Below are 144,179 nucleotides of genomic sequence, written 5' to 3' on the forward strand. Positions count from 1 at the left end.
ACTATTCATGGAGAGCAGTCTCATTTGATTTCTGACTATAAAATCAAAGGAAGAGCAGGACTGGGGTCAAAGTAGTAAATTAATTAGAAAAGAGTAAGATAAATAAATGCAATGAGCAAATCTAGATACTGCATATCCTCTGCCTGGGGCAATTCCATGTGGTAAAGAAAAGATAGAGACAGCTGAAAAAAATTTCAAGTAGCAATTGCCATGAATGAAAAATCAGACATGAAGAATATCTGAGGAAAAAGAAACGACAGAGCCTTGAGCTTTAATAAATAATACTTCTGCTTCCTTAGCACTTCCCATCTCAGCATCTCAAAACAATGTATGTACACCAATGAACGAAGACTCACAACCGAGGTCACTGTGGATCTCCTTTTTCCCAGACAGTCTCTTCTTCCACTAAGAAATATTGTTCAAAGGATATTGATGGCTTTCTGTATTTGTCTGGGATTTTGGATGCACAGCAGCCCTGCTGGAGCAGTAGCTCTGATCAAGCTTCTGTGTATCCAGAAACCAGACACGTCCACTGTGCATGTGCGGGGAGCCCTTCTGCCTTTTGTTGTGTGGCGACCATCTGTGCTGCACATGCACGGAATGTCTGAGGTTTCCCGGCAGATAAAACAGGGCAACCTCCTTTGTGAGGGGGTGAATAAACAAATTTTCTTAAGGGGAGCAGAGGATGGTTTATTGGTTTTTATCTTTGATTGTTTTTATTTAAGCTAGTATTATTATTATCTTTTGTAGTACCACTTCCAGGCCCTAGACCCTGTTTGTGCTGGATACTGTGTTAAGAAGTGTGTAACAAAACAAAGTCCTTGACCTGAGGAATCTCACTGCTCTGTCTTGTGGAAGGTTTCCTAATGGAAGGCAACTTGAAAGAGGCAACACAATTTCAGTCAGTGTATAGAAGTAAGTATGTATTTTTGTGACAAGTTTAGAACTGGTGGCAGAATGAAGGTAATGGTCTAAGAGTAGAGATTCAAAGTAGCCTACTTGGTTCTTGGGATCAGGTATCTAAATAAATTATGTGATTTTCAAAAGAGGAGGTACCCACCTTTTCCAGTTATTGTTTATTTCCGTGTCAAACATGGATCTGCCTGTTTTAGTAATCCCAGTATGGATTAACAAGTAGGAAGCAGAGTTTTCTGGCTCACCTCTGACTCACAAGGACCCTCATTCTGGGAGAATTGCTGTAACTAAGATCTTTAGTCCTTAGGAGAACAAGTTATGGACAAGCATGTGCAATAAACATCAGAGCATTGTTGACCTTTGTTGGCTTGGTTGTCTCTGATTTTAAAATTACAGGTACTTATTCCCCCTGAAAAATTACACCTTCCCTTGGCATGGTTAACCACAGGTTTGAGTCCCAACCTAAATTATTTACAGCAATACATCTCCAAATGTAGATGCTGAATGAGAAGTGGGGAAGGCTTCTTAAATGGGGTAAAGTGACACATAATACATTTGCTATGTTACTCTTCTAAGTGTGCACCTTTTAACCAAAGCAGCCTTTTACAGAGTTATCTGGGACTGTGGAGGGGTATGTGTTTGTATCTGCATCAGTTAGTGTTGGTCAAATATGAAAAAGAGTCACAGCAAAGGTCTGTCTAGCCCCATATCCTGCCTCTTGATAATGGCTAATAACTTGTGTATGGAAAACAGCATGAGCATAGAGTGATACTTCCTTTGGTAAACCCTCCTGGCTTCCAGTGGTTTCTGGTTTAGAGACCTTCCTGAGCTGGAGGCTGCAGCTGTATGATTGTTTTTGATATTCCTTGATGGACCTTTTTCCATAAAATTGCCTAATCGTTTTTCTGAAACCCACTTGTATTTTTGGCTGCCATAACATCCCGTGGCAATGAGTTCCACAACATCATTAGGTATTGTGTGAAAATTAACTTCCTTTTGTTTGCTTTTGAACCCACTTGCTGCCTGCCAGTTTGAGTTGGTGCCCTATTTTTTCTGTTAAGTCTACTTTAAAATAATCATTGCTGTTTACCTTTTCCATGCTGTAACAGCTTGTCTAGAACATAGTTATTATTCTCTTTGTTTTCCAGGTTGAGAGGCTCTGGCTTGCTTAAGTTTTCCCTAATCTAAGTCTTTCTAACATCTCTTGCATGGCTTTTGGTACACCGTTGCTCCTGCCATTTCTGTAGCTTTGTATTTCCACAATTACTGTGCTCAGTGTTGAAGAGCTGGGCATACTATGGATTTGTACAAAGGAATAATGTCATTTTCTGCTTTGTTCTCATTCACCTCCTAATCATTACTAACAGGACAGTTTTTCCCAACTGCTGACACTGTGCCAAGAGTGTCTTTCAGAGAAGAACTCTCTGCTTCTCCAGGATTTCTTTCATGACTGTTAATAGCTGATTTAAAACACAGTGAGAATGGCTTTTTCCTCATGCCTGAATTTTCATTTATGAAATTTGAATTAAATTTACTATTTTAACACCCCCTCAGTGAATAAATTTTAGGTTTCATTTTTTTGGAATGGCTTTGTATCATCAGCCACATACCTACAGCATTTCCAGATGGTTTATACAATATGAAACAGCAGTGATCACATCACAGACCCTATTCAGAGGCCACTGGGGAGCTCCCTACGTCACTGACGTTGAACATCTCTTTCTCTTGGTTATGTTCTTTTCACCAGTTATGTCACTTTTTCTCTCTTTCATTCTTCTTGCAGTAAGGCTTGTTTATGAGATAGATTTCATACCGTAGTTAGTAGTCTGGCAATTTCCCATGTAGGGATTATCAGTTAATCCTCATATCATTTTGTTATTTTCATCTGTGCCTTAAATTCATTCTCCTTGCAAAAAGACTGTAGGTTTCTGTATTAAACATGGATTCTAAGATTCACTAAGCTTTCTTGTTATCTGCTTATCACCTGGGAAAGTTTTTTAAATACTTCAGTGAACTCTTGGTACTGTGAACTGTTCAGAGGGAGGCACTGATTTACACATTGACACAGAGTTCTGTATTTTTCTGTGGTCAAGTTGCTTTGGGATTTTTGGCCCAGTAGCTGTACTTCTCTGTATCTCACTTTAAGGAAAATGTCACTAGTTCTCTCACTAGAGAACCAAAACTGAAATATTTTAGTGTGTCAAATGGAGTTAGGAAATCCAAATTATTGTGGAAGTAGGTGATTAGGTGGGACATCCTAAAATACAGAGGGACAGAAAAGGAAAAAATAAATGTTAAAAACTTTCCATAATTATGCTAAAAGACTACAGTTTTGGCTTTTTGATGGCTGAAGCTTTTCAGCTTAGCTGCTAATATTTCACATGAGTAAAATTACTCAAGTTCATTTATATAGTACTGGATGAAGGAGACACAAACATGTTTAAAAATGTAAATAACCTGATTTGCTAATTAATCTGTAATTATTCTTTTCTATATATAAATTCTCTTACTAGATTTGTTCTTTTCTCTAATGAATTGGTTAATCAAAATACAGAATTATTTTCTTGCTGTCAAAAAAGCACCCAGGTACTTTGCATACTTGACTAGATAAATGTTAATTTTATGGTTTTTGTTTGTATGTAATTAATTCTGTGATCAAGCAACCAACTGCCCTACAAATCATATTGCTTCATCACTATACGTCTGTGGAGTTAGAAATTAGTTGGTTATGAAAACCACTGTAAAGGTGTATTTTTATATATATGAATTCTGAAAGTGGCCAAAGGATAGGAAGGACATATTCCAGAGAGTACAATCTTGCTTGCATCTGATTGACACACACTGAGATGTGCACTAACCTCCTTCAGGGTAAGATGTATTTCTTTCCAGGACAGCTACTTGAGTCTCATAACACCAGTTTCATTAAAAGCTTTCATGAGAAGTCAGGAGTTAACAGAACCCCGTTTCTATAGCGTTAACCTTACACAAATGCAGTATATAGTAATCACAGTTCAGGTAGACTGGCATTCATGTGAGATTTCAAAATCTCTATTTTACAGCCTCCTTTACTGTGTCTGTATAACATTGCTGATGCCTTTCTCCAGATGGGAACATGTAGGAATGCAAAAGGCAGGTGATTCGCTCAAGGACATGAAACTGTCTTCAGTGCAGTTAACTGGTACCTCACTAGCCCTTGTGTTTTGGTCTGAGTAGTCACTGGGATTGTGCTGCATTCCCTTTGTGAGCTGCCAGCATTCTTTAATACCATGTCTTGCGGGAAATTACCCTAAGGGTATGTAGGGCCCAACAAGCACAGAGTGAGCAGGCTGGAAAGGCTTTTTTATCTGGAGATCCTATAAGTGAAAGTCACAGTCATTGTATGGTTCTTTTGTGTTGAGGAAGGATGAGCTTCATTTATGTTTTCTTTCTTAGTTAATTGTGAAAGGATTTATCAGTCCTAAGCATGGAAGGTGGGGAAGACATGAAGGCTTGGTCTACATCCTTCCTGACAGCAGGTTGCAACATCAAAAATCAAAGCCTTGTTTGGTGTTGAGAGCTGGTAGTTCTGGTCCTGGGTGGTATAGCTCTGTCCTGAAGCATCACCAGCCTTGGAGCTTTGCCTGTGGATGGGAATCAGAACTCAGGTTGACACTGAGACCCCATGTTAAATGTGGTGAGGACAGAAACACAGAACTGAGCATATCTGAAACGAGACCTCAGAAGTCTGGATTCTTAAACCTCTGCTTTAGTAGCATGGGATATTTATGGCCATAATAAAATAAGGGAATAAAGATGAAGAACACCTTCTCATGCAGTGGTCTATAGATGTTGGGAAATCCTGCAGCTGAGGTTTTCTAGAAGATTAGGAACTTCTCAGATAATTCCCTTAGCAAGAAATGGTCAAAAGGTGAAAATTATAATATTCTTCTCAGAAACTGGGAAACATCCATGTGTGAATTTCTTTGAAGATCTTACTGATGCTGGGGTTATGGTTTAGTGTAGTCTGAGTCTGGGTCTTTTATTAGAGAAAACAGAGTAAAATGCAAAAATGAGAAGAAAATAATAGTTCTGCAGCTTCCTTTGTAAACAAATCAGAAACTTTAAGGCCAGGATAAGGACACAGTGGCTACCAACTGGAATAACTCAGCTTAGGCTTGATAGAGGGAAATGATAGATCTCAAGTATGTGCTACCTCACAGGAAGATTGTAATGAAATTCAGCCAGCTTCAAGGGAAAAACGAAACCTATTGATTTTATTCCAAGGAGAGGAAGAGAAAAATAACAGATGTATGGGGTCTTCTGTCCACTTACTGCAATCTGCAGTGCTGACTTAGATAACGGCTTAGCTGCCTTCTCTTCTTGTGCTTCCTTCTGTGGAAATGCCCTGGCTTAGACACCAAAAAGATTCAATTTGGGGTTGTAGAGAGGAGGGGGAACAAGGACCTCACACAAGAACTGACATAAACTCTGAGGAGGTTTGTATAATCTAATTTACAATAAAATGGTATTTACAATGTTATCAGACAAAGCTTAGCAGTGTTAAGTTAAACAGCATATAATGTGATTAGAGGGGGAGTCATGCCCATGATGTCATACACATTCTCTGAACTCTTGGAATGAGCAGATAATGTCTCAGGCATTTATTCTCTCGTGCCACATAAAAAAAAGCTCAGTGCAGATTTGGGGGATGGGAAGGAAATGTGCATGTACTCGTGCTTGACAGCATGCCTGTGCGCACGCAGCTACAGCAGAGCTGAGAATGCTGTAGGCAGCCTCTCCCTTTGGCGCAGAGCTCGACCTGTGGTTGCACCCTGCTAGCATAGTGCTGTGTAGTGGTTAAAACAGGCCTTTGGGAATAGTTTAGAAGCTATAAGTTCTATTCTTGACTCTGCCACAGACTTGGGTTTTGACCGCTTAATCTTCTTTGCCTCTGGTAACCCCATTTTTAACTAGTAAAGGTAGTCAGCCATATCTGTAAAGTGCCCTGAGTGAAGAGCTGTATGTAGATGGAAACCACTGGCATTCTGTTCATTATGCAGAACAAATACAGCTAGACCACAAGGAGCTTTGCTCTAGATAACAGCAAGCAATTTCACAGTTAGTAATGGCCCATTCATAGAAAAGTAAACCTTTATCTTTCTGTCTCTCTGAGGCATGCAAAATGGTATTAAAATTCTTGGCTGGTCTAATTAATCTGGTAAGCAATACAAATCTCAGCTACAGGTTAACATCAAAGATAATCTAGACTGTATTTATTTTAAAGCATGTTTTGGTTTAAAAAGCTCTCGCTAAAAGTTTCTGAATCAGACAAAGCTCCCCTTAAACTTTAAAATTAGTCTAGTGGTTGTGAAAGGACAGATTCTGGAGTAAATCCATTAAAGTATCTTACTCCCTATGTCCATCAGGGACCATGAGCTTAGAATCTAGCCCATACTGCTTCATGCATGTTAATGCTGAATTACACAAAGATTGCACAGACCTTCTTTCTGTCATAGTGTGAAGGCAGCATGAATTGTTCAGCTCTGTTGTGGAGATTCACTAGATAGTATTCCTGTTCTCAGTGATGCATGGAATGAATCTGGGCTAGACTTGAGTTCAAATGGGAGTTGCAGATGGGGCCTGCAGACAGAGCTGAAGTAGCGGGCAGGAAGGAACAAGTGAGTTTGGAAAATACAGCTCATGCAATGTCAACTCTATTATATGTTAAAATCAACTGCAGCACTTGTGTGATACCCATCATTTATCACAAGCAGTCATTGTCTTGGCTGCAACACTAGTGTATGTTTATGGCATTAGTGAGGATTTGTGGAGAAATGTGTACATGAATTTTATTTGACTGCAGAGGGATGCCATCAAGAATAAGTCTTTGTTGTTCAGAAAGGGTAAGCCAAACTTTTGTCCCTGTGGCTGATAAATCAGGAGCAGGAGCCAAGTGTAATATGAACAGAGTGGAGCACTGGCCAGCCTGACCAGACATGTGGGATGTACTAATAACAATGAATGAAAGCGAAGCCTACAGGTAGACACCTTTTAAATAATCAAGGCTGACAGTTTTACTACAGTAGCACAGTTTAACACTTTGTAGGTTTGTGCCACATCATAGGTGCTGCTTATATTAAGTAGTCCGCAAGCGTTACACAGCTTATTTAGAGGAGAACTTTTATTTCAGGTATTTTTGCATTTGTTAATGTTTTTTTTTCCACTCTTACAGTCAATGCAAATGGAATATCTTGTTGTTGCAGATGGTATTGCCAATGATGACTCTGAATCACGTACCAGAAAGACATTTTAAATTATCTAAATTAAACTCACAGAGGACTGGTCATCCCATATATATACTTAAACAGGACATTTCCAGGAATGAGTATTTCTGACATTCCTGATTAAAACCACGTACAAATAGTTATCTTTGCAGTCGGAGAAGCTGTGTGGAGGCAGACTGCACACAGTGTCTTGAGTCCTGAGAACCAGGCTGAGTTATGGACACACTACATTATGTGGTGAGATGTCCTGTCCTGTGCCTTGGTTTACCCATCTGTAAAAGTGGGGCCTGATGCTTTGTGCAGCATCTGGCCTAGGAAAAGTGTTTTGAATGGCTAGTGACAAACGCCAATTAGGGAAATACATAGTCCTTAAAGTAAAAAGAAACTTCACAAACTGTAGAGCCTGAATATCTCAATGAACAAAATGCCTTCCTCCCAGCTCTCACAGGAAGCAAGTTAATTGGTAGGCCAATAACTATAATGAGGCAGAACTTGGGGTTTTGCATGTGTATAGTGAGATCCTCCCCTTGGGGCCAAACTCCTGTTCCATATTATGAAAGCAGTAAAAGGTCCCCTCAGCAGGTGCTGCATAAAGGCATTTCAGCTCTGCCTTTGCAGTGCTGGAATTGCCAAGCTATTGCTTTCCTGAGTCTCCACATGAATTCCCCAACTCAATGTGGAACAGCTGTGTGATAGATACAGCCTTGAGAAAAGGGGTGGCAAAAGAACACAACAAATGGGGATTTAATCAAATAGCACAGGGCTGCAAAACAACATCAGCATGTTTCTACTCAGCTTTCCTTTGGGTAATGGAGACCCTCTCAGTATCATAGTTCAGAGAAGAAATCTGTGATCATGTGCTCTTAAGGGCCATATTGTGTAGTGAGAGTAAGTGAATAGCACTGGCTGTTGATTAATGCAATGAATAACAGCATGGTTTACCTAGAATGATGCCCAAGAACTTTACATCCTGAAGAAAGATCTTTCTTACAACTGTCTGTCCACTGCTACTGCCCCTGCAGAGTTAATGAAGGAGTGGTTCACCAAAGCAGCTAGGCTTTAGCCATTTGAGCCAGGAAGTGAATTAGTACCATCAGATGGGACAAGTCTGAGAGGGTGGAAGTAATTCTTCTATCAGAATTTAATTAGGGCAGGGTAGCTTTTCTCTTCCTTCATATATGATTGTGGAAGTAGTTGCTTTCTTCCCTAGTGAAGACTTCTGAAACATAGTTTGCACAAAATAATGCTCACTCAAGTAAGAAAAGGTTATATTAAGGATCACAAAAGGTGAGAGTGTTTTCTATTTATCCTTAAAAAGGGTACTTTTAACAATGCTTTGATTTAATACTTTTTGAAAGGAAAGTTTTGTTTTGTGTCTAGTCCACCTATGTGAGTTTCCAGAGTGCTCCTTAAGAGCTTTTTGGAATTCTGTCTGCCTTGTCAAATACTGACTCTGCCTGTTGGATCTGAGTGCTTTCTTGGTTGTAAATGTTATGTCTGAAATATAAAACAGACTAGAAAAAAAGTAAAATGAAGGAAGAGTTTGTAACAGAACCTAGCTATCTAATTACTGTGGCAGGAGAATATCTTAGAAAAATCAACACCATTATGAAGCTGCCATTTTTACTTGTTTCCATGTCACAAAATTCTCTTGAAATCTTTTGGGTTTGAGTGTGTGTGCACTTTACAAAGTGATCAGAAGCTAAACAGCAGCTTGTCAGGGAAGATAAATCACCTACCAGCAAATCATCTCAGTTAAAAGGAAGACAAAAATCTATGGAGTAGGGGAATGAGTTTTAAATTAGCCATTTCACTTAACTTTGCCCTAATGAAGGGCTAATCTTTGGACCCCTGCAAAACAAATGAGAGCATCTAGTTAGATCCAACGGAAACCAGTTATTGAAAAGGCTTTTTCCTGATGAACCTAATTGGAAGCAAAATAATTCCTTTGATAGCTGTCTTCATTTAACAGTATCTTTCCCTTTCCCTGATTTATATACAGTAAACTAAGGCCTCTGGTAATTACAAACACATTTGCCTTTTTGCAGATTGAGGACTAAATATACTTGGGCGAACCTGGCTGGAGCACTCACAAAGAAGGTACAAAGATCTGCAGTGCAAGTTCTCTAGAGGCTGCCTGAGAAGAGCCCCATCCAGCAAGCAATAAGGTAGCACTTGGAAAGCCTTTTCTGTGTGTTGAGGCAGCAATGTGCAGAGTTAAGCAGGGTCTGGGCCACTGTGGAAATGAGCTAAATTTACACAAGTAAAAACCTGACCTGGGATTTCAAGGATGTTTTAATTAAATTAGCTCATTCTTCTATTTTTATATGTAATGGCTTTTTCCCCCCCCCCTCCCCCCCCTAAAATCTGAAGAAACTATGGAAAAACAGTGGACATATGATTGTTGCAGCAGCAGGTTTGTGCCTTTAAGGCAGAAGGAAGGAACGTGTCGGTCATGGCCCCTCTAAAACAGGGACTTGTCTTGATTACAGTGTTAGCTTGGTAGTAGAATATGATCTCATCACTGTGAAAGATTACATGAAATATCAACTTGGCTGGCCTTAAAACAGCTCTATTCTCAGTTGCATTTTCAATTGCTGCAGCTGACAGAGGGTTCTGTAATTTGAAGAGATGGCCAAAAAGATGTTTTGTTTTGCAGAATTTGGCCCATGTATTTGAGTAAAAAAAAATTCAGTAATGAATAAAAGCATGACTGCAGCTGAGGTTTTCTCTTTGACTTTAAAAAAAAAAATTAAAATTTTATTTATTTTTGGCAATTTCAACAGCAAACAAACTTGAACACCCTTAACTTCAGGGTACTTGGAAGGGTACATCAAACCTGGGAAAACAGATAACTTGTCTGATGGAAAGTCACTGAAGTCAATGTAGGCTAAAATGTGAATTATTGTCCACCTTCAAGGAATGATATGCTTGAAGAGTCTAAGTGCATAAGACAGTTTTGAGCAATAGGATACTGGATACTATAATCAGAGGGAGATGGGAATGCTGTTTGTGGAGCACATGATATGCTGTGTTTGTGCCTTCAGCTGTGTGTTTCCTCTGAAGCCTAGGAGCCACATGGCATCTTGCTTGAGTGAAAGAATATTAGGTGGAATTTATTCTGGGGTAATTTTGGGAAATCCATTTTGCTTTGAATTTGTAACCTTGTAAGTATGTTTCTACATTGAAGGTGGTATATTGGAAGAAACTAACTCAACTTCCTACCTTGAAATTAAGCTATAGAGTAATTATTTACTCAAGACAATAAAGGGTCCTCTGGGTGCTCAACTGTCAGTCTGGCAGATAAGAGCAAGCCTGGAAAGTAAATTTCAGCTGACAAATGCAATATTTCTGAGGCAAATTCAGAAGGTATATTAATTTGCTTTTTTGTTTATGTCAGCATCTAAAATGCTTCCTAAAATAAAGAAAAATAGAATAAATCTTTCTCTGCTAAGTCACATGGATGCCTGACATGTATTATATATTTACTTGTTTTTCTGAGCTCAAATTCAAAGACCACACCAGTGGCCTGGCCCAGAAGTAATGATGGGAAAAGATACAAAAACCCCAAAGTGGCCAGGTTTTTCTCATGCCCTGATTCCAGCCATGATCTCCTCAGGAGCTGTCTCGTTTGGAGAAAGACACTTGGATCCCTCTTTTCATATGGAGAGAGGGTACAAGAAGCCCTTAATATTAGTTGTACAATGTTTATCTATTCTCTGACACTGCTTCCCTCAAATTCCACTGTCTACCCATTTATCTCCCTCTTTTTTCCCTAAATTCAGTTTCTTCCCCCAATCCGCTTTCTTGCTCAGTGCCTTCATGTCCTCTCTTTCCTCCTGTGATGTTTGCAGGCACAATCCTGCTCTCAAAAATATTTTTTCCCCCTTCTGCATTTTCTGCTCTGGTTTAAAAAAACAACAACCAGAAGTTACAGGGGAAAACTCTCGCATGTGCTGTCTTCCCCTCTGCATTGTCTCCTTTCAGATTTCTGCCAAAGCTTGGACTTGCATCTTGGCTGGATATGGGGCAGATTCAATAGCTACTGCACATTCCTTTGAACTACCTACCTCATTCGAGAACTTTCAGGCTAGAAAGCCTTTCAGCTATTCACTCTGTGCAGATGCAGCGTAATCCGCTTGGCTCCCACGTGTTACACTTTATGCCCAAATTGAGAGCCAACCACTTTTTTTTGGTTTAAAGTTTTAAGTTTAACTTCTCCAGTGGGGCAGTAGGTGCCATGCACTAGATGAAGTAAATGTCAAGTGATGGAGGCCATTTGGGCGTGATTGGAGCCATGGTCTGAACCCTGGGTCTGTGCAAATAAAACATCAGCAGACGGGCCAAGCCTAAGAAAACTTTTTATTTCTAGTGATATATCCCAAGAACTGTATTTGGAATGAAGGCACTTTTCTGAATAAGTGTTGTAGGAGATTTTGCAGCATTTTGTGTATCTTTTCAAAAACCTGGAAGAATCACTTTAAGCAGAGAGGGGTTCTCAGCCTCAGTGTAGCAGAGGTCAGGCTCTACTGCATTTCTGTATTTCTCTCTGATTCTTGACCTGAAGACTCAGTGGCTGATCTGGATTAAGGTGGTATCTGAAGACTGAACTAGGAAGACAGGAGACTCACTCTGCTCTAAAGAGCAAAACTTCAGCTTGAAAGGTATGAGTCATGGGCTTTCTATTTTATAGGCAGTTAAAGGTGGTGGTATAACTTTTTCTAAACTGCTCTTTCTGATTAATATAACTGAAGTTATATAAAATGAAAAAAAAAAAAAAAAGAGTGAGTGATAAACAAGGTAGCACTTAGTCCTGTATCTCTGTATTTCTGGATAATCCTTGAAAAGAGTGCAAAAAGACGGACCCTGAAGAAAAGACAGTAGATGGGAGCTTTCCAATAGAGCGCAGTGGGTGTTGGCTCAGAACCACAGTTCATTTTACTTGTCTTTTAATGTTCTGAAATGTCTGTCTATGACATTATCAGTGAAGATGCTGAGAAACATTGGCATCCTAGCCTGAAACTGAGGGATGTTTGCTCTGCTGTGAAGCTGCAGTGGTGATCATGAGGTGCTGTGACAGGTGAGAGATTGTGATGAAGCACTTCCCTGGGGCTCTGAGAAGTCCGACTGATTTTTGGGATGAAATAGAGTTGTGCATTGAGGATCTCAAATTCTTTCCAAGGAATCTCACAGATAGTTGAGAATGAGGACATTGAGTCATTTCTTGGGAGAGGATTTTGTTTTTATATCCTCAATATAGGGTGTTGCCATAATAGTAATCACTATTATGGATAGAAACAAATGCATTCAGGCTGCAATTTTGACCCAGTCTGTTTTTCTTCTTTTTTGCATTAGTATTTGCTAGCATGAATTGTGTGATGTGTTTGTTCTCTTTCTCTCGGTAACAATATTAGTAATTATCCCAAGTGGGAACAGCAGGAAATAGCATGACCCAACTCTACAACCAAATCACCTTTCTAAGTTTTTGAATTATAAAGGAAAGTGTTTTGATGTTGGTTCCCCCCCCAAAAAAAAAGAACCAATATAAATGTAACTGCAAGATCATGTTTCCTCTCTACTTTACCTTCACTGAATTATGATCTTTGAGAGCTCACTCTAGATGGAACATCTATTTGTTTCCTTATGGTATTTCTTTTAGAATTGAAATTCTGTTAAGCTTTAGAAAAAACAGTCAGCCCTTGAGAGACTGGAGACAAAGCTATATTTTAAATAAGTGGTTAACATGCTTTAAGCTCTTGAGATATATTTTTTTTTTTCTTCCTGTGCTGTCTCTTGTCAGGTTTCTTCTACATTCTCCTCTCACCCAGCCTCTATATCATAGGCTGTTGTCCTCCCATTCCTATCTCAATGTTAGTTCCCTTTTTCATTGTATTTTCCTAAACCATCAATTCTTTTGTTCAGAAACCTTTAAAGTCATATCTTTGGCCACACTCAGAATCAATTAGCTGCAGTAAGTGAAAATAACATCAGCTTCTCCCCCTGGTTCATCTTCATCTCTCTTCTCTTAGTTTTCACCCTGCCAACATATTAGGGTAAGCATCATCTACTTGAGGTGTATTAAACAGCATCTCATTGCTTTGCATGTGGTAATTTCTATCTGAATATTGGGATATTCTTAGCAAAAAGTACTTTCTGTTTATAAAGCAAGATGTGTTGAGCCATAATCTTGGGAAGGAGAGGGGGTCTGGCCTTTTTTTGGCCCTATGTGCTTATGAGTTCAGCCATGCTTCCTTTGTGGATCCTTGGGGGATGGCTTTGCAGCATCTCCATCTGCTTGCAAAGAACTGCTGCTGTTATCTCAGCTATGGGACAAAGAGCTGATTTTCTCCAAGATCATGTACATGCTGGGCAGCTAAGAAGGGGAAGAGAAGAGGCAGGAGCCTCCAGGACTGGCAGAGTGATAAATCTAGGAGTGGGACCAAGGGCTGGAAACTATCTTGAATGATGCTTTGAGATGAATACAATTTTGTGAGGATTACAATATTAATCATGAAGACTTTAAAAACAGTAAGTTGTTTGAAAACTGTGTCTAGTGTATCCAGCCTGTGTGGTGATCTACAGTGGCATCAGAGAATGAAATGTATATAGGAAAAGTTTTGAGGATTGAGGTATAAACTCACTTTTCTTCAAATGTAAGTACAGAAGTTTCTGCTAAAGAGTTAGCAATAGAAGAATCTTGTGTAGGGGCAAAGCGTCAGCAATCTGCATAAAATCACTCACAGACTTGGAAGATCCATTCCTTTGTGGTCCGAAAAAGTTTTTGTAGGAATCAGGGTTTGTCCTCACTGCTTGTTTCAGGAATACATATACTAATTTTATGCTAAGGATGGCTTAGCTACCCCTACTCGAGAGAATCACAGAATCATTTTGGTTGGAAAAGACTTCATTCTGTGCTCCAAATACATTCAGGCTTCAGCTGCAGACAAATTTTTAGGGGTTTTTGTGTTGTTTTTACAGAAGCATCAAACTACAGGGCCTTTTGCCTGTTTTGTGTAGGTCAAGCCTCTGCTGTAGTTTTTTTTTTTTCTTTTTTTCAAGGTGAATTGAATTTTATTTAATAAATCCTGAAACTTTTAGTCTTTCATTCATGGATTAGAAATGTCCAGCATGTGTTACACTGGCTTAAGGGAATTTGCATTTCCTGAGCTGCTGAGACAGTATATTTTTCATTAGCTTTTTTCTTTTTTGCTAAGTTTCCTTTTCTTCGTCTCTGCTAATCAAATATGAACTTAGTTCTTGAATAAAATTCTAAACTCTGATGTTCAAAGTAGATTTGTGATTTGGCTGAAATAATTCATTCTGTCCATGCTGAACCCACTTAATCTACTTGCAAGTTGTGTTCTTGCTCTTTGTAGTGCAACATTTCTGTCACCCAAGCAAGAAAAATAGATCTTCACATGCTTGGCTGATTCATGTAAGCCACTGTTTAGTGAATGGGCCCTTTGGTGTGTCATTTTTTTTTTCTCCTTGTTTGATAAACTTGAGACATAGTTACTTTGAAGATTGGGCATTATCTACCTGCTCTGGGAACAGTTCCATGAAAACTGAGATTGGATCTCTGGGCTGCTGACAAGCTAATTCTGGACATTATTGCAAGCCTCAAGGTCAGTGTGCCTTTCAACAGCAGAATAGAATTTCTGGTGCATTCATCTCTCCTTTTAAACAGGGGTCTCTAAACCTGAGCTATACTTTCCTAGTAGCTTGACAATTCCAGCTTATATTCACTGTGGAGGATTTTAGAGATATTGAGATAAGAAAGGAAGAAGACCTTCACATTTGGGAGAGGTTATTAAGTAACAGTGGGAGTCTTCACCCTAATGAGCCTCCAGCCGACCTCTTGGCTGAAAAAAAACACCTTACTGTGTTATAGTAGCCATCATGAAAAGAACTGGTGAACACCTTTCCTGGTAGACAAATCAAAAGGGATTCTTGAATGGTTTCTGTTGTTGTTGTTGTTTACAGGCAGTACCACAATAAGACCATTTCTTAGCATTTTCAGTGGGAAGGTGAAAGTGTTAAAAGGACAGGGATGCTGAGCTTGGTTTCTCCAGGGCAACCAGAGGGTGCTGATCTGAGGCTGAAGGGATTCTGCTCTTCCCCAACTGCTCAAGGGAGCATTTGCCCTCAACCTTCTGGTCACACTTCTTTTGGTGCAGCCCAGGATATGTTTGGCCTTCTGGGCTGGGAGTGCACATTGCTGGCTCATGTCCAGCTTTTCATCTACCCTCACCTCCCAGCCTGTGTCGATACCAGGGGTTGCCCCAACCTATGTGCAGGACCTTGCACTTTTTGGTACTAAATTTCCGCAAAGGAGTTGAAACAGATGTTTGATTTGCTAGAGCTTTCAAATCTGTAAGGAGCCCTTCTCGTTATGGAGTGTCAGAAGGAGCTAGGCCAGCATCTCCTACCCTATGAGATCAGTGTTCCTCAACAGGTGTTGGGTGTGCCAGAACAGAGGATCCAGCTCTTCCTTGGGAAGTCAGCAACAAGGTCTGCTGCTTTCACACGACAATCTTCTGTGTATCTCTGACCAATGAATAAACTCCAGGATGTAAATACATCCACAGCTAGTTGGAACCAAACAGAATTGTGAATAAAAAGACCAGCAGTTAGAAATGTTTAAGTTTTCCAGCAATTGGGTAACAAACATAAACATAGTAACATGTAAAGCAGGAGCTGAAGTATAGAGTCTCCAGTGCATCCATTTCCAGACAATGGAGAAATTGCCTGTTAGGGAAGAGAGAGAGGATGTGTTCTGCAACCCAAGATATGTGCTCTGATACACTCACTATTCATGAATGTGTGCAAATTGTTATCTCTGTACTTTGGTTTCTTCAGGAAATCAGGAAAAATTGCAGTCAGATGAAATACGCCATGTCAATTATTTTTCTTTCTTATGAAAGATCCTTCCTCTTCATCCACACCCTGCAATGTGTGCCATGTTTTGCATGCTGTTTCTGAACCCTCTGACTTGCTGACCTTCTTTGGGCAAATAAAAGTCTGATGTAAATTCCCATGATTCCCATCTAATACAGCTTCCTTTTCATCCCATTAAAGCTGTTTTCTGATGGCTGCTGCAGAGCTCCCAAAGTTCATTTTCTTTTCTGTCCACTGCAGACAGTAGACCCCAACTGTCTGGAAAATCAAACCTGCCTCTGGAGAGAATCTCTTTGCCTGACAGAAAGCAGCAGAGAATGGCAGCTATATTTATCATTTAATAAAGGTCTTTTGAGCAGTATTAGGTGTTTATGGAATGTCTGTAATAATACATAGTATTAAAAGTCCATGTTAACATTATTGCTACTGTGTTCAAGCAAGGGGGAAGATACAGCAATTTTTAAATGAAGTGCTTATGGCTCTGTTGATTGCAGCAGTGTCCAGCTCCCTGTGCTATGGAACTACAGAGTTCCTGAAGAGGGGATGTTTAGCTTGGGTCTGCATGTTCAGGCTGATCTAGCTGAGTCTGAGATTATTTGCTGCTAAAATCTTGCCTTCAGTCTTGCAAGATTTGATTAGGAGATGGCAGAAATCTTGCGGGAGTAACTTTCTCCTTCATGGATGATCCTGTCATCTTGGGATGAGATTTGTTAAGACAAGACTCTGGTTTGGCCATGCTAGAATCAGATCTGTTTTACTTCTAAATAGAGGTCTGGATAAATTAAAAATGAAGAAGCACAATACTCAGTTTTGAGGATTTTAGTCCAGACTGTTCATTCCATAGTTTTCAAGAGGTTCAGATTTGAGGGTCAGATTTCAGGAAATTTTCATTTAGGGAGTGACTTTAAAGAGTTGCAAGAGCCCTAGAAACCAGAGTTCTTTGTTCATAAGCCATATGCAGTGCAGGCAGCAGCAATAGCAGCAATCTGTTTCCCCATGAACTGCAAACAAGCTTAACCCTGAATTGGAAAGACCATACTCTGGAGAGGTGAAAGGAAATTCAGTATCTGAGCTAAGTGAGTTCTGACTTCCCTTGAAGAAAGACTGCCAGCTGCACAAAGTTATGATGATGATGTGACAAGGACCCATTGTCCACAGAGGCCTCCATGAGCCAATGGCACTCATGGAGGACTGTAAAATCAGCAGTCCCACTGGCTGGGGGGCATGGAGGTAGGCAGTAGGCCTTTACTATTCTTATCCCTGCTATGCTTGGATGCCTCGGAGAGCTTCAAGGTAAAACTTTGATGTCTCTTTCACAATGATCTGTTTCTCTACATATTTTGAAATATCTGCTTCCAATGACACTAAAAATTTGCTGTGACTGAGAACTTTTCCAATGCAAAGTACTTGTTAAAATATAACACGTGTCCAGACCAGGCTTGAATAAAGATTGTTCTATTCTTCAAATTATATTGAAAGTTTGGCAATTTTCTTGAGCTTGCAATGTAACTTTCCATTGAAGTCTAATTATAGACTTAAAAGTAAAAAGTCTTTCCTGTTTTATAAAGAATAATAGTGACCTTTACCAAGTCCAATCTCTATTTTTGAAGGTGGGTACGTGTTGCTATTTGGCTTTTTTTTTCTTCTTTCTTTTCAACAAGCAATTCTGAAAACAGTGTCATCTTTTCCAACCTGTTTCCTGAGCAATGCCATTTCTGTTTGTCAGCCCAAGCTTCATCACAGTCAGAGAAATGTTCTTGCCATACTATTTATGTTACCTTTCTATTTGCTGCATTTTTGTGTCCTTTGGTGTGAGTCTTCTCTTTTTATTCTTACAGATGCTGTTTGGCTCTGGCCTGTGTTTGTTTTCCCCAGCCAGAGGTGAAAGTTGCATGGTGCTACTACTTTTTGATCTTGTTCTGTTTTGTTTGAGAGACTTTTACTACAATAACAAGCAGGTGGCATGTTCTGATAAAGGGAGGATACTCTCTCTTCTCTTGATACTAACATTGTCTTCTCAGCCACTTGGAGTCTGAGAATGGAAACAACTTCATACAATACTATGTGAATAACAGTGTCATAAGGCAGAAAACCTTGCATTTGCAATATAGTCTCAGTCTCAATATATTGAGTCTTTTGTGGAAAGACTAGCAGATTAAATGAAAGTATTATGGGGAAATGGTGTGTGCTTCTGCTTTTAGTAATTACTGTCTCACATATTATAATGATGACGGTATTTTTAACTCAGAAGCTGACTGATTTAATTTATTCAAGGAGATAATTCTCACTCTGTCATTTGTGGAATAAAAATGCATTCCTGGAAACTCTTACATGTCTTTCTTGAGCAGCTCTGCTAACTTCATCTTCCTGCAGGACTGGGCCTACAGTCTGTTACTGATATCCCAGGTAAATTGAGATACCTGGATATGTTTTACCCCTACTTGAAGGAGATACTCTGTGGAAAAGCTGCTTTTTTTTGTTTCTGAGAATTTTCACAAATTTCTTCTTGTTCAAGTGTAGTTAATTATTTTATGGTTTTCCACTACAACTGAGATTTATACTGTGCAACTGTGTCCAATCAGTGGAAGAACTCTCAGCTTTTAATACAAAATATTTTCTGTGAATGCTTAATGCAGCAGATAAGTTCAATCAAAAGCAGCTATTTAAATCTTTCTGTAGCAAACATCAGATTTTTCAAGGAAGACTTGTGTTTTAATTTTTTTTTATTCATGTTTTCTTTGTCTGTCTTTCTCTATTTAAATATGAGAGGCAAGAAATTGTACTTTTGTTGATGCCATGTACTTTTCCTAAGGTTCTTGGGAAATTAATCAGAAGCAAAATCCTTGATCATAGTTATATGAACTCAATAATTAAAATCTCATTCCTCCTGACATAATATGGCTAGACAGGTACTTTTTCATTTGGTAACTTTGGATTCAGATCTTGAATCCATTATCCTGGTCAATAAAATACTTTCTTGTAATGACATAAGATTTTGCCATTATTGAAAGAGGAAAAAATAGATGGAAAAGAGGATGATAGAAGAGGAAGGCTGTGATATTTTTTTCTTAGAGCATTTATAAACACTGGTGTGAGTCTTATCCAACATGAGATATGTAAAATATTAGAGATGTTCCCTCTCTATTAAAGTTAAATTTTTTCTCTTATTAGTAGTCTATATTTGGTTTTGAAATCCTCTATCCTGAAGGTAGCTAAGACTTGGAACAACTCAGTCTCAGGAATCTCTGTAGAGCTCATTTTTACAAAGAAATATGCAATCTGATTTTCAAAACAAAAGGTGTCAGATCAATAGTAAAACCATGGAACAATCTGAGGTTTAGTCATCATTCCTCTTGTCTCACATTTTTGTATGTGATATTTTGTAAAAATGAACTAACACCTTGGGCACTTCCCTTTAGTTACGGGCTGTTGTTATGATTTATTATGTTGTGGTGGTGCTGAGCTGGGCACTGGGCAGGCAGAGGATGAAGTTAACTTTCTTCAGTGAGGACCTAGAATTTGTTTGCTTCAGCCCTCCCTGAGGAGGAGGTTGCCTTGCTGCTGAAGTCCCCCAGAGGGGTGCCAGTGTGTATTGTCACTGTTCTTAAAGCAGTCTGGTCTCCTCATATTCTTCATGTGCCAGCAACCTAGCAAGTTAACCTAACTAAATGGGTTAGCCTACAACCATGTTGAGAGTGTCTACTGAGAGCACGTGTGTTTGTATGCATTAATCCTAAACGTCAGTATGTTCTCTCATGCTGAAAGTGTTACAGAGTGTGTTCTCTTGTGTCCTTCCAGTGGGTGTACTCATCTCTGATTTTGGTTCAAGCAGGTGAATGACTCTAAAGCCCATTAGCAAGCATTTGACCTACCATGTCTCCCATTTCCCTTTCCAGCTTTGACACTCTATATAATTTATGTAGCAATTACACTTCAGTTGTAACTCAATTCCTGGTTTTGTTCCTTTTTCTGAAATTAGTACTGAGAGGCATTGCAGTGATGGAGGGTTTGGAATAACCACCAAGCTATTTGTCTATTTAATATACATTTTCAAATATAGCATTTTAGTGACTGGGAGAACACAATAGGCCTTACTATACTACAGAAGTTCAGCATTGTTTTTCAGACTCTTCAAATTTCAGGCTGCACTGTCAAAACTGAGTGATACCACTAAAGAACTGTGAAATGGAGATCTACTCTATTCCCCCCTCCCTATTCCCCTTGCAAAATAAAAAGCAGGGGAGCAAAACAATGCTACTCTGACTTATTTATCTTTATCCAGTTCCTCTGTCAGTGAGGGGATGAAGCGAAAAATTCAGAACAAAGTAACTTAAAAAATCAAAGGATTAAAACCCCATGTATGTGATCCTGATGAATTAGATGATTCAGAAGATGTTAACCAGAGCAACAGCTGTAATGGAAGGAGAGCCTGTAACAAACAGGTTTTCTGATTTATCGGGGTAATCAAGCATAGAAGTGGGCAGGCACTGGGTGGTACAGAATACCAACATTTTTTTTGTGCTGCCTGGGAGATATATTTGAACCTCTAGGGAAGAACTACCCCCTCCCCCTTCTCCCCCTTAATTACCCTGAAAAAAAAAAATATATTTTTTTTTTTTTCCCTTTTCCTGAAAATGAAAGCAGGGAATGAACATTTCCCTGAATCTCATTTTAAATCTTTAAAAGGTTACTGCTTGTTTATTAATGTTGGTAATGTAACTACTTTCACAGGAGACTAATCCTGCTTGTTGAGGGCTCCATTGCCTTACTTAAGGGAGATGCTGGGCTGCTTAGAGAAATGCAACAGATGCCCTATGCTGTTTTCAGTGGGTTTTAGTGTGGTAGCAACTAATGATCTTTGGACTGAAGGCTCTCAAGAAAAGAACCCACCCTAAAATAACTGTTAAACCCATCCATCTCTAATGCTATTTTCCTTGCCTGCTAGTGCAGTGTCCCAGGTTCTCTTGCATGTGCAAAATCAATGGAACATGTTGCAGACAAAGTTTAACATGACTTGATTGTGCTCATGCTCTTAGAGAGAATAATCTATGTCCAGTATGGTGGGACTGAAGCTCTTATCAAGTTTTGTTCCTTATAATGCATGTTACATTTTAACATGCTTTGCAAGTTTTCACACGGGGAGCATCCCCTGCAGTGCAGATTTATAGTGATACTCCTTGAAATCCCCCACGCAGTGAATTTGCTGAAAAATACTAAGTCTTGGTATTTATCAGTCTGGGACCTTTCTCATGCAGAGCTGTTTTCTTCTTGGGATCAAATCCCTAAAAAGAAGTCCTATCTAGCATTGACTGGGAATTTGGAGCTTGTAGATGTCTAATTGCAGCATCTGTTTCTTCCTCTTTATTACTTCTAGGTATTTTCCAAAGCTTCCCCAGCAGTCTGAAGTGTTGCTGTTGAGATGGTCAGAATCCCACTCACACAGCACCTTGCAAAGCCACCTCTGTGCGACACCAGCCACAAGTAATTGGTATATGTAAATTGCAGCCATTTGTGACTGGGAGGAAGAAAGCATTCAGTTACATCTCCCCAAGCTTTTTTTTCATCAGTACGACAGTTGGGTTTTTTTGGTTTTGTTGTTGTTGTTTTGTTGTTTGTTTGTTTGTTTTTTTGTTCTTAGTCCTATGATATCTCTCAGTAGCATTTTTGTCTGTTGTATGTTTGCTAAGAAAAGAGTTCTTGTTTGCTTGTTGCAAGAAGAAAGAAATTCACTGCACACATGGGATAACATTTGTTTGATTTCCTGATACGGTTACTGAAGCCAGAGTGTGAAAATGTTGACATAGCCTCTTTAGATTATTATCAAAGGGAAGTAGTCTTTTCTACTGTGTGTGCATAAAATTGCCCAGATTTACTTGATTTTTAGAATTACAATTATTATTTTAGTATAAGCCCCTTAGAATAGGCTTTTAGTGGTGGTAATAAGATGTATGGTGTTATGGTCAAGAATTTCTCTGCAAATGTTTCAACAAAGCTGTTACCAAGTTCTGAGTTGGTTGGGTGAATTGAATACCATTTCTCTTCCTGAACTGCAGGCAAGTTCAAACCATTGTCTATTCTTAGCTTTTGCCATTTGCTATTTCTGCTGCTGGGTTTGCTGCAGTTACTAGTGTGAGATTAATTTTTATGTTCATGAAACAGTGCTTGAGAGTCCAGTCACAGGCTGAGAAGCCATTCCATTAGGCTGAATTCAATATCCACTTAAATAAGAAACCTCTCAAAAATAATATTGGAATAATATCACAGAGCATCCAAACAAGCAAAAGAAATAAAAAACAAATGAAGAAAACAGACTGCCTTCTGTGCCTTCAGGTGGAGCAAATCTGGGCTTCAGTAAATATTTTCCCTGAGTTTGTGATTTCATAGCTGAGCAACTCCCAACAGAACCACCTGTTTGCCAGCTTTTTAGCAGCCCCAAGCTACTTCTTTCTCCCCTGAGTCTCTCTACAATTTTCCTGCTTTGAGCATCCTCAGGTAAAACCCCCCAAAACTCCTGTGGTTCCTTGCCTGCCTACAGCTGCTGTTTTCCCTCTTCTCTCCCCTGCTGATGTTAGCACCAGCTCTTTCCATCTCGTTTACCATTCTGGTCAACTGAGTCCACCTATTTGTTCACCTTTCACCACAAAAAGCAGTTCCCCATCTTCTGCAGCATTGCTCTGGTAGCAATTTAGCAATTAGCTCTGGTAGCAATTTAAGAAAACCTGGACTCCAGCTGGGACTTCCAAGGAAGAAAAATAAGATGTGTCTGAGAGAAAACAGGTGCACCACAGCTCAAGGTTTGGTGAGCTCTAACAATACATCTGATGAAGCAGCAAAAATATTTCTGGTAACCTTAAGAAAAGCTCTCTCCTGCACTATATTATCATTAGTAATGGCACATTCCTGGTTTCAGTAAGTATATCAAGGATGTTTATTTTAGGGAGAAAGGGCACAGTTTATTTTGCACAGAACATGTTTGGGAATGTTTGTCATGATGTGTCAGTGACAATCTGAAAGACCTGGTGTTGCCCTCTTTGCCTATCACTTACTCCCTTGGCTGCCATCAGTTTGCATTCTTGGTATAGAATATATCTCCATCAGTGATAATTTTTTTGTTAAAAATAGCCTTCATATAATTGATATCTGCAAGAAACTGAGCTCCAAAAGCATGTCTTAACCTGTGTATTTTGTAAACACAACATGAAAAATTCACAGAGAATTTCTGTTACATCCTGAGGCAACTCAGAGTCTTATCCAAAGTAAAGACTAGGGAGCTCTGTGGTGTATAAGGAAGAGAAAGTGAACAAAGAGAAGCCAGATGAGACTGTGCAAGTAGAACTTGCAATTAGTAGGTCTTGTGCACCCAGCAAAAACTATTCTGCTGTGGCTACAAGACAGACTGCCTCGTGAAGGCACAGTATATACTGACAGAAGGTTTTGTGGTGGGTTAGGGACTTCACCTTCCTAAACAGCAGAAGGTACACTGACATGGACTCTGTTGCTAGCACAGATATATCAGTCCCTGGAGACCCACCAATGTAACAGTGTCAGCTACAGGATGTGCGTTTTCCATGCCCTGGTCTGACCTTGGGTGTGCAAAACTTGGGCAAAGATTTATAGTGTAGACATGGCCTAAGGCAGGTGTAATTTGCCAAATGTAGTGTTTAATGAGAAAGCCAAATGAGTGTAATACACAGCAAGTTCAGTAGAGCCCCTAAGGGCTGGGGTCCTAGGAATGTGCTGTGATGTAACAAAATAAGCTAGTGATCCTTTTCATCCACCTCCCTGGTTAGAATGAGCCTGGCTTCTCAGGGGATGCAGCAGGGAGAGGCACACAGAGCAGGAAACCAGCAGACCTGCTTTTCTCCCTACATGTTCAATGATATCTCTGATCAGACAGTGTCCTTCTGGTGCACACAGAACAGCAGTGTCCTCAGTCCACAATGGCCAAGAGGAAGGGCCATGAACACTGCTCTACCTGATGTAGACAGAAGAGCAGTGTAGAGCCAGGGGAGAGCCAGGCAAAGGGAATGTGGTGTCATGGAAGAGCTGCCTGGGCCCAGGAGGGCTATGTTGGCAGGGAGATGGGACACCAGTGCAGAGGGACCATGTCCAGGCCAGTGCTGCAGATGGCTCTGATGTGAATTTACTCTCTTGTTATGAATACCTCGTGTAGGATATTTTATGTGGGTTCCCAAAATTTGGACACTGTATTTCGGGGGCACTGTGGAACAATCTGGAATGTAACAGAAACACACAACTCAAACATGCCTATTGCCCTGTAATTATCAACATTTCTGCAGTTGGAAATAGGAATACAAGACTAACCAGTGGATTTCTAAAGGGTTCTGAAGGACACGAGAGATTTTTCTGGGAGAATCTTTTTTGTAGTTTTGTGTCTTGGGTTTATTTATATATATATATTTAATTTATTGAAGGCAAATCCTTTTATTTTTCTGCTAGAAAAGCTGCTCACCAGTCTTGTGGTTTGTGGATGAGGCCAGAACCCATTGATCTGCACACTGGAGGGAAGGCACTAATCACTGACTGGGTAAGGCTTTTCTGTGCTTAGCACCTGCTGGCAGATACAGCACCTTATAAACATCTCAGAAAGTGACACTTGATTGAATTTTCTTTCATTTCTAATCACAGATTAGAACCTTTAGAAACATATGGTTTGAGAGACCTCTTGGATGTGCATCAGACCACATCCAGCAGGTCTGTCTGCCTTTTGCTGGCAAAAGTTTAAGCTGCAAGGAGAACCTCATGGGAATGCTAAGAGTTGCAGTTCTAAGAAAAATGAGCTCTCTGAGCAAAATCTCTTTGAACGTAACAGAAATTAGTTCTATTTCATTAAGGACATAAGAAAACAAACTTAATGATTCCTTGACTCTGAAATACTTTTTATTCAACAAACTAATCTCTGCTTAGAGAGACATTTAGAGCTCACTTGCTTGACAGTAGCTTGGTCTCTGACACTCATCCTTAGTTTGTAAAAAATGACAGACTAATGGTGTTTGTTTTGTAGAATTTGGAAATGTGCTGAGAGGTGACACTGTGAAATAAACTGAAGTTTGAGCCAGAAGAAAGTCCTGGAGGATGGCAGCATAGCCCTGCAGCAGGCTAAGGTATACACTAAGGTGGGCTGGGGGAGAAGGACTGAAGTCTGAAGTGCTGCTTGTTGGCTTCCCCCTCTCCCATTTCTGCTTTGTGAGCACAACCTAAAACAGATCCCCTGCTGCTATAGAGGTCAACAGTTTATTTCTGTCGCACTCTCATGGTCTTGCCAATAGCAGGGGACCATGAATCAGAAGCTTATTTTAAAACAAAAAATATATGGTGTCACTTTATGTTATGATAGCATCCAAAGACCAGTTAGGATCAAGGCTTCATCCATTACATACCGAATCTCTTACAGGTTGAACATGTGTCATTGATCCTCTGAGAAATTTCAACCCAAGATGTAACAGGCTGTAGGTGGAGAAGGGAGAGTTAAAGGAGCTGAAGTGTTGGGTCGTCTGCATTAATGATAGAAAGGAGACAAAAGGCTACATCCTACAACTGTCACTTACAACTGTTTAGGCAGGTAACTGAAAGATAAGTCTTGGAACAGAGGAAAAGACCTTCTTTGTTTAATTAAACACTAGAAATATCTGAAAGATCTTGAGTTGATGTGGGGCTGGAAGGGGAGGGGGCAGGACAGGCAGGTGAGCAGATCAATGGCATTGTTGCAGCTATCCTATATAGTGTTTGGACTCTTTATTTCCTCAGCTATATTTATTGGGTGAGATATTGTCGATACAGCCTTGGTCTAGAAAAAGAAAATCAACTTATTTGGTTGGTTTAATGAGAGTTGTTCTATTGTGTGCCCCCACTGTTTTTCAGGTCTGGTGACCTATATGTGAAAGTGTGACTGACAGCAGTTGTGATTGCAAAACAAATTGGAGAAGAAATGAAGAAACGCCTCATGCTGAGGTTGTGAGATGGGGAGGAGTGAGGATGAAACTAGTTTGTTGCATAGTGCAAAAATGTCTCTCTCTCTCTTAGCAACATCTTCCACTTATGAAAGGCAATATTGTTCTCTCCAAGCACTCAAGTGAAAACTTAGAAATGAAAAGTCAGAGAGACAACTGAGTGATCTGTGTATGGATGCTACTGCTGCCTCCAGAAGAAAAAATGAATACCTAGTCAGAGTAATAAGCTTACAAGACTCTGGCTACTGTTACTTTCCTTCAACCTGAGCACTTCTACTGGAACAGAAGAAGGATATTCAAAATCTTCCTGTCTCCTGGAAAGTCCATGGAGTTGGAGGCAGTATCTTGGAAACCTTGCTTAGGTATGTAGTTTTCAGCAACTTCACAGATGAGCTTCCAGGAAACCTTTACAGCTTTTGTAATAAAAATAGCATTCATATATGACTTTGTTTATGGCAGGGCCCCACAGTGAATTGTTTGGGTTTTGTCTGTAGAATTTCTAGCCAGTTGGTCTTGCAATGAACAAGTGTAAGTTGGAGCCTTGCAGCATTTGAACTCTATGAGAGGGAAATAATATTTTAAGAGAAATCATATTTTGGACCCAGCAAGTTTGACATTGACTAGTGCTGCCAGAGTTTTAATATTATTGAATTAAACAATCTTTTCCATCAAATTCCAGAATCATCTGGAACATTCTGTCTTACGTGAAATGAATACTTGTGAGCTGCCAGGTGATTAACAATGTTTGCTGAGATGTGAGGGTGTCTCAGGAGACTCTGCTTTGTTTTGCTACTGTAATTTCCAGTAAAGATTTGGTCAAGACTTGAAACTGTCTCAAATGATGTATTTTGCAGCTTTAAGTTAAAATTCAGACCTGCCAAAAGGTTCTTGATTGTTAGTTTTTCTGGCTGAAACCACCTAATTTTTCCACTGTGCTTTGTACATCTGGTTATAGATGACCATTTTATCTCTCTGGCTTCAGAAAAGACAAACCCTGTATCACTTCCTAAGTGTGAGGGGGAAAAAAAACCCTTACTAAAATATTAGTATGAATTTTCAAAGGATTGCAGATTAATCAGATATTGTACAAATAAACACTCAAAGTGAAAGCCCTAGTGAAAAGATGGTTATGTTTAACGGAAAGGGTAGAGGTGGATAAATTAATGGTTTTGAGGAAGAATCTAAGTTGAGAGGGCTTTTGGCAGACAAAATTAAAGACTAATCAAGCATAAAAAGCAGCAAGAAGTCAATCACAAAATAAAGCAAGGAAGAAGCAAACTTAAGGATGGAGAAATGGGAAGACCATAGGCAATAAAAGTGGAAATGAAACCAAGGATACATGGACCCTGTAAGTGTCATCAGCAAGATGGCTAATAGTGTGAATTTTGCAGTTGCAGGGTATCATTGCAAAGTGACCGAGTGCTCATTTCCAGTTGTGAGGCACATGCAGCACCAGTGCAGCACCTGCTCATTCCATTAATGTGAGGGTATGCTTAAATGGTGTTGGGTCTTCAGTGTTTTAAACTAGGCAGCTCTGCCCATCCTGGTCCATATGGCTCTGCAGAAATTGTAGTGCTCCCATGGGCACAATCACCAGCTGTGCCTGCAGTGTTTTAGCTGTCAGTGTGCTGGGTCCGCTGAGTACCTGAGATAGTTTGCTGTGGAACTATTTTGATTTCAATGTTGTTTATACCATACTTGCAAAGTCACTTGGAAAAGCTTCTGAGTAAAGGCATGTTCTGCTAGTGTAGGAAAAAAAAATAAAATGTGCATGGGAAGCAGTGGAAAACTGCAGGCATTGTAAACATGATGGGAGGGTGAAGTGGAGCAATGTTTGCTTCACTCACCCAGAACCACAATCACCAACCAACACTGATAAATACATGTGTGTGTGCATGCATGTATGTATGTATTTATACTGAAACTTTAATGGCAACAGCAAAAATGTCATAATTAATGACTATACAGTCATTACTATATATACTATATATAGTATGTATGCTATGTATAGTATATATACATACTATACAGTCTTCTTTCAGGTAACAAACTATAATTTCTATGTCTCCATTGTGTATGTATTCTTATGTATAATACATTACATAGAATGGATTTTTTTCATGGTGGTAAGCCACACTTTTACAGTCCTTAAATAATCTACACTCTAAAGTGCAATTAATAATAAGTGGAAGTTTTACTTTCATGACAGGAAACTTTTTTTTTTTTTTTTTTTTTTTTTTGGTGTGTGTTCCAAGATGTGTTTAATTTGTTTTGTATGTTACAAAAACCACACAAATGGTCAGGTAAAGTATGAGCAGAGATAGCTCTGTTGATTTCTGTAAAAAAAATCAAATAAACAAACAAAAATCTCTGCACTGGTAGCTGAATAGAAAACTTATGAAAAGAATAGTTTTTGCTATGATTTTTGAAAATGTGAGAAATGAGGCCAATATTTGGATTTTCAAAATTAAGTTACTGAAAGTAGTAAAAGAATGTAGTAATTTTTACCTTTTCACAGCTGAAAGACAGTTAAACCAATGCATCACTATTTATAGAAAATAATGCACTTGGAGTGAAAAAACATCAGATGCATTTTAGCACTGCTGCTTTCTAAGCTATGTAAATGCAGTTTTATGGATAAATTATGACTGATACTAGTAATTTTAAGAACTGTTTCATCTGTGTGTTATCCTTCAGCTGGAGAGAATCTTATTTTTAATTATTTTTCTAGTTATAGCACAACTTTGTTTTAACTGTGCAGAATATAAATTAGCTTGCCTTGTGAAATGCATGGACGTGGTGCTGCACTGGCACAGTAAACACCTATGTGCATTAAAATGTGCCCCAAATGAGAGTAATTCTTCAGAGTAGTATTAAGATATGACCTCATTCTGACACTGCACAGATTGTGTCATAGCATTAGCAGCTTGTGAAGAAAGGTGAAAAGGCAGCAAGGAGGCTGACAAATCTCGTTCTTTCTACACTAGTTAAGAGTTTGGAGATTCCCTATATGAAGCAGTTGACATATGCAGGAAACTCCGTGGGATGAAAGGCCTTACACAGAAGGAAGCTTTATTTTTCCTGTGTGAGAGAGCTATTCAAGAGATTAGTTACTATGATGAGACCTTAGGAAAGTGACATTGAAAAGACAACTAAAATAGTTGAAAAATAGTGACAACGTGAATTAGGAAAGAACAAATTCCTAAAATTTTGTTGTAGTGTTACAGTGCCAGATAACCTCCCAGAACAGTCATGGACAGCAAAGTGACATGAAAGTCAGACAAACTGAGGAAGCACCTCAAATAGATTCTCCATGAGAAGATCCAGTTTCGTTTTCCAAGTGAGCAAGCTACGTAAGGCTCTCAGCAGCCTCAGTACGTAACCTATGCAAGTGATACTGTAGTCTCTTGGGCATGAGCCAGTGTGGAGATGTGCAATGTTGTTATCTTGCACTGGCAGGAGTAGGAAGAGATGCACCAACTGACCTAGTAGGTATTTCCCCTGATCATCAGAAAGGAATGGGCATGGACAAGCCACAGGGAGCACTATGCCACTAAATAGCCTAGTTACAGTGTCTCATCTATTTTTAACTGTCTCATGGAAGTGCTAAGGAAAAGCAATATAAAAGAGAAAGAATGTAAATATTATTGTTCAGGGATATCAGTCCAAGTGCAAAATCTGCTTTTCAGTGACAGCTTTGAGGGGCTTCTAGTTCAAAGGATTTCAGAGCTGTGGAGAGGCAGCTATGTACATTACTTTCTTTTCTAACAGTCACCCCTTATTGACAGCAAATAAGTTAAAGAAGAAAGAGCATCCCTCCTAAGCAGTTCTGGGAAGACAGAAACACGGGCATGGGAAGGAGCAGCTACAAGGTGGTAAATCCTTTTTCAAATGACTGGATCACTTTTCTGCTGAGGCTGAAAGTGTCAAAGTTGAAACAGCTTTTGCTCATATTGCAGACCTTCTGATGGAATTGGCTGTTTCAGTGCCTGATAAAATACTCAGGAAAAAAACCAAACCAAAACAACCGCCCAGCTTTAAGGCTTTATTTTAGAAGGGCTTTTTGCTCTTCATAAATGTGATAATCTTATTGTGGTTTTATATTTCAGGATTAAAGGACTACTGGCAGATATCTTAGGACTAAAATGCAGGTTAGAGTTTGCTTTTTATTTTGCTTTTTACAGAGTCTGATGTGAGTGAGAATATCTGTGAGTTGGAAAATATACCCACAAGACCACTGGAAACTGAATATTTTAATTTAAGTTCAGTTCTGATGTGCTTGGTGTCAGAGCTTAAATTTGAGCCTGGTATGAACAGAAAGGGAAGCAGGAAACTACAATTTGGCTTCCCCAAATCAACAAATGGCAAAATCAAGTGAGATTCTGAATGTACAAAGTGAATGCTTAAAGAGTTTTGGGCATAATCACACTTTTTATTTTTAAGGACTTAATTTTAAAACTACACTGTTTGCTGCAATAGCATCTTATGTATCTACAGCCTATGTACATTCTAGTAAATTAATTCTTTACTAAAGCAGCGTAAGTGTAAGTTCAAAGATTTTGTTACTTTTCTATTTATTTCTCTCATCTAGCTTTGTATAAGCTCTCTGTGTTGACAATATTAAAATGTTTTCTAATTTGTGATTAATGCACAGTAACAATGGGAAGGAAAAGTTGGCATGAATGGCTCTTAACAAGTGAATATGTATTTCTTTATTATCTCTCCGCCAGAGCTTTGTCAGAGTGGAGAAGCTGAGACTGGTTAATACTCAGATGAGGTGTGGAAGTTCCAGTCTGGTTTTGTAATTTAGAAGCCCTACTGGATGACATGAATGGTAAGAATAATTGTAAATTCTATGTGAAAAAAATTAAAATGGAAGGGAATCCTTGAGACTGTAAGAAAAGGCCTAATGTAGTCCCTTAAAAGCTAAAACAGCTTCAAAAATTATTATAGTCCCAGTTAAGTGTTTTGCTTATATTTCAGGTGAATATTTTTCTCACTGATGTGCTGTTTAAACTCACCTTATGATATTGATTTGCCATCTAGTTCAAATCAAGGAAATTTAAAACACTGAAAGGTAATCAGTGAGCTACCCTTGAAAACATACAGTACTGACAGACTGGACAAAACCAGCAAGTGAAGATTAATTCTTTATTTGCAGTTTCAGAATCTTTCTTACTGTTGAGAGATTTTGAGAATGAAGTTTGTAAGAAAATAAGTTGAGTTTGTACTGCTTTCTGAATGCCCTGGGTACTGTCATTCTTTCCTCTAGTGATTCCTTCTTCCAGCATCTGTTACTTTCTCATTCTTCTCTCCCCAAAAACAGTAAACCAAAAGTAGTATTAAAAAATATATAAATTGGACAGTCCTACGAGGTCCTGTCGTGTGATCATGTTATGTCATCTGCTGGGTGTCTTCATTAGCCTGTGCTCTTATTCTTCACCATGCTTCTGAGTCTCCCCCATGCACAGTTTGCACGAGAAGCTTTAGGTTGAAGATTGTCCAGCTTGGGGGAAAAAATTTGAGGATGAGGGTAGATAATGGCAATACAGGTTTAGGGAAAATATTTGTCCTATTGTGTTTCTCTTTTTGTTGTTGTTGTTTTGTTCCATCCTATTTTTTGCCCTGTGCAGTTTCAATAGAGAAGAACGTTGGAGACTTCATAGGAAATCTGTAGCCAGAGTGCCCTACTACTTTACCACAGATTCTTAGGACCCTGTTCTCTTTCCTTACCCCTAAAAGTAAGGGTGATCGTAGTTTGTATTGCTTCTCAGCGACTCTGTCACAGAAGGCCACCTCAGTATTTGAGAAGTACTGTATTTATTTGCAAAACATTGTCTTACAGTGGATTACATTGGAAGTGGGGCTAAATGGGCTGGAGATGGGAGGACAATGAGCAGCCTTCATTGATGGAGGGAGAAGATAGGTAGGGAAGGAAAAAAAACCCTCCCCTGCCTACTAAAATGCCATATACCTAAGACTGGTCCTGTGTAAGCTCTCAGAACTCCCCAGTACTAGCTTTTATACTGTACTTCAAGTGAGACCAAAGGATGGAAAACTGGTTGTCTGAGTTATTTTGAGGTTTTTATTATGTTCAGGGATTAATTTGGATGACAACAATGGTGTTTTTAGTGCAACAAGTAGAATTAAATAAGCAGTCTGGCAGAAGATCTGAGAAGCAGAAGGTGAAAATAAATAAAATGGAGCAGCAAAGAATGCAGAAAGAAACAAAGTGTTCAAAGGCATGTAAATGCAGTGAAGGCTGAAGCCAAATTCATATGCAAACATCTAGGGTACAAATCCTCTTCTCTCCTTTTTTCCCTCCCCGGTGATGTGCACATACAGCCCCTGCCCCTTCTTGTGTTTCCTCTTATGGCAGAATTTAAGTGATGAAACAGAGGAAAAAGGAGGCAGATGTGACTATGTGGGAAGTTGCTTTGCCACTTAGTTGTGGATGGGAACCACATCTTCTTATGTAGCTTGTGGGAGAAGGATTTATTCTTTCAGCATTTTGAGAAAGACTTATGATTCCACCTGGATTTATGCACAATAGTTTTCCTGTCTGTACTCTTTGTCTTTCTTTGAGAGCCCTCTGACTAAGTTATTTTCCTCTTGGGATGTATAAAGTCTACTCTCACCTACACTAGGATAAGAGACTCTTGAATACAAAGGCCTCTGCTGAAGGTCTTTTGCAAGTATTGTCCATTCCCATCAAATTTCACCTGGAGTTCATCTGTAGGGCCTTGCTCAGGTTGGGTCATGTGATAGGGCATTATAAACTCCAAATGGTGTAGCTGTGTGCTAAGAGACTCGTTAGAGGAAGTTCACACCAAGGCTCTAGACTAGCAAGTCATTTAAGCTTTTTAATTGTAATGGTTTTTAAGCCATCTCACTGAAGTCAATGGTACAATGAGCCTAAAGCTGAAATCATGCTGAAGTGCTTTGCTGGCTTAAAGCCCAAACTGGTTTCCAGTGTATTATAGGCAGCCTTTCCTGGGATGATGGTGAATCAGAATTGTGCTAAAGTATTTCTAGCAAGATGAAAAATCACCTAACTTCTGAAGGTTTTATTGCTTTTTCTGCTTTCTATGAACTCAAAATGAGGCCATTTCTATGAAAAATGGCACCTGAGCATATGAAATTTCCAGAAGAAGTGGAGATCCTTTTTCTAACAGAAGCTGAATGCACAATGAATAATACTTTTTGAAAAAAATCAAGGCTATCTCTGTAACTCGTGGTCCTATGTGAAGCTTTGGACCTGCAAAATTAACTAAATGCTGGGAATGACACCTTGTTCTAAATTAAATTTACCTTAGTGCCACAATTTGTACTGAGGTTTGCCCAGAGCCAGTGTGACAGGGCTTCAGATATGCCTCTGGGTCTGTGAGTCTGTGTCCATTTGTTGCTGGGGGCCTATGTACAATGAGGTGATACCTGTGTATTGTTCTCAGTGCCTGCTAACAATTGTCTTCACAACAACGGTTGTCTTCTCAGTACAGAACTGCTGCTGGAAAAGACTGGTTGGTGTTTACAGATCAGAAAGTAAGTCATGGCCAACAGTATCTGAGAGTTTCTGCTCTTCATTGCCTATTTCTCCTATGTCCTGCTATAGGCGTGGTACTCCTGAACAGCCATGTTCTTCTGCACATTCTAGTTGCAGAGTGAGTAATTTGAAACCACGTAATTTATTTAATGCCATTTAACTACTTAGCTTGCAGAATCTCTGTGAGAAATACTCCAGGTCCCTTGACCTCATTTTTTTCAGATTTGTTTTGAACAGCATGCCTGGAACATGTGTTTCATGTGTTACATTTCCTCTGTGGATTCATCTTTGACATTCAATGTGTGAACTTTTCTTATAATTAGTTCTGATCAGTAGAGCTAGTTCAAGTACCAGTGTAGCTGGCTTAACTCAGTTTTCTTGTTGGCATGGGTGCAGTCCTGTAGCTGAACAGGAAGGAGTGGAATTCTGTCCCTAACTGATTTTGCATTGAAGTCAGAGGATACTCGTGCACACTTTCATCTGCTCACAGCAGGTTCACAAAGCCTGTTGTCATGTATTAGCAAATGCATTCAACACACCAATTTCCACAGATCCTTGGATTTGTGCATTAGTTAGATTATATCCCTATCAGCTGGATGAGGTTTTATTCCTTACTTTCACAAGCAGTTGTTTTACAAACATCTGTAAAGTGGTCTTACTTTCAATACCTTTGCCAGTTGGATTTGATTGTTTCAAGTGGCACCTAAAGAGGAAAAGAAAAGGAGAATTACAGTGGTTAAAGCAGACTCATTGAAAATCAGAATATTCCTGTTTTTCCCTTTTATTGCTTTAAGGTTTTGGGTAGATTTTAGGGGGGAATGTGTTAATTAGTCATGGAAAAACAGGCAAAGCAGCAAGACAAAAAAACCCAGACTGCTCCGGAAATAGTATGAAGTTTTTTCTTTACCTTTGATTGTATATCTTGCCTGGACTTTGTTGCCAACAATTGCACATGTCTTGCCTGTTTCAGGAAGGGGGATGAGGGCACTGGAGAAATGTCGACTATTTTATTTATTATTATCTTAGTAGCATTAAATAACACCCTGTACTGTCGCTGCTAGTATCTGATGACTTTTGTAGCTTTGGGTTCACAGGCAGAAACAGCAGCAAGAGCAGAGGACATCATGGGCTGCATGTTGGAAATGCCTTTTGTCAGGCAACCCATTCCCGTGGGCTGGGAGGCTCTTCCCTGGCCCCCAGTTCCAGGCGCTGCCCTCGCTCCGGGCACAGCCTCTGTGTACATTCTGCACATTCCATAAGGGACTTTGCTTACATAACCCTGGCTGTGCTACCTTCCTCTCCCCACACAGGTGAACTGCCGGCTGCCCTCACTTAAACGTCCTCACCCACAATCTGGGTTTACTATACACAAGTGAGTCTTCATTTCTGATTCCACTTCTCTTGTTTCTAATAGCTAAACACTAAGAGTCCAAGTCTTGGGGTTTTTTTTTGTTTTGTTTTGTTTTTTTCAGGGCAGAGCTGAGGTAGTTGTCTAGGTGCTGCAGAAGCTAAAGTGACTTTGTATATGACTGTATTTTCCTGAACTGAAATCCTAAAAGCTGTTCACCCAGAACTGCATGGCAGTCCCAGTCAGAGGTATGGATTGATGGGAGGTTGCAGGCTGGAGCCCAGCAGGAGTGTCGGCTGCTGCTGCTGCTTTTTCATTGAAATGCCTTGTGCTGGGCAAACCTGTGCACCACCCTGAGCCACCTCTTCTCTACACTGGAAGGAATGTTAGCAACTTGTAAAAAAACAGAAAACAAACCCCTAAACACCAAACTTCTGAGATGCTTGCACAAAGATGTGTGTTAGGTACACACATGTAAAATACTGTCATTAAAATAGATTAATCCAGGACATAAGTTCACGTTTCAGGTTGTCTTGCCAGGTGCTTGTGATTTCTTCAAAATGAACATTTTTCTGTTTGGATTGCTCTGCCGGTGCTGTCAATAACCTACTGGCAACAATTGGTAATAAATTATTGTAATGATAAAGTTGTGAAAGCCAATAATAAATACAGAATCTGCTACTCAATGGCAGGTTGCACAGGTAAAGGGAGTAATAGTCTCAAAAGACTGTGTTCTAAAAATAAGCTTGTTCTCTTTTACTGGTTTAGTACTTTTAATTTTAAAATTTGATTTCCACAGATTTTAAGTGTCACCTTTTACTATCATCAGGTTGATCTGTAGCAATTTCTGCTAGAACACATAGGATGGTTTTAATTTTCAAAGCTGCAGAGCATTTCTGGCTCCTGCTGCAGTCAGTTGGAATTGTGGGCATGCAGGAACTTTAGGAATGAATTGTTAGTTGTTGTTATTAATTTATTTGGGAAACACAAACACTATGACTCATTAACTCATGTCTTGAAAAATGCTTTACTCTTTCTTCACAATAAGCCTACTACTGGACAGCACTACCTTCCAAAGTTGACTTTAAGTAGAATTTAAGCAATAGAATAATGCATAGGGACTGACTAACTTTGCTGATCTGCAAAGCCCTGGAAAGGTGGTAGAACACAACAGAGACAAAACCTCAAGAGTTCAAAATCATATGCTTTGTATCTTTAATGAATCCACCAGAATATGTCTGAATGACATAGGAAATACATAAATGATGTCATCACTTGAGAGCATGTCTTCCTGAAGTTTTTTGCATTGGTTCCTGGTCTGGGTTTTTAATTTGAAGTAATCTATTTGATCGTTATATTCTGTTTCTTTTAAAATTCTTGGCTAATTTACTTTCTTTTGCTGTAATTTCCATTTCCAAATTCTTTGATAAGTGTCAGCCAGTGCCTTTTCAGACATTTCCTCTGTATATAACCCAGAGAGCTGCTTAATCATAAGTCATATGTGCGGCAATATGGTTTTATTATTATTCATGTCTTTCTAAAAGCTGAAGCCAAATCTTAATTTGAGAGCACAATAGCTGAGTCTTTGAAAAACAGAGAAAGGATAGTAAGTCACTGTGGACCCAACAATTTCCTTAGCAACCTTTCATAATAAAGGGCTCTGTAAAGTATTTTTCTGTCTTAGATTCTGTCACCTGTGTGTCTTTGGATCTGCCCTTTTGCTCTTGTCTTTGCTCAAACAAGCTCTATGCCAGAACCGAAGGGATGTGTTACAGAAAGCTAGACTGCAGAGGAAATCTTCTTCCTGACACTTCTTTGCTGTGTTTCTTTTTTGAAAGGGCAGACTTCCTGTGGGAGACACCTGTATGTGGCTGAGTTCTCACAGTTTACAGTGTCATTTCTGGAGGTGGCAACATTCCCAGTACCTATCAACACTGAGTGCCATAAGCACCAAATTTCACATCTATCTCCTTAGTGAAGAATATAAATAGAAATCAAAAACACTTGTGCAAATGCGTTCTGTAAGTAAGCTGAAAAGAAATGCCTCCTGCCTCTATGTACTGTAACTCCTCTGTTTAGATACTTCCATTCATACCTTCTGTTTGATGGCTATCTAAATCGCTGTGTCTGAAGATATTTGCAACTAGACCATCCAGTATAAAGCTATTGAGAGACAGAGATAGTCTAGCATAGGAAATATTTTATTGGAATGGAGAAATGAAATGAACTAAAAAGGCATTACGTTTTGCACTGTTAAACATTCTAAAAATAAACTGGGAACATAAAAGTATCTGATACATACTTTTTTTTTCTTTTCCTCTCTTCTTCTCCTCAGACATATGTACTCATAAAATTTAATGGAGTGGAATTGCCTGAAAGAATGAGACCATTTTAAATACACCTTTCTGTGGCTCCTTCATACATATGTGAACAATTTTAATAAAAAATGTTGATTCGTAGTGAGTCTTAGACGTCTTGTGGTTGATCTTCTGTACTGGACAGATGGATTTGGTCACTGTAAGCCAAATAAATAAATTAGCACTATCTTTGAAATGTATAGCCACACTTGGCATCTGCAGTTACTGTACTCCCTCCCCTCGGTTCAGATGCCTTCACCTATACCACTGAACTGGCCTAACTTTATATTCTGTTTGGCCTTGAGTTAGAGCAGAGGACCACCTGCATGAAAGAGATGTGAAATGTTATGCGTGCCTTTGTAATGGGATAAAGTACCAGAGTACCAAGTCTGCAAATATTTTACTGAGCAGGTCATGTATTAAGTAAAGCACTGAAAGGTAAAATGATAAATGATGAGGTCATCGTTTTAGAGCTGGTGTCCAGGCGGTGAAAAGCCAGAGGGCTGAGATTTAGAAAAAAAGTGACTTCCTTTAAGCTTCACTGCCTCGGTGTGTTGCCTTTGTTGTACAGGATGAAGCCCTACTGTCTCAGCAAACATTTTGGCCTGTTTGTGTATAAATCTTCCTGTAAAGCAAGAACCTTGTTAAGGAAGGTTATAGATGGGCTTCTGACTGTCATGATTCATCTTTTCAAGTGGCTCATGGCCTGCAAAAATGCATTCTTATAATGCTAGAATTTTACCTAGTCTAATGTAAATATTTGTGAAATGTTTTCATGAATTCTGCCTGACAAGGCAAGTCATGGAGGCTGTATTTTGACATTTCCCCTCTCCTCCTTCCTCCATTTTTAATCCACAAGCTGCATATCAGCTAGTACCTGCAATCTCCAAACCAACGGGACAGTTCCAAACTCACTGGAAAGAAATTCAGGTGAAAACTTTCTGTACTATCCTGTCTTTTGGGATTAGCTTACTGCCAGATTACTTGATTGCAGAAGAATCTAAGAACTGCAGGAGATGGGGTAAAAGGTCCTGGATTGGATCAGGGCATTTAATGCAATTTCTCTGTCGCTTTAATTATAAAGTGTTGTTAGTGTAACTCAAAAGGAAATTCTGTTTGATTTGAAATTATCTCTCTCATTTGTGACTGTTCCTTTAGTTCAGTGTGTGATCTAGGTGCCCGGGTGTGAACATATGCATTTAGACTGATGTGGGCAGCACAAAGGTATGGGGTGGAGGGCCTACCCGTCATTTTTCAAAGCACTCCTGCTTTGTCAACTATGTAGCTAGCTGCTTTATTCTCTTTCATCAGCCTGGGGCAGTGGAACATCAGTCAAGTATTTCCAGAGTGAAAGTCAGTTGTTTTCTGGTGGTCTAGGAGCTGAATGTGCTTGCTAAAGGGTCAGTTGAAAGCCAGGACTGATGCGCAGGGAGAAGTGAGATGGCATGGGCAGGAGGAGGGCAGGTTGGGCAAGAAAGCTGATCTTTCTGTGGCAGCAAGCTGTGAGCAGGTAGAAAATACAGTCTTGCAAATTGGCATAATTTAAAGAGAGTTTCAAGAAAAGAATTCAGTTTTGAATAATATGCATATGTAATTACTCCCCTTAGGCTGCAATCTTAAAGAATAAATTGCGTAGATCTTCAAGAACGGTAGCTTCCTTATTTCTCCAGGACTTTGTTTCTGAGGGACAGAATTAATCTCCTTATATTACCTGTCAATGCCCTAATGGGATTCACATTTCAGTAATGTCATTGCTGTCTTTAATAAGTGGAAAGCTCATTGGGGATCAGGAGACATGGACTATGGCCATTTTCCTGGCAGTATATATTACCTGGAAGCCACTAGCTTGTTGCATAAAAGGTCTCCTGATGGAAATAAATCCTTTGGTGCCCCTGGCTGGGGCACAGCACTGGCAAAGAGATGAGACAGTCATGTCCAGCCTGGCTATGCACTTGATTGGTGCCAAGACCTGAGCATTGTCCTGAACCTTCTTTCTGTTTTGAGAGAGGAGAAAGTAAGAAAAGGTACCTTGCCTAGGTGCAGGGGGGAATTAGTCTTTGGGCAGGAGAATCACACAATTACTCGATGTGCTTGTTTTTCACTTTGTGTTTGTTTGCATGTAATAACACTTGGAAAGCACACAAGCACTCATGGCTTAGCTCCGAGTGAGGCAGTGTTGAAACACAAAGTAGGGAAATTTGAAATTGTTTGGAGACTTTTCAGAGCTTTTCATTATCTCATTTGTGCATTTAATGATTATTGTGAGAGCACGCATCAAGAGTTTTTGAGGTTTGGATGCCTCTGGCAGTGGTTGCAGGGACAAGAGGCCTACCTGCAGCATGGGTGCGCAGCCACCAGGAGCTTTGGTATCCCAGAGAGGGAGTCCTGGTAAAGAGCCTGGTCAAAGCTGGTGTGCCACCGGTGTGGAGACACAGTGGCACCTCTGTCACCATTCACTTAACACAAAGCAAAAACCGCTGTTGATTAAAGACACCCAGACAAGGCAGAGACCACCCTGCTTGGGAGAGAGTTCTTACAGTAAAAAGACTTTTCTAGAGAGGCAAGGTGTCTGTTAGAGCAACATCTTTAGCTCTCTGTTGAGCAAGGTAGAGGAAGGATGATCTGAACTTATCAGTCGTAGACATAACATGTTGATAGCCTGGAGCATTTTGTGTGGCCAGAGCAGGCAGTCCTATGTGGAAGAGATGATATGCTCCTTTAATATGGTGAGGCAGGACTTTGAAAAGAGCTCAGGTATGTTAAGGATAGAAATATCCCTGAAAAACAGAGGCTTTTATGATTTTAAGTAATGTATGAGCTTTTGAAAATTATGTTGTTTCTGAACTCCTTAGCAGAAGCTCTCAGCTAAGAGAACTGTTAAAGGCAGAAAATTACTCTTCACACACCGTGGTCAAAGCAGTGGAGTCCTGGGTCACTCCTGTAGGTACTGAGCAGTGTGGGGTTTGCTGTGGAGTCTGTAGTGCTTAGACAAGCTGACAGGATTGCTGCACCATTTGCCTGAAAGATCATTAAATCACTGCAGGATTCTCATGCATGTGTAAAAAACCCAGCCCTAGCTAAAAAGAGAGGGTTGTTAATGAATTTTTGCAATTTTTATCTGTGACTTGCTTTTGTCGCAAAAAAATATAGAAGGATGAAACTGAGTGCTGCTTTTAATTCCTGTCCAAGTGGCTGCTTCCTTCTGATTAGTATGGCTAAAACAGTGAAGCAGCAGGATGCAGTAAGGTGAAGAAATTAAACCACAATAATTGAATAAAATTTTTTACGAATTAAAAAAAACAAATGAAAACCTTATGTAAAAAATATACAGAGAAATCAATCCTTTCTTTCTGTCTTTCTCTCTTTCTGTCTTTCTTGGAATCCACCCTGAACCAGATGTTGGGAGTCTGTAGTTTAGTGTTTTTGGATCACTGCCCAGACTTTTACCTATCTTTTCAGCTATTTACATGGGTTTTATTTCTCCAGCTGTGCTTTCACTGATACTGTGCAGTCACAGACCTGCTAAGTTGGGAGTCACTAATAGAGGGAGTTACTGTATTTTCATTGAGATGAGCAGTGATACAATACATCAAATGGAAATAATTTTGTCTTTGCTCAGAGTAAGAGGATTTGGCTTAATGAAGGGTGTGAAGAAATCTGCTGTGGACAGTGATAACACAGAAGGAGGGAAGGGAGTGGCATAGGAATTTTCCTTCCAACACCATCACAGAGAAGGAGCAGACAGCTGCTGCTGCTGTGTATAGGAAAAGGTGCAGGGTAATGTCTTTTGTTTAAAACAGACTAAACTTCCATTATGTTGCTTGGCTTTATTTGTTTGGGTTGTTGGTTTTTTTTTCCCGAGTTTTGATTATTTCTATGCTTACTACCTTTTAATTTCCCCTAAAAATTATCATCTTTATATCTTTATTAATTATGATGAATTTTTAGTTGGATTTTTGATCTATAAATATTCCATATGGAGGAAATGAAAGATTGTTGGCATAACTGCATGTAGTCTCTATGCTCTGCACACAGAGAAGTTCTATAACTTGTCTCTCATGTTATAGCATGTGTCAAAAGCAAAATCATGAGTCTACACATCAGTCCTCTGAAAGATCACTAAACCTAGTTCATAGGGTTGCTCACACAGTTGTACTAAAACTTTATTTTGTGTTGGCATAACATTTTGCACGTTTCTAAATTATAGCCTTCCAACTTGTAGTGGTCTCAGCTGTAAGGTTCAGACTGGAGAGAGGAGAAAGTTTCTCAACAGAAGATTGGTAAGGGCTCTCCTGAGTGAGAGGGTATAATTTTTAAAAGTGTCATGTGGCAGCCTGCCTGAGAGACTGATGCTTCAAGTTTGGTCCTGACTCTGGATTCCAGCCAGTACCCTAGAGGTTAAATATTCCATAGCCTGTTACCGATCCCTTGAGTGATCCAGTGTCTCCAGGTGCTAGTCTTTTACACAGACTCCTTAGCAAAAGCAGTTTTGTTGGCAGTGAGAATTGGCTAGTTCGGTTCAACTGGAATTTTTTAATGAAGTCTCTCATACCAGTTGGGCTGAGGATCATCTAATGGAAGGGGAAGGCAAACAAAGCAGCAAGGGAAAATGGGGATATTCTGGAAGGCTGTTTTACAGTGCTGTGTTTAGGAAGAAGTGGCAGAAGGGTGTGCCTGAGAATGGGTGTGATGAGTCCAGGGTGCCTGGGATATCTGAGAGTGACAATTTTATGGCTGAGCTTGCTCTATGACTGAGCTGCTACAGGCAGCTCTTGTTATTTCATAAACACTGTTACCTGTAACCCTAACTATTTGAAAAAAAATCCCCCAAAAGCATAGTTTTTCAGGATGAATATAAAATGGATGCCTGAGCTGTCGTCACCCTGCACAGCTGACAGTGGTGGCTCTATTCTTTCAGTGAATTGTATCACACAGTCACCATGCTTGTCCCCTACTGGGGGGTACACTACAAATATGATAATTTGATACAAATCTGGATACTCATGATTGTTAATGCAGTACTGGAAGCTTCCTTTAGGACAATATTCCTGAATGCAAGATAAAATGAGAGAGATTTAAAAAAAAAAAGAAGTGTTGACAACTTTATCATCTTGAGCTAGAAGGAGGTGACCTAAAGAACATACAGCTTGAGAATGAGTTTTGTTCCAAAGTCAGTTACATATTTTATCTTTAGAGCTAAATTTTGGTCCCAGAGTTCCTTTTCTCCCACACCATTCTATGACAATGTCTGCTACATAGCATGAACATTTAGATTAGTGCTTTTTAGCACAAAAATTTTAATCTATTTGATTCCAAAATAGGTTATTTGTAATTTATAAGTTTAGGTTTTTTTATAAGACTGAAAAAGTGCACAGTTTATATGTAAGAGATGCATACTGGTGTGGCCTGAGTATTCAGTTTTATGCATCTTAGGTATGAGGAGATAGCTTTGTGCAAATGGCCACATCAGCCAAAAGAGAGTATTCAAATAGGTCTCTTTATACATACAATTTATGTAATTTGTTAGTGCTGTGTTGCATTTTAAGGACCTCTTGAGGCTGTCGAGTTTACCACTTGGGTAGATGCTATGTTGCTAACATGGCTCCTGTTAAAATCTGAAGGCTCTGGTTCTCTACTTACATTTTGATTCTGATTCAATCGTTATTTCTACAACTCACATTTCACTGTTTTCTTCTCATCAGTTTTTTTTCCCATCCCAGCAGCCATCTGGTACTTTCTTCTGTCAGCCAAGTTTCTGTTCTTTACCTGGAGCCTTTCAAACAGAGACTCTAGAAGAGAGTGGATTAACAGTTGTCACTGGAAAATTAGTTTACTTCCAGCTGGAAAAGCTGTGAAATATAACTATTCATTGATATGTTATACATTTCTTCTTGGACACTTCTAATTCTATTTGAAGGCAAATGCCTGGGAATAGTTTTCTTTAGAGTTAAAAATCTGTGAGAATACCCTTAGTGTCTTTAAAATGAGTTGGCTGACTTTACTTGCTCGTATTATTCATGGGGTCTCAACATAACAAATGTGGGATTTAGCAGACAGGTATTTGGGATTAGCCAAATATGAGTCTTTAGACTTTAATCTGGGTCAGATTTATTCCAAATGAAAGAGATTTGTGGGCATCCTACTATGATTACTTTTCTTTTTCTCATTTTTTTGTAGTAAACTCTGGAGGTTGTATTTGCCTTGCATTATCTTTGTCCCTTTTATAATAAAACTAGAAGTGCATAAATCACTAGAGAAGCAACCTTCTCTCTCTTTTTCTCCATTCTCTTTTCTGTCCGTGGTTTATTACAAGTGTCCCAAGAATAAAATTTGCTTGTGTACTTTCAATTATTTCGAGAACTGAAATGTCTAGGTTAGTAGTAAAAGTGTCATGAAATTACAGTAAGGTTGCATGATTTTTGGCTGTAAATCTTGTTCACCTTGACTAGATCTCATACTTTAATTCACTGGGGTATAAAATACCATTTACATTAGTCCTTAGTTCACTTAATCATAATTAAATGACTTCAGAGGCCAATAATTCCTAGAGACTCTTTCTTTGATGTGACACAAATAACAAACTGTGTTTGTAATATGAAGGTGTTCTACTTCACTTTTACATTTGCCATAGCCTTATACAGCATATAATGTTCTCTTTAGGTATAGACATATGCTCTTGTTACATGCACCATCTGGATCACAGATGTGCCTGACATGGCTACATGACATCTTTTTTAATTTCATTGCACTATACCAAGGCTGTGTGTAGACCTTTTTCATGATGGTTTGAAGGGATTTCTGCTTAAGATTTTAATTTTTTTCTCCTGAATGATGGCTGGGGGAGAGGGGGCCCTCTTTTTCTGCTATCAAGTTATATTGTGTTAATAAAACCCCTTATGAAAGTAATATGTTGCTGCTGCTGAATTCATTGTCACCTTAAGCATGACTTCACTTTTTTTTTATATATATATTTCTTTGTATACCAAATACTTGAGCTTTGCCTTGCTTTTCCTCTTCTGCTCACTTCTTGGAAGGAGAAGTGCCATCTGTATATTCTCCATGAATGTTAAGATTTTGAAATCCACTTTTAAGTTCTGCAACTACATTTTGATTTAAATGCAGCTTAAGAAATACTTTTATGCTAAATAACATATTTGGAAGTGGGGTTTGTTGCTACTCAGTTGTCATAGTGTATACAGTTTTACTGCTCTTAAATGCTAATATTACCTGTTACCATGTACCAACTCACTTTGCCTGTAAGTTCTGAACCCGAATGACAACACATTGCTCTGATGTAGCGTCTTCTATCCATGCACAGTAACCTATGAATACTGCTACCATGGCAACTACTGTGGTACAAACTCAGGATTTCCAGCTGTGAATGGGACATTTGGATGTTATCTCATTCAAAATTTCTGTCTGTCTATCTATCTAATAACGTTCCAGGGCAACACTTGTTACATGTTAATGACTCTCATCATTTATTAATGGTCTTTTTTTGGGGCTGCCTCTAGTGAAAGCTGGATTAGTTCCAAGAGGAAACATATAGTTTATCATATCCAAGTTGAATGGGAGACTGTGTTCCAGTAGCAGCAAACATACCCATGGCAGATGAGTGGTCTAGTTACGTGAGAGGTAAAGATGGGTAATTACTTGCTTACGTCTAATAATCACCAGTCGAAAGTGAATAGCCACAAAATGGCATATTTGTGTTAGGCAATTGATCCAACTCTCTCCCTGTTCACCCAGTGAAACCTATCCTTGGCAAGGCTGATTGAAAACTATATGCTTCAGTCACCTCAACTGTTTCTTTCTATTTATTGTGAGCTCATTGTGTGGTATAATGTGAGCATAAGGGCACTGAGCTACACAAAGCCCCAAAAGACAGGGCCGGAGCAGCCATGGATGGAGGAGCACCTGTCAGAGCCTTTACTGCATTCTGAAGTTCTTCTGTGTGGCCTGTGAAAATCCTAATGCCTTGCAAATTTGCACTTCTTGGGGTACAAAAAAATTGCAGTGAAGCCAGAAGTTTTTCATTAAAGTATTTTATATGTGGGAAATTTTTTTCTTCTTTTCCAAAACGTGAAAGAACCCATCAGATGTGCAAGTATGACATTTTCTTTTCACAAAATGACCACACCTGAAACCAAACACTGAAGGGACATGGGCTAACGTGGAACTGCTTAGAGAACTCTGACAACCCAAGTAATAAGTCTTGTTCCCTTATCTGAGATGGAGGATCGGGGATCAGTGCACATTTATTCACTGTTCTAAAATTTCCTACTTCTGCCTATAGGATGAAATGAGAAATAAGAAACACATATAAGTCTTTCTTTTAGTTTCATCTAACATCTGTTCCTTGCACATAACTAAAATGTGGCTATTCCTAAAATACAAGCTGTTTTCCATAATTGACTAGTCAGGTACTTTACTGAAACAAATAGAATAGTCTATTATATCTCTTGTACCATGTATTGTTAGCAATATGCAATTCTCTTTCTCAAGACATCAGAAAAACAGAATCAGCACTCTAGATGAATAATTGGGAATTCTATATGTATTTCAGTTACCTACTTGCTTGATGGACATCAATGTACCTTGAGAAGGTACATTGAGATATTAAAAAAATGTGCAAAATTGTGTCTAGTTTGTAATGTAAATGTCTGTTAGTAGGTAATTGTAATGAGAACACACTTTCCTTTCAATAAATTTGCTGCATGTAGTTCAGATGCTTTCCTGCTCTTACTGAAAGTGACTCCAGTTTTCTGAATGCACTTGGCAGTATTTTAATGCAGTTATTATCAGTCTCACTCAACTTTTCACGTTATAAGACTTAAATTACTTTAGATGACATCTCTAGCAGTGTTTTGCACTCCTACTTCCCACGTATCTGCAGCTACTGGAAGTCCCTGCTGAGTCTCATTGCACAATGAGATCCCAAGTCCTGGGGTGGCTTCCTGTCACTAATGCTATCTATGGGATAAGGGTCATTAATTTTATTAAATTTTGAAAGTTTTCATTTCAACTTTGTCCTTTTATTTGAATATACATTCATTTAAATTTGAAAAGCAGAAGTAGGTTGCCATTTATAAGAAACTCATTTGTTAGAAATATTTTGGAAGGGACATTTGGATAGTTTCAGAAGGTTTTGGCTTTGTTTTACTGGGAAATTTGCCCAAATTAATTTGCTTTCACAGTTTCTGTTTTGCTGAAACAGCAAAGCGTTTTCTCACCACTCTCTGCCCAAATAATCTCTTCTTGAGATTCCTCTTTCTGAATCTCATTGATATTGATGGAAATTAGATAGGAATAATATTCATGTGGAAAGAAGTAATTGAGAAATGAGTTTGAATTGACATTCACCAGTGTTGGCAGACATAATTGGGCTAATTATACTTCATATGCTTCTTTATTTTGCAATCCATACAGGCTGGGTACTGTGAGTGGAACCATCTCTGGCCTAAACCTCTTCATCATAGTTTTTCCATCAATGCATGTTACGTGTTCAAGGTCCTCCCTGATTCTTTACAACTCTTAAGGAATTGGTTTAGATTACTGCCTTGTACCTTTCATCAAGCTTATTTTGTAAAAGATTATGCAAAGGCAAGTAGTCCTATTTCTGCAGAATAATCTTTATTAAAGGTCATGGCCTTTCTTCCTCCTTGTGAAACCCTAGAAAAGCCATAGGCTTTGTATCCCCTCCAGACATTAAGGGGTCCATTTCAAAGCAGTGAATGTGGGAGGTGCACACACAATCTTTCTAACAAATAACGGGATTTATTTTTTTACTTGACCTTTTTGAGCACAACTTTGAAAACTTACCCAAGAACATCTATCTGAAAGGTCTTCAGTCACCACTCTCTAGGACAGAGAATTTATGGGCAAGCAGGCTTTGGGCTTTGCTTAACCTTCTGTGTATGGCTGGAAGGAAAGCAAAAGATAATTAATTGTCTCATGGCTATTTAGCTTCCCTGAGGCAACTGCTGCCTAAGTTGACCATGGCAGGGTACTATTATGTTATAGTAGAAGGGATGCACATAGCCTTGCTGCAGTGCAAGGAACTAATTTCCCAGCTCTTCTGCTAGCTTGTAACATCTTGACATACCATGCTGTTAAACTGATGTTTCATACTCAGTGCTGCTTTTACATCAGCTTTTTACAGCAATTGGAGTCTTCTTTTTTTTGAGAGACGGTTCCTCTACATCCTATTAAAGTCCAGACAGCTGAATTTCGGCTTTAAACCATGGGTATTCTGCATGGAGGAGTTTCTATCACAAAGAAAGGTCAACTGAGAAGAGAGACTAATGACTGCAGAAGAGTCCTGAGGGAGGGAGTGTATTCCTTAGAGTAAGGGGTACATGAAAGATGAACAGACAGGGCTGTGATGAGAGTGGGTGGGAGTTCATTGAGATGGAGCTGAGACCGAAGTGTAGACCACAAAGGTTAATGCTGAGTATTGAGAGGGAAGATTGAAAAAATGAGCCCCAGCTCCATTCCCGGTTTATCATGTCATAGGAGCCATTGATATGAAGAACAGCCACAACAGAACAACTTGAAATTCCCCTGGCTGATTTACTTGCTAGACCTGCCTGAACTCAAATGGGTTGATGCTAACCCTTCCCTCTGGGGAGTCCACGAAGTCCTTGGCAGGTTTTATAGTGCTCTGTGGTGTTGTCAGTCAAACCCAGGCATTTGGCAAGTCTTGCAGTGAGGCATTCTGTGAGCTTGGCTTAACTAAGGCAGAGATCAAACTTGTACTGAAGGTGGGAGATGTTTCATGTGTTCAGGACAGCTACTGTAAAAAGGCAGCTGAGACTTAGTGTGACCATTTTCTAAAGTGCTTTCAGATTATCTGTGCCTCAAGAGGTTCTGAAACAGGAAAGAACTGGTGCTGAGCCAGAAGCAATCTAAGAAAATAAAAAAAGGAGCTGGATGAATTTGATGGAGTAAGTCATATAATTATATAACTGGATTCAGTCAGAGTAATTTTAGCAAGTCAGTTTTTGACTGTATGCACCAGACATTGTATCTCCAATATCACAACATAATTCTTTAGATTAAATACCACTATCAACTCAGAATAAATCAGGGGGAAAAATTCTATTACCCCTTAAGGAATAAGGGTTTTTTTGTTGTTGTTCTTACACTGTTAAGAACCAATGCGTCTACTCTCGTATGTAGATGTAGATGAGGTATTTCTTTAATAGTGTATTGCTACTGATATATAGCCTCCAGAAGGTACAATCCATCTGGATGCATGATTCATTCAGATAAATTACTTATCCAATCCTGGGATCTGTAGTAGAAAAGCAAGCAATTAACCTTTCCTAATAAGAGCCAGAAGCAGGCCTTAAGGAAGTTAAAATGAAGCAGGTAGCCAGTGTTTCTTTTCCAGAGCAAGTTTTAACACCAGCAGATGGTGCTAAAATGTCCATTAAAAGGTAAAAAACCCCAACAACCCAAACATATCGAATTTCCTTAAAATCATAAACTGTCAGGGAAAGATAAATTGAGATACTTTAGCTAATTGCTGTGGAAAGTTGAATCTAGGGTGATATTAGTCATCTTTTTACTTAGACTAGCATAACACACATGAAGATGTGTGTAGCCCCTATTTTCTAGTTTGCTTTCAAGATGGATCAATTTACCTTGAGTCAGGTCTTTACCTTGAATAAGGTGGCTCAAGTATTTCAGGAATTTTCCTTCATATTCAAACTGAGGATTAAAAACTTCGTTGTATAATTTTGCTGATTAGTGGAAAGATTTAAGATTTTTAGACTAATTTTCACTCCCAATAAGTACTTGAAGCACCTGGCAATTTTTTTATTAAGGATATTGCTGTATAATTTTGTTAGTCACTAAAGGGAGGCTATGTTATTTTTTATCTACAGAAGCTCCTAATGTCAGATGAAGAATAACTTTTAAAATACGTTGTAGAGCAGCTGCGTGGTTAACTCAATGAAATTTGGTATAGGAATGCAGAATCTTTCCATTCTGGTTGAACTGGGCACATTGATCTGAAGTTGATAACTACTGAAGGCTACTGGCCACTAAGAAATATATTAGGAGGGTTTCATGAGGCAGCCTGCAGCCACCCCTGGCAGTCTGCATCCAGAAATACAAAATAAAATCTTTTTGACAGTTTCTAGTCTAATATGTGTTTGCATGTGTGCAGCAGCAAAATGAAAAAGGGGGAGATCATGGAGAGTAAGTGGTCTCAGAACTAGCCAGAGTGAGTTCTTTCCTAAATACCCAGTTGTTGAGATAGTACCCACTTTTATTTGGTTCACAGTTTAAGTCTCATCCCCTCAGGTATGACCATGTGATTTAGGTAATAATTGTTTGAAATGCATGGATTAGTAATAATGGTGCTTTAGGGTCAGAACTGGGCTCGTTTCTTTAATCAGCATAAAGAAATTATGCTGAAATTTCTGAGCACTGATGCTACAATAGAGCCCCAAAGCAACTGACACACACTCAAAATTCTACTTAAAATGTACAGCCCTGGAAGATTTTGAAGTTAAGTACTTTTCAGAAAACTTGGCTTAGATTTTAAAAACCCTAGCTTCATAAACAATTACTATTTTATGTCACATTAGAGGATGAAGAAACGTATCAGTACTGTGACTCTACACAATCTGTGAAGCCAATGTTACAAAATGAGACCATCTTTTCTAAGGATCTATAAGGTTATTCCCACCAAGATAATGAATGTAAAATTCCTTCTAGCAGAATAATTTTATCTAATGTATCCAAGAGTGGTGAGCCACATCCTGATGTCTCTTACATGTACTTGCAACTGTCTTGCCTAAGTAAAGACTGAGAAACACCTTCAGAGTTTATCCGAAAGTAATAAAATATGGTTTGCAAATATTCATCAATGCTGTGACCACTTGAGACTGCACATACATACCTCCCTGATGCTCACTTTTTGAATACTTCTCTGTAAGAATCATCCAGGTGACTGAATAATGCAAGGTGTAGGTATTCAAAATAACTTATTATAATATCATATTTAGTTATTTTTTGGCAGTGGTGATGTATAATCAATTATTGACCTATCAAATTGGGCACTGAATTACTGTGAAATTCGGATTCTAATCAGTACTGTCATTTTGATAATTAGAAGCTCTGTCTTACGAGAATGTGTGCTTGTTAAGTTGTAATTTGCTTAAAAAATAATTAAAGACAGAGGTTATTTAGGAAGGAAGGCTTAAGACCAAGATTATATTCAAAGGAAATTAAAGACAGGAAGCCCCAGGGTGTTACAGCCCTGCCATGCAGCTCCTATTAAAGAAAATGAAGTCTTACAAGCAGCACAAATAGTGATGTCTGCCATAAGGCTGCCCAGCACTTTCTATTCTAAGAGTCTGTTTTCTATTGCTTATAACTTTGCCAAACTTAAACCATTTGAGCCAAAAATTTCCATGCTGTCTGCCTTGGGCAAATATTTGTGAAAGTTTACTCTAAAATACTTAGCCATTTTTCCAACTGGGATTAGGAAGTAAAAAAAAGATCTTGTTTTGCCCATGTTTAAGAGCTATGTGTAGGTGTGCATGTCTGCATGTCCACACATATGCACAAATAAGTAACTCCTTTTTCAGAAGTATTTGTGCTTCTATGGCCTGTAGTAAAGACTTGAAATTTGGCCTTTTAAATTTTTTTAGTTTTTTTTTTTTAATCTGGAAAATGACAATTTTAGCATGCTCAGGGGAGAGTCTTTTGAATTTGCCAGCTATGTTTTTGGAAGACGCCACCAGACAACTCCAGCATGGAAACAGCACAGTCAGCTTGGCAGACAAACGGAACAGGGGCTGAAGAGGACTAACAAGCAATTGCATGCCCCTGCCTGCACTGTAGCTGTAGTAAGTCTGGACAGAAGACTAGAAAACAGGAATGACCAACTCTCTTAAGGTCTCCGTGCTCCTCTTGGCTGGTGTGAAGGCAGTGGAGAAGAGAAGGGCAGTGGGTGAGGGAAAAAATGGCAGGGCAAAAGGACAGAGGCAAGAGGAAAGAAAAAGAACTTCGGAAGGCAAAGATGTAGAAACAATGAAAAATTGGAAAGGATGCACTGGAGAGTGTAGAGAAACAGGGACAGAAGTGCCTTATAACCACTACACCTCTGCACTTGAACCCAAAGGCGTGGTTTGTTTCTTCATTTTTTTTTTAGTGGCAAAGTCAAGCAGAGTTTGTTGAGTATCTCAGGATGGCTGACCCCCTGGTGTGGAGGCACTTTACCTGGTGATGTTTGATTTCCAGTGTAAACATTTTAAAGAATTTATTCAATAAATGCCCCTCTTTCCTCTACAATTTTATTAAAATAATGTTTATTATATGAAGTCAAAGGTCTTATGATGGTTAATTAAGAACATAAACAGTATTTTAATAGCTTGTGGAGTGTAACTGTTCACTCATTACATCCATTTGCCATTCATTTACATCTTCCACCATGTGTTTCTCCTACATCATCTGCTCCCATCTTCCTTCTTATCACCAGCCTTTTCAGTGATCTTTGCTACTGTCCTCCTCTCATATGCTCCTTTTCTGCAAGTTCCTTTTTGATTTCTTTTTTTGGTCATCTCCCTCAAATCCTAGTCCCTACATTTGCACTTTCTTTTGCATTCTCCTTTCCTTTCACTACTGTGAACAGACCACATTCTCCTATTGCCACAGGCTATATCTTGGTTTCTCTTTTAGCCCAGCCTTCTCTTTAGATGCACACAGGCTGACTGTGGGCAAATCTTCCTGCCTCTTCCAGCACGGCACACAGAGAACCTGCTCTTTACATAAACATGTGCACTCATGTGCAAAGACTTTTCTGGGCTCCTTTCAGTCCATGTTTTACTAAAGCAATGTAGTCTTGCTTTCTGCAACCTCCATTCACACTCTGCTACTTAGATCATTTTCCTGGCTCTTCATCCTATTTCACACATCCTGCCGTCTTGTTCTTCTCCCTTCCACTTTCACCTTGTTCTGTGTCTCAGCTGGTGCTGCATCATTATTTACAGCTGTCTTCACTTTCCGGCAATGCAAGCTTTTCCCACGCAATAGTCTATTCCTGCAGTCATTTCTATGCTTTTTCTCATGTTGTGAGGTGCCTAAGAAAGCCTACAAAGCTAAAAGTTTATTATTATTTGAAACTTCTTAAAAGTAGCCTGTATCACAATGCAAGCTGACTAGATAGTGGTATGCCAAACTGTATGAGCAACTGTCTTCAGATTACTGCTGCCTTGTCTTTCTGTTCATACTATCCCCAACTCACCTTTTCTCCCCCTTTTTTTCCTCTATTTCCTGAAATTAACACAGATTGTAAGCTACAACCTGCCTTTTTTAGAATTCACATACAATACCTTGCACAATAGATCTTTTTCCAATCCTTGACTGGCCTCAGGCAGCAGGACAAAATACGTCATGTCAAAAATAATTGATGCAACTTTGAAAAAACATGGTAATTTAGAGATTTGCATTTTGAAAAATGAGTCTTAAGGAGCCAGTCTGTTTCATCACAGTAGGACTATCAAAGCAGTAGCACACTCTCATCTTTACATAATTAGGAGAAAATATCCTATGTTATTGCTGAGCACTGGAATTATTTTTGGAGATTTTTTCTTTAATCCTAGATGGTGTGTGTTGTCCTTGCAACATTACTTCTTGCTATGGTAACAACTTTTTCATTGCAATCCAGAGTCTGAATATGTAATGCTGCATTGACCCTCCTGAGAGAAATTAACTTTAGGAAGATTTGTTTTGGCCAAACTTTCAAGGAGAAAACAAAGTGTAAAAGTGTGCATTAACTGAAAAAAACGTTTTACTTCTAAGTGATATTTCCCATTAATATATGCCATTGTCCTTTTGTTACAGCCTTAGTTTTGAAGATGTTAGCTATTTTTTTGTAAATGACAGGGTGGGGAATGTTATTTTGTTCACATTATTTTATTTTCATCATGTTCCACATCAGAAAGTAAATTTCTTGAGTCAAATGAGCAACAGCTGGACCTTTCTCTGCCCCCTCCCATTTTTCCAGTTGAGGATCAACATCAGCTGTGGCTTTGTGCAGAGGCACAGTGTGGGATCAAGATTGTAATTTAGCATCTCATTCAGCTGATATGAATATGTAATTATAATTAGGAGCTCCAGGGTCCATCAGCACATGTATGAGCCTGGAATTTAAGTTGTATTTGGATGTATTATAAGTCTAAACTCTCTAGTTGGTAATAAATCTGCAAGCCAAGAAAAGCCAGAGGCGAGAACTTTGTCTGGAGGTACTGTAGGACTTCCCTGGAGGTTCTTCAAACAGTGAATCATCAATGTTGAAATGCTTGCAGCTGAATTCCCAGCTCAGGTTCAACTACAGAAAGAGAAAGAAGAAAACTACAGGCAAACTGGGCAATTGAATTGCCTATTCAGAGTACCTAGTACTTAACAGACCTTTTCTAGAACTGGGATAGCAGTCAATAATGAATACAACAGTGTCTAACTGGTCCTAATTCTGCTGAATGTGAAGGACTTTTAAAGATGTTCCAAGCATCATCTTCTCTGTCTAAAGTCAATGGGAGAACCTGTCTAGTGATCAAAAAAAGACAAATATCTAGGGCTGACCATCTGGCATCAGTCTTACAAACTCTCCTTTTCAGAGGCAGGATCTTGCATTTCATATGTGGACTCGGCTCTCTGATAATTTGGAACAGAAAGGGAGTAACAAATGTTGCTACTGTTAAAGTATTTTTTTATGGCTTTGTAGCTGTTTTGACCTTCTAATACAGGTAAGGATTCAAAATTTGTTAATGGTGGAGGGGTTTACAAATGAAAGTCAGTGCATTCTTTATCCTGACCTCTGAATTAGTAGTTACTAGATCTTTTTGTCCCTGTTCCACCTTTCTGATACCACTTGTTTTCACTGCATATTAATATAAATAATGCAGAAAGAGGCTTAAACTGTTGTTTTTCACTCAGGCAAAACTGCACTGATGTCAGTGGGTTCTGATCTCATTCACAGAAGTGCAGCTATGATACAAAACCACAATTTAAATTTTTTTTTTTAAATATGCCTTCAGTTTTAGCTAGTTGCTAAAGGTGTTTGAGCAGGTGTTTGCTGCTGTAAATATAGATGGAACTAGATCCTGTTGTGTCTGCTCTAAGTTAAAATGTGAGGCAGCTTTTTGTATGTCTGATGAAGATTCAAAAGTTAGAAAATCTGTGAAGATCTTAGCAGTCCTTCGGGGTGAAAGTGTCAGGGATGTGTAATATATAGTATTAATGTAAAGGGTGAGGAAAATGTAATTTCATTGTGAGTAAAAAATACCTCTTGGCTCTCTTGAATTCCCCAAAATTTCCAAACTGAAAAATAGAAAGAGTAACTGCATAAGATTGTCTGAATCAAACTATGTTATTCTAAGCTTCTTTTCACCTTGCTTCGCAGTAGTTTTCCTTTTTTTAAAAGCTAGTTAGTTGGGCAGCTGTTTGCTGTTGTGGAAGGGGCCACAACTGAACTGAAACTGATGTCCTCTGTATTCCTCTGTGATTTGGAAAATTTCCAGGGGCAAAAATAGAAATGTTTGAGGACTAACCTAGTATTATTTTTTACTTATTTTACTTGCTACACTTGAGGAGGGGGATTTTTTTTTTTTTTTCCTTTTTTTTTTTTTTTAATTGATTTTGCAAATTTGCTGCAAAGCCAATGAGGAAAATTTCTTAAACTTAATAATTGAACATTTTTCCTCTCTCAGCACGTGGGACCTGCTAATAATTTTAACTTCTCTGTGGGCTAAGAAACTGACATTTTGGACACTCTCATGAGTTTTTCAGCCTGTTTAACACATGGGAGCAGAAACACCTTTTTGGCATTGGTGTCGACCCTGCCTTCTGAGCTTCCTTTTCAGGATATTTTCAGATATCAGCAGGGCCCAGCTCAACCAGCTTTCCTTTCTGTGTGGCTTTTTTATTTGCACACATTTTGTGTCTATGTCCCGTGCATATTCCTGAGCAATATTTTTGTTTTCATTGAGACTTGAAGTTCTGCTGAGCAATTGCAACCTCCATTTTCTCCCTGTTGCAGGGGGCTATGGAGAAATGAATTTAACAACTGACAAGCAGGAAGGCATATCCTGGCTCATAATTTATTATTTTTTGCTGCATTTGTTTTGCTTCTGTCTTGTAAATCTAGCAGGTTTGAAGTAAAAATTTATCATGCTATGCTTTTTATAAATTTTACATTCAAAATTCACTAAAATAGGTAAAATTAAAAAGCTGATTAGAATTTTGGTCTTCTTTTCTAAGGATCATTATTACATGAAATAATAGTTTGCTCATTTGCACAGACCAGTGCTTGGTGAACTTTGCATAAACTTTTATTTGTCATTATGTTCTAAGATCAGATGAGCATATGTGAAGTGTCATCTGGTATCTTCAGTACCTCCGTGCCTTCACATACCTCCTTCACACACCTTCTTGTATTACAGAAAGGGGTAGTAGAGTCCCACTCAGTCTAGTAAGCTGTGTAGCTGCAAAGCTTTTCTTCAGAAAGGAAACTGATGTTAGGAAACAGGATTTGACCCATGTAATGAACATTTCTATGCGAGATTTGAAAACAGATGCTGTGACTACTCAGAGTCACCAAAGAAGGTGATTTATAATTAAACCTGGCAGCCTTATTGAAGTTAATAGGCCATGTAGTGAGCAAAAGCAGCCCATAATAGGTAGAAAATATCTCTCTGAAAGATGTAATCCACTTTAATAGTGAATCAGCTCAGAACTATGTGCAGGGCTTCCATCTAACCCTGTCTGAAATTACGTTCTTGACATGCACTTCCTTCAGCTTGGGAGAAAAAGGAAACCTGTCATGTAGATGGAGTGAGGACACTGACCACTGAAGATGCCCCATGGAGTTGCACAAAGATTTCAGGACAGCTCTTTGTCTTCCTACTTTCAAAATTTCCAATAAGATTCACACAGGTTTGAAGTGAACACCTTGCTAGTATATTTCTTCTCGCAGGAGTTAGGAACTAGTATTTCCTTTCTGCCAAAGACTGTGTTTCAGTTGCCACAACTCTGTAACTGAACCGTTCCAGGAAGGGTCTTCCTTCCTTCAGTTAAATATCAGCACTGCATCTTCAGAGGGACCAGAAGTCACTTGTTTTGAGATATGCTAGTTGGCCATAGAGCAGACTTTGAGTGCATGTGCAGCTAATAATCTCCCTATAGCTGTGGTGACTGGCCACGGTGTTCTTTGTGTTTTAGTGCTTAGAAGAAGGAAGATACATTGATCAAATAAAGTTTGTGTTATTTTATGAAGTAATTGATTAGCATGTAAGCTGACCTGAAGCAGCATCAGTGAAAACACTTCTCCTCCAGCCATGCTGTAATGTTAAAACAGGTGGGATGGAATTGTATCATGATTTGATGTGAATGCCAGCCAGGGCTTAGAGGACGAGTGACCCTTCACAGATTCAGAGATAGTCTTTCTGCTGGAGCCCCTTTGATCTAGTGGTCATGGTGAGCGACAGCTTCCCTGAATGAGACTTATCTACCACTGGGGAAGGGACTATTAAAGGAATAATCTTTCATATCCACTTGAAGAAAGGAATTTCACAAACGCAAAAAAAAAGTATGCGTAAATGAATGTGTGCTAATGGGAACTGTCATCAAGGGAATCTTTTGCAAGCAATTCCCAAAAGGATGCAAGATATTGTGGGTAACCAAGACTCTCCAGCTCTGGAAGTAAAATAAAGTGTCCAGAATGGAAAAATGTACATTTAACAGACTAGCAAGAAAAAAGCTCAACATCATGTATGGGAGAATGAATGTTCTTCCTTCTTCTGAGATATATGGGTAATCTGTAGGGTAGAAAACTGTGTGTATCTCTGAAATGATCTCCAGATGCTGCATTAAAATATGTCAAAGCATACAATGCAACAACTTTAAGCTAGTGCTGGATGATAGAAATACCACTTCTCTCATAGTTAAAGAAAAAAAGTGAGGAAGTTGGTGCTCCACTGGGATTTACACTAGTCTTTCACCTCTGGTAGGCCTGGTTTTCTTCCTCTTATTTATTTAGATACAAAGCTACATCAGATGCTTGTGTGAATACTTCAGAGCCCTCCACTAGGTATTTAAAATGCACTACGGCAAAAGAGAACAACAGGCAGTTAATATACAGTGAAGGGATCAGGTGGGACAAAGACCTTTGGAAAGGTGTTGAAGAATATGAGTTCAGTAGTTTAATTCTTCAGCTCTTTCTCATCTGAGTAATAAAATATAATAATAAAAACGTGAGTGCAGGTTTTAAATGAGGCTTAGAACAGAAATTTCAGCGGATGCTGTGGGTCTGACTTGCAATGTGTTGGGAGACCACCCGTGATGGAAATGGCATGCAGGTACTGAAGGTCAGGAGTGGAATGTGTTTGTGGAAGGATATGAGTGCTCGGGACTATGTAGTGTTCCTCGCCTAGCCCATCAAGGGGAGCTGGGGGATTAGTTAAAGTCTGTAAAGATCTTTGAGGATGTACTTCAGGGGCTCAGGATCACAGCTATCTGTGGAAGGCCATGGGACATAGGGACCCAGCAATATGCTGCTGTTGTCAGTGGAGCTGTGGTGCCGACTTTGATATGTCCTACATGGAATCCTGGGCCAAACTCCACTTAGTGTAAGCAGCTCACTTGCTCCCCTTCTCAACAAATAGACCCATCCTGAATTCACAACAAGTTTTAAAGAGAAAACTGCACTTCTAACAACACTGGTGAGACCTAGGAATTGAGAAAATTGTGCTGGTTTAAGTTTGGGGGGATCTGTAACAAGGAAAAGATTCTGCTCATGACTGTGGAAGTGTGAATTTTGTACATTAGGCTCCTAGACATACTACCTCTGATCATTTATCCCATTAACAAAACAGATAGTTTTTAATTTTAAAGAATCTTATACACGAGTGCAAATTGTTGATTTCTTGTTTGGTGTTTATATATTTCACTTACTTAAGAAAATGGGGCCAAATATAAATATTTGGCAGCCACAATTCATAAGTTTCGTTGCTTCTCTATTTTTTTCTATCCTAATTTTATTTAATTATAAGATTTTTTAAAATTGCTCTGTAATTACCTAGTCCTATGCATTATGTAGAAGGATGTTGAGAGACATGTGATTATAAAATCCAGACTGCTGTGTGCTGACATTTATGGCTTTCCCTCTCAGCACTAGCATGAATAGATGCTGAATTTTCTCAAGCAAAAATGTAGCTGGAACGTTTCTGGTAAGAAGCAATTTGCTTTTTTGGATAACAAACAGACAAAAGGGCAGATATAATTTTCCAACACCTGCTCTGGTTTTTAACTTCTTCCACTGAGTTTCTGTATGGTTCAGAACTGGTCTTTTGCCTTTCAGTGGAATGCCTGAAATTGGCTTCTGACAGAACTAAAGTATTAGAATAATTGGATTCTGTCCTTTCTCATTATATCATTTTCTGTTTTCTTCTACATATAATCCACAGAAAAGATATTTCTAACATTTCTTGAAAAATGTCTTTCAACATAAGCTTTTTCCATCTGCTTTCAGAAAATAAGAATAATTTAATAATTATACAATTATCTTGCTCAGGTTACTTATTTTCTATTAGGACATTTTATACTGTTAGAGGTGTCATCTAAGAAAGATTTAGGAAAAGTTAGAATTAATGGTCACCTTTCTGTCTAAAAAGATAACTAAACAGACTTGCTCTTTTGAGAATGATGTCAGAATTTCCCTCTAGATACTCATTTTTACTAGCTTAGGATGGAATGACATAATTCTTCATAAATATTGAGTAATAGAAGCCCTTGCTAACTCTTCTGCAACTCTGGTTTAATGGGTCAACTCTCCACTGGTTTCTCAGAACTACTATTCCAGCTAGGAGCTGATACATTTGAAATAAACCTGGACCATTATGTGGGAGGCTGCAATGAGCAAGGATCTGGTTAAAATAAAACTAATAATCAACTAATATTGTAAATGGTATCTGTTATGATATTTAAGGCTGAGATAAATTTTAGAGGGATTGGCTTGGTCTAACATGCTTTTTCAATGTTTAGCTTCTATGATAGCTTGAAATTAGGAAGGAATTAATAAACCCATAGCAAAATAATAATAAACAACAACAACAACAATAATAATAATAATAAAAGTCTGAACTGGGAGAAAATAAAAGTAAAGTAGATCATTTGAGACTTGTCCGAAATAATCCTGGTATTGCTGTGTTATGCTTGCTAGTTATATTCTTGCACATATCTGCTTATTTTCGTGATGAATACATGACAATGATGAGGACAGCAGAAGAGCAAAAGGACCAATTCTTCTGTACTGGGCACATTTTTGAGCCGGGGGGGCAATGCAGGTCCCCCCTGGCCACTGCTGCAGCCCGGCTGGTGGAACTGCGGTGACTGCCGGGCCTTCCCAAGGGGCTCGGACTGAGAGCGCAGCTGCACAACGAACGTGCTTACAGTAGGGCACTGGCAGGTTAAGAAAACACTGACTTATGTCTGAAAATGGTTCTAGGGTCAACTGCTACCAAGACATGAAAAACTGGCTCTGGAGAAATGGCTGTGTCTGAAGGAAAATCCTGCAGCACGGTGCCAGGGATTCCGTGAATTATTAGGTTTGCAGTATGTAAACAATATATTTTATCTTTGTTTATGTGTGTATGGCTCACTCCTGGAAGGAGCCTTGACTCCCACTGGCTTCAGTGGATGCTGCAAGTGTGCAGAGCTTCTGTGGCTATAGCCCCTAAGTGCTGTGTTCAAAGAACAGTGAAGCTCTGATTAACCCCTCCAAACCCTGAATTCCTGCAAAAGCACTCCCACTTTATTGTCTTTGGTTTGTATATACAGACATTTACTTAGGTGTAAGCATTCTCTGTGTTGCTCCAGAACAGTTTTCATGTACAGAGAAGCCCTTATTCATGTGTGATACGTGTGTGCAGGGCTCAGTCCTGTGTTGCATTTGATTGTGTCTAAGTATGCAAATTCTGTGCTTGTCCGAGAAGCTGGATCAACAAAGAACAAATTCTTATATTGCACAGAGAAAAGGTGTGTAATGGAAACAAAAACCTGCACACTTGATCATTAGATTGGATTGTGCTCTAATGTTGGCAACATATATGAAATAAAATGGCTGGGTTTTGATTTTAAGAAAAGACAAGTCACCTTTTCATGGAGCTTATGAAATCAGCTGGTACTGATTGATGATTGTCTTGGCATGAAAGACGTGTCCAAGGGAAATGGCCATGCCCATCTTTTCACATTTTAGCCTGAAAGAGATGAGTAGTAGTCTGTCCATGTGATGGCATCTTGCATATGTGACAACTTATAGAGCTTAGCAAATACGTTTTGTATTCATTTACTTTCCTTTATTGTAGACCATTTTGAGGAACCATGTTGTTGCTTTGTTTTAGGCAGGAACACTGCAGTTAACAAGGAATATAATATATGAGGGGCAAAAAATGGGAGGGGTGGGATGATAAAGAGCCATGCAGACTGCCTTGTAATGCTCTCTTACACATTTTGCTCCCTAAAATGTTGCTGTAATACTGAAGCAGGCTTTTTGCTTCACTATGCCAGCTGTATTGATACAGGCTTAGGAACAAAGCCACTAAATCTGGTGCATAAACACCTGTCTCTAGGCAGAGATAGAGACAAAATTGCATTAATAAAGTGGTCATGCACTTCTAGGGGTAAGTGTTGTTTCCTTCTCTTCTGTAATGTTTATTGAGCAACTGAGCTTCCTCTCTTTTCTTTGGCCATTGGATCAATATTCAAAGCCTCTTGCTTTCTTATGAAGCTTGAAGCCATTTTAAGGACAATCTTTACATTCTGGGCCAAAGCAGAATCTTGTCAGAAACTATTCATTCTTGGATGAGGATCGATGCTGTTGTTTTTCTTCTATTTATTTATTTATTTATTTTCTTAAATGTCAGTTAATCAAGAAACCTGATATTATCTTTCTGTACTTACCTGCACTACTTCTGCAATCATTGATTTGCCTGTGTTATGCACAAGCCATAAAAAGGCTCTTTGTGGCAAACTCTGCTCAGGATCAGCTTTTATTTTTTGGATATTTTTTTTTAACTTTTTTTTTTTGGTACTTTTTTTTTTTCACAAGTGTCCAGGGTTCCAATCAATAAAATAAACACAAGAATATAAGGGAAGATGGAGAAGGACAATTCTGTGGGTAACTCTCAAAGCAGATAATATGATTTTTAGTATTTGAATGTCCAGACCTGACCACTGCTCATTGCTGTCTTTCTTCCTCAGCTGCATTTGCACAGGCAGCAGAGAAACTGATTATTCTGAGAACACTTTGTCTAAAATTTGCTGATTGCACTGAGATATTTTGTTGGTTGGCTAGTGGTGGTGGTTGATCTACGTTGTCTGAAACAAAGGGAGGTTAAAAGGAAGAGAAACATTTTAAAGTTTTGCTAGACCAAAGTCTTGGTATTCTTAGAATATGTTGGATATAAATGGTTATATGTGCTTTATACAGAAAATGAGTGCGTTTTGAAGTTCATACTCAGTTTTAATATGTGTTCAGATTTCAAGACCTTAGATTCTGCTTCATCTGCTGCCTTATCTTATGGGCAGGGGAGCATGGAGGGAGAAGTTGCAGTTCAGTCCATGGGACTGAAACAGGCACCTTCTAACAGGACTGGGTCCAGCCACTGCCTGCATAGGTGAGAAGGCTGGGCACCATCTGGCTGCTCCCCTCCACGTGATCAGATGTGCAACCTCCAGCACAGTACCTCTGGCAAAGGTTAATTTGTCCTAGTTTCCTAAGTGAGACTTGAAGGAAGGGGAAAGTACAGGAAGCCAAATAACAATCACAGGACAAAATAGTCCTAGCTGCTCAGAGTGGAATGGCCAGGAGGGAGAGCAGAAAAGATGTATCTAAAATGTCCAGTGTGAATGCAGAGACATGTGCTGACGAACTTCCCTTAAAAAACAAACAAACAAAAAAACAACAAAGAAACCCAAACAACAACAAAAAAGAGGCAATGCTGGTTTATATCTGAAAGATTATTATGAAACTAGCAATGCTTATGGGACATTTGTTGTATGTGTCTTGTGCTGTGTTTCCTGGAGTGTGGAGGAACATGAATAATTACGTTTAATATTCTGGATTATCGTAATATTTTTAGAACTGGAATTGGACAAAAGATAATAAGATGGTTCATTTGTAGAAGTGTTTGTACAGATTGTGTTTGTAGGAGCGAATAAAAATAAATACAAGAAACAGAGATTGAAAAAATTCCTAATGCTCTTTCACCTCAGCTGAATCCATACTTGTCAGGGAAGGTAAGGCTTAAAAAGGAAACCCTCTGGAAAAGTTTGAGAGCTGCTACTTTATCCTTCACCTTCTGAGAAGTTTCAAATATCAAGAGCAGAGAGAGAGAGAGACTGGGTCTCTAATTAGTGAAGGAGGCAGGCAGGACATTAATTGATTTGTTATGCTACTTCTCTGACCTGCACTGTGTTTGAGAACAATAGAAGAGCTGTAATGTTCTTCAACGACAGAGCAGAGCTTTTAGGCACTAGCAACTTGGAAACCTTTGATTGCAAACTGTTGCTGGAAATCTGCAATTTTTTTTTAATATTGCTTTTTGCTACGTGTATTTAAATTTTAATCTTTTATTCTTTCTTTAGGAATTAGTTCCACAGAGTTTGAGCTACTTTCTCAGTTTACACAGTGTTTGAAAAGTCCTGAAATCCATGTTTCTCTTCTAATAGTGGTAGAGTACAAATCCAGTAATGTTTGTGAGAAAGTGGAATAGCCTGATTTTATGTATGATGCATATCATTAAAAACCTGAAAAATAGTAAAAGAGGGGAAATAAAGTGAAGTAAGATGGAGGAAGGATTTATTTTTATCTGTCCTGGATTGTCATTTAGGGTCAAACTTAATGTGTAACAGTGTCTGTCATGGCTCCAGAGTCCGAAATTTCACAGTGAAACATTATACTGTCACTGCACAGTCCTTTGAAAGTTGCCTTCAGTAAAGGTGTTTAATAGGCTAGGAGTTTAATTAACAATTTAGAACCAAGGAGACATTTAATTTCAAGAAAGTATATAAAGATAAAGCATTTTACATACTGTGACAGTTTGATATAAAAAAACTATTGACTTACAAAAATGGGTGGGGTTGGGCATAATTTAATCACTGAGTTGATTGATTGCTATGAAGGAGAACAAAAGAACAAAAAGGGTGTCTCAACTTCTCTGTAGCCATAGAAGCAGAAGAATTGATGGAGAAAATAATAAAAATGTACAACACAAACATACAAACATATTGGAAGTCTCAAAAAAAGAGCCGAGTTTTTATTTGTAAATGGAAGGTCTCTGGTACTTTGAATGTAATTCCTGGTGATCCTTTTCAACCTTTTCTCAGAGAAAGAGAGCTTTTCCTAGTCTCAGCAGCCAGTTAAAAAGGAATCAGACATTTAGCCTTAGTTTCAGACCAAAATGAGGTATTTGTCTAGCTTTCCTTTGTAGCAAAAAAGGAAAGACAGAGATGATCCATCACTCCATGAGAGAGATGGCTGAGGTAATCGAGATGTAGTGCCCTGGTTAGATGAAGTGTCCTTTGCAAGTGCCTGTCCAACATCATGGTCCAATGGCAACAGAATGCTCTTGGATCTTGTTTTGTCTTAGCATAATTGTATGGTAAAATCATTCAAGTAAACACTGTTATCTGGGCATGTCGCTTTGGAGGGAAATTCACCTGAGACAAATAAAACCATTTTTTATTTGGCGGAAAAATGCCCAGATAGGGAAATGGGCTTGTTTGTTTGTAATGATTTAACTCAACATCTGCGAAATGAATAAAATTTTAACTTTGAGACAAGTCCATCTATCAGAGCAAAGTGTTGCTTTTCCTGAAAGGCAGCACTTCTCATCTCCGGCCAGATGGCTTAGTCTTTCTTAAGAGCTTCAACTCAGTCTTTTTTGTAAGCATTGGTAGTACCTGTTTATTCCTCCGTACCTTGAACAGTTCTTGTGTCTGTTATTAGGCAACATAGCTGATTATGTCAATGAGCAGTTTATATAGGCTGAGAACTATGTATATTATGTACAGACTTGGGGAATTCCTTACATGATTTTCATACCTGAAGGTATAAGTGAAACACTGACATTTGCATTTTCTGGAGAACACATTTGTCTATTTGTTTATTAAGCTCCATTCTCTTTCACTTCATGGGCCTCTCTGTAGGTAGTAGAATAGAAAGCAATACATATGTGTGTGTGTAAGAATATCTAGTCCTATGCTGAAAAAAAGCCTTCAGCCAAAGTAAGTATTTGATTGTTTTGCAAGATAATGTCTAACATGAAGTAATATCAGGCACCTGGTACAATCACATCATCATTGGTTTCAGCTTTTCTTCATGACTAACAAAAATTAGGCAACATATTTAAAAAAAAAAAAAAAAAAGAACTTCAGGCCAGATGGTTTTTGAGAACTGAATAAAGTGAGATGCACAGGGAAAAGATTAATCATCACTTCATATTCTGTGTTCGAAACGATTGTGTCTTTGCTTGTCTGTGCTGTCTGATTTTGGGTAAGACAACAGGCATTCCCTTTAAGAGACACACAGTCTGTTCTTCTGCAGCAAAGCGAGAATTGTACAGATGGAAACAGTCTGTGGAACTCAGAAATCCACCACAAAAAAAAAATTATAAAAGGATTTACACAATTTGGTCACAACTACCATAATGGTATGCAAAAGTTAACTGATTAATTATCTGGAGTGCAGAATAGCACGTTTAATTAGTGAAAAATATTGGTCATCTCATTTTAAAGGTCATGTTGGCTATTTGTGTTTGTTTCTTTTCCACAGAATTCATAGGAACATCCTGGAAGCACAGAATAAATTTGCAAAATGTATCAAGGTTGGGCTGTATGGGTAGCAGGCAGCACCTTGATACATCTGTCTGTTGTGAATTTTTTAGCTGTTTGCTTGACACAACTTGAGGGTGATGTGTATGTCTGAAACCCTCACTGTATGTTTTCATGCAGGGATGTGCTAAATACAGGCAGAAGCTTGTTTGCCTGTGATGTACAGTCAGAGAACCCTGTGTGTAAGCATACTCACGTACTGCTTTGAATGTGGCTTAAATGTTTGTTTTGTTGATCAAATAGCAAATACTGGAACAGAAGAATATGCAAGGGGATACAGGCCTAGAAAATCATAATTATGTTAGCCTTTTCATTCATATAAACATAAGGTATAATATGTTGATTTTTTAAAATTTTAATAACAATAGTAGGTATGGTATAACAAACAGTTTCAGCATAAAATAATTTTACAATCAAATCGTAAAAGCAACGATCAAAGGTCTACTACATATCTAATAATTATTTGCATACTTGGACCCTGATACAGGTTGATGCCTCTATGATAAGAATATTTTGTTAAATACTATCCTGTTGTGGCAGTTTATTTTGAGGACCCAAAAGTCCTTGTGCACAAAAGGTATTAAGCAAACAAAACACTTAGCTCTCATACAATACAGGTGGATATAACTAGTTCCTGATACACACACAAACACACTACTTGTGTATGTATTTACATGTATAAGTTATATATAAGAGCAATGTTTGATTTACATTTCTGAATCTGTATTATCTTGTAATGTTCCTTGACTATTTGATGTATTCAAATTCTGTCATGATATTTAGACTGTTAACACCATTACAAAAGCAACATTTTTTCAGGGCTATCAGCCCTTATTTCACATCCTGTTTTGTGGAAAGAGAGGCCAGTTTCAACAGGTTTGGATTTCACATTTGGGACAGGGAAGAATTAGTAGTTCAGAGACTGTTCAGATAAGCCTGACCTTAATTGACACAGTGGTATGTTGGTTTCTGCTCAGTGAAGGAGAAAAAGAGAGAAGCAATATTGCCAAGTACTTAAAAATTATGAAGATTTCAGTTTAGATTTTCTACAGATGACTGAAAACAAAAGACATACAAATTTCTACACTTGTGTGTTTTGTCTCAGTGACCTCACATCAGATGTGAAAAGCAAGAAAATTATTTTGTAGCTACCAGGATACTTGTTTCCCTAGGGCCTGAGAGCTGTGCAGATAATTCCTCATGCACCTTTGCTGCCAATAAAGCAGCAATCTCCAAGCAACATCTCAATAGCTCTGTGTGCAATCCCGTTATGCCATAAGCACAGCTGCTGCTGAGGGAGGAGACTCCCTTCTTTGGGTTCTGCTTCTGACCCCTCCACCTCCTCTTGCTTTCATGGCACTCAGATGGTCACACAGGATGGCTCAGCCTTTGATTAAAAAGAACCTGGGTTTGCTTGTTCTGTCTTTCTGGATTAAGCAGCATTTGCAATTGCTTAGTGACTGCATTTCCTTTCTGCTCCTCAAATAACTTTGACAGTGAGAAACTTAAGAACGATTTCTAGGTACAAGCTTCTTACAGGTGCGTGTGAGTTTTGGCAAGGGCATGTGAATTGCCTTTGTTGCTCTAGGCTGGCACTCTGCCTTCAATACTGGGAAAAAGGCTTAAGAAATACGACAGTTGCTAGTTTCAGAAAAGCTCCCCGAAAGAAAATGTTCTGTCCTAATAATATCAGGTAATTAAAAATTAATGTCTGAGGTTTTATTCCATTCTAATTCTTCTCCTGGGGTTAAAAAAATGTTTTAATTCTTTGTAATGTAGTTCTTGATGCTGTTGTCATTGACAAAATATTTGGTTATTTTTGTATATAGCTATAGTCTTGGTCCTAATTATGTCATGGAGCATTAGGTGCTCATAGAAGAAATAGATAAACGTACTCTAGGCAGCAGCAGCAGCAGCAGCACATGCTTCCCAAGCTATCCAGCCAACATTCCTCAACTCTGACCTGAGGACCACCTCTGGAGATAAGAGTCCCTTCTTATCACTGAGTCCTCGCTTTCACTGCCAAGACTGTTAGCAAAAAGGACATTCAGAGCCAACAGTGTAGTTTTGTACAGCAGGGGCTTGTTCAGCAGAAACTGTTTCATGATCACTGGATACACCACCAGAAAATTCATATTGTAACATATTAATGTTCCCATTTCACCAAGGGCTTGAACTCTGAAGAACTGGCAAATTATCCATTTTATAACTCATTTGTTTCCTCAAGACCTAGCCCTTAAGTAACAGTTTGTATCATGATTCACACTCACATTAGCTACACTTTGTAAACCAGTAGATGTTACCAGTTTAAAGACGAACCCTTAGAACTGTTGAATATTTTTCTAAAAAAATCAAAAGACCTTTGAATTACTGTCTCTGCTCTTACCTACTCCTGATGTAGGCAATCAAATTATAAAATTAAAATTATTCATGTGATTAATGATTTGCCCAAATCACAATTTATTTATTGTTTCTTAACAGATAGTTTGCCTGATAATTGCTAAATTTCAGTTGTCAAAAATCATTGCCATATAATCAGAGGGGTGGCTGAGAGAACAGTTGTCTTAAAAGTTTTGGTCCTGCAGACTTGCTTGTCTCCTGTTCAGTAGCAACATAAAACAGTAACACAGGTTCTTATAGTGACAAATCATCCTAACTGCAGGCAGCTCTTTCCATAATGTTCAGGAAAAGATTAAAAATTAGTACTTTCTCAGTTAATCAGTCTGTACTGTCCAGTCATGTTTGCTATTATTTTCCTTGAAACATTTTATAATTTTATTTCTTGTATCTGTCTGAGTATAAAACTATGCTCATGCATCATTTAACACTCCTCCACTGAGAAGGTCGATTTTTTTGGCAGAGCTGAGTGTTGATGTCTTTATGGATGGAAAATTTTGGATTTATATTATACCAGTAACTCTACAAGTTGTGATACTGGGATTTAGGGATCAAATCTCTTGGAAAATGATGGATGAGATCCAAGTCTGTTCTTGTTAAGCTTTGAAAGAAAGGCTGACACTTGTGGCCTATGCGAGTGCTGTTCAGTTGTTTGCTTGAAATGGAAAATCTAAAGAACAAGAAAACCAACATTTTTAGCCTGGCTCAAATGTATGTATTTATAAAATATCCAGATTCTCTTGATGTTTCCTTTTTATAGTAAGACTGAAATAAGCCTGAATTTTGAAATATTCTTCTCTTGGAATAGGATGTTATAGAATATTTCTTTTTCCTGTTGTGGAATATTTATTGTCTTACAGCCTGCAGCTGCAGTCTCACAACACAGAGAAAATAAATCCTGGTGGTGTTAGCTGTGACAAAATTCTGACAATTTCACTATTCCTATGGGAACATGATGGGCTTGTTGGAATTTACCTTGCAAATAGTGTCAGAGCTTCAGGTTTGTAATTCTCTGTATGTGATCTGTCTGTTTTACAGAAAATGTTCATCCTGATTTGCTTTGGCAATTATCTTTGCCTTTCTCTTCTTCAGCATGAATTAATGTTTCACTATACAACAAGTAACATTAGCTGATCAAAACAGCAGCCACCTTTCCACCCTCTGTCAGCCCAAATTTTGTGCCATCTATTTTTAAGATACTACAGTGCAGAAGTGAGGCTGCAGCCTCATTGTGCTGTGGGACAGGGAATTCCACAAACCCTGAGGTCAGGAGTTTTACAGGATTCTTCTTAATGCTCCATGAGACTTTGGATCCAAAAGCAGTAAAGCCCATGTTTCCCCCCTGTGGGCATTACAAATGATGTCTTAATTTACCAGCACTAAGAAAACTCTTTTAAAAATCTTTGTTTATAACAAGATATATATATATATATATATATATATATATATATATATATATATATATATAAAAAACAGCAAAATACAGAAGCAAGTCCTACAAGCTTTCCATTTACGTTTTTTAAGCAAAATGAGCTGGCCTGAGTCTTTCTACAGCAGGTTCTGTCAAGATAATTCCATCTTGAATACTTTCTGTTTTAAAAATATTCTGCCTAGAATATATGTTTTAAAATTTTGGTCTTTTGAAAGTGACAGGCCTCTGTTGCTGAGTGTGTTGAGAGGAAATGCAAAAGTTTTTCCTGCTAATGACACTGTTAGCACTTACGTAACATTCAAGATTTATTCCCCTAACTTGGGAGGTATGAAATAAAGAGAGGGATTCTCCTTCCACTGTGAAGGGAAGGACAGAGGTGGAATAACAAGGTAGACACAGGTTTTGAAGTCATCGGTTCACAGTTTAATGATCTGTGCTCAAACCACTATGGACCGTTCATTTACAGGTACTGGTTCATTCAGCCCTCCAGAAACATAATAATTTTAGGGCTTCCAGTGTCTAAGTTCACAGTAACATTAATTACCATGCAGAAGTCTGGCTATTTCAAGACAATTAGGAGATATGAAGAGAATTGGTGGAAGAGTGAATCAGGGGTCATAGTCTAGTTCAGTATACAGCCAACCAGTGCTCGGTCCGATAAATGAAAACAAAATACAAAGCTTGAGAGAAGCCAAAAAAATCTTAATAAATAATTAGAGCTTCTATGTTTCAGAGAGAAGGATTTTCTTGGCAACACCAGGCGGTAGTCATTCCTGAACAAACAAGATTGAAATTTATGTCTCACTGAAGCAATACTGGAAGCCTGTTTGACGCGCTGCACGGAGGCAGTTTCCAGCGCTCTCCACCAGAGGAATTTCCTCCGACTGCTGGAGGTGGGCAGCAATGTGGGGTATTCCCAAGATGTGCCCCAGATGCAGGCTTGGTCCATGCTCTGAAGGCATCACTTGTATCAATGAGGCTGTGGGACACTGCCAGGGGACACCTGCTCTTAAGCTAAAGAGGAGCTGGCTGAGTTTTGCGTGTGCCCTGCTGTTCAGGGGCACTGAGCTTCTGCACCCTTTTGTCAGCGGGGTTTGTGCAGGCTCAGCAGTTGTAAAAGCAAACAAAGAAAACAACGACAAAAAACCAGACCTGCAGGTAATAGCTTCCTGCAGGTATGATTTACAGATGCCTGCCTGTATGTTCAGCAGCTCGTTCCTGTGAGATCTAGAGGATAAACGGAGGGTACAAGAGGGCGGCCTTGGGGTGGGAACAACCACCCGCCCGCTCAGGCTGACGGAAAAGCTTTGTCCCCGCGAGGGACGTGCGAGGCGGGAACCCCGGGCAGGGGAAGGTGGGAAGCGGGGGAGCGGGCAGCGTCGCCGCTCAGCTCATTCGTGTTGGCAGGGGGGGTGAGGCTCTGAGGAGATTTCCCCTGCCCGCCGCCGTGAGACCTCCTGCAAGGGCACCGGGCTGGGGGATGAGCGGCCAGATGGGCCCTGGAGCAGGGGGCCGGGAGGGGAGCCACGTTCACCCTCTTCTGCGTTAGCTGCCCCGAGGAACGTGCCCCTCTCCCTCCCCCAGTGGCCTTAAAAGGCAAGTTCTCGCTCCTTAAACACCCCTCGCCTCCATGCCGATTCTCCCCCCACCCCCCAGCTGCCAGGGGAAGAAAACAGCAACAGGTGTGAAATTAACGTTTTCTTCTCTTTCACAGCGTTGTTGCAACATCCTTTTCACCCCTTTGGCTTCAGGGGGACTGGGCTGCTGTGCCAGAGCTGACTGCTTTACCTTTCGGGACCCTGTGCTTTGCCCCCACGCTACAAGGTTTGTTCGCTTTAAGAAAGTGTGTGCCGTCATTGGGAAGGAATGTATAAAATCTGGTGTCAATAAGCTTAATTGGTGTGAAGGTCTGATTGGGTTTTGGGGAAGAGAGATGTTGCCTCCTGCTGAACTCTGTAAAGAGGCCTAGCAACTTGGCTGTGCTGGAGAGAGCTGCAGAGCAGTGACCTGAGGTGTGTGAGTAAAATCCTCAGCTGAGGGCTGGAAGGAAAAGTGCAATTAGTGGTGGTCGCTTACTGCTGCTGATGGCAGTCAGCTCTGGTATCCTGAGGAGAGTTAACACTGAAATGCAGGGAGGTATTAGAGCAGACCTAGGAGAGCTGGTGAATCTGGGAGGAGAAGCCTGAATCGTGAAAAGAAGACTTTCTGGTTCTGGGTTAATTTGGGTTTCCTAGGGAGAAGCTTGCCAGCTGAACTAGAGTCTTGGTTCCTGCTGATATGGCTCAGCCTTCCTAGGAAGACACTTCAATGTGTGTTTGATTAAGGAGAAAATGGGCAGAGCAAGTGGAAAATAACTATATCTCAAAGTTCCAGTGGGCAAAAGCTGTTAGTTGGCTTCAGATAGAAAGGCTGGGCTCTTCTAAGTGATCTGCTTTTTAGAGGTAAGCGAAAGGGGTACAAGTGTACACTTCAGGGTACAAGAAATTAAAGGACAGAACAGCTGCTAAAAAAATTAAAGTTGATGTATTTGCCTCTATAAATTCAGCATGTTTGCCAGAGCTCCACCATTGGATTAAACTCAAAGCATATGTTCTCTGTCTTGGGGATTATCCCTCACTGGGCTGCATTCACCACTTCTGCTCTCTACTCAGCAAAACAACTGAAGTTCTGTGAACTAGCAGAATTGCACCTTTGAAGTCCAGCAATCCTTGCACCACTTTCAGTCCACTCCTTTTCTCCTTTGTCCACTTATTTCCATATATAGATGCTTCCTGATTTCTTCCTTGCACTTTGTGTTGTCTTTTTTTCTGCTGTCTTTTCCTGATTATTTTGCCCCTCTTTCAGTGCTGAGACACTTGTTCAATGCCTTTTCAGATAAAGTACCTTTATGTTCTCTCTATGTATGCTTCCTTCACATTTTGCACAGGCTGCTTAGAAGTACCCTCCCAAAAAAAAAACCAGTCTAACTTTCTCCTTTCAGTTGCATGAAGTCAAAGTCAATAGGCTTCTGGTTTCCTGAGATTACTGTTTACAGTGATCAATACTTGTTTAGTGTTTCCTTTCTGTTTTCTTTCATGTTTAGATGGCAAATAATTTGGATCACAGACCTGCCTTTTTATTACAAGTATTGAAAAATGAGGATAATTAAATCTTGGCTTATACTTAAGGCTCCTAGTGAATCTTAAGCTGTTGATAACAAAGTAATTCATCAGAGGGAAACTGATCTTCCTTACAGGGTGTTTGCTACAGTCAGTGTGAATCATAAAAAAGATTAATATTTTCCAATGAAATGTATAACATCTTGATGACTTCAGGTTGTCCACTTATCTTTGTAATTGGCACAAAATCTAGGGTGGCTGGGAGTAAAGATCATGTCTTTTTGGCTTTGTGTTCTGCTGATTTCCTGCCTAATGAAGTAAGAAAGCAGGGCAATCTCTGTGTCATCCTTCAGCCACGTCAAGTTATTCGCTAAACCTCTCTCTCTAGGAAAGTGGGTTGGAAACATTTAGGTAAAAAATTTCATTTCAGTACAAATTTGCTGCTTTGTCAAAACCAAAGGATGTTATAGGGGGAAATCAGCTTCAGTGATTTACTAGCTTTAAAATAATGTGGAGAGATAAAATTAAAAAGCCCATTATCATTCCAGCTGTTTCCAGAATGAAAGACTCCAGGCTTTCCTCTTGAAAGCAATACTAATTGCACTGAGGCAATTAAAGAGAATATGCTGTTTACATGTAAATGTTTATGCAATTTTTGTTTGAGTCAATTTTGATCTATGGAAATTTGAGACTTTGAATTTTTGTTTCACTTTTTAAAATTTTGCTACTTAGTAGAACTGTATGTTATGAATTCTACTAAATAGAGCTGTGAAAACTAGCTTTGCTGCAGCTATATGAATATGTTACTTTCAATACAGAAGCTTATTTCTGCCAATGACAAATTGTCAGTGACACTGATTTTCTTCTCTGTTCTTGTATTCTATTTTGATATTCTCAGACTGATTTTTCTCATCTGCACCTCTTTCAAAATCTGCTTTACCAAGGCTGACCCTGGTTCCAAGCAGACCTCTGTCTTTTTTGCTTTGGGTAAGGCCACATTCTCTGTGTACTGACTTTGAAGATTGCCATTATTTTAGCTACCAGCTTCAATACAAGTGATTAATTACTATTTACAGCCACCCTAAAGGAATGGCAGGAAATCACAGCGTAACAAGGAGCAACTTCCATGTTATGACCGTGAGATGATGGTTGCTGTGATAGGTAGTGTACATCCCCAGCTTCAGTTGCATGTGGAAGGTGTGTTCTTTGTGACCCTCCTTCCTTTGGTATGCATCACTTCAGATCCGGGGAGGCTTCACATCCAAGGGGGGAAAAAAGAAATGCACAATTTGGAATTAATTATTACTAAATTTAAATTGGTGGAGGAAAAGTAATACCAATTTGTATTAAAGGCTTAGCAAATACAAGCACACTATTAAGGATACTATTCTTTCCATTAGGCTTTTTCAGATTCCAATAGATGAATACCATCTGAGACTCTCCTGAGCAGAAATGCTTTAGAAAACAATCATGGTAAAAAGGTTTCATGTCTCAGCTCCAGGAGGGTTTGCTGTCACGCAGAAGTTCAGATTGCATGCTGCTATTTCCAGAGCCATATAACCCAATGATCCACATCCTCTGCACCACTTGGTAGTTGGGTTAGTTTAGGATCCAGAACTGAGTGTGCTGTTGTACCAGCAACATGGCTAGTGTTCACTCTCTTGCATCCTGCAGAACAGGGGTTTTGCATAGATACAGATTACAGTTAATCAGCTGTAAGTCTTGAGACCTCATTTCACTGGAGAATGATTGTCAGAGGCAGGGTGTGAACTGCTGGAATCTGCCCACAGAAGGTGGAAAGAAAGCAGAAAGCATCAAAAAACTGGGAGGAGCAGCCATGAGCATGGCCAGAAAGGGGTCCACAAGATGCAGAAAGCAAAACTGGAAATCATGCATGGTTAATCCACTTGCTGTTTTCTCATTGTGTTGTGGAAACTTGAATTAATAAACTGAATTGGACCAAAAAAATAATCTGGTTTGTATTATCAATCTTGTCTCCATATGGAAACAGATCAAATGTCAAGATTTTTCATTCATTTGAGTGCCATCATGTTTTACTACATCTTTTGATATCTCTCATAACCATGTTCTTTTTCTTCATTATAAATGATTAATTCACTAGGCACTCAGCCTCCTTTGAGTATTGCAGGATTCTGAATTGCTTATTTTGCCAAAAAGTATTTGTTACTGGATCAGAAAATCTTGACTGGCTAGTCAGGAGAGAATTCTTCCTAATAAATTTACTTTCTGGATGGAGTGTGCCTCTACCTTGGAAAAAGAAATAATTCTGAGAAGTGTTCTAACAGTGTTAGTACTTAATGTTGAAGTTGGAATTATAAGAACCACTTTGCCATTCCTGCCTTGTGAAGATGTTCTACAGGACAGAAACAATTTTCAATCTAAAGAATATTTATGGATTTTGGAAAAATATTTATAATGCACAATATTACAAAGAAATTCAGATCCAGAATTCACGCTTTAATACAAATACAGTATTAATGTAACTGATGTACTTCTGAGATTTTTCTGGACTGTTCTTTTTGAAACTGCCTAGAGAAAGGGAAAGACTTTATGATTTTTGTCAATATAATTATATGGTTCTCAAGGAATTTGCTCCTGTTTTCATGAGTCAGGAGAAAAGTAGTAGACTCATAATACACAAGAAGTAAATTCCACTTCCTGCTTTCAGATCTCTCAGTCAGATAGGTTAAGAAAGATAATGGAAAAAAAGCACTCAAAAGAGTGAAATTCATGTTTGGTCTTTTTGAAGAAAATGAGAGTGGAGCAGCTCTGATAGGAGCTGTAATGAGAGTTGATTCAAAGGGGGAGGGGTGGCAGGAGGTGGGATGTTCACTCTGCCAGGTTTTTATGTAAACCTGAACACAATAGTGAGGCACCTGTTGAGAGCTGAAAGCTTTTCTAGTGTTTTTGGTGCTAATTGTTGCCTTGCAGCTGGAGGATTATGTGTAACCTGAGCATTTACCACTGAAGTTCTTATAGCAGACTTGACAAGTATTGAAGCGACAAGTTTCTCTTTTTTCTACAGCTAATACCACAAAATGGTGTTTTCTAAAGTTCTCTTTAATCTTACTGTGCTGTGATGCCCTTTCAAGAAAGAGGACTACAATCTGGAAGTAAAGCCACTGTAAATGCAAGGATGTTATTTTAACTGCAAAAGTAACTAATTTTACTAAATGTTATATCATAGGACTAAATCAGATCTCCCATCCTTTATGCATTAGGCCCATTTGGTTTTGTTTTTTCCCCTCTGTACTTAAAAACTATCTTCTACTATATAAATATACTTAATCTAAATGTATCCTCTTGCCGGGAATTGCTGAGCTAATAGAATAACTAAGAGTTCATTTTATACCTGTGTAAGACTCTGCTTCATTGAGCCATCCTGGGGTCAGTGTGTTTGGATACAATGTGAATTCGTGCTTCTTGTCACAAGAAACAGAAAGCCAGTTTCATGGGATCAGCCTTTTGTCAGTCATCTGAAGACAGGCAGTAGAAAGCAGCACTAAAGTAATTGTAGTTGGATGGCATGCAGCAGGAATATCTGCAAATCATGGAATTAGACTATTAAAACCTTGTTCTCCTTTATTTCCTTGATACTGAAAGTAACTAGAAGTTTCTCAGGGTTTACATTAAGAAGTGGTCATAGATGACAGATTAATTCAGTACAAAGTGGAAGTTCTTAATTTACTATTACATAGACTCTTCAGCAATAAATACATTCATAAAAAGTAACCTTTTAAAATATTCCTTACATTGCACTGCAGCATATGGCCTTTTCACACTATTAGATATGAGCAGCTTTACAAGCAAATCAAACCAATTGCTTCATTATCTGCTCTACTTTTCCATAATTAATCCATATTAAAAATCATTGTGGAAGCACTGAGAAAAATAATTGAAGAATATTGTTTCCTCCACAGTCCTGTCTTTTGCACACACATGTATGATGCAAATGTTTATTAGGAATATGATAATTTTGATGATGTTTAAGACATTGCAGTATTGGATTAAACCTTTAGAAAATTGCATTGGACTATCTTGTCTCTCCAGCTGATAACACTGGGTTGTTCACTGAAGTTGCTTTATTTCCTGTATCATGCAAAGTCCTTGAAATTTAGGACTATGAATAATTCAGCTTCTTTTCAAAAAAGTCTTGTTTTCAGTAATATTTATAGCTATTTGTTTAAAAACAAGAACTACAAAAGAGGAACTTAAAATGTTCTTATAAGTCAAAGAAATAGCCTTGGGTTGCGTAAGTAATTCTTAACTTACACTCCTAGCTTGAACACCCTAAATTTATGTATTTATTTTCCGAAATGGAAATGATCCCATTAAATAATACTGAATTATCTCATTTAGGCTCCAACCTAGTAATGAAGACATGATTTCTGCAGTGATGACTTATTGATGAAGAAACTAGAAACAGCTCAGAATAACAAGTGCCAAAGAAAAAAGTTCAGCTGTGGCTCCTACAAGGGTAAGATGCAAACCCCTCTTGAGAAGTGAAAAAGGTGAAGAGCTTATCTTGAATATTTCACTGCAAGTATCATAGTTTCTACAACTAAGTGATTTTTGTTTGTTTGCAATATTTGAAAAGTAGAGTGCATCATTTGGAACTGTCATCCAGTAAGGTTTTAACTGCTCCCTTGAAAATGCCAGAGTTCTCTTGTTTGGCTGAGTTATCTTATTGATCATGTGCATAATTTCCAGTGGGTTACCTACAGCTCCCTAAAGGGGTAGACATACTTTCACCATTCACATAAAATGGAGCATTCTTCAGTGGGATAGTGATAAATCAAAAGGAAAAAAATAATTTCAGTATGGCAGTTGCATCGACTTACATTATTTTAGCTCAATACAGTTGCAATTAGCAATCTACTAAAAAGAACCATGCAAAAATACAGATATATGCAGCATTTTTTAGAAGGCACAGTTGCTTGACTTAAAAGCTGCTAATCTGTAGGCCTGGAAATACTTAGAACTTTCATACTTTTGAACGATTGACTAAAAAAAAAAAAAGAGTGGTGAAAGGAAATCTTCTTGTTGAAGAAATGTAAAAGTAACATTTTTGGCAGGCCACTTTGGGTGATGTCATTCTACAGAATGTGCTAAAGTGTGGTATTTTACAGCGGGAACTGATTTCTCAAGGCAGGCAGAGTCTATGGGCACTAAGTTGCTCTCGACTTTAGCCAGCAAGGATCTGTGCTTATTTTACACCTTGTTGGATGGTAATAAACCATGCACACTTTTAAATATGGGACTTAAAGGCTTTTTTCATATATACACACACACATATATATATCTATATATGTTTGAAATCTTTCACACATTATTAATTGCATGGGTTTATCTCTTGGCTGAAGATACGCTCCTAGATAGGGCTGAGTATTCATTGCCTTCTGTGCAGAGTTCTGGCAGATGAGAACAGTTAAAGCAGAGTTGCATTTGGGATGTTGCATTTTGTATCTCCATTCTGCCAGTTCCTTCCTGTTTCACCCCAGATGCTTGCTAATACTCAGTCAGTAGGATATCAGAGTGGCTACAGCTCAGTGTACTTTTGCTTTTTCATGAGTGAAAATAGGTCTCAGGTCTGAACTGGGCTAACTTAAGTGCAAACCTTTGGTCAACTGCGAAGAGCTTTACTGAATTTAAAGCACTAAGTAGCAAAAGGATTAGATTATCTTGAAATCATCCAAGAGGGAGCATGAATCACGTGGTCTTCGTAGGTTTTAAGAATTGTCCTGTTGAGGGCCAGTAAATGTAGTTCACTTGTGGTTTATTTGTATTTGTTATATTTTATGTGACTACTTTTGTGATACAATCATCTCTCTCCCATCTCTTTGTACCACTGAGCCCACTCATGTGGTAGAGTTACTTTAAAACAAAATTATAAAGAATTACAGCTAGTAGCAGAAAATACTTGCGGCCTGATTCTGGAGAAATTTTGTGGACTGCCAATGAAATAACATGTCACTTGGGATAAATTAAGCTGGCCTTATGATTGTTGCATCTGAAGGAAAAAAAAAGCTGAATTCCTCTAATTTAGAATCTTTTCCTTCTGCATTTTACTTTTGGTGAGAAATACCACTGCCATAGTCAGAGTTAAGTATTTATTTCTAGGGTTATATTAAAATAATGCTTTATTAATCAAGATTTTGGTGTCTTCTGTCTTACGACCAGGTTTATTTGCTTTTATTGTTTACTAGCATGAAAGTTTTGATTTGGTACTTAGTAATGTAGGGGCTTTCTAGATGCTCTAAGGAAAATCTGGTTACTGTCTGGAAAGGAAATCTATTAAAGCCTCTTAAGTTTTAGGAAGTCTTATTGCTGTTAACAAAATGCATATGTTTGATCTAAGTTTGGTGGACACTTCTTACTTTAAAAATGACATTTTTATAATATTGTGTATTCTTAAGATAAGTTGGTTTCAATACTGAAACCAATATTTTAGGAGATTTGTGTCTATAGGCAAATAATACTAACTCATTGGCTGTGGAATCACAAAAGAGTAGCAATTTTATTATAGGCACACCTGGCTCAGCTGGCTATTAAGTTTGCCTGACACATACCATTAGAAGGTATCTTCAGTTGCTTAAAACTTCTCATTTAAGTGAAGTTGTTATGAAGAGTAATTAGGGTATATGAACCATACATGGAAAGCATAGGGAATGCTTCTATACAGGTGAAAAGCATATCAGAACATTGAATTTTCTGTCATGAGGAAAGATTTCAGACAAGTTACAGCAGAGGAGGTCTATGGCAAGATTTGAATAATGGAGATAAAACAAAAATTTTAATTCAAATGGGACATCCCTCATTTGAGTCCTGGATAAAGAACAGTTCTCAGACAATTTTAAATAATGTTTAAAAATGTCTCCAAATGCAAAAATGATTTGGCAATAGTGAATGTTTCAGACTTCATAAAATGCAGTGCAAAATTTTATCTGATTCTGTTTCAAAGTAGTTATCAATTCTCTTTATTGGAATCATTCCATATACTGGTCAGGAGAAAAGTCACTTTCAGCAGGGTCAGTTTCCAGAGTCACTGTAGTACTTCTTGGCTACTACTATTACTATTATTATAATTTTTATTATTAAAGTAGGAGTTTGGAGCTTTGTGGCTGTTGTTGTCCACGTACATTCACTTTGAAATGTAATACATTTTGGCAAGTCTGAACTAACAGAATGTGAAAACATTGTTTATGTCATGACTATTAGGCCTTCCTATTAAAAATATATATCCATGTATGTTTGAGATATAAAAGGCTTAGTACCTAATTGCAAAAGGCAAGCAGTAAGTATAATGGTGGCTTCTGTAATTATTTAATGTATTTCTTTTCATGTGTGTATGGTCATGTATATGTACAGCTGTGTTTGGATGTTTAAGTGTGTTCTTGAAATCCACTCTCCTGCACATCATCTCAGCAGCTGCTGTCTGTCATACTAGCCAGGCATGGTGGGGTGGAGCCTTCCCCTTTCTCTGTGAGGCATAATATTATTGGGCTGTATTGTAAATCATAGGGATGCCTGCTGGGTATGCTCTGCAGTTATTACTTTTTTGGCTATTGCTGCACAGATCTAGGATTTTTTTGCTTTAAAGTTAAAGCTTTCAAAGTCGAACTGTATTGAGTTATTTGTATGTGAGCAACTGCAAAGATATTAGCCCTGGAAATAGCTGTTGGTGGCTCTTGAACAAAGACCCAGCTCAACTGAGGAGTGTCCTCCAACAAAGTCCTAGATTTGTAGGTTACTGCACTAAAAGAGGGGAAGTAGACACACCTTCATCTAGGGGAAAACTGGAATCTACTGCCCCAGAAAATACAAATAGCGTGAAAATATCTGAACAGAGCTACTGAATAAGGCAACTCAGGTTTCTGGGGGGAGAAAATGTGCACAGGGACTGTCAGCCTCATGCAACTATGGGCAGTTTAAGTTCCCTCTTCTCCCTTGTGTAGGAGTGTGTCTGTTGCTTTGTCATATTGTGTAACCCACCTTTTTCCTTTCCATCTAGAACTAACTTGGTTCCCCAGGATTTAGTCTTTATGGGGGTCATGTTTTAATTTTACTGTTTAAGCTATTTTGGGGCAGAGACCATGTCTTGTTTATTGCTTGTATGGGTCATTTAGTTCATTTTTGGGGGTTTGAAAGATAATAATGTGTTTGATTGCATCATGTGGTATACCAGGTCTGTAGGAAAACAGACTTTCAACTCTGTAATGGAGTTTTAAGTTTGATTTACTGTTTACTCATTTGACAGCAGATGCCAGCCAGAATTCAGATCATTTAAATTCTATGAACTGACTAAGCCAAAGGCAATATAAAATCAAGTATCATCAGTGTACATCTGATAGTTCACACAATGTAACACTGTCTAGATTTTCATCATTAATATTCCTAGACTAAATACGGAGCACTGGATAGAAGGAAACTTGGACAGTTTTCAGCTGGAAAATATTAATAGCATCTAAATGTTCTTTAGAATAACATATTAATGGTTATCATTTTGCAGTAGTTCTTGTACAATCTGTGTTTCCCATTTGTTAAGCCCTACTGCAAATAATCTTAAAAAACAAAATAAAACTTTTTTCCTCTTCCTCTCCCAGGTAATTTGTTTGTGTGTGGGCTTTGGAAAGCTGTAGTTGTGGAAACATCAACAAATTAATTACTAACAGAAATAATTGAGCTGACAGCTAAAGAGATGCTCACTTTCTCACGCATTTAAAAAAAAATGATAATTTTGTTTTATTTTTATTCTCCATTATCAATTTTCCCATTGAGTGAAGCTGAGTCCAGTGCAGAAGGTTAAGCACTGCTGAGATGCTGTTGGCCAGATTGGGGGACATGATGTTCAATCTAAACAGCAGAGGAGGGATGAGTACTGTATTGTTTTTCCTCCTCGGGGACCTGGCAGTAGAGCTCATGAAAGGCACAGACATAGTTCTTGGGCAAGTAAATTTGATCAAGTCATTTTCTGTCATATGAGTGATGAACCAAGCAATGTCCATGGATGTGGTGTGTCAGAAATGCAAGATAAGTAATGCCTTTGGTTAAACTCTTGTGAAGGATGTGAGATAACATGCTTTGTCTTATTGTTGTAATGGGGTTGCTATAGCTTAATCAATTTGAGAAGGTGATTTGGGATCAAAGTCTCCAATAATTAGTTTCAAACACAAAAAGACCATCTCTCTGCTTAGCTTGGTTCCTGTGGCATAACAATGCAGTGACAAAAGCCAGCAGTCAAGTTTGTGCTAACCAGTGCTACTGTTCCTTCCAGAAGAGCTGACCCAAAGTCAGAGCTTCTTCCTGTCAGATCAGGAATATCATTGACTTACTGTATTTTACTGGCTGCTCTCAGTTGGCTGAGCCATGGCAAGTGAACACAAGTGTGCTTTTGAAGGCTGTCACAGGTTGACACGAGTGTATGGGAATGGCTTTCAGCAGATCTCCCTCATGGAAATCAATGGGAGAACCAGAGCATTAGAATCCTCCCCTCTAAACACAGACCAGCAAAGCTGCATGTGGAATGCACATATGGGTAGCAGAGTGTCATTGTTTGAAGGTGAAAGTGTGGAAGAAGGAAGAGGAGGGAAGTGGCCAAAAGGAGGCAGTAGGCATAGTCATAAGAGCTCTGGTAGGTAGGAAGGGAAAGCTGAGAGGGAAAGGAGTGCTTGGGAGTGAGTGCTACCTAGGAAGAGGCTGGAGTTGCTGAACAGACAACTGCTCTTGATTCCTACTGCATTTAGGAATACACAACTTTATATGGTCTTTGCAAATGGGGAGGGTGTGCAGTAAAGATACTTGGCTCTATCAACTATTTCCTGTCTTGATTAATTAAAATACCTAAGTCAATGAAGTCTGCCAACTTATTTAACTAACAAAGAAGAAATTATAATCAGGAGATGCCTGAAGATGTCAAAAACTTCCAGAAAGTATTATGACAACTTGGAGGCTTCATGAGAAAGAGTAGAATAATGAGTAAAAATTTCCCAGAAAAGATGAAAAAGTGCTTGTTACAGTGTCTGGAGAGATGGCGAAACCCAGCTGTAACCCTGCAGTGAGAGATGCTGGGGACAGATCTGTGGTTCCTTGTGTCAGGAAAGAAGTTAAGTGGAACACAGGAGACCAAGAAAGCTCTGAGATCTGGGATTTCTCAGCAGAGACTAGCATTGTATAGGTGTTAAGGAAGTAGAAGAACTTAAATGGGATGGAACTTTTGAATTTTTTTTTTTTTTTTTTTTTTTTTGTAATGAGGGGATTTCCAAAGCAGAGAGGTCAATCTAATAATACAAAACTGACTTTTATTATCACTGATATCGTATCTCAGCTGAATGGCTGGACAGAGTCACTCAAATCAAGCAGTGCTGCAGAATTTATTCTGTGAAGAGCCTTGTGCCCAGTAATGGAGGCACAGGGTATGAGTCTTGGGGTCAGTCACCAATTTCAACATAGCTAAATACTAGCAAGAGAAGTGCGAGGCCATCTGGTTGGGTCTGATTCAGTGTCTTGCAGCTTGAGAACTTCCCATCTTATCACCTGTCTATCCAAGGAGTACGTGTCTGGGTGTTGCTTGGCTGCATTTGGACTTCTAGAGCAAGATCAGGAAAGGGAGACCAAAGGTGCCCCCAGGAGACCAAAGAATTTTAATCATTCTTTAGAGAAGTCAAGAGAAATTGTTAATGGGGATGACAGAAGCTGGGAACTACTTTTGTATAACTTTGTCTTTTAATACCTGATCCTAATCCAGCTCATGGCCCATGTGAAGATTTACAGAAATGCTACATTGGTTGTGAAAACAAGGAAAAGTACCGGTGATAAAGGGTTGCATTTTGAAGAGCATAAGGCATAATAACTTGTTTTTGAGAAAAGGTAAAGGGAGTATCTGAAATTTACTTTGAAATCTGGAATCATAGCTGTGGAAGTCCAAATATTTTCCACTGTAGCCAAAACAACTCAAATTTCCACATTTCAGCTCAATTCTTGGATCAATAATTATTAATACTCTGGTTGAGTTATCAGAGTGCTTGTTCCAAGAACTTCATATTGAGTTATATTAGACACAATTCCCAGTTACAGAAGTAATTCTTCATTCCAGTAAGTACTACTGCTGTTATCCAGTGTGTTGCACATATGAGGAAAAACATGTATGGGTTAATTTAGGAAGATTTGGATAACTCTCTTACTCATTATACTTGTTTATATTGTATGTAAAAATTTCCTAGAGACTACTGGGAACTTTATCCATATATCTGGGTACACACAACCTGCTCTTCACTTTTCCTTTCTAACTACATTCATGTTTTTTGCTGTTAAAAAAGCCATGTAGACCATAGGTCATCATGAACCACTAGGATAATGTTCTGCATATGTCAAGATGTTTGTAAAGAAACAGTTTGAGTTACAGCACTCTGTCAGACCAAACTTTTCTGAAATGTCTGTTGTGTTGCAACCACACGAATGTTGGATTAATGGCCAGGTCCCTTCTCTAAGCATTGAATTAGTAGTTTCCAAGAAACAATCTCAGAGCAAGCAAAATAGTGTTTTCACTGAAGCCTGTGATGGGCTTTAGAATGTTTTAAGCAGGGTTGGTATTTGCTTCTTTCTTCATGGTAGTATCTTGATTTGTAGTTCCTGCCAGGACTTGGTCTCATATAGTTTCTGACCACATCTGTTCAAAGCCAAAAGACTGGCTGGCAAAGGAGCAGGAATTCTTTCAACAGCTCTTTCAGTAAGGATCAGCTACTTTTAATTTACCATGGCTTGAAAACATTTACACGGCGTTACCACAGCACAGGTGATGTACCCTAAAGGTTCATAACCTAGTTTACTCTGTGCTAACTTGTTCGCATATCCTTGTTTTAATTTTATGGTAGCTGCTTTATTGTGTGAATCAGCTGTAATTAGCATGAACAATATGTTTATGTCATGTAAGGGAAACAAATCCTATTTTAAGAAAATTCTCATTAGATTAAATATCATTATGGTGAAACACACAATTCTGTAACTTCCTCTGAATGCTTAGCAAACAGCATTTCTAATTAATCAAGTTTGCCCTTTATTCCTCTTCGTATTACACAAATGGCTGGAGCAGAAAATGGTTATTAAAGCCAGGAGTGTGCCTAATAACTGGTGTGATAGAAAAGCAAATTGGTAGTTCCATACCTTTTTTAAACAGCTGTAAAGTTTTTACTTGGTAGCAGAAGTCAATTGATTTTTTCCTTTCTTCCCTATTTTCCTTTTGGTCTGTAGTCTGAGGATATATACTTTTTTTTTTTTTTTTTTCCTGCCACAGCTGTCTGCAAAAGAGCCAGGTTCAGCAGCTCGCACCTGTGTAAGCATTTGAGGTAGAATGGTGTGAATTAGCCAAAAGCTGCTCGGCTAAAACTGTTACACACTCAGGTGACTGAGGAGGGAGCTGCTACGGGAAAGTGTTTCCTGCCATATAAACTCAAAATGAGTTTTAAAATCCAGGTCTCTGATTTTTTCACTTCAGTAGTGTTGTGTGTATTTGAGGCTTTTTCTAGAGAGCTATGTGGGATTTTTACTATATTGTCTAGTTAGGATATTGGTAGAATACCTTTACATCTGTTCTTGGACTCCTTGTTTCTTTTGTATATTTGTGTATTGCAGCAACACAAGATCATTAACAACTGTGAACCTGGAATAAAAACTGAATTTTCCGTGGGGATGTCCATTTTTATCACTGCAAGTTTTACTTTCAGCTGAATCCAGAAATCTCTTGACTTTTCACTTGGAAACATCTCTGAGAAACAAAACTTTACCTGTGCTCATTTAGACAGGGCCACAGAAGATCTTGTTCCACTGTCCAACATGCTCCATTTGCAGAAAGCATGTGTTTTCTTCCAGATTTTCAATGAGCATGACTTAAGGAAGAAAATTAAAATGTGATCAGACAGAGCAAGTTGCAAATGCGTGACGTAAACATCTCAATTCTGTGGCCAGTTTTCATCTCTATTTGTTATTTATTCTTTGTTTTTTTGTAGCTGCAGAAATAGGGCTGGTCTCTTTCTGCCTTGCAGTCCTGGGCTTTCCTCTTGCTGAAAAGTAAGTTTCTAGAGGTGTGGAGCCAACAAGACATAACAGCAGCCACTGAAGTCCACCCCATTATTAAGCACCATGTATACATTAGTGGGAGGGAAACTCCAGGTTTCTGATTAGTGTTTGTTGAATGCCTCTTCTGGAATCTGCAAAACTGAAGCAAACTCCAGTGATAATAAAGACCAAAAAACGGAGTGAGGACCCAAAACTGAGTTGGAGAGGTTGTCATGTTTATCTAGAACTTAACAGAAACTTTCTTCAAGAGAAGCTATTCTCAAAATAAAGTCCAGGTGATGATCATAGAGCTTTTTTAGAAAATGTAGTCTGTAGATAAACTGGTAAATTCACAGAACATTTAATTTTCAATCTGCTAGTTCTAACTGTGCACATTTTTACATTAGCAGCTCTCTGTATGAACTCCATTGCATGAATGTCAAAGTCCTCCTTTGGAGAGTAAATGTTTCTGGGTCTTTCCCCTGGAATGCATTGGAAGAGGTAGAGTTGAAGCAGGTAGCCTCTGAGAAAGGTGGTTTATTCTTACTATATTTGAGCACCACCTTGGCTTCGGAATGAGAATTGCTCTTGGGGAGAATGGCTGCTTTGGCAAAAGCAGAAAAACTGTTTCCTGGGATTAACAGCAGCTACTGCTGCTACTGATATCTGGCTTTTGTATTTTTGCTGGCAAAAGTTGCAGTCCTGCTTTATTTAATTCCAGTCAGCTAGTCTCATTCAATTCTGTACTGTGCTGGAGTCTGGTTATTTATGGCTGATAATTGTCAAATAGAAGAATTCATTAAGCTTGTGTATCAGTTGATTCCTTCTTATTTCCTTTTAACTCATTTTCTTTATTGCTATCTTGAAGATCTCATAACTGCCTGAAGCTGCCCATTTTTTAATACCTTATGTGTTACTGAAGACCTTATTTTTCATTGCCTGTGTTGGCTGGAAGTTTCATGATACATGGGAGAAATTTTACTTGCAAAAAACTCGTCTCATTACTAAATGGTTCTGGAGGGATAGGGCACAGCTCAGGAGCCCTTCTTTTAGTTCCTAACTATTGAATATGACTGCCTGTATTAATACATGATGTTATGTCAGACTTAGAAGTTGGATGTGATTTTTCCTTATTGACACATAGTTGATTATCTTTGGATGAACGCCAGCCACATTAAACAGTGAATTGTCATGGATAGCTATGGATATATTGTGTTAATAAATTGAAGCATGTTTCCAGGTTGGGTCACTAGTCAGCTGAGCTGGGACAGGTCACTTGAGTGGGGCAATCTTCTGTTTTTACAGAACTTGAACTTCATATGAGTTCAAAAGTTAAGGATCCACTTTAGCAGTGTGCACCATTACTAGGAGACAAAAAGAAGCCAGGTATCATGTTGAAGAAGACAACCCCAATAAAAAAAAAAAAGAAAAATAACCAACCCCAAAAGTAGATACTGTAAATAAACTCTGTGCAAATTTATACCCTATGCAATCTCACCACCGTTACTACAGATGTACAGAGTGTGAATCAGTACAGTGTTGGTTCCAGTGACTGCAATGATTCATCCTGTATTTCTTTTCTTTCTCATTTTTTCAGCATGAATGTGGCACTTAGAGAAGTCAAGGAGAAAAAACACTTGGCTTTGGCAAGCATAATGTGGGCAGAGAGTATAAAATTCTGTACACAGCTGTTCCAGTGTGCTTCAGTCCTAACTTACAACATTTCCTGCTATTCCAGAGCTGGGCCTGTCTTAGAGTGATTGCCAGTCATGACACTTCTTATGGTGGTTTTGTGCCATGCACAAATGGGGACTAGAATGAAGCTGGCAGACTAATTTTAGTTCATGATCTTAAGTTTTGAATCCAGGTCTGCAGAAGTGAAAGATTAGTGTGTATTAGCTCACTGAAAATTTGAGCCCGTTCTCCAGCTGGAGTGTCTTGACCACCTGCTAACTTGTTGATATGGTGAGAGCTTAGGTCTTTGGGTCTAATTCTGACCTCATGTATCCTGGTGTAACATAAGTGGGTTTTGTAAAATCAATTGCAGTAATCTAATTTAAGCTTTAACAAGGCCTAGATCTCTCTGCTTTTTATTAATAAGTAATACCACAGCACATTTGTTGTTGCTTGTATGTATTTTTTTCTTTCCAGTGTCTCTGTTTCCTAAGCCATTCTTTATCTGCTAGTCTTGTTTCCCACAACACCACCATAAAATAGCTATCTGTGTTGTCTGTCTGCCATGTTCTTTTATTCTTTCAGTGAACTAGATTGCATCTAAAATTCTGTGCTTACCTTCTTGGTATTGCTCTTTCTCTGCCATAATAAAGTTTCGTGGCAATGATTCAGAGACAAGACAGAACATTGTTTTGTCCTTGCTTCAGAAAATGAGAATAATGGTCGTGTGAGAGAGTTCTGGAAAGGATGCCATGAACCACCTACAGGCCATTTACCTCATTTCAAATTCTTGGATGCTCTGAGTCCTGAATGGAATTCCCCTGCTACCAGGTGTTCGACATGCACTTTAAGCAAGACCTAAGACTTGCTGGGAGCAAGAGGGAGTGACTGCCTTCTGGGTAAGTCACTGACCTGGAATGGCTTAATTTCCTTGCTCTGACACAGATTTCCTCTGTGGCTTTGGCCATATCATTTAATTGCTCAAAGCCTGAATTTTCTTATCAGTATGCTGTCTAGAGATAACAGTGCCTCCTTGCATCCTAGTAGCAGTGGAAATAGGTGCATGCCAATTTGTTTGGCAAAACACACAAAGACCTTGTTTCAGGACCACTGCATTTTTGCATGCTATCAACTCTGCCGACTTGTCCAGCATTTACAGAGGCATGCAGGTGGATTTTCAGAAATTACAGATTTTTCTCAACTGTTCAGTGGCAAGAAGAAAATAAACATGTCACCATAATATTGTTCTCTAGTCTAAAGCTGCTTTTAAATTGCTTGTAGGAATGGAATTGCTTACTAATGTCTAAAACATTCTTAGTTATAAGAGCTATTTGCTTAGGTAGAATAGAATAATGTGTTTGGTTTTTTTTTATTTGTATTCTGGCATTGTTATATTAGATGGTACTTCCTCTGACTCATTCCCACCAGAAGAATTAAAAATCCTCATTCTTGACCTGAGTAAAATAATAGGTAAAAATAAGGTACCTGTCTTGTTTTAAAATTTGGGTGAGAAAAGGGCTGTAAAACCCTCTGAAGAGCTGAATGCTGGGGTGCCATCTAGTGCTTCACTAATCGACACGTTTACTGCAACCTCTGCAGCTCTCTCTGTTCTGCCTGTTCTCAAAGGGCTAACTCAGAAAAGGCTGTTACAAGTTCTGAAGGCAATTAATTGATAGTGAATGAGCTGCTTTCTGCTCACTTTAAGTGCTGAGGAATGGCATGGAATAGAAAGATGAAACCATTGCCCCCTAAACTTTACATGATTTGAGTGAATTACTGTCAAATTCTGGACTTGAGTCGCAAGGAGAATAATATGTATATGAGGAGTCACAACAGGTTGAACTTAAAGGATCTGATTTCTTTAGGAGATTGGGCTGCATGTGTTGATACAAAAGCAGTGTCAGTAAGGAGGGAATAAACGCAGTGGGCTTCTATTAAAATGAGCATCTAGGAGTTTGGGAGCTAATCCAAGTAGAGGAATCTCTTGATTCTTCAGTATAATCTGGACTTCCAAGTTTTGCAACTTCTCTCAGTGTTTTGGTGCTTCTGTCCATGAACTCCATTAAAAAAACCTACTGAATTGGGAAAACAAAAAGTAAGATTGATTTTAATTTTTTAAAACTTTGATCACATCATAGGTTGGTGTGAGTTTAGCAGCTGCTTCACTTTTTTAGAACTGAATGGCTAAATATGATTTAATGGTACAATATAAGTAGCTGGAGTTAAACAATCAGAGGTGTCCATTTTCATCTTTATCAGGGCATGATGTCATAATAATATTGATTTCAATGATATTTCATTTTTTTTAATTAACACTGCAGTAGGTGATGTTGGAACTGGGAGTAAAGATGTACATTTAAAGCAGAAACTTGTAAATAACTTATTAAATATATAGGCACATTATTTTCTTTCTGTACAGTGAAATTAACTGTATTCTTTTTGAAAGGAAATTAAAATGGCAGAAAAATTTGTAAGTACCTTTGACATCTCTTCAATGTATTTTTACCTCTTCCTAACAGAGCTTTAAAAAAAACCCACAACAAACACAAAACCCACAAAAGCATCTAAAACTGCTTTCCCCAGATGTGTTCAATAAGTGGTGTCTGCAACTTGGATTGAGAGCTCCCGCTTCATCTGATGTTGCATGTTTCTATGTGTTTGCATTTTGACTGGTCTGCTCACTTGCTGTATTTTCTCCTCCTTATCCATAAGGATGTGCTTTTGAATGACAAAGTAAAAGCCTTTCTTTAAGAGAACTGGTCAGTAGTGCAATTAAAAAGGAGCCTCCCCTACCTCATCCTGGCAAGCAAAATGTTTTTCTGGCATAGAAGTTCTCCAGTCACTCCAAATAACAACTATGGGATTTCTAAGGCCATAGCAGCTTTTGAAAAAAAACAAAACAAAGCATTAAGGTGGTGGCTCTGAAGCTGCTTCCCAAGTAGATTTGTGTAAAAGTGAATGGCAACTGTTGCATTTTGACTGTCTTAAAGCTTTTACTTTAATCCCTTGTCCTTAGAAATTTCCTATTACAGGTTCTCAGTGTCTTTAAGCACCAGCAACTTCAGCACTGCAGCTTGCCTGAATCCCCCTTTGTATTAACTTATTGAGTGATTACAAGTGAATCAGTTTTCACAAATGCAAATAGGAATTAAAGTACTCAGATAATAATTTATTTGGCAGAACTCTGTCTTTTGTTCCATTCTAAGAGCTAGCACAGCAGGAGCACAATTCTAGACTCAGACCCAAAGTTCTAGCACAACCCTGTTACTGCACTGGATCCAGCCCCCAGTGATTAGCTAAGATCCCTCATCTGTTTTAATTGCTTGTGGCATTGCATAACCTTTAAGTACATGGATACTGGCTTTGGATAACAGTTATTTTGGAGAAAGTTACTGAAAGTTATGAAAATCAAGGTTGAACTGAGGTTCGTTCTCATGAATAGACATTCTCATCATAAGAAGGGAGATGAAGGAAACACTGAAGGAGTGAGGCCTTTGGAGTGCTGCTAAACCAATTTGGCTATTAACTTAAGTCAATATGATTTAATTTTTTAACATTCAACCAAAATATGAGATTGACTTTGGTGCTGCACCTTGTTACATGCACCAACTGAATGCCAGGTGTATTGTGATCACCTGTTCCTGTCATCCCCATTTTCCATTCAAATTGGGTCAGGGATGATGATGAAGTAGATGTCGGAGACAGAGTTTTGTGATAAGTTACAAGACAAACTTTTTTGTAAGTGCATATGTAGTTGGAGGGGTGGGGTTGGTGTGTGTGAAAATCTCCTCAGGAGCTAGTTGAAAGGTGTGTCAAAACTCCTTTACTTCATAGCAGCCAGCTCTGAGAAAGTGATTTTATTTACTCTCAGGCAGTAGTTTTCAGTGGAGAATGGAAACTGAGCTCTGGCAGATTTTCTTGTGCAGATTACTGGTTAGCAGAACGTTAGATATGTGGAACAACAGAAGTCTTGAGATTCAAAGTTCTTCATGGCAGTGACCTTGCTGAAACTGAGAAATGAGTCTGCTACAGCCACCTCAGAGCTCAGTGGTGTTCATCCTTGCCCAGACACAAGACTTTCTTGTTCAATTTAAATTTTATAATTAGAAATACCTAACCTCCTTTCTTTCTGTATTTGATTGATGTGCTAAAAGATTTTCCTGGGATGCAAGGAAATGGTGCATTTTGGATTACACAATTTTCTGTGTATTTTGAAACTTGTTTTATATATATGTTGGTTTTCTGGAAGGAAAGACTTGTTTTTTTCAACCTCTGGCAAACCACATTCTATTAAAGCAATTATGTTCCTATCGGGGAATACTTTTCCCTTTACTCTTGCAGGTGATGCCTTATCAATACCAGCTAGAACAGAAGTGCCCATGGATTTTAAAGAGAGGACATTTAAGTGTGACTAATGTTTTATAGAGAGGGATTTTGAGACCAGCTGAACTTAGATTAGATATTGTGTTGCTTAATTTTGATGGATTAATAAAGGACAAGAGGTTTAGAAGGAAATTGTATCTCACACAGATTGTTTAATGCTGAAAAATCCCATGGCACTTTGAGCCAACTGTTGAGCTCTCTTGAAATCTACACAATTATTAACTACAAGAACAGAAGATACCATTAAAGGGAAAATAATAACCAAACTTGAAAGTTTTGCATTTATAGTCCTACTCCTTGAAAAAATGCCTGGGATTTTGCTTAGCTTCTGTGTTTTGCCATTGGAGGGAATGCTGCTTATTTCAAAGCCTCACTGATGATGGTGGAGGTGAAAAGATGGATGGGGCAGAGAATGCCATGGGTCAGTAATAATTATCTGCAGATAGTTTGGGGTTTATTTTTAATTCAAATGATAATACCCTTAACCATAACATTCTTAGAACCGCACTAGGGCATTAGCTGAGCACTGAGTTGGAGGAGAAACTGTAGGGCTTTGCATTGATAAGGAAGAGGTGGGATCAAAATCAGAGCTGCTCTGGGAAGGTTTTAAGTAAATGGCATAAAGCCAGTGTTAGATTATGGCAAGCAGTCCTAGTGTAATAAGTCTGAAGTATGGGGGAGATCCCACATTTTAGATTACTTAACTCCAGGGAGTAGTTGCAGGAACATTTGTCCTTTCAAGGATGACTGAAGTGAGTGAAAATCAGCAGCAGTAAAGTGGTGCCATGCTATATTGAAAGAATAATTACTGACCTATTTAACTTGTCCTGCTCTGAATTTCTGCAGGTTGGCAGATTCTTTGTGTGTCCTACACACACAGCTTTCTTATTTTCTTGAATTTAAAGGAAAAAATAAGAGATACTATCCTGAGAGTATTCCCTGCTTGCACTTGTCCACATGATCCCTGCAGCTGCAGACATTACCAAGATTGGTATTGTCCAGTTGCTCAGAACGTTGTTTTTTCACTCTTAGTACGGTTTGCTTTGGCTTGCTGATGTTAGATATCTATGGAAAGCCACAGTGCCCAGCCAAAGGCCTATTTTTGTTCTGAATCAATATAGCTTTGCAAGCGCAAATCCAGGATCAACAGAGATTCATGGAAACTTTTGCAATGTGCTGAGGAGTGAGGGCTTTGTGCTCTCAAGAAATCGCTTTGTCTTTCTAATCTGTATGTTCTGAGTAAAGTACAAACCAGTTAAGGGGGAAGTCAGAGGGGAATATTAAATCTGTGCAGTATTTCTGGAACAAATGAGATGTTCTGGGACCTAGAGTATAATCCTTATTGAACTTTTCCCCACTTCAGCTTAAGCACAGGTGTGCAGTCAAGATGTAGTTGCTACCAGATGGCTTTAGATTTTCAGAGCTGTGAAAGCAGAATCCAGAATAACACAGAGAGAAGACATCCATCCACTTTTATAACTGCAGAAAAAAGATTGTGTTATTTTTGCATTTTTTTTTTAACATGCAACTGCATTAAAATAAAGGTGAAAGCTTACCCCAGTGGGGGAAGTTAGACAGAAAGAAATTAACTGGTTTGTCCTGTAAAGCACATAGCTGTTGGGATAAAGTTGGGAAAGCAACCTAAACATTCCCCCCAGCAGATAACTATCCAGCCTGATTCTTGCAGGCTGATAAACAGGTCCAACCTATCAGCTGCAAGACCTGAGTCCCAAAGCATCTTCTAGGCAGCTTTGCTGGCTTGTGGATGGAAATGGCATGGGCTGGCACAGGAGTCTTTACATTGTTTATCTGCCTCGGTGCTGACACAGGAAATACTAATTACCCTAGATAAGGTGTGAGGTGTTACAGCATAGGACCTTGTTTCATCCAGTGAAAAGCAAGTACCTAGAGAAAAATACTGCACTATTATTTTAGGGATACTTTCTCCAAACCTTCTTCCGACAGCTTGGGGTTTAAGAACTGCTTCAGACAGACTGTGCTTTAAAATCCTCTGAATTTTTTTTACCAGGTTTGATCTTCCCTGGAACCTCTGTAAATTTTTAGCATAGTGTCTCAAGGCAGTCTTCCACTGCTTAACTACAGGTTGTTTACTGTAGAACTGAGGAACTGTGTAAAATTCAGACATGCCAATATTTATAACAGGAGCCTGAATTCCTGTTTCTGAGCGTGCTGGAAGAACTTTTTGGCAAGTGGAGAACCATGATGCACTTTTTGCATGAGCTATCTTGGGGGCCATAAATGAAGTGTTCTGAGATTTTATTTTTTTTTACCTATGGCCATGCTGAGAGAACACTTACAGACATTAACCATGGACAGGTTAACGTTAAACCTTGTTTCTTAGAAGTAAGACAGGAAATGCATCTGTTCCTCCCTCTTATACAAGGAATATGGGAAAATTGAGAGGCCAGTTTCTCACCTGTTGAAGCTGCTCCACTTTGCATAAAGAAACGGAAGTTCCCTGTACTGTGTAAAGGGTGACAGTCTCTAGTTTTGTCACTGGGCTCTCACGAGAGGTGAGATGAGCAGTTCCAGCCTCTGCTGGCAGCACCATTTGTGTTTGGTTACAAGGCTTGTTTGACTGCCTTAGGGGGTAGGATAGAGGGATTCAAAACTTTCTGCTACAGTTTCCTGTATAACTATTTTACCACTGTTTGACAGAAAAAACTGTGTGCTCACAGTGGGAAAAGGAGTTGTAGCTGATGCCCTATTGAAATAAAGCAACGAACCTCTGAGAACTCTTGGAAATTCATATTGTGATGTATTTTTCTAGTAGCAAGTAGAATGGAATATCCTTTTCTCTGTCTGGAATAATTATTTCTAAACATTTACCTGACACAGATAAACCTGGTCCCTGAAATTTCAAGCCTATGTCAGAGTAAACATGATCATGGGTCTATATTACATATAGAGAGAAATAAAATAACGCGTTACAGATTTAAGATAGACTTTGACACTGTTTTAGCAATGAAATGGCTGATGCAATTAAGTGTAAATAAACACTGTACAAACCTGTGCATGTGAGGAAATGATAATGCTACCTTCACATGTAAAATGTGATCCTTACCACTTGATCTTGGTCGTGGTAACAACAGTTCCACGGAAGGATCTTCTCAGTACCTGGCAACAGTGGAGGGAAGAAATAAAATCAATTATTGTGCATTGATAGTATTAGATTAGAGACAAGTCTGTGATTTCTTGAGTACTACTTTTCTCTAAAAAGACCTAAAAGAAGTGAAAATCATAGAATCATAGAACCATTCAGGTTGGAAAAGACCCTTGAGATCACCAAGACCAACCATCATCCCTACTCTGCAAAGTTCTCCCCTAAACCATATGCACCAACACCACATCCAAACGACCCTTAAACACATCCAGGGATGGTGACTCAACCAAAATGTAACAGGTAAGGACAAAAAAGGGTTAAAAAGGTACATATATGTGAAACAGGCTCAGTATTGGGAATAAGTAAACTCTTCAGTCTGGAAGGAAACAAAATTATGAATATTTGCACAGAGGGGCTGAAGTGTTTACTACTCCTCCTAATAAAAAGAACTGAGGCAAATCATATGAAGGTAATAAGGACCCATTCAAAATGGGAGAAAAGGATGTTCTTCACTTGATAGGTAGCAGACCTGTACAAACTGCCAAATACCGTGGATGCTACAAGCTTACAGAGGCTTCAGAAGAGACAGGACAAGCTCGTGGAAGGGAAGTCTACTGAGGATTAATAACTTGAAGTTGAAAATAGATGGAGGCTGGGAAAGAAGGGAGGTGTCATATACTTACCTTGATTTAATTCATAAAATAATTATCCAATATAGGCTGGGTGGACCTTCAAGCTGATCTGATGTGCAATCTACCCCGTTTCTTATCTCTATTCTGCCTGTATTGTCATGTACAGCCAGATAGAGTATTAAAAAATCCCTTCTGATGCACTTAAATTATCATAGTTGTTCTGTCTGCAGAGATATTAAAAAATATGCCTGGTTCTCGGCTAGGCTGTGTGCACCCAGGCCACTCTGGGCAGATAGGTAAGCAGAACACATCCAGAAGAGATGTCTGTAAAGGAAAGGACTTCCTATTGCAGGGCTAATTTCCAGCTGGTGTTTTCAAGATCAGATGGAAAATGCCTTTGCTGAGTGCTGCTTTCAGCTGACTTACTTGTCTGCTGGGGCAGAATCTAGAGCCTTTCAATGAAGAAGAAATAATAGCATTTTCTGTGCCTTTGGAGATTAATATTATCAGTGTTTGCGCAGCAATTGTTAAATAACATTTCCAATAAAACTTATTTTTGGCATTTTCTACAGATTTTGCCGGAACTGACTCAATATAGCTCATGTTTTGTACAATGGAACTTATGGCATGGTAGATTATTTTTTTCTAGAGAGCTTGAAATTAGGCAAGGGAACATTTTCTTTTTAAATTATTTTTGAATGGTGAGACTTCTAATGTTTCTTAGTTTCAAAATTGAAAAAGTCTGAAAAGGCCAGGTTTGTCTTAATTGGGCATTTTTGTCAGGAGCCTAATCTTCACTTACTGGTGAGAGTTGTTGGAGAACCAATATGTTGAGAGATGCTTTTTCAGGAGAATTATCTTCCTTGATTGAAGAAAAAAAAAAAAAGTGTTTACATCTCTTTCCAATTCACAAAAATGAGAAGAGTTTTTTTGAAACAGGTCCTCAAATGTGTATAGACTTCTGTTGCTGCAACATGGACATGTGAGTACCTAAACAGGGGGCTATGAAACTTTAAATGGTAAACCAACATTGAAAAAAATCCTATACTCCTAGAGATGGAGATACTATAAAGAACTGTATTCCAGACTCCTTTACTTCACTAGCATGTTTAGATGGATCTGACTCCCTTATTGAAAAGCCACTGAACTTCTCATATTCATTGTTAAGGCTGTTCTTATTAAAATATCTAAATTTATGTGAAAAATGGGTTTGCAGTTTGTAAGGTTGGTGAGAAATGGACATAGAACCTAAAGTACTGGTTGTCAATTATGGTACATTTTATTTTCAATTGTTACTTGGTCTTGCTTGTGAGTGGCTTTTTTTTTTTTTACAGTTGGCTGTTTGGTTTGCTTTGTTTAAATAGGAAATTGTCTTTAAATGCATGAACTTTCCAAAGTTCATCTTGTGTTACTGCAGGATAGTTGTATTGGTTTATCGTGGAGGGGAAGATACTATTTCCACTAGTATTCAGCTTTGTGTAAGTACAGTGTTTCTGCAGCAACTGCTTTTCCTCTTCCCTGGAATGGGCTTTATAAGCTGATCATCTTGGTAAGCTTCCCATTGAGTAAGGGAAAATGGTACCCAAGCTTTAAAAAGAATGTATAATTGCTTCTGTCACCTTTTTGTTGTGGTTCTGACAGTTTTGCCCCTCTGTTACTGAGGGGAAAAGCATCTTATCTTCAGTTGGACAATAAAGGGGCGAAAGAAATCTACAATGCAGTTATCTTTTAGGGAGGTCTCTACAGTATCAAAGGGATGGTTGCTTTCTCTTCCTCCCTCCCCCCCTCCCCTCTCCGAGAAGTGCATCAAATTACTTCTCATAACTCTGAACTTATTCACCCCTGTTACTGGAGATCAGTGGGAACATTGTTTCGTGGTGCCCAGCACTCTGGGTTTTCATGGAAAGAGGGGAAAATGCTTTCATTTTTCCAATTTTTAGAGCTTTTTTGGACATAGGAACTGGCAGAAATAGTCTTTTCTTTATAGAGTATAGAGTATTTGATTTGGCATGGAATGCTCTGGCTGGAATTGCTTCGTATTAGAACCATTCCTCCAAAGAGATATAAATGTGATTTATTATTCACTGGTATTTTATTTAAGAGATAAATGTCTGCATTTCCTTCTTGTTCAGCGTGTGGACAAGGTTTATTTATTGTGACTGTTGAAGTTGGAATTAATATGTTTAAATATGGAATTAGGTCAGGCTTGGGTGGATTCTAAAGCTGGACTAATCCAGATGCTAACAGTAACTGGTATCTTCATAGTTGCAAAAATTTGGAAGTCAATCCTGTTTGCATGTAGTTAGATTTTAGCTAACTCCTGGAATCCAAATGGTGCAGAACAGTGAGAACCAGAGAAAAATCAGAGCCTGTTTCTTTGCTGCTAATTCATCACATCTTTTATCTGGTGTTTGTAGTTAACAGATCTGATCACTGTTACACTTCCTGTACCATGTACTACCATGTTGTAGGCTTACTCTCCTACCTGATTACTTCTGCTTAATATTCAATGTATGGGAAAGAGATCCCTCTCTGAGATACAAAGGATTGTTTTATTTGTGTCAGATTTTTATCCTTTCTGGGTCACTCTATAGAAGTCAGCCGTGTTCCTCTGATTCCATTATGTGCCAATACTGCATTATCCAAATGCCATGTATCCAGCTAGTCTCCAAGTGTTTGGAAAGAGTTTTTCACTTAAAAAGAAATATGTATATGGAGATATTTTAGGTGTCTGATTTTCTGGCCTTGGGAGAAGCTGCTATATGTCTTGCATATCTTTAGATCAAGATTTGGCTTGAAAGCTTAAACTTTCTGTTCTTAAACCAGAAAGTTCAGTCATTGGCTTCATGTAGCCCGTCGGCCTGGTATCTTAGTGATAGCACATATTTACTTCTAGTTCTGCCTCATCCTCCTCGATCAGGTGAACAGCCCCAGCAGAGCATGGTGGAGCCCTTCTAGAGCAGTGCAGCAGGAGCTCTGGAGGCAGACGTCGTTCTTCTGCATGTGAGGGGACTGGAAGCCTGAAAACCAGAAAGGTGTTTCCTAGTGACACGTCTCTGTTAATCTTAGTAAAACTGAAATGGTGCTCCCAAGGCCTCTCCCTGGTTTGAGAATCACAAGGGAAATAACTGGTTCTTCTGTGGACCAGGATTTTGTTGAGTACATTTTGGTGCATTTTACATTAGTTTTTATATTTACATTCTCTTGCACTAATTAAAAAAAAAATAAAAATTCTTTATAGTCTATTATACAGTACAAAATATACAATGTACAGGTAGATACCTTTTTGGTATCTGTGCTTAGAGTCTAAGACAGATCCAGCTCACAAAGAATGCACAAAAGAGGTGGAAGGGAAGCAAGATGTTTACATTTACAGAAATTACATAATCCTGAAAGGAAGTTTTGGAAAAGGTTTGCCTTCATTTCAGCTGGAACTTTAGGCCATGATTAGATTTTGTACATTTCCTATTCTTACTCACTGTGTGTTTCACCCTACATTTTGTTTTTCTTTGGATAGGTACTTCTTAAGTATAATTTTATGAATTGGCAGGTAAAATGCATCAAAATAATTCAGATTTTATTAATGTCCTTTCGATTTTGTGGTTTTTTCTTGTTTTCTTTCCAGCATACCAGTCTTGATGTCAACTTTATGATAGCTCTCTTTAGGTTAAGCTGTGAGAGTGTTACAGAGCACTACCAGCACTGCATGGTGCAGCCACATGACTTCCATAAGGGCTAACTTCTTTACCTTTTCAAAACTTCCCATTTTTTCCTTTCAGTCAATCATTCAGCCCTAGTCTGAGGTGGGAAGTTTTTAATTGATAACAAAATATAAATAGGGAAATAAAAGAACTCTTGTCAAAGATCAGAGCTTATGGTCAAAAACTTGGGCTTTTCTGAATTCCATTCTTGGGTTGCTGTATTGCAATTTTCTGTGCTGTCCTTTTATTCAGTTGTGCTGTTGAGGCAGTAACGTGCTGAAAGAGCTTAGTTCTTAATTGCTTCCATTCTGATATCTACTGTGGTGACCTCCCTTTATGGTCTGAAAGTATTCCCCAACTTGGGATCCACTGACTGTGGAAATAACACTTCCATAACACATTATTATTTATTAAAAAATACTGAGTTAAGATAATGGAAGTGTCTTGTATGTGTAATGTTTTTGTCTTGCTGGCAGAGGTGAGCTGCGGACATGGGCCTAAGAAAACTTGACCTGGACATTCACTGACCAGCTTTTCTGAGGATTCAGTGCAGGGTCTTTCATGACCTTTTGGGTGTACCTCAAATTCTTGCCAAACCCCTTGGAACAGTTCAAAAGAGTGTTGATTGTGTGCAGTCCTCAGCAGTAGGAGGTGCCAAAAATATAAAGGTCTTTTTAAATATTTTCCACAATGTTGCAAAGCTATTAATGTAAATTACAAAAAGATTTTCTGATTATCAAGGCAAGCTGCAAAAAGGGAAAATGTGGTGTAATCCTTATAAATCACTTGACTGAACCATGCACAATAAATCCAGTGTTGGTGAAGCTGAGTTCCTCTGTCTGGGACCAGTTTGCTCTTTACAATAAACTTTTACTTTCCTCATTTGACAGTTTGTGTTTGCCATGGACCCTCTTCACCTTCATGCACATCCTCGTGATCTGTAGCTATGCAGCACTCTGACTCTGTTGGCATTCTAAAAAAAAATAAATCCCAAAGCTGAAAATTGAAAAACAATAGGGAAGTTGCCACAGAAACAGTTAAATGTTTGACTGTGTTTACTGCCAGCTTAGATAAAAATCAGATTTATTTCCTTGTGAAGAAAAATTCTTCAACACATTATATGGGCACTGACAGTAGGTTTGTTGCAGCCCATTGGAATAAGGGATTTCACATGTGTTGCAGTGGAGGGAACATTTTAACCATTTGCTTCTGTTTGCCATCTGTTTTCTTTACCAACTCAGTGCTCGTGTGAATTTCACAGCTGCAGATGGTATTTGCTAGACCAAAAAGAACACAGGCATCACTGCCTCCTTCCATATGTCCAAATTAGTTACAGCAGAGAGATGCAAGGTGTTCATTCCTGCCCTAGGTGCTCAGCCCTCATCTTCCCTCAGACAGAAGACTGAATTGTCTGGGAATGGGGTACTGTGCATGGCAGGGGCTTGTTTGCTGCTACAGTGTGGGAAGGGTTGAAATGTCTACTTCTTATACAACTTAAAGAAAACTCTCAGACTTTTATTCTTTCAAAGAAAGGTATTATAAAAGTATACCTGTCTGTCATTGCCACCTAAGCAGTTGATTTAGGATCTCCCTAATACAAGTAGTAATTAAGATCTAAGCTTTGTTGTACATATTCTGTTAGATGGGAACGAGCTCTGTTCCTGGGAGTGTTTCTTTGGCCTTGTGCTGGTTAAGAGTTGGATGGTCATGTTTCTACTGTGGTGAAGCAGTCCTGCTGCTTGTAAGACTGTGCTTTTTTCTCTTTCCTAGGCAGAACAGTTTCCAATGGGGGTGGCTGGGAGAAGAACATCTAGTTTGTAGATCTAATCAAGCACTCAGTGTGCGGTTTGAATTTTCAGAGCTCTAGTGACTACTGTACTGCTGAAGTCTTGAATGCTTGGGAGCTGAAGAATTCAAAATACTTGCCAATTGGAGGCAGGTTTATCTGGCTTAAAAAGACCAACCCCAGGACTGAAATGGGGACAGATTACTTCTAAATAAGGACCTATTCACTGTACTGATTTAATTTTTATTCTTCTGTTAGTTTTTTAATGATGGAATTGAAGAAACTGTCTTCAAATCCAAAGGCATTCTTTGGTTTATTCTATATTCTTATGGTAGAATCTTAGTATAAAGGCCAACAAGGCAGATAAACATGGTGGGAGTTTGTTACAGACCACCCAATCAGAATGATGAGGCTGATGAAATACTTTTCTAAGGAGCTGGGAGAGGTTTTGCAATCACTACCTCTTGTTCTTGTGTGAGACTTCAACTTCCAGATGTGTGCTGGGCTAGGAATATAATACAGCAGACAGGCAACAGTTCCAGAGGTTCTTGGTGTGTGTGGGAGATAACTTCCTGACGCAGCTGGTAAAGGAGCCAACTGGAGAAGGTGCCCTCCTGGACCTGCTGCTTGTTAACAGAGAAGGACTTGCCAGAGATGTACAAGTTGGAGGCCGTATTTGGCTTAGTGGTCATGCAATAATAGAGTTTTAAATTCTCCATAAAGTTAGGAGGGGGCTTAGCAGAACTGTCACCTTGGATTTTCAGACTGATTGGCAGTGTCCCTTGGGAGGCTGTCCTGAAGGACAAAGGAGTCCATGAAGGCTGGGCACTGCTCAAGAAGGAAGTCTTAAAAGTGCAGAAACAGGCCATCCCCATGTGCTGAAAACAAGTCATTGGGGAAGAAAACAAGCCTGACTGAATGGAGATCTTTGGCTGGAGCTCAGGAAGAAAAGGAGACTATGGCCTTTGAAAAAGGGGGCAGGCCACTCAGGAGGACTACAAAGATACAGTGGTTGGAAAGCTTCTTGGCAGAAAGTGACCTGGGGATGTTGGTCAATAGCTGGCTGAATTTGAGCCAGCATTGTGCTCAGGTGGCCAAGAAGGCCAACAGGATCCTGGCCTGCATCAGCAATAGTGGAGCCAGAAGGTTTAGAGAGGTGATTATCCTCCTGTACTCAGCACTGGTGAGGCTACACCTTGAGTATTGTTTTCAGTTTGGGGGTCCACAGAGTAAGAATGACATTGAGGTGCCCTAGCAGGTACAGAGAAGGGCAGTGAAAGTGGTGAAGCATCTTGAGGATAAGTCTTACGAGGAGCAGCTGAAAGAGCTGGGGCTATTCACTTTGGAGAAGAGGAGGCTGAGGGGAGACCTTACTGTTCTCTACAACTGCCTGAAAGGAGGTTGTAGAGAGGGAAGTGCCAGTTCCTTCTCACAAGTAGCAAGCAACAGGATGAGAGGAAATGTCCTCAAGTTGTATCAGAGGAGGTTTAGGCTGGATATTAGGAAAAAATTCTTCTCAGAAAGGCTTGTCAAGCACTGGAACAGGCTGCCCAGTGAAGTGGTGGAGTCACCATTCCTGAATGTGTTTAAAAGTCATATAGACGTGGTATTTAAGGACATGGTTTAGCAGTGGACATGGTAAAGTTACGTTAATGACTGGATTTTGTGTTCTTAAAGGTCTTTTCCAACCTAAAGGGTTCTATGATTCTACTATAGCACAGGTGCCAGTTGACACTGATTTCTTTTGTTCATGGCTCAAGTAATGCTATTTTAACTGCTCTCAAAATCTGGTGTGACAGAATACTGTTGAACATTAGTGTACCCAGGCCAGCTAGGAGGTTTGTATCTGTATTTCTCTGATCAGACTCTTTTTGCTTTCTGTGCTGTCAGTGAACTGCTGGATGCAGGTGCATGTTGATGTTGTATTTTCCAAGGAATTGTCTGGTTCCACCTCTCCATCTGGCTCAGCAGGCAGTCACTGCTCAGCCAGAGCTCATGGTACGAATACCAGTGTTTGGCAGACCAGGGGTGAGATGCACTGGCAGAGCTGTGCTGGAATTGAAGTGTTTGCAGATGAAGACCGAGTAGATTGTCATTTCTGCGTACAGGGAAATGGCCCTTTCTCTCTGTTTGGCATTGAGTAGTCCATAGTTTTTGAGAGCTAAAGCTGGTAAAGACCACGTACATGGTAGCAGAAGAGCAAGCATTGAGACTGGCAGCCAGGAGTGTTAATGACTGTCATCCTCTTGCACTGACTCACTTGGTGACCTTGGGTTAATCACTCAACCTTTTCTCACTAGCTTAGCTCCAGCTGTGAAAATGGGCAAAAGCAATACTGCATCAGGCTCCAGATGTTGAATCAGAGCTGAGTTTTCATGGGGAAGCAGCTCATGCAGAGTATTCCTTTCTGTCATAAGGTAAAAGAAGAATGGGTGAAGGTGGCTGGTTAACTGGTCCGTAGTTTGTGAGGGGATCGTCTCCACCTCATTGTGCTATTGACAGGATTGCAAATTTTACTTGTAAAATGTATGTTAAACTTTTAGTATATTTTGCTGACTATGATGTTTTGAAAAGCAAAACATGAGACTCTTTTCACTCAAACTTTCTCCAGGAGAGGAAGTATATAGAACAAAAAAGTTCTAAAGCACTTCCATTTGACAGCTACAAATATGTCTCCTGTTATAGCGTTTGAACTATAATAGATCCTTGTATGGAATATTATGTGTTTTATTTATAGCTGTGTGAAATTAATTACTCATGTGTTGTAGAGGACAATGAATACCAAGGGCTTCAGGCCAATACAAGAATTTTCTGTAGTGTGAACGAAGGCTGCTTTGTTTTGGTTCCGAAGTATTTTTTGAATAATTGTGGTTTGGAAAACCAAATAAACATTCGATCCATTGCTGTGTTTCAACTGTGGATTTGATTTTCAGATGAGAGCACATAAATTGGCATGTGGGCTCAGGCATTTAGATAATTAAATAGTCCTTTCAGAGAGCTAAGATGCAAGATGAACAGAACTGGAACATAGGTCTAAAAGTTCAAGTATACATCAGGATGAAGACACGCAGTGAAAAACTGGAGTTAAGGCATCAAATAATGAGCATTGAAAATAAACTGACCTGAAACCAGACTATTTGATAATTATGTTTGAATCCAAATTCACCTTTAATGAACATCCTAAAAGCACCTATGGGATTCTGCTTATTGTGCGTTTTGTCTGGATGTCTTTGTGTTTAGACAGTGCATCAATCTAGAAACATTTCCCCTTTGCAAAGTACTGTCTCTGAGGCTGTACGCGGTGCTGCTTGGTGGGGTTTCTTGCAGAGAGATTTTTAACCTGGTACGTAATACTTGTTAACAGTCACATGATAGCCATCCAGTTGGTAAGAGTGCAAGTCAGGGCTATGCCCTCAGGCAGACTTCATTTAAACATTCTTCTTTGTGCCAAATTTCCAGGCATTTTTCTCTTCTAATGAATGCATGTGTGTTAGAGCAGAGACCTTTCTAGACCTTCTCTCCCCCTCTCTCCCCAGTTCTGCACCTATTTCAGTGCTGTGTATTGCATGGGGGTTTAACTCAAATGTTGCTCTGAAGAGTTTCAAAAAACCTGTCAAAATGATTAAGAGTCTGAAATTCTATACTACGTTAATGTTTTTAAAGCATTTTATTCAACAGACAATGTAATATGAAATATAACAAAAAATCAAATACTGGCTCTTACATAATACTTCTTGAGGGGCTGCTGTCACTTTATTGAAAGCAAATATTTTGAGAAGTGTGTCTAGCTCAGCAATGTGAGGAAAAAAATGGAAATAGTCTGTGCTGGTGTTGAATAATTTTTTAATAAATGGAGAACATTCATAGTTTTCAGTCTCCATTAGAAGGTTTTCTTGGGCAGATTTGACTGTAAACTCATGCAGCTTATTTACAAAGGACTTCAAGACATCTGGGGTTTTGAAGTTTGGTGTTTTAAAGTATTTCGTTCCTTGCTGTGATGAGCAAGAAACTTCTTTGGAAATACTTCATGTTGGCTGAGATGGCAGGGCCATCCAGCTCTTAAAGGGAAACTAATTCATTTAATAATTTTACCAAAGTGGGGAGTACTGGTAAAGTAAAGCAAACAACCTCTGCCTGAATATTTCATGACTTGGGGTAAGATAGGACAGTGATGAATAGGATGGACAGTTCCGAATAAAGAATACAAGACATGAACTGAGCTGAGTTGCAGAACCTATTTATAACTGATTGTTTTCTGCCTTTTAGATTTGTTTTTTTAACTTTTTGCTTTGGAGTCAGAGCTAAAGATGCTGAACCCCCAGAGAATCACTGTGGTGAGCTCAGTGTTCTTAGAGCTGTTTGTTTCTTTATACTTTAAAGCATAATCCACCTGAGATGATGACAGGGTTTAGTTCATTTTGTTTGGTTCACTAAAGCTTGTTACAAATAAATTCATGCTATGCCTAATGGTGTTTTCATACCCTGCCTTTCTGTGTATCCTGTTTTCTTAATGTGAACTGTATCTCAGCAAAAAAGGTGGATGGGCTAAGGCATTTTGCCCACCAAGTAAGTAGAACCAAACTACACCTGGTTTGGTTTCCTTCCAGCACTTTCAACTCACCTGTTCTTGAAAGCCCCAGTGATTTCATTCCAACCTGCTATCAGCAATTTAGTTAATTAAACTAGAACTGTTAGATAATTTCTTACATGTCTAATCTGAATATTTTGTGATGAAATTTAGTCCTCTTCTTTCTCTTCATACTCACTAAGTACTCATCCTTTTTGCAGCAGCCCAGTGATGTATCTGGAGTCAGTTATCCTATCTACCTCCACCCCTGTCTCTAGACAGGATGATATATTTCTTTTTCAGCTTGGTATCTTAGGGGAATTGAGTTTCTGTGAGTTTTGTGGAGGAGCTGAATAAAGGAAAGTTGTGTGAATTGGTGCTCTTACAAAAATACATATTCAAATGTTACCCATTCTGAGGCATCATCTTGCCAACTACCTGGCTCACAATTACTAGCTGGTCAGCCAGTATAAATGTTGCACATGCTGCCTGTTGTCCAGACAGATAGGAAAGCAGTGTGGGTGGGAGCTGGAGAGCCTGGGAGATGTCAGTGAGGCAAAGAAGGAAAGGGGATGCTGAAACAAGGGCTATCTTAAAGAAAATGAATGCTGAGATTATTGTGGTAGAGGGAATAGGACTAAAGGAGAACAGATTTTTTTTTTGTTGTTCTTTGTTTCAATATTCACTGAACTGTTGATGTTAAGACTTGTTTTGAGCAGGCGTGGGAGTCTGGTACACATTCTAAGGATCCAAAATTCCTGAACTTTCATTAAGGTAATTTTGTAGTCTGAGCCAGTCTAATTATTTTATAATGGGATGTAAATTATTTGGAGAAGGTATTGAACTGAGCATGCAGACTCACAGGTTTTGTTCCATGTTCTACTGCTGGAATGAGAAGAAAGAGATCTTAGTATCAGGTTTTTCATTATTAAATTAGTGATAATTATATGTATTTTGAAATACATGAGTGAAGAACACTATATACATACTGAGTTGTCAGCCTATATCTTTTATCAGAGGAGGGAAAAATGTTGAATATCCTACAGAAGCATTATATAAAGAAAAAATCAATGCAATTTGCCTAACAAAAAAATACCATGTCTCTACAACTGAGATCTTGGTACCTTGCTTTTGCATGAGGTAACATGCCAATCTAAGTATTTTAGCAAGTATGTGATTTATATTTGGTGTTTGTTTTTTTTTGTTTTGTTTTTTTTCTGGAAAAGCACAATGATCTGTAGAGGAAAAAGTCAGACTTGTATGAACTTGTTATTTCAGCACAACAGTCACTCAAGAGAAACATTAGAGAAGTGTGTGTGAAGGGGAGACTCCCTGCCAGGATTTAGTTACAGTGAATTGTTCATCTGTGATTTTCTTTGCATTTTCTGTTTTGATAGAATTTCCTCCTAAACGACTCTAAGCTCCAGTTTGGGTTTAGATAGCAAGTGTTTAGTGTGCAGGTTGCCAGGATGTCAAGAGCTGTGAGTACTGTCATGCTCTATGACATTGTTGTCTGTGTTGTCTTTTGTTGATCCCTTTCAATGTTCTCATTTAATCCCTTGCAATCTCTCCACCTTTTGTGCATCAGAGGTAATGGAGAGTTGTTGATCTATTACACTAAATCCATGTGAGAAGGATGGATACACAGTATTTTTCTTTCATCAGTCAAAAGCAGTGCTGTTTTTTAATCTTGTTAATCTATAGTTGACACCTTTCTGGACTGATGGGTCAGATGCAAAGCTTTTTAATTGGAAGTATCACAGAATGTTAGGAGTTGGAAGGGATCTCTGGAGATCATAGAGTCCAGTCCCCCTGCCAGAGCAGGACCACCACAGAATCTAGGGCAGGTCACACAGAAACACACCCAGACGGGTCTTGAAAGTCTCCAGAGAAGGAGACTCCACAACCTCTCTGGGCAGCCTGTTCCAGTGCTCTGTAACCCTCACAGTAAAGAAGTTTTTTGTCATGTTGAGGTGGAACTTCTTGTGTTCTAGTTTGCATCCATTGACCCTTGTGCTATCACAGGGCACAGCTGAAAAGAGATCATCCCTTCCTTCTTGGCACCCACCCCTCAGATATTTATAGACATTAATAAGATCCCCTCTTAGCCTTCTCTAGACTAAATGGCCCCAGGTCTCTCACCCTTTCCTCATAAGGCAGGTGTTCTAGTCCCTTAATCATCCTAGTAGCCCCTGTTGGACTCTCTCAAGTAAATCTTTGTCCCTCTTGAACTAGGGAGCCCAGACAGGACACAGTACTCCAGGTCTGGTCTCACTAGGGGTGAGCAGAGGGGGAGGAGAACTTCCTTTGACCTACATTTTCCCTAGTCTTCCTTATAGCACTGATGTATTTGAAGAAGCCCTTCTTGTTCTCTCTTACTTCCTTAGCTAGGTTTAGTTCTAAGAGGGCTTTGGCCTTCCTTGTTGCCTTCATTCACACTCTGACAAAATTCCTGTAGTTCTCCCAAGTGACAGGTCCCTTCTTCCACAAACTGTACATTTCTTCCACAAGACTTTCTTCAGGAGCTTCTTGCTCATCCACATAGGTCTCCTTTCTCCTCTACCCGACTCAAAGGAATGCACCTGTTTTGAGCTTGGAGGAAGTGGTATTTGAAAAGTAACCAACTCTCTTGGGCCCCTTGCCTTCCAGAGTCTTAGCCCATGGGATTTCCACAAGTAGCTCCTTGAAGAGTACAAATTTAGCCTTCCGGAAGTCCAGATGTTCAAGAGTTGGGTAAATGGTAACTCTTAAAGACTGGGGGAAATACAGTGACAGCTGAATAAAATCAAATGTGGCCTGAGTTGTACATAGGCAGTCTTCTAATTTGTGTTTCAACGAAGTCTCTGGGAAGAGTGTTTTCAATAAAACAGTCTACGTGTCTCTGTGGAAATAATGACATAGGTTTGTGCCAGAGCAGAGTGATAGTGGAAGGGTGGAAAAATTGTAGGAGACTTAGTTCCTGCTAAATGGTAAATTAAATTGTGTTGCTTGCATGTTAAATAGCAGACGTACCTGCTGGAAATAGTTCCATGAAGTGATTCACAGCCACGAATCAAAAGCTCAAAGAATATTTCCTTCTAAGGTAAAAGTCTTAAAAATGGTTGTGGAAGACCCTCCAGCACAGCTGAATAGTATGCAAGGAAGAGATACTCACTTTGTGCTAGCACAGCCTTTTCCACCAGTGAATTTAAGTATTTATAACTAGATAATGAAAATTCCAATTATTTTTTTTCACAGGCAAGGAAAGAATGTGGAAAATGTGTTTCTAAATTATTTTGCCAAACAATCCCAAGAAACCTAACCAAGGCAAATGGTGACATGGCTGAGGTCAGGAACATGCCTTCATGTTTTTGACTTTTCCCTTTAAACCACTAAACTACACTCCTGAATAAAGCTAACAAGTCATATGTTAGACTTCTGTGTTCTGGATCATAGGAAGCACAGTGTGAGTCCATTTATGATGTAAGGAAGGGCAACAGATTAATCAAGTAAATTAAATGACCTGGAATTTTTCCATAAGAGGGGAACAATTTTCTGTGAATTTTTTTGAGAGTTCTGGGCCAATTTGAAAAGATACATGTGCATCTAAGAGAGCAAGTGTGTGGTTAATAGGTTCCTGACCTAGAACTTCCTGGTTTATCTGGGAATCTGCTTGATCAAACATCTTAAGGAGGATACTGAAATGTACATCCTGCATTGTGCTCACTGAGGGCGAGGTTGTTGGACATGACATTGACTGCACAACCCATGGCGTGCTCTGAAATGATTCAGGAGCTTGTGATCTATTGGAAACAGGGCTCTGGAAAGATTGAGAGTCCTGGGTATAAATATCAGCTGTTACACTGAGAACTTCTGTGGTTCACTGTTAATCATTCACATGCTTGCTCTCTTGTCCCACTCCTGTTTCTTTTTCCCTTCTCCATCAGTTAGTACAGACTGGATGCTGGGGTAGATAGGCTTTTGGTCTGAACTGTTAAAGCTATCCTTTTTTCCACTCCCCTCTAGCCTTCACTTTCTGTATGTGTATACTTGCCAACCAATTTATCATGGCTGCTAAAGACTAATTGGACAGCATTGTTGTGTTTCAAATGTGAAAAAATGTTGAAAATGCTAGTAAAGATTTCTTACAAGATTTGGACTCTCAGGTGCTCCCTTCACATACATGCATCCAGTCCAGTAGAAGTCCAGTCTGCAAACCCTGTGGCTTCACTGAAATACATAAATAAAATGTATACATAAAAACCATATGTGGTCTTCATACTACAAGTTCTGGACATCAGGTATCCTGTGAAATCAAAATTACGTCAGTGAGTCATGCAGCATCTGCAAGTGGCTTGTGGAAGTAAGTTTTGTTGCAAATAAGTTGGGTTTTGAGTACAAACCTGAAATAGGTGGCTATTTTTACATGGCAGTTCTGGAACTTAATGTCTTTTTCTTCAAAGTGTTTGTTAATAAATACCTGAGGTTTTCAGTCTCAGAAGAATGTTGCTCACAAAGAGTGATGTTAAGGTGTTAATGTACCTTGTAGTCAATGCAAGAGCATTGTGTAATTCTAGTGTGGGAAGTGAGGGAATGCACAAAACTGAATTCAGCTGCATTCTGACATTAAATGTCTGAGAAATGTATCAGATTATCAAAGCAATGCTGTAAAACTATGGCTTTGGAACTCTACTAGTATTTATTTTCTAGGCCAGATACTTCAATATACCGGGTACTCATTCCAGGATCTGATTGTAGTGATTGCTTAAGAAAAAGGTGTGATTCTCACGTTGACTCTGCAGCTGTGTTATTTCTCTAACTTCACCAGAATTTGCTTCTGGTCAGTAGTTATTTCTGATAGCAGTTATTTCCAGATCTGAACTGGAAATGATGGACTGGTGGAAGTTGAAGGGGCAAGGTGGCAGTTGTATGATCTCTCCTGCTGAGCAATCTTATTTATTGAGTCTGAAAAAGGTAACAGTGTTCCATTACCTGAAATGAAAAACTTTGTGATGTGACACAAAAAAGACAGTGACTTCTTTCCTGTTCCTCACTGTGGGGAGGAAAGTGGAACTCAAGCCCTTATGTCTTAGTGTTGTTAGCCTGAACCCAAAAAGGGCAAAACCAAGCTCTGTCTTAAGGATGATGCATCTTTCCAGCAATTCATGTTTTTCTTCTACTTTTCCATTAATAAATGTCTGCTCCACTGTGAGGCTTTTCTCTGAACATTTGGAAATATTTTAATGGCCTTAAAATGGCAGATTTCTATTAACAGGCTGTGCTTTCCTCTTGCTTTGGTATCCTCGCACCTGTTTTGCCTTTGGCACTAGGCACGGGATAATGAGGTTACCTCATGTGTTGACTGTTGGCTCCAAGCTCTTTAATAGTCCAGCAGGATGCCCTTCCTGCACTTATTGAAGGAGTTTTTGGTGGGCACAATGGGAGAGATGGTGTGTAAGGAGTCCTACCTTCCATAAGCCTTTGTGTTACTATGTTTGATATTGTTTTTGGAGCTGAGTTTTTTTACATCAATAATTGAAGGGGAGATGTGTCTGCTTTCAGGAGGAAAAAGTGCTTGTCTTGGCTTTGACAGGGCACAGGATTTTTTGTGGGAGGTGAGGTGATCCAAATCTCATCTTTTTTCCTACTGATAGAAAACCATGCTTTTCGAGACAGTCGAGCTCACTGATGGAAGTGGTCACAGCTGCTTCGATGGAAGCTGATGAAACTGGCTGCAAAATGACATGCAGCCTTCTTGGAGTGAAGGAAGAGTGTAAAATCTCTGCCTTGTTTCTATCCACATCTAGTAAATATGGTAATGGCCAGTGATTTTTAAAACACCTGTTTTTACTGAGAGACCTCATCATATATTTGTTGATGAATTTTTCTAGAGGTTTTGGTGTGGGTGTTTTTTAGTTTGTTTGTTTTGTGTGTGGTTTGTTGTTGTGTTTTTTTTTTTTTCCACACATTCACTACACTTTTGAATTCCTATAGTCAGGCTTTCTTAGGTGTTGCACCTGATGAAGAAAGTATATTAAAAGACCTGCAAACCAAGCCTTGTTCTTTAAAGTTCTTTCTCCCATTCCCAGAAACTTGATAGCAGCTTAAATTACTATCTGTTATGCTGATCAGATGATCTCCATCTAATTGCTTCTGGCCCCCTGTCCTACATTGATGTGTTATTTTGTGTCCTGCTTTTGTATACCTGGCACCACAGCTTCCTCCTGAATTTACTGTCTTGCTTGGTGAAAGTTCTAAGGCAAATCTGTCTGTGATATATTTCATTGCCATCAGGGAAGTAACAGTACTGTGAATTTGGGCTTTTTGGCTGTATCCCACCCACTGCAGGCAAACTGACTTTCTTACAAGCTTTTTGTGAATATTCCACTAAGGATACAAGTTTGGGTCATTCTGTTAAATCCCAGAGTGGTGCATATACCATAAAGCACTTGAGTCAAACAGCAGAAATAGTCACATCCCACTCATGGTGCTTGCTAAGTGAAACACCTTCTGTTTTCATCAGTGATAAATTTGATGTGAATGAAATTAAAAAAGCATGCCAGTGTGGATACATAAAGAGATACAGTCTTAAATCCTTACCAGATAGTCATGATTTGCTGAAGTCTATGAAAGTGATGGTTTAGTGCTTACTTAGCAGTACAGGCATCAAAACCACAAATGGCATGTTAAGAATTGTGGGGAAAGGAATCAGAAAAAAGCATGAAAGCAACACAGTCTCTTCTGTAGATCCCAGGTACACTCATATCTCTACCAGGTTCTAGTTCCCACTTACTTGGCTTGTAAGAGAACTAGAAAATCTTTTTAAAAGCCAAGGATAATGAGAGGTGCAGAATGGAGGAGAGCTGGAGTAGCCTCAGACTGTCCAGACTGGGAAAGATGGTTAAAGGGAGTGCAGAGAGGAGTGTGTTACAGGCAACCAGGAAATTATTCTTGTGTTGTTTTGTTTTTTTCACAATACAAGAGTTAGAGGACATGCAATAAAATTAATAGTAAGGTGTTAAGACTAACAAGAGTAAGTGTGTTTTAGATAACATATTTGGAAACTTCCTAAAATGAGACAATGAAGGTGTTTGTTGGTTTTTTCAATAGGACGAGTAAGAGCGATGGAATAAATGAGGTTTCTCATTCATGTACCTATAAAATTTGCAGTTGTGTGCATGTGTCCCCAGGTTGTCCTTACCATGTGTGTTAGTGCTAATTCAAGCCAATATTTTCTGTGGGGGTTTTTTTGTGTTTTTTTTTGTTTGTTTGTTTGTTTAAGATACGGGTATGCAACAGTCTATACTACGTGGCATTAACATGTTTTGGAGAAAACAAGCAACAGAAGAGGAATAACTGTATGTATAGAAAGACAGGAAGATCTGTAGGGTGGAGGAGTTCCTTCCTGTTGAAGTTCAGAAAGTTCCTGTTGAAGAATCACAAAATTTTTTGACAAATTAGCTGAAAGGTCTCACAAGGGATCATAGCAGCTTAACTTCTTGAGCTTCATTCCACACTTCAACAGCATAACTGGAAGCAGAATTGGCTTTATTTGTTTTTCATAATAGGAGCATATTCTTATTTTTTCAAACAAGAAAGCAATAATTGTTTTCAAAGGTTCTGCAAGTTACATGAAAAGCTTGGAAAGAAATCAAGTCTGTGTAAGGTTTTGCAGTTGTTTTTCAACTGTTCTTTCTCCTGCCCAGTGCATCATCCAGACCCCTGATTCTCCTAGCAAAGATTATGATTTTGTGCCACCCTATAGCAAAACATTATTGTAGTTCCTAGAATTTGGTGAAAAATGTAGGGAAAATTAAATCCGTATGCTACCCTCTGAGGCAGACCTATATCCCCCCAGTTACCCTAAGCTCCTGAATTTCATAAACCACTTTTTTTTCCTGTTAAAATTAATACCACATTGAAGTTAGATAAGGTCACATGTTATTTATTCCTCAGTGAAGATGTCAGAATTGAAATGATTTACAGTGGAAATAGAATTGTAGTGAGAGAATTACTGCTTGTTATTGCAGAATGGTGAGATGAGACAGTTGATTATATGGAGAGATAATCCAGAGCTCTTTGATGCTGTTGATGCTTTGTTCTGGATGGGCTCCCTTTCATATTTTTTTTCCTAGTACTTTTTTATTATTTTCATTATTTTACTGAGAACAGGGTGTAATTCTCTAGAACGAATGAGTTTGGCATCCATGGGAAGTGTTTGGTGGATACTGTGATCTAAGCTTCAGCAGGATTCCTGCCCACCTGCCAGCTTGACCTGGAAAGGGCATCTTTAGAGTTAGAAGGAATTAATGCAAGGGTTTCTTTACTGATGTTATATATAATCATAATCATAGGTGGTTCTGGTATTAGGAGAGCAGAGTGGGAGCATGGATTTCTGCTCCTTTGAATCAAATAATTATGAAAGACACTGTTCTCAGGTTGTTACATCTTGGATGCGGATGCTTTGTCTAGGTAAAAATGAGCTTTGAGGGTTTTGGTTGTGTTTGTTTTTTTTTTTAAATTTTTGCCCAAGATTCCCAGACACCCAAGTGGCAGCTCCGTCCAGGCTGTTGCATGCCAGGGAATCCCAGATCTGCTCCCTGTGTGCACAGATCATCTCTGCAGCCTATGCAAAGGGAGGTAGCACTCCTGGGAGGTATCAGTCCTATTCCAGAGGGGCCAACAGGAAAATATGCACTTGTCTAGTAATGTTGATGCTGCTGGAGCTCAGATCTTGCTGCATATGTTTTTGCCTTTTGGGGGAGGTACACCAGTAAGAATGTCGTCAGCTTAGGAGTCAGAATCACTTTTATGTCTGACTCACTGAATTTTGACAACGTATTTCAGTCTTCCGTTCTTTATTTCCATCATATCTGCAGTCTGTCTACAATATGAGATCTGTAGAGGAGGTCTGTTCCTGAGCATAGACACAATGTGAGCAAGAGGAGGGAGGGAGTAGACAGAAACTCTTGATCTCAGTTTGGCCCTTTGGGAAATTTTGTTCTGTAAATAGACGTAGTAAAAACTATCAGGTGATGACACTTTGTGGGCAGTATTTTTTTGAACTGGAGACCTAAAGGTGAAATCATCTGTGTTGCATTACCCACCCCTGGGCTGTCCAGACACTGCTAACTTTCCATGCATTGACAGATTACTACTGGAGTAGCACACGCTGTATTGTGGAAAGTCTGCTCCATTGCCCACAAAGCTGGATGTGTTACTTTTTAAAGCTGTTGTTGGGAAACTTTTCATGAGCTGCCACTAATTTTGAAGGATTTCTTCAGCATTTGTTTTGTTGTTTTTTTTTTTCAAAAGGAAAAACTAACTCCTTAATTTGAAAGCTAGAAAACTTGTCGCTGTGTCTAATTCCCAAGAAACAGTAAGAATGTGGAGTAGTGTTTTGCACAGGTGCAATATTGAGAGCACAAAACATTGACAGTCCCATGTCGTTGACAGCTGTTCAGGGTCAGCCTAATGCTTATCTTTGAGACTTGGCTGGACAGTTTCTTTTCATCTGCATGTTCTCATGTTTCCTTTGTTCCATCTGTCCATTTTACTTGTGTCATCTCCCAGCCTTGTCCTCCTGGCCCTTTTTGAACAAATCTTGTGTTTATAGGATAGTTTTACTATGCATGAATCTTTTTTGTATAGTCCCAATGTGGTACATCAGCGTTCGTGTTTGTGCTAATATGCTTTGGCCAGGGGTTATGGTGTCTTCTAACACCTCATTAGTAGTAGAGCCTATAGGTCTTCCTTTAAATCTCAGGTAGGGTGGAGCTCCCTCCTCTATAGAACAACACTGTTTTCAGCTGACTTCTATTGCTCTGGCAGCCTCAGCATTTTAAAACTGCTGCTACGTCTCGTCTGTTAGTTTAAACAAATTTAAGCAGCTGTGCTGAGCCTACTTCTCTTACACTTAGTACACTTGTTGATAATTCCTGCACCATTAGGTCTATGAATTTTTATTCTGACGCACAGCTATTTTAATTGTTTAATTGTTTCCAGATACACTGCTATGGTTAGAGGACACTATCCGTTTACAATAATAATAATAACAACATACACTTCAAAAATGTGACAGTTTAGGTTTGCTTAGCTCCTGAAACATTTTATTCGTTATACAGTGAAGAGTTCAAATGATACTTCCTGTGATGACTTTTGAGTGTTTTCACAACCAAATGAAAATGTACAGTAATATTTCTAGGTTCTTTCCACATACACAGACTTAATACGTTATCATTAATTATCTTCCTTTCAGATAACGATCCTCTAACATCAAGCCTAGACTTTACTGGTAGAAAGATGGTGCAAAGAAATAATTTTGAAGGTGATCCCTTAGTTCCTCTCCCCACATTGACCTGTCTTTTCTATTCTAATAACAGCATGCACAGGGCCATTGCTTCTGATAAAGTGGAATTTTTATTGAAACAGTCTGACCCAAAGAACGGTCTCAGTTAAATACACCTGTGCAATGCCAGGAGTAGCCAAGTTCTCTTTCCCGTAATTTCTAAATAACTGCAAAACACATAAATTCCTAGTCTTGACCTTCTTGTGCATTCCATACAATTTTGGCGTAGGAACAGAGTTGCCTCAAGCCCAGACTTGTGTTGCACTGTAACAGATCACGGGCAGGAGAACGATGCAAATGTTCTGTGCACTTGCACATTTATATCCATTTCTTCGGGGACCATAAAGCAGGGTTTGTATGTTTTAATATACAAGTTAACTTTTTCCCGTAAGCATGTAATTTCAAGGCCGTTTGTCTCAGCTGGTTATTCATGTCTCTGAACATGTGTAGTTGGATTGTGTCTTGTTAACATTGGCCCTCTCATTTAAAATCTGGAACTGCTGCACCTAAGGCTTCAACAGAGGCAGAGAATGCAGGATATTAGAGAGACATATGGAACCTTATTCCTGTGTCCAATTTCTTAGCAATTAAGAGAAATTTTTTTTAGTTCATAAAACTTGGAGATGAAAGTAGTTGAACCTGCATGTTACCTAAACAGGAATTAAGTTCTTTCAGCTGAATGAATTATACCAGTTAAAGACAATTTCAACAATATATGATCAATCCATTTTTAAAGCTGTGACTCAAAATGCTTGACTGGATAAGGTGCTAGTTCTTGAATGGCCAACATTAAAGAGGCCAATGCTTTTCAAATTCAAATTTTGAAGAGCAGATTAGAGCAAGGTGCTTGAAGTCTTCCTTTAGTTTTTCTTCAAAGAAAATAGCAGAGGCATTTATGAAAAGAAGCTGCAACAGTGATTGTGATAAATTAAATTTGCCTTAAAGAAGAGATGGCTGTTGCTTTATGCTGATCAGTGAAGAGAGAAGCGAATCCTTATGTATGGTAATCAGGGTTTAAGTATCTGTAAAGTTCACATGAACACAGATGTTCTTCAGTTCAATTACAAGATCTTTTTAAGAAAAATGAAAAAGACTGCAGGTTAAAAGGAGACAGGAAAGCAGCTTTGAAGGTAAAAATAGTCTTATTTAATGTCCTGCCTGTACTCACTGCATCTGTCTCTTTCTCTCCAGGGCATCACACCTACACAGTGTAGATATGTAGGAAAGTTTGGCTTATTATGCCATTCTTAATTACAAAAATCAATTAAGTCTTATGTAACCTATTTGGACAGTGTGTGCTTAGCACAAACCATATCTTGTATCTTTTGAAAGTTGATCAATGTAGTGTTTTGTCCTCAACTTCTTTTAAATCTTTTCCTTTGGAGCAACTTGGTACTTACTGTCATTGAACTATAGTTTTGTTTTTGTCATCTTAGTTCTGGACTAATGCTAGTTTCGAGTTTTTTACATGTTTTTAAATGTCTCCAGTGCCTCAGTACTCCTGTCTCCCTTTCTGCCTCATGTGTATATGTATTTGCTTTGCATGTACTTGCTTTGAATGTGATTTTTTTTCCCTGTAGGTATTACAGAAAGTGTGATCTCAGGTCTTCTGGCTTGTTCTGTTAATAGCATACCTGAATACTTGGCAAACCCCCATCACTCAATGAATGCTGAACAGCTCCAGGTTTCTTTGGGTAGCCAAAGGAAATATAAAATTAATTAACAACATAATTTAGGTCTTTACCTGCCTTGTAAAAATCCACAAATGTTTGTACTATTCAGAGGCTTCTGGCTAAGATTCTGTTCTCCTGTTTGAGGATATCATATGCTCAAATGCTGAAATTCAGCTGAGTTGCTGAAAAGTTGACAATTAGTATTGGAGATTCTCCTAAAATCTTTCACTGTTTCATGTGTTCATTTGCAAGTCAAATTGCTTTTAAAGTGAAGTTGATACTCAATTTTTAATTAAAAATTGCATATTAATACTGTGAGTGATGTTTTCCTAGCTGAGGACAATGGCTACTTTGGAAATGCATCTGAGTTTTTTTATTGGGTTACTTTCTGGCACTGATTGTTTTCCTCTCCCTTCCCGGTAGATGCCTTTATTCCAGCCTATTTACCTTTATATTTTACTTTTATAACTATAAACCTGATACTGGGACTGTAGAAACAGGTTCAGGAAAAAAATCCTTAGAGCCTTTGCAGCCAAAGGCTTAAATTTAGTTTGCTCATTAAAGAAGAAAAAAGACTAAACGCTTTTCTTTTGATACTAAAGCTCCCTTTCTGAGTAATTCCCCAGTTTTTGCCATTTTTGTGATATCTCTCTCTGACGGTTGGGTACAGCACAGGAGCTGTCATCTCTGGTAGGCCTTACAGCTGCTACCAGCAACGTAGAGTTGTCCTGTGTCATATCAATGTGATCGGTTCATTAGTGAATTGTTAATTAGTTTGAAGGATGTAAACTGTTTAATCAAATTAGGATTAGGCCAATGTATCCTTGCTGAACTGAACTGTGATGTTTCACCAATTGCAACTATCATTATATTAGAGATCAATGTTTGAACTTACCTTGGCAGGTATTTTTAAGAGTTGTATAGCCTCAGCTTTATAAATTTGCCATCTAATTTCAGCAATCTCCCTGTTTCCTGGTAAAGCCTCAGAGATCTGCAGAAGGAGGAAGATACATTTAGCAGGAGTGGCCCTCAGGCTGTGCAAAGCAGTTGCAAAGCCTGAAGTAATCTGTAAGGAAATTGACCACAGTCTTGATATCAAATCCCAAGACAGGCAACCACATTTTGTTAGGAGGAGCACATTATTTACCCTGAGCATGAAATTCCAGATTATAAATGTTGATATGAATCCTAGGTTCTGCATATATTACCTGTAACAGGATTTATTTTGGTTACAAGGAAGACAGTTAATTCCTTTAGCACTAATCATTGTGTTCTCTGTGCCTCTTTGGCATTGTCCATTGCTCCATGCTCTCCCCAGAACTTCTTTTTTTTTGCAAGTAGTGGGAATGTCCACAGGTGTTCAGCCAGTTTTAAAAAAAATGAAGCTTGGCAACAGACCCCTCAGCTAAAGGAATAACCTTAGTAGCACCTTTCTGAGCTGTATAGCACAGAGTGGTATCTAGTTCTGTTCCTAGCAGGTTAATTTACAAGTGCAGTGGGTATATACAGATTACAAACCTAGTGAAGCTTTATAAAAAATAACTAGCTTTTGTCAATGATGAAATGCCTCTGTTTTTCATCTTTTCATTGACATTTCTCATTTTATATCAGGCAGTGATTCTTGAATTTTGATGGGAATTTATCCCTTGGAGAAAACTGGTGGGAGAGTCTGATTCTCTCTAGGCCCCTTGTACTCACAGTTCATTTGTCTCTGTTAGTCTAAGTATGATATCCTGGGTTTTAGCTGATTTTCATAGTGGTATATCAAGATGATACAGTATTTCCTTTCTCTTAAAGTTCCTTAATCCTATTTTCAGGAAGAAGTAGTTCAGACTTCATTCTATTTCCTTGGCAGGGGACCAGTTTTAAATCAGGATGTGTATCCAGACAGCAGATGGTCCATAAGTTGCTGAGCAATAGCTGACTCAAGCCCTTCGTTTGGGTGACACACACTTTCTTGGTTCCCATCTCCCTAGGTTGCCTGGTAACCAAAAGGTCAGCCTTATTCCTCAAACAGTGGAAATCAAACGTAAGTTCACAATACTAAGTACTTTTCATTCATCAAATCCTTCAGGGCCCACTCAGTGCTAGTGTACGTGTTCGGGCGTATCTTTAGTTTTCCATGATTGCTTTCCCCAGCTGGATGGGTGTGCAGTTGTGCCAGATGGACAGCCAAAGCTATCCTGATCGTTCAGTGTACAACTGCAGCTTCCTTGCATGAGAGAGGGGAGTCTTCCAGTATTTTGTTGTTGTTGAAGCAGTGTAACTGGGTGTACATGGAAATGTGGAAAAAAGCCTTTAAAGGAAGGTAGAACTGGTGCTATTCTATTACTGCACGTAGCACTTCTTACAGGTAGCATTGAAGTATTATTGCAAAGGAGATTAATCTGTTTCCTTTTCTGTCAAACATAGTGATGGCTAGGATCAACATCAGGGAGCTGAAAGACTATAATCTGTAACAAGTAGCCCCTCTTACCTGCTTTTACACCAGTGTTTTCATATTGACTCATGTCTTACACAACTGCAAATGATTTGATAATAAAATCCAGGGTATCCAGGGAGGCTTTGGAGTTCTTTTTAGAATGTGATTACTTTAGAAGTTTATGGTCACTTTTTTGTGGCCATGATTCAGTAACTGATCCCTTTTTACTTACATGTGTGTTTAGCATAACTTCATGTGTCTGTTACAGTCCTTTTAAAAAGATCTTTGTCTGCCCGTTCTAGCTCTAGTATTGAAGTCTCAACTTTAAAACATCCAGCTGGTTAGAAAATGCATTATTTGCCTCATCCATGACAAATCTGGAGTTTTTCTTTTAGTTCATTCCAGACCTGTTTATATATGTTTTAGTTTAGATATAAACTTGAAAATCTATGTGGAAGGCAGAAACGTGTCCATTTCCTGTAGCCAAAATGGAAGATACTGATTTATGATAATGTTGCTGTTAGATTTTTGGTCAGCCACAGTGAGAAAAAATGAAACTAGTAAAAAGGTGGCTTTATGGTTCAGTACATGGATTATGCTTCTATAAAAGTAAGTATGTTATATTTATTCTCCATTAAAATAGTATCAGCAAATACAAGCTCATTATTTTTTTCCTAGCATTTGTTACACAGTGACTCTGAAGTTATCAGCCTGGAAAGTTATGCTGATTAAGGCCTCTCTGATGTCTGATTGACTCAGCAGGCCGCTTGGAAATTTCTTGTGCTTTATTCCTTGCAGCAATACACAGGTGAACTATGTTTGTATGAGTGAATGTTGGTTTGTTTTTAAAATTAGAAAAACACTTATCCAGGTTTTAATTTAACTGTCTGTTGTAAATAGTAAATAAAAATATATATCTATATTTCGGGAGAGATCTGACATTAGTTTAAAAATGAGACAAGCAGTAATTATCTATGTCTTTTGCATTCCATGAGGAAGATTTAAACTTTTAAAAATGGCTTCACTTTCTTCTTTGCTGCCTTTTTAGTTTAGATATGTAATTTTGTCAGAGTAACTATTGCAGAGATAAACCACATTTTCCACGTGAATAAAGCTTGTAAAGACTTCAAGGAGACAGGTACATCACACTTTGCTTGTGCTGCCTATTGAAGTCTTGTAGACTTCTGTAAGGGTATATTGTAAGATCCCCCTTCACATGTCCTTTCCTTGTAAAACCTTTTACTGTAAAATAGGAGATTATGTTCTGGTAAACATACCTGCTGCTTCCAAATGACGAAGTCATTAAAAAGTCAGTAGGCCTCTTATGTAAGTCCAGCCCAACTTGCTTTCCCTGCTCACCCTCTCTTCTGGGCTGCTATATTCCAGCCAACACCCATATCCACTAAAGCAGGGTGTGTGTAGGAGCTTGGGGTCCCAGACACTGTGCTCCAGAATGTGTTTTTCCAGCACCTTTGGATTTGCCTGGCTGTCTGCTTAGCTGGCCTCAGCTCAGGCATTTTGGCTGGCTCCACCACTGGCTGCTGTCTCACCTCCCTAAGGGTCTGATAATGGGGTCAGCTTGCTCCTTGAGATACCATTTGCCTTTTTAACTAAGCTCAGATTGACAATAGCTCACACTGTTACACCAAAAATACAGCCTAGTGAACTGTGCTTAATGCTGGTAGTTACATGTGTACAGGGGATGGGGGGGCCAAAGCAATAATCTGAGCTCCTTAAGGTGATGTGTATGTGTCAACGTGTAGTTTTACTGGTGTGTCTAATTCTAGACAGTGCTGCTTGTGCTTTTGTCAGGCTCCTGGGCTTTCATTTAGCATGGCTGGCAGTGCATGGGGGTCGAATCCTGCTCTCAGCTTTCATCTGGCTGCTGGTGAAAAGAGCAGCATCTGCAGGAAAGGTTTTTAAAAGGCTGACAAGGGCCCATGACTTTGCTGGGTTACTGGCCCCGCTGTTGCACATGAGAGACCAAGACATCTCTCCTGCTCCAGCAGGGTTGTCTGATCCATAAATCATCAGCAGCCCCTCTTTTTCGGAAGCATATTGTGCTGCATCCAGATTCTGACAGTTTGTCTTTCTGCAAAATGCATGCTGAACATATACTCTATACAGTACCTGTAGCTGTACATTAGTTTTTATTTTAAAGGAAATTTAAGTTTCTAGGGCTGGGCACATGGACTAAATACGAATGAATGCAAGTGCTGACTGAGTCCTGATTTATGTCAGTCAGAGTCAGATTTGTGTCACTCTGCTTATTCCTTCTTAACAATCTCCTTATATTTACAGTTCTGTCATAGAAACATTGCATAAAATCATGGATTGGAGCTGAAGTCTTCTCTTCCTGGAAAACTGGGGAGGGAGGAGAAGCACAGAGGAAGCAGAGTGTGTGTTAAACAGCTGCGCTGCCCAAAAAGAGGGCAGCTGAGACTGGGGATTTGAAGTGAGGTACCAAAAGCTGCTGGTGAAGTTCCCTTTCAGCATTGTGTACGGGGAGGGCAGGCTGTGAGCTCATGGGGAATGCAACATTTATTGAGGCAGAAAAAGTAAGAGTGCATGACTTCTCAGTCCTGCAGTTGTAGCCTTTAGCTAGGAGTGAGGTTAATGAGTGAATTCAATCAATCAATCATGCTTGCACACCCTCCCTCACTTGCTTTCTCACCCAACTACTTTATCTTCTTTCAAAAGTTTAGAAACAAGTGCCTTAATGAGGGAAAAGCTCATCAGCAAGTGTAGTTTTACAGTCTCTCATTTTAATGGTTCAATGGTCAAACCCTTAAATTGGAAAGGATATGTTAGGGATAAGTTGATCCCAATTATTATTCTTTCCAGTACAATATATGGTTGGAAAATCTGTAATCCCATGAATGAAAGCCTACTCTGGCACCCTCCCCAGCTAAGGGTGGAGGTAGAACAAAAGGAAACTCCACATTTTATATATTCGGAGAGCCACCACAAAGGCAGAAAAATATTTTGACTCTGACTAAGAAAGGTTTCTGCACGGCTCAAATGATCTCCCAGGAATTACAAGCTATGCTGGAGAAATCTGGGAAGAACCCTAACAGGGTCACTGGTTCTTTTTCAGGCTAATAATTTCCAAATTATTGCCTTAACCTTTTTACCTTTTATCTTAAGGTCAGCAGAGGTAACATGTTTGTGAAGATCTCCTATAAAAATACTACTTTTTTTTAATGCCTCACTTTCTTCTCCTTAACATGGTGTATACTAGTTGGAAATATCTAGTCATACATTGGATAAAACCCCACCTCATATTCTCAACTCTCTGATCTTACTCCTTTCAATTCTTAAAGCTATTCTGGATAAGGTTCCACACTGTGTAAAATCAAAACTCATTAAGATTAAAAAGAACAGGCTTCAAGCATACAGATTCATCTTTTTGTAGTATTGAAGTTACATCTAGTAAAGAACTACAACCTAACGGATGGAGAGTGAAATTCATTGTCTTGAATTGCCTAACCCTTTGGGACTCCTTTTTGAGGGGCTAAGTTTTCAAGAAATCTGCTGTATATCTGCTTTGGAAACTTTTCTCTGTGGTCTAGCTCTGGAAAAATGCTGTTGGTTATGGATGACTTTTCTTTTGCGCTTTTTTGTAGTATGAGTGCTGTTGACTGGAGACTCATAAATGGAGACTTATCAGTTGCCTGTAATTTATAGCAGGTGGATGATTGCTCACCACAAGTATATTTAAAAGAATAAACAAGAACATGACTTAAATATCAGTTATTCAAGATACTCATTAAATGATCAGCCAAGATCTTATTTTCTTGCCTTGTTTTTCGATCTTTTTTTTTCTTTTTTTTTTTTTTTTTTTTCTGAACTATAGTGTTGTGCTGGGCAAGGGATAGTGGAGTTCCTGAGCATTACACCCTCTGCTGCTTTGTTCTGCCAAGGAACAGCCCCTCCCTATCAAGTTCTGCAGCAGCTTGATTCATCTAATACAGATGCGGTGTTGCCTAGTGGTTCAAGCACACTCATTAATTAATTTTTTTCTTGTTAGTCCTTAAACAACTATCTCAGTTTTCCCATTATGAATATTTACATGTTGGGGAGATGTTATGGAGTTTAAGTATCTATGAAGGCATTCACAGAACGGTGAAGAAACAAGATAAATGCATAACCTTAGTAAATGTAGAAAGATTTTTCTGGTAGATTTCTTCACCTATCCCACTTTTCTTTGGAACTGCTGCTCTATTCACACTTACTAGATGTCAGTAACATGCATAGCTTCACTGATTCTTTACATAAACTGCAACATGGTCCTGTGAGCCAGCAGAAGGGTGCTTTGATGGAGTGTAGAATGCTGAGCTCCTGCAGTAGCTTCACTTAGTGCTTGAAAGTCAGAGGTACTGTGGAGCATTGAGACCAGGGCTTTTCTGAGTAAAGCCAAATACCGGTCACAGCAAGTGTGACTGGAGGCAACGTAGGCCTGGGAAAGGCCTCCTTAGATGGTATTGAGTGTTGACTCTTTCAAGGCCTCTGCTGTGACAGTGACTCTGTATGTTGTGCCTTGCCTGTCTCACATCTCAGCACAAGGGCTGATTAAGTTACTTTCCACAGCACTAGGAAATGTGCCTCTTAAAATGTGGTAGTTTTTCTGGTTAACAAGCTTGCCAGAGGACTACTGCAGTGTGTGTTGCTCAGATATCCTGGCTGGTGGGATAACTGTCATACCTCTGCTCCCTGGTTGAACTTTAGAAGGAACTTTCACCAAAATTAGTCTTAGCCAAGGGAGCAGTGCGTGAGCTGAACGGGAGCCTGAAGCCAGTTTCAATTAAAGGCAAGAGGCTAAATGTGAGATCTTTTCAAGGAAAAAAAATAATCCCAAATGCCAGACGTCACACTATTGGTTACTGTTTAACTTTGAAATCCATCCCACTGTTCTTTGACTGACAATGCCACCAGAATTAGGCTCAATAAGACAAAATGAGGCAGTTTATAGTGTCTGCCCACCTGTTTGGCTGTGGCGGGGGGGCTCTGAGGCTCTGAGCAGCACCTGTTTGTGTGTAGCAACACTTGCTTTATTACCCCTGCTAGCGAACGGCAGCTTTGCCACTCAGCCCCACCTGGCATCCCAGACTTACACACGGGGAATTTCTTGTTTTAAAGCTGGAGGATATTTTCTACACATATTGTGACAGTGAAAGCAGAATGTTTGCTGTCTGCTGGTAGCTAGTATCTGGCAGCATCAAGAATGCTAATAACATTAAAGGCAGCAAAATCATTATGTTTTAATGAGCCTTAAGCTTTTGCAGTGTGATACCCTTTTAATACTTTGTTTTCAAGCAGCAAAGGCCAATTTTTTCCCTATTATGTTTTGGAAGTTACTACACCATTGGGAGTTTATTTATTTATTTCTCCTATCGCTAACAGATACTTAGTCTATAAACCCATTTTAGATCCCAAAAAGCCTGATTTAATTTATCTCATGGTCACCACAGCAACTGTAGTACTTGACATTAGTAAGGCTAAGGAAGGAATTCCATTGCCTGAAGTGTTCGTTCAAGAACTGGGATAACCTTTCTAATAACAGAAATGTGTGATTGCCGACCAGCGGCCCATTAACCAAAGGGAAGACATTCAAAGAGGGAGGGAGCACGTTTGAAGGGGTAGAAAAGCAGATGTACAACACTGGGGAGGAAGAAGACACTAAGTGAAACAAAACAGAAGGGAAGTGGGAGCTCTTGTGCTTAGTCAGATGAGAGTTATAATTAGTGCATAATTTCTGTGCTGATAGAGAAATGGGAGTAAGAGATGTTCCAGCAGGCCCTCCTCAAGGAGTAAGGCAAACCTAGGGCAGAAATAGGAAACAAAAAGATTTGGGGAAAGTTTCCATATGTGCCATGGGCTTTTTTTCTTTCAGGCTAAGTTTTGCTTAGACAAGCCTTCTACTTTTCATGTCTTCCCTTTCTGTCTGCCTACCAGAACTGCAGTGTGTTCAGTTACCAGTGAGAGAATAAAAAATCGCAGCACCTTTCTTAAAATTTCATGAAATTGCTATTTCAGTCTAAGCTCATTCACAGCTCAGCAGTCTAGTCTTCCTTCAAATATTCTGTAGCTGATTTCCCATAAGGAAACCTGCAAATTGAATAATAAGGACTTGATTCCCAGAAATTAATATTATGATCTCTTGTGCATAATACAGTCCTTAGAATTCCATGTCTGGGTGAACTGGCCTCTTTTACATTGACCTTGGTCTTGACTGAGGAACCCTGTGTGATGGAAGCTTCGACACATTCTTTGGTAGCCTGTCTTCACTGTTAAAAATTTCCATCTTATATGGCTGACTTACAGCATTTGATCTTGTTATATTTTTCTAAGTTGAAGATGTCTTATCTTTTCCTTATAGAAGTAATTTTGCATTACTGTGTTCAAATTCTTTCTTACTTTTTTTTTTTCCTGTGATAAACTTAATAGATCAGGTACTTCCAGATCTTTTATTAGGTATATTTCACTGAAGTTTTTCGCTTTCATTGTTAACACTCCTTTTTAAACATGAATGCTGAACCAGCTTCTTGCACTTAGCTGCAGCAGACAGCATTTAAGCCCACATATTAGAGCAGAACCAAATTTGCTTTTACTTAAGAGCAGACAGCTTCAAAAGGCAAAGCAGCAATAAATAAGCTATGATTGTGGGTCTGGAGAAACTGAAATTTCACCATAATGTGGTGAAATAGAGGAATGTTTGAACCTGTTTCTGTGAGTGACAGAATTATGTTGATAGCTCATTCCAGCGCCTGGTGGAGTCCTCCCAACAGCTGTGTTACCTGCCGTGGCCAGGCCCCAGTCTCAGCCCCAGGGAGATCATCAACCATTTAGATCTCTGTGGAAAATTCAAGGGTCACGTTCAGTCTAGACCAAAAGAAAACTCTTGGGAAACATAAATGTCTGCGAACATATTTAAGTGCTGTTATGAAGAGGACAGGGACCAATTATTTTGATTAGGCAATAAGGCCAGAACAGAGAAGACTTAGGAAAAACTGTCTAAGGAGAATTAGTCAATGCAGTAAGGTTCCAAGGGAGGTGACCAGTCCCATCAGTTGAGATATTCAAAGCTAAGCTTGACACACATCTTTTGGGGAAAGTTTAGGGATAGTGAGATCATTTCTGCTATGAAGCAGAATGATGGATTGGGTTGACCCATCTGAGATTTCTTCCAAGCCTGAGGATCCTGTGGTTCACAGTCTGCCAGCACACCCAGTTCAGCACTCAGCTTCTCCAGCAACTTCCCAGAAGTAAATCTATTAATAAAAAGTGTGTATATGCACATGGATGTGAGCAACTCCTAGCACAAGGTAGCAAGTTACTGAACTGCTTGGGATCTAGTTGTACATTGCAAGCAATGTCTGAAAGGGCACCTCCCTGGCTGGTGTTGTGCAGATCTCTGATGTTTCATCTGAGCTGCTACTGACCGTGCCACAGAACTACACCCAAGGTTATTCTCCAAGAACATCCTGGAGTTGCAGTTCCAAGTTTCTGTCTGTGCACTCACGAATCTTCCTACCTCCCTTATATGGCAGGCATCAAAAGAAGTCTGAAGGGTAAGTGTTGTGGGAGGTATTTTGAGACATTCAGCTCACCTCTTATTTTCTTAAATAATCCCCAGTGTTTTCCTGAACCTTAAGTATTTTCCTGAACTTAAGTATCTTCATATTGGCAGGATCTCACTGAATCGGAAGGATTCTGTGCTATGGGCTTCAGGAGTCTGGTGTTAAAATGAAAGCAGTGAACGCACCTCAGAGCATCTAGGAGATCTCCTTCCCTCTCCTGCTTAAGCATACCACTCCCAGGGAACTTTTTGTGGAATATTGATCTAGGGCTTCACTCCAGCAGTTTTGGCAGTTCACTAGTAAAAAGAAGGAAAGAGAATCAATTTAAGGAGGAAAGGAAGGAAAAGGTACATTACTTTTTTAAAAAGAGATCTTTTAAGTTCAAGAGATGAAGAGTACACTGAGCATCGTGCAGAGCCCCAGTGAAAGCTTCATTACACTGAACAAGCACCTTGCCCTAACTCTAGCTCTCCCCTCCATCCTGTTTCATTGAGATCATTGAGATTCAAGTGGAAATTCAAATTTTAATGCCCTGCTCTATTACAATGGTGTAAATCCCAAATAATCCCCTTTAAATCAGCAGAGTTACCTTGATATAACCAAGTACAGATGTAGTTGCAGTTTCCCTGAAGGCAGTAATCTTTTTTTTTTTCCCCCCAAATGTAGGAAAAGCATTATTGTGCTACTGATGGAATATCTGTACAATAGAAATTAGGTTTTATTTGTTCTCTGGCTCAGGAGAGCAGTGAGAGAACAGTAAATTGAAGTGAAGGTTGTGAAATCCATAGAATTCCTGGGAACTTTAAATGCATTCTATTGCTCTTAGACACCTTTAAAACAAGCTAATAACAAAACTTCATATTGGGATTTTATGTTCATGTAACACTGAAACTACAAATATGTATATATTAAAAAGTCTGAGCTCATAAGGCTGTAATTCCACTCTGAAAGGAAGAGCAAATGAGTATTTTTTTTTTTTTCTTGTGGAACTTTTTAGAATCTTTTAGTCTTACATTATGTCAAAATGAAATTTAAATATATTTGACTCTGCATCTTTCACTTTGATCCCCCAAACAGTTACTGATTAAATCCCAGAATCCTGAGAGAGAGACTGTAAGAGTACAGATGTCAAACTGATGAAGTGCAGAGCACTGGAGTGATTTGTGGAGGTACAAAATCTGGCCGTGACACTCTGTTTATGTTTATACAGCTATTTAGGGTTCACCTTCCAGATATTTTCAACTCTGTGTTTGCCAGCCGTCGACCCTGTAAGCCACTTAGTTCAGCCAGTCTCTAGTATGAAACTGATCCCCCCACTGCTTGCCTTGCAGCCCATATTTATCTGCAGGATCCAGTTGTAAAGCTCTTGAGTGCAGGGAGCATGCCCACAGCAGTCCAACAAGGCAGCTTCTGAATTCTGAACCTCCTCTGCTTCTTCCCACATTAAAGCACATAGATACAAGCCAGAAGGAAAGGCACCCAGTTCTCTGACATAAAGTTTTAAACATTCCTTGGAGTATAAAGTGGGATTTGAAGGATTTTGGTGCAAATTGCAGTGAATGATGTGGACTGGACATGGGGCTATGATGGTTCAGCTGACTAAGGATAGCCAGAAGTTCTACTCTGCAGATTTATATAAACAAATCCTCTCCCATAAGCAATGCAGAAATGTTATTTATTTACTATATTTTTTCAAAAAATTTGACTTTTAAAAGATTAGTTTCTTTTAAAGTATCTTGGTCATTTGTCTTCTCCAAACCATGCAGAATCACCTGCAGCTCAAACTCCTGCACATTAGAACTGGTTGCGTACAAATATTCAATTTCACATCTCACATTAAGCAGTATTTCCTGGGTTGCCTTGAGTAGCTATTAGGATTTAGTGCTCTTATATGGGTATTGCAATTTCAGGTCGTGCCAGGAAAAAACTAATAACTCCTCTTTAGCAGAGCTTAGGTTTTAAAAGTTAATGAGGGACACTTGAAAACTGGCTGCTTTTCAGTCTTAGAAGAAAGAATAAGACTAAGAGTGATGTAATGAAGAGGGGGGAGAAAAAAGAGAAGGGTCTCTTCCTTCCAGTTGTCCTGCACCTCATACGCATTTTGCAAGTAGGGAGTTGAAGGTGTGATGCTGAAGTAGTAGCACTGGAAGGGCAGTGATGAGGCCAGGTCTGTTTTTAAGTGACAAGAAATACAACTGTCCTGATGGCTATGCAATGGTAGGAGAGGCAATAAAAGACACACGGGCATCTTCTTTTTTCTTTTTCTTTTTTTTTTCTTTTTTTTTTTTGGTCATTTCCTGGATATTTAGGAGGTAGTATTTGTGTGTATGGGTGTAACTTAAAATAAAACGAAAAAAACCCTGTAGTCTGGAAATTAAAACCAGCAGACTTAAATCATAAATATTGTTTAGTCACTGCTGGACTGCCTGAAAATCACAGAAGTATTAGAAAAGTCCAATGGGAAAGGATTAGGAATATTAGTGGGAGAATTTCTGTAGGTTATAGAAGTGTTATTGCAGAGTTTTTACCAGGGATTATGAGCATTAATCTGTGGTTACATCTGCAATTTACAGACCCCCTGGGATGTTTTTTTCAGAATGTGGCCATCCACTGATAATAAATCACAACCATATGATTATTAAGACTTGTACTTTTGGCAAAGAGGACGGAGCACTAGGAACCCCACTGAGGGGTTAAGGCCCTTGTTTTTATCTCCAGCCTCTATCACCTTTTATTTTGGATACTTCTGGACAGATTTGGACCTAGTGTAATGTAAACAGTATACAAATGGGCAAGTGTGTTATTTTTAAAAAATATTACTCGGCTGCCCTGATTGTTTCTAATGTAGTCCATATTTAGTGTGACATAATTGGTTTCTGGACTTAGAAAGTCTCCTGGAATTACATCTATCACAATATTTTACCTAGGAGCAGATAGAATTTGCAGTTTTTGTGTGCCAAAGAAAAGGAGTCAAGGGCCTAGTGGTCTGTTTTATCCATTTTATACTGAAAGACCTGTGGTGGAGGACCTCAGAAGGACTGGTTTCCTTCACTCTGGTGTGCTTCTATCCAGGGTTCGTAAGAGTAAATCAAGCCCTGGTCATGCTTGGCATTCTGGTGATGAGAAGGGAGTTGAGAAAGTTTATAAAGGCTTTGAGGCTTCTGGATAAAAATATAATCCAGGAAACATTAGTGTTTTAGGTTTAAAACCAACCATCACACATTCATAGGCATGATGGGCAATACAAAACATCGAGGACATCAGCTGACTCTCACTGTAGTTACTTTCCTCAAAGGATACTTGTATGAGCTATATGACACATTTAGCAAAATATCCTTGCTGAAAAACAGTAAAAGTTTTCACCACAATTGTCAGAAAATGGTAGGAATTTAAAAATGTCAGTCCTGCAAAAAATTAACCAACTCTTTTTTCCTTAACTTCAGGTGTCAGCCAAAACAATTTGGCCAAACTTCTTTAACAGCAACACCTTTCCAGACCTCAGTGCTTTGTTGAAAGCCATATTTGAAGAAATTATTGTTTTTTTTCGTTGAAAATCACATTGCTCTGTCAGAAATTGTAAGGGGAAAGTTTGATTACTGAGTGGAGGTGCAAATGCTCCGTTTTGGTTGTGTTATTTTCAGGCAACAGATGTGGGCACTGCTCCATTTGATTTCAGTGGGTTACCTTTGGGAATGTGATTAATTAAAATCAGTAAGAAAGACAAGGATATAAAGTGTAGTCCAGTATGCACCTTACTTTATCTTCCTGCTCTGTTGTACAAAAATACTTTTAAGACACTATGAAAATGCAAATAAAGAGTAAGAAATAATAATTGAAATGTGATTATCTAGCCTTAGAAACCAAATGACTGGATAAGGTAGTGCAAAATCTAAAATGAAGGAAAAAACCCACTTGTCTTCAACTGTATTGCTGCCTTTCAAAAGAGAATGGGAAGAATTACCTTTCTTATTTTATTTACTCTTATTTTACCTAATCTGATCCACTTCTTTTTAGATCTAGCTCATTCTTTGGAATAGATTTTGGGTTTTAACTACTTAAGGCAAATTAATTAACAACTTTTTGGTCATATTCAATGACAAAATGAAAGCCAAACACTTCCATAAAAGAGATGGTACTTATCTTGAGAACAGCATCTGCATTTTACAGATGGAACAATACATATCCAGTTAATGTATACTATTTTTAATTAAAAACTCAAGAGCATCAAAGACATGCAACCATATATGAAAAGTTCAAATTGACCTACATTCATTACTGGAATTTTAAGGTGATCTATTTTAAAGAGACGGTGACTGTAGGTCAAGTCAGGTTTCAGTACAAAGTAGGACATGTGAGAGAAGTCTGTAGAGCTTCAGACTGGACTGCTGTAGTTACACAGTACCCAACAGATCCTAATCTTTTATACAATAAATAGGAAAAAGAATTCTGTATCTGAAGACTCATTTTTAAGGGGAGTCAGGAAGTGTTGCCCTTGTAAAATGTGCCTGATGCTCAGCTGTAAGTCATTGTAATAGCCTTTACATCTGTGAGGTCGTGTCGATTCAGAGCAGCTGAGAATCTGTTACAAGAAAAAGACTTAGCAATTGCCACAGTCCTCTCATAAAGAATCAATGAATAACAGATATTGTCATGACTATGGGACTGAAACAAGTTCTGAGTTGCCTGTGAATTGCTCCCCACTCTTCCTGGTCAGGCTGTACTGTGACAAAAGCAACATGCAAATGGTGCAGAGTTCTCAGCTCCCTCCAGGATGTACCCATGGGAGTGATGATCAGGTACTTCCAGGGGGTTCTGGGACACTGCAGTAAGTCCTCAGCTCTGCCCTCAGCCCCTGCCCTCACTGCCTGGTGCTGAGGGCAGGGGAGGGCTGTAGGGCAGCTGGACACACACCACAGTGATCTAAACTGGTCTGGGTGGTTGAATGTGCTCAAGGGACTGCAGCCACGTCTGATTCCTGCCTGGAGCAGTTTATAGGGTGAAACCTGTACATACTGGGAAAACTCAGTGGGATGATAGACCTGTGGCTGCAGTGTGGGTTGTAGTCAGGTATGAAATAAGAACTTGTGAGTCACCAGATCTCTTTCCAAGCCAGTTGAAAATATATACATACATTCTTCTGTGCTCTGTTCCCTCTGCACGTGAACTATGTGATATTTGCACATCTAGCCAACAGAGTACTTTGGGGAAAAAAATAATTGAATTTTAAGATGCTTTTTGTTATATCCAGTACTAGGCTGCTTCCAGCCAGGCTGAGATTTTGCGTGGCTTTCCCTCATTTTTAATTGACACAAGCCAACTCTCCTATCACAATGTTAGGTACTGGGAACTTTTCCCCTTCTTCCTGCCTGGGGATGTTCTCCTTGCAGGTGACTTTCAGTTCAGCACCTCAGAATGAATGGAAGGAGTGGCAAGCGATGTTTTAAAAATACACTATTTTTTGTTGTATCTCAGACTTTCTGAGCAGCTTCTGTCATTCATTTTCCTGCAGCCCAAAGACTGACATACCAGATTTCACAACCAGTACCTCAGCAAGGCTGTTCTCTGGTTGTTCAGAGCAAGCTTTCTTATAGAACAGCTTTTAAAGTTTGATTACTTTTTTACTACCTTAATGCTATTCTTCCTACGTAAATCATACGAACACCTACCTGTGCGTCTGCAATGTGAACAAGTTTATTGGACAGAATTCTGTTTTGCAAATTTTCATCGTTCCCAACTCTGTGATTGGAGAAGGTTGCTGTGGGAATTTTCATCTGATGAAAGGTCAGTTGGGAAATGTGAGGTCTGACATTTCTGTTTTGCACAGACAGCTATAATTATCTTCATACTTTTTAGCTCCATAGTTATTGAAAACAGATTTAAGGAAAGAAAAAAGAAAGCAAAACTTTAATTCAAAACTCACCAGAAGAAAATGCAGGCTATTTTCTTGGGATCTCCAGCCAGAGTTGAGAGCTTTATGTTATTCCTGCCTATAACCTACTTCTGTCCATCTCTCTGCATGAGGCTCCTTTCTCTAAACTTCAATCCTGATTGGGATGCACCAGCCATTCGTTCAAATAAAAGCACCAGCATGCAGGAATTCAGCACTCAAAAATGTGTCTCAGCGACACTAAAGTGGTGGAAAGGTATTCCTTTCTGCGTGACAGATGAACTAGATTCCTGCCTATAGAGATGCTGTCACTTGTATCCTGGTGCTATATATATAGTATGTATATTTCATTAGAACCTGTGAGTGACCTCAGCATGTCAGACACTATGTCCAGGGGCCAAAGGCAGAACCTAGGGAAGAACATGACAACAAGATGGTGCTTCCTATTATAATATACATCCCAGGACTTCTGTAATTAAATGCCAGCTGTCCAAAAAATGCCTTTTGCTTCCAAAATAGGATAGTTTTTCTTACTTTCCCAGTGAATGTTTATTGCCTCAGTGCAAGAAGATCCTGTTCCCTTGCAAATGAGGTTGAGTGAAACGTCCAGGGTAAGAGAAGGAAAATGGTCCCAACTTCACTGCTGCAGCCTGGTCTAAGTGGGTGTTTTCTGCATCACCTTTATTTGTCAGGCAACCTATGTTGCTGCTAACACTTATTACCTCAGACAAAATTTTACACTGTAGTGTGTAAAATAAGTATAACTGGCCTCATTATATGGAGCATAATTCCCACTGGCTTAATAGCTTGTCCTCTTTCCAGGAGTCACATGGATATGAGGAGCAGTGCTTTGTGATGGGAAGCTCTGCTTTATTAGACCTTTCTGTTGACTGCTTTCTCTGCTAAGCTCCATTTCCATTCCTGCTGCGTATTTTGTTTCCAGCTTGTGCCAAACACCAAAATAGATGTTTATCAGTTTGGCCCTTTCACTTTGCACTTGTGTTGTAGCTTCAAAACACAGTAAATCTGTTTTTAAGATTCCTAGTGCCTGATAAGAAGAAATAATTTTCCTAGATTAAATTCATGGAGATGTGTTCAGAATATCTAAGTAGATTAAATTTGTACTGATTGACTTTATTCTGGTTCAGGTTATCTCTACAGTCCTGCTGTGCTTTTACGCCAGGTCTGATAAGGTCTATTGCCCTGCTGCTGGCAGGAAGCCATGTAAAGCTGGCATTAACTCCATTTTGGGCTAATTTTAGAAAAATACCATCAAGTGCCCAGCCCTGATCCGGATCAAACTGTGCTATTGGGTGATCTGGTAGTACATGACCTGTGCTCATGTAAGTCTTTGAGTAACCTGGTGCATTCAGATTGCTACTGACTTTTCTCCTGAAAACTTGTCAGTAAGCGTATTTTTCATGGGATGAAATAGTAGCACTGTTACATTTTCTGAGCTAAAAAAATAGCAATATTTGAACAGAGTAGCTATGGATAAGTAATTTAGTCCTAACAATTAAGTACTTTACACTCATATTGTGCATTTTATCAGCCTTTGTCTCTGTAGTATAATGTAGGCAACTTTTTTTTCTTTAAATAAAATTTTATCTCTAAATTAAGTCAATCTGAAACTCAGTTTGAAGAGTGAACATGGCAGGAGGGGTGATCTCTGGCACAACCAGTTGGTTTGGACTAGAACCTTTGGGAGACATCAGTCTGGCTTCCTCCCAGCCCTCCCCTCTCTGCTCTGCTGCCCAGCTCCAGGTTTTAAGACTTTTATCCTCAGTAAAGCCTAGGAATATGTATAGGGAAAAGGATTGTTGCTGACAAAGGATAACTAAAAGTATGTAAAAGAAGGTTAGCTTTTTAAAATGGCCATTTTTGAGAAGTCTCTTGCTGTGACTATCCCTCCTTTGCACTGATTTGCTCCAGTTTGCCAACACATGGTTGCTTTCTCCATTTACATGGCTGCTGCTTCACACCATCACTGTGCTCATTCAGAGCATTCTCAAAACTCCACTGGGAGTGCAGGCAGCCTTGAAGAGTCTTTGGAGTTTAGAGAGTGGTGATTGTCAGTTCATTTTTAAATTCCGTGTAAGTCTGCAAAGAAGTGCATCTTCCAAACTCTCTTTAGAGAATTTTAAACATATTTTTCTACTAAATGTATTTTTTGCATCAATTCTTGCTTTTCAAGTTGGTTCTGAGTTTAATTCAAGCAGAATGCTTTCATCTAAAAATAGTTTGCCTACATTTTTTATCCATTAGACCAAAAGAGGCTGTGGTGCTGTTCTCCCACCTCATCATACTGCTCTTCCTCAGAGGGCAGCAGCAATGCCAAGCTGTAAAGATCCATTCCAGTGCTTGTATCTGGCCTCTTAGACAAGTCACACGTACTTTTGCTGGCAATGTAAAAACAGGCTCTGGGTCTGTGATGTGGTAAAACCTATTGACAAGTTGCTGAGCTGTCTAGTGATGGTGTTTTCAGTTACTCTGTTGAGCTCATTCAAACCACTATAAAGGCCCTTGCTGCTGCAGTACCATTTCATGGAGATATTTGGTGATGTTCTGTAAAGGCAAGCAAGGAAAGAGGGGATATCTGGTGAAAGAATGGGAGCAGCTCTTCCCTAAGGAAGGAGGGCAACCACTAGAAACCAACTATACTGGTGTTTGCTCCAAACTGCTGTTTCCCAGGAGCATTGCAAGTGGTTGCCCAGAGATAAGGAAATGAGGAAATCCATACAGTAGACAGAGCAACACATGGAGGGAAACTAATAGCAATTTGAGCCGGCACGTAGAGCAGAAAGCATGCAGGGCAAGAGCCAGGTTTGGAAGAACAGCCAACAGCTACCATAGTGGGGTAGGCTGAGCAGTAAATAACAGCTGCTAGGTTTATATCATAACAGAGTAAACAAGAAGTCAAGTTTACTGATCAGGCCACAACTCCTGCTTAGTCTGGCATCATTTTATTAGGTACCGCACTGCCTGGAAAGCTGGCACGTGACAGATTGTACCCAGGCACAACCCAACACCAGCTGTCTTCCAGAGTGCTTTCTTCACAGCACAAGTGCTGGTAGCTGACAAAGACTCCCAAGTCAATCTGAGGACCAGTTACTGTCCATCTCCATGTAGATGTTGCTGAGAAATTTCTGATTCTTTGTGAAGCCACACTCAGGGAAGTTAAGCTTGTGGAGAATGTTCCCGTTCCCTCACAATCTGAGTTGCTCATTGGCTCATGTGAGAATTCAGCCCCATGGCTGTTGCATTTGGGGAGCTGGGGGATGGGGGGAGTGTTTCTTTTGTTTAGTTATGACCAAGTTTTCAAATTACTCTGCAATTGCTATGCTAACGTCTTGAGACTACATTGAATTCATTGGCTGTACTAATTTCTGCTCTACAGGGCCTGCCTGCCAAAGTTGTAACACTTCTTAATTTCAGTTTATGTGAACTTGGAGTCATCTGTATGTGGTATCAGTAACTTACTGAATGATTTCAGACCTCGAGACGTGACAGCTGAGGTAGTGTGGAGTGTAATTAAAGTACAGAAGTGCCTAACCATCTTTGGGTCTTGCCAGACCATTTGGCATTTCCTTGACAGGCAGCATCAAAGTTGTTTACCAACTTTGTAAATTGGCATTTAAATGACTGGGGAGGTAAATGATACCATCAACTAAGGAAAATCCTCCATGGTGCTGAGATGGGGGAGGAAAAACTTGCATTATCCATTGCTGTGTCTGCTCCGTGGCTGTGTTTCACATGGCTCTGGTCTGTAGAATTAAGCAATCGTAACTGTGGCCTTGCTAAATGTGTTAATGCAGTTGTTTGGCTTTGTTATGACTTATTCTTTTTTTGTCACAGCACTGCAAAGCGCCTCACCCTAATTTAAACCATATGGACTGGGATCATGTCATACTTGGAAAGAAACCAATCAAACAAGACATAAGAGGGTGGGCAGGCCTCACTTGTTTTAACAAATTTTTATAAAAGCATTTCTAAGGGGATATTCCAGAAAAACATGCTTACCAAAAGGGCTTGGAACTGATGTTTCAGCTCATGGATTATGTTCAGTTATTGTAGGTAGGTCATAGGTATGACCAGCTTAGGCAAAGTTTAGAATTACTGTGAGCTTCATGTTCTTTTGTTGTAGATCCCTGTTGCCTGATTAAGAACATATGCAGGTGTAAGTCTAAGCACCTTGGTCTTCACAGCTTATTCTGTCCAGTGGAGACTTTGCTGTTAATTCAGATGATCCTGTGCTCAACTGTCTCACAGGAATGTTCAGGAATCCTCAACGTTACTCAAGTCAGCAGAAGCATAAGGAAGGAAAATGATGGCAGAGGATTTTGGAGGACTGATAATCCCACCAGCAAAACTGGTGAGAAAGGAAATAATCCAATGTTTTATTTCCTAGGTTTGAAATACTTATTTCTAGAGAGCTGTTAGGTGCACGTGTCATAGATTTGTTTCTGAGGTCATACCATTATTCAACCTTTAGACAAGCTGTTTCACCTTTTCTGAGCATTTTGTCTGGGTTTGCTCTCATATCAGTTTATTCCTTATTAGGGAGTAAAACAATTTTCAAGATGCTGTTAATTCATTTGTAGGAGATTCAGCAATTGACCAACATTTACATGTAAATACATGTATTTATAGGACATGCAAACTCCTGTTTGACTAGTCACAAGAAACATTTAACTCCTGGGAAGGATAGCAGAGAAATTCACCAGCAGAAGAAGATTCTATTACTTACAGAATTTTAATTTTCCATTTTTTATGAAATCTATCTCGTTTAGTAGCAACATTGTATAAATCCACTAAAACACGTGTATTGTTTCTATGAATTAGTTATCTTTTAACTAAGCTCCCATCATACAAGCAAACCACCAGATAGATATTGTATCATGAGGAATATTTTTCTCCTTCCAAAATACCAGCTTTCAAGTGTGCTCTTCTGTTGCTTCTAATACCAGGATTTTTAATTTTAACTCTTACTAATTCATCATCTTGTATGTGTGTTTTTTTAAACCACTTGTGATTGCATCTCGTTATATGCTGAGTGTTCTATGGTTACATCTTATTTTGAGTTGGATCCATGTCTCTGTTGCTATCATTTGTGTTCCTGTAGTCTGGTGTTTCTATTGTTTCAAGTTGCTAACATTGTCATTCTTATGTCTTGCTTTATAGGAGTTATTTCCTGCAAATAATTAGCTATAGTTTGATTTATATTGAAAACTTCTTGATTTTAGCATAGAAAACACATCTTTTAGCCAGCAGCTTTTTAATTCCTAGTGTAGTATATCTGTACTTGAGTCTTGAACTGATAGGAAAATTTTTTTAGATAGAATTTTCTCTCTCTGGGTTTTTAGACACAAATTTCTGTTTACTCCAAAGCTGTCACCTTTAATGCTACTGTTAGTGTAATGTGTTGGTGCTTGTCAAGACCTTTGACCAGAATTTGGTCATTAGGAAGCCTGTGAATGGATGAAGGAACATGCTGATGATAATTGTTGGGTCTCTGAGTGTCTGCTGCATCCTGCACATGTGCCATTCAAAATTCTTAAACATAATTGATGTAAGGGGGGGAAAAAAAAAGACATTATAAAGAACTACTGGTAGTGCCCTGTTTTGCATGAGGGGACTTGAGTTTTCCACTTCTAACGGTTCTTCGAGGTAACCAGCGAAACTTCAGAAGAGGCAATCCTAGCCTAGAAAGTGGCAAATTAAGTGTCAAGTCTTCTGGTGTAAAGTTAAGCCTGTTTTGACTCGTTTAGATGGGTGCAAAGGAGTAAGAATTCCACTGATGTTGCTGGATTTCTGTCATCGTAAGCCAGATCAGAGGGAGGCCCATTGTGCTCTAAACTGTCATGAGCTCAAGACATGGCACCATAGTTCTTCTTCACTACTCCTGCCAAATTTTAATAGCATTTCTTGGCAACTTGGTGAAACTGGATAACACTGAGGTTTCAAGAGAGGTATTGTAATGGCCTTAATGTTGTTTATATTTTATATCTTCATCAGATACCCCAAATAAACATTTTTGGACATAGTTTGCTGCCCTGTTCAGACCTAATCACTAGAGAGCCCATGTGTTTGGGGCAGGAGGACAATAGGTCAGAGTGAGAAGTTGCAGCCCTGCTGCAAAGTGTTAGCAGCTGTAAAGAGAAGCAGCCCAAGTACAACACCAACACATAAGGCATATGGAAAAAGAGTAATCTTCTTTCCTGGAGTCTTATTTGGTTTATGTTTTTGCTTTTTTGACCAAGTAGAGGTAATTATTCAATATTACTTGTTCCAACAGAATGTGCATTAGAAAGATCTTAGAATTTTTACTCGGTGAGTATTCATTCCTCTTTTCCATATTCTCCAAAAGACTTTGTTGGCCCATTTTTTTTCTAGCTAAAAAGATAATTATTCACTAATAATTAGCTACATATGTGCTCCTTGATAACCGGATTTGACTCCAGTGAGTGCAGTGGGTGGAACGATCACATAGAAGAACTGAAGAATTTTTGGGCATCTCCAGTTGTTTTGCAATAAACTTGCAATAAATTTTCCTATATTCTTAAGTGACCTAATCCTTTTCATGTCAAGCTCAAAGCAAAAGTATGTTTGACAATAAAAAATAAAAATACTTTCTTTTGTTACCCTGACGCTCCCTTCTCCTTTCCCATAAAAATGCATCTTTCAGCCAATTTACTCTTTGCTCCTAAATATCTTCCCAGATTCAGGTTATACAATATCTATATACTTTGATTAATTTTCAAATGGCAAGGTTTTATTTTCATTTATGTATGCACTTAAATGTGCAATTTCTATTGACTTATGTCAGAGCTTGGTCCAAAATGATGTTTGTGCACAACTGTTTCAGCACTCCTGCTGTATGTATTCACATCAGTGAAAGAAGAGCAACTTGGTTATTTCCACCTCTCTCTAGGTCAAACATCTGCAGTTGAGCAGATGTTTAGAAAATACTTTTAGTTCCTCCTCAGCTTTATGTACAGCAGTGGGTCTTAACAGTGAATTGGAAAAGATTAAGTACAAATTGAGTATTATTCAGTTTACTGTGAGGAAAGAGCGGTTTGTTGGGATGAGGAGCAAAGAAAAAAATATAAAATACAATCTTGAGGCCTTGTCTCTGCTTTATGTAGTTGAAACTACATAAATTGGAAATACTTGCATGTACTTGAAATGCACTTGAAAGTTCCCAGAGCAACTTTCACAGAAGTGGAGTTTTGACAACGTTATCTTTGCCAACATTTTATTTCCCTCAAACGTTGTATGATGTGGTATTAGTTGCCACTGTCTGCCACAGAAGTGGTTCTGTTTCAGTGGCACCGTAGTCATTTGTGAGTGTTGGAATGAAATGCTTGGTACAAAAACAAGGTTTTGACACCAGTCAGATTAGTCATCTTCTTGTTTGGGTGTATGGTTATTGCCAGTTCACGCTCACTCGTGGTAGATGCAAAGACCTTTTATGTGCCTCTGTAGCTCATAAAGTTTCTGCAATGTGAAGCAATGAGTGTGCTGGTTTTTAACTGCACAAAACTGGAGTTTTTGTATCTGTTTTGACAGTCTGAGTTTCAGCAAAGCAATTCTTATGCCACCAGACTTAGATAAAGATTAAGGCATTTTCCTTAAATGTTCTATAGCAATTGTTTCTAGTGCAGTTTGTAGAAAGCTTGGTATGTTACATACATGTTTTCTTGCTAAGGGCAGCACTGGTGAGGAAATAGTGTGGTTTAAGAGTTTGAGTTGGGATGGGGGTTATCAAGACGTTACAAGAAATCTTGTCTTACCTTCTTTATTTTGGCTGAATTGCTCTGTGACACCTGTAGATGAGGAAGATTTTCATTTTCAAACTTCTTAGTTTTAGCTGACAGTCCCAACAGCTGGTATTTCTGTGCCTGATTTGAAACGTGATAGTCCAAGAGGCCAAAATGGGAAGCTGGTTATCAGTGCCCTACGCCATACCTGACCTGTAGGCACAGTATTTTACTGTAGGTATTTCTGCCTCCAGAGATGTTTTCCAGTACACTTTGTTGGATTGCACTTACCACATGAACATGAGCCAAAGGATTTTTCATTAACTAGTTTTTGTAGTTGCAGCTTTCACTGGGATGTCTGTCTGGCTGCCTTGGCCCTGGCATCTGGCATGTAACAGGGACAGCTTTGCTGACCATGTCTCTTTTTTTTGTTTCTGTGAATGAAGGAGTGAAAGGATGCCAGCAGTAGCATTGAGTATTAAAATGGGAAGCTACAGATACAAAGCTTGTAGATGAAGGTCTGTAATTGTGAATATTTCACTGATAAACTGCCAGCAAGGTGGAGAAAGATTAAACTGTTTAGCTGGATGCCAGCTTTTTAAGAAACTGCTTTCAGGCTGTGTTGGAACCAGAAAATCTTGTTATTAGAGCAAGCACAAACTCTGTCACTCATCTTTCCCATCTGTTTCTCTTGAGTTGAAAACAGCAATACAGAATTTCCTCGCAAAGGCTGAAATTCAGGTCATTATCCATCTCTCTGTGATTTCAAATCTCCCAAGGACTTAAGAATAAAATTAATATATTTCAGGCTACATGTTCTCACCACCTAAAAGAAAGAACCAAAATTATTAGCAAATCAAAGGTCACCTGCTTGTCACCAGAAGAGATCACCAACACTTTTGAGAGGTGGCAGAAGCCATTTAATGGTCAGAAACAGCAGCTGCTAAAAAAGATCTTAAAAGCATCATTCTTGACTTTTTACTTGAAACTAGCCTAATCCTGGTCCTCCTCTCTGGCTGTCAGCCTGCCCATTCCCATTGTGCCTGATCATTTTTCCTGCAGATCAATGGAAGTTAGAGGTAATGGAAAGTACCTGCACAACACAGCCATAGAGGTTGAAATTCAATCTGCACTCTCCTTGTCTTTCTGTGGGCCTTTCTCTTGTAAAAGGTAACATGAAAATGTTCTTAAAAAAGAAAAGACAATGTTACAAAAAAGCTCCATCTGCTCTAGCTCTAAGTGGAATAAGATACTATGCCAGCAAAGGGAGAAGGGTTTTTTTAATACTGTGAATATTTTGTGATCCCAAGCAATGGTTATCCTTAAGTCGAAAGGTGAAATTTCATTTTTTTATCTCTTGTCATTACTTTAATGCCAGTTAGGGCCTGTCTCTTCATCATCTTTTGTACTTTGGAGCTGATTTGACAGAAACATTTTTTACTGGTGCCAACTTAAAATATTATTTTATGCAGGCTGACAGAGCTTGGGCAGTGTCGGCAATTACCTTTGTGATGGCCTTTGGAGTGCTGAGAAGGTATTGAAAATGGGGTGGAACAGACCTACAGGAAAGCCATTACCACCATTTAGTTTTTAAACTTCATCTCTTGACTCAAGCACAATGCAATGTACTGTAGCTCATTCCAAGAGCTAGAACTAAAAATCCACTTCTGGGCCCTTTTGATCTCTGGAAAGGTTTGGGTCCAGACTGTGCAGGTAAGTTCTCCTTTCATTGTAGACTAAACTGAAGCTTGAAGTAAGATGTCCTGTTTGAGCCAGGACTCAAACTTAGGCACTAGAGCACTTGTAATATCCTCCTTCAAACTGCAGAATCTTACTAAGCCAAAGTATGTGTGTGGATCTTCCACTTCTGGGTTGGCTGTAGAGCAGAGACGCTTGCGTGTCTCTGTGTTATTGTTGACTGGTGCCATGAACTTCTTTGGCCCACCTGGCAGCCTCTCAATCTTTAGATCTGCAGTTTGATTTTCAAAGTGTATTTTGGATAAAGCAGAAAGAAGTGAAGGAATGTTCAGAGATGTTGAAGCTTCGTGTCATTTGCTGAGGTGCTTGTATGCCTGATTAATTAGTACCTAATTATAAACCCTTGGGATCATACTTTTCACCAGTGAGAAGAAAATGTTACACAGGCTGCCAAGAAATATCAGATTTTCCATCCCAGCTGTTTTCTGATTAAATGGCTACACCATGAGTTTAAAAGAGCTGTTCAGCTGCGCTCTGAGATGTTTTGCCTTTTGTTTATCCCCCTAATGCCATGCCAAACAGAACCTCTACTTCTCTCTCTCACCAGAGGATTTTTGGATACCTGGCCGCAGTAGGATAGGTACAGCTGAATGACATGCTTGGTTTTCCCTTTTTGTATCTCAGGATATTGCTGTGTCCACTCCAGGGGAAAGGAAAAGAAATCCAGTAACACGCTATGTAGCTAGGCAAAGGAACAGTGATGTTCTTTTTTTTCCTCCCGTTTAAAGATAGAAAAACACTGTTCAGAAAACTTCTTCAGATGGCTAAACTAGACAGTAGTTCTTCTGTTCTCAATTTCACAGGTCTTTTCAAAAGCAAAGTCTTTATCCCAAGGACCTTTTTGATGCACTTGTTATTTAATGAGCAACATTTCGGAGTCACAAGTAAAAGACTAGAAAGGGAATTACCATTAGCTGCATGAACCTAGACTTCTCTTTTGGTTTTGGTCTCTGGAAACCTGCTATGCATGGGACTGTGGGTGTGAGGTGTAATGGCCAGTTTTGGTCTTAGTGCTCTTTTTGATACCATCTTCAAGTGTGAAAAGAAGATGCAGTTTGGGGCAGCTCCATTGGGCTGCTGAAGGTAGGGAACAACTTCCAGGTAACTGACTGCCTTAATGCTACTTCTGAATCTGGCAGGTGTTGAAACCCGTCTTCATGTGTCAGGGGTGAGTAAACTTGCTCTGACATCTACATCAAGGGCAGGTACATGAGCTGAAGATGGTACAAGGGGAGGAATGGGGACATCAAAGGTATAGCCAGTTGGCAGGTTACCACTAAAGCCACTTAGAAAAACTGGAAATATAAGTGTTTTCCTCATGCTAAAATGAAACTACTTTTATTTTTAGATAGCATATAATTCTTCATTTTGTCATTCCATTTGTAGTTTCTGTTTACAGCTGAGCTATAAACTTCAAAATGAAGGAATTTCTCTTGAATAATAACTGTGCTAGAATTAAAAACACCAGTGTAAATGTCAGTGTGGTTACTTTTTCATCAAGGAGTGGTGACAGTGATTTGAAATTTCTTCCAAAGAATGATGTCAAGTTCTTGTCTCTCTGAACCTGCACCATAATATCTGGGCTAAAATATGGAGCTGCTTCCCCCCTCACACTTCCTAGAAGCAAGCTTTTGACTTCTTTTCCTTTTAATAAGAAGGACCAAGCTACTGCTGCTATGTTATCCCCTGATTTCCTTTCCCTAGGC

The 144,179-nt window shown here is 39.0% G+C and overlaps 2 long non-coding RNA genes across 3 annotated transcripts; one reads left to right on the top strand and one right to left on the bottom strand.

The window, feature by feature from the left end:
* Positions 1-770: 770 nt before the first annotated feature.
* Positions 771-76,702, top strand: LOC127389461 (uncharacterized). 2 transcript variants are annotated; one of them, XR_007890641.1, is made up of 10 exons: positions 771-915; positions 9,227-9,346; positions 24,537-24,624; positions 25,102-25,201; positions 25,959-26,409; positions 30,157-30,198; positions 30,778-30,881; positions 69,764-69,923; positions 70,745-70,854; positions 76,509-76,702. It is a non-coding gene; the product is annotated as an uncharacterized LOC127389461 (long non-coding RNA). The 2 variants fall into 2 exon arrangements; XR_007890642.1 differs by lacking the exon at positions 76,509-76,702 and adding an exon at positions 73,027-73,116.
* Positions 76,703-112,670: 35,968 nt separating this feature from the next.
* LOC127389462 (uncharacterized) lies at positions 112,671-133,212 on the bottom strand. The gene is made up of 4 exons (XR_007890643.1): positions 132,989-133,212; positions 127,254-127,364; positions 117,962-118,057; positions 112,671-115,905 (listed from the first exon to the last, which is right to left on the bottom strand). It is a non-coding gene; the product is annotated as an uncharacterized LOC127389462 (long non-coding RNA).
* Between the last annotated feature and the right edge of the window lie 10,967 nt (positions 133,213-144,179).

This window comes from Apus apus, chromosome 12 (assembly GCF_020740795.1).
Source record: "Apus apus isolate bApuApu2 chromosome 12, bApuApu2.pri.cur, whole genome shotgun sequence".
Taxonomy (NCBI): domain Eukaryota; kingdom Metazoa; phylum Chordata; class Aves; order Apodiformes; family Apodidae; genus Apus; species Apus apus.